At 37.8% G+C, this 125954-nt stretch overlaps 13 protein-coding genes, 1 long non-coding RNA gene and 1 pseudogene across 29 annotated transcripts in view; 9 read left to right on the top strand and 6 right to left on the bottom strand.

Moving 5' to 3' along the window:
* Positions 1-1659: 1659 nt before the first annotated feature.
* LOC109182862 (protein TRANSPORT INHIBITOR RESPONSE 1-like) lies at positions 1660-5154 on the top strand. Its single transcript, XM_019333087.1, has 3 exons — positions 1660-2264; positions 3128-3620; positions 3995-5154. Exons 1-3 carry the CDS (start codon positions 1810-1812, stop codon positions 4790-4792), a joined length of 1746 nt encoding a protein of 581 aa, XP_019188632.1. The 5' UTR covers positions 1660-1809; the 3' UTR covers positions 4793-5154.
* An 8125-nt stretch (positions 5155-13279) lies between these two features.
* LOC109182835 lies at positions 13280-15010 on the top strand. 2 transcript variants are annotated; one of them, XR_002054445.1, is made up of 3 exons: positions 13280-13451; positions 14401-14444; positions 14976-15010. It is a non-coding gene; the product is annotated as an uncharacterized LOC109182835 (long non-coding RNA). The 2 variants fall into 2 exon arrangements; XR_002054444.1 differs by having other exon boundaries at positions 13280-13459.
* A 960-nt stretch (positions 15011-15970) lies between these two features.
* On the top strand, positions 15971-19053 carry LOC109182833 (pentatricopeptide repeat-containing protein At3g24000, mitochondrial-like). Of its 2 annotated transcripts, XM_019333046.1 has the most exons (2): positions 15971-16334; positions 16397-19053. In XM_019333046.1, the coding sequence occupies exons 1-2, from the start codon at positions 16292-16294 to the stop codon at positions 19048-19050; spliced, it is 2697 nt and encodes an 898-aa protein (XP_019188591.1). In that variant the 5' UTR covers positions 15971-16291; the 3' UTR covers positions 19051-19053. The 2 variants fall into 2 exon arrangements, with proteins under 2 accessions (XP_019188591.1, XP_019188590.1); XM_019333045.1 differs by having other exon boundaries at positions 15971-19053.
* Positions 19054-19430: 377 nt separating this feature from the next.
* Positions 19431-21088, top strand: LOC109182597 (dihydrolipoyllysine-residue succinyltransferase component of 2-oxoglutarate dehydrogenase complex 1, mitochondrial-like). Its single transcript, XM_019332746.1, has 7 exons — positions 19431-19451; positions 19651-19767; positions 20110-20148; positions 20236-20314; positions 20545-20636; positions 20726-20731; positions 20891-21088. The coding sequence occupies exons 1-7, from the start codon at positions 19431-19433 to the stop codon at positions 21086-21088; spliced, it is 552 nt and encodes a 183-aa protein (XP_019188291.1).
* Positions 21089-38289: 17201 nt separating this feature from the next.
* LOC109182834 (rRNA-processing protein FYV7) lies at positions 38290-41868 on the bottom strand. 2 transcript variants are annotated; one of them, XR_002054443.1, is made up of 4 exons: positions 41554-41868; positions 39268-39377; positions 38469-38816; positions 38290-38434 (listed from the first exon to the last, which is right to left on the bottom strand). XR_002054443.1 is itself a non-coding variant. In XM_019333047.1 (3 exons), exons 1-3 carry the CDS (start codon positions 41744-41746, stop codon positions 38529-38531), a joined length of 591 nt encoding a protein of 196 aa, XP_019188592.1. In that variant the 5' UTR covers positions 41747-41868; the 3' UTR covers positions 38298-38528. The 2 variants fall into 2 exon arrangements, 1 of the variants encoding a protein (XP_019188592.1); XM_019333047.1 differs by having other exon boundaries at positions 38298-38816.
* Positions 41869-44492: 2624 nt separating this feature from the next.
* LOC109182522 (membrane-anchored ubiquitin-fold protein 3-like) lies at positions 44493-46444 on the bottom strand. 2 transcript variants are annotated; one of them, XM_019332659.1, is made up of 5 exons: positions 46323-46444; positions 45977-46115; positions 45610-45842; positions 45340-45510; positions 44493-44816 (listed from the first exon to the last, which is right to left on the bottom strand). In XM_019332659.1, exons 3-5 carry the CDS (start codon positions 45740-45742, stop codon positions 44761-44763), a joined length of 360 nt encoding a protein of 119 aa, XP_019188204.1. In that variant the 5' UTR covers positions 45743-45842; positions 45977-46115; positions 46323-46444; the 3' UTR covers positions 44493-44760. The 2 variants fall into 2 exon arrangements, with proteins under 2 accessions (XP_019188204.1, XP_019188203.1); XM_019332658.1 differs by having other exon boundaries at positions 45610-45823.
* Positions 46445-47935: 1491 nt separating this feature from the next.
* On the bottom strand, positions 47936-52033 carry LOC109182535 (zinc finger CCCH domain-containing protein 32-like). Its single transcript, XM_019332676.1, has 8 exons — positions 51847-52033; positions 51529-51628; positions 51263-51405; positions 50889-50951; positions 50618-50737; positions 50186-50473; positions 49777-50037; positions 47936-48474 (listed from the first exon to the last, which is right to left on the bottom strand). The coding sequence occupies exons 2-8, from the start codon at positions 51620-51622 to the stop codon at positions 48202-48204; spliced, it is 1242 nt and encodes a 413-aa protein (XP_019188221.1). The 5' UTR covers positions 51623-51628; positions 51847-52033; the 3' UTR covers positions 47936-48201.
* A 4442-nt stretch (positions 52034-56475) lies between these two features.
* Positions 56476-59297, top strand: LOC109182595 (annotated as a pseudogene).
* A 5222-nt stretch (positions 59298-64519) lies between these two features.
* On the top strand, positions 64520-70925 carry LOC109182873 (nucleolin-like). Of its 2 annotated transcripts, none has more exons than XM_019333104.1 (2): positions 64520-64531; positions 69923-70925. In XM_019333104.1, the coding sequence occupies exon 2, from the start codon at positions 70034-70036 to the stop codon at positions 70664-70666; it is 633 nt and encodes a 210-aa protein (XP_019188649.1). In that variant the 5' UTR covers positions 64520-64531; positions 69923-70033; the 3' UTR covers positions 70667-70925. The 2 variants fall into 2 exon arrangements, with proteins under 2 accessions (XP_019188649.1, XP_019188648.1); XM_019333103.1 differs by lacking the exon at positions 64520-64531 and adding an exon at positions 69354-69530.
* Positions 70926-71491: 566 nt separating this feature from the next.
* LOC109182872 (enoyl-CoA delta isomerase 2, peroxisomal-like) lies at positions 71492-72462 on the bottom strand. The gene has a single exon (XM_019333102.1). The coding sequence runs from the start codon at positions 72422-72424 to the stop codon at positions 71705-71707; it is 720 nt and encodes a 239-aa protein (XP_019188647.1). The 5' UTR covers positions 72425-72462; the 3' UTR covers positions 71492-71704.
* A 2277-nt stretch (positions 72463-74739) lies between these two features.
* Positions 74740-75279, top strand: LOC109182874 (uncharacterized protein At4g14450, chloroplastic-like). The gene has a single exon (XM_019333106.1). It carries the CDS (start codon positions 74787-74789, stop codon positions 75141-75143), a length of 357 nt encoding a protein of 118 aa, XP_019188651.1. The 5' UTR covers positions 74740-74786; the 3' UTR covers positions 75144-75279.
* Positions 75280-76942: 1663 nt separating this feature from the next.
* LOC109182513 (signal recognition particle receptor subunit alpha-like) lies at positions 76943-81908 on the bottom strand. Of its 3 annotated transcripts, none has more exons than XM_019332640.1 (10): positions 81753-81908; positions 79389-80376; positions 78724-78808; positions 78510-78605; positions 78221-78373; positions 78021-78128; positions 77798-77917; positions 77467-77592; positions 77301-77384; positions 77095-77220 (listed from the first exon to the last, which is right to left on the bottom strand). In XM_019332640.1, exons 2-10 carry the CDS (start codon positions 80348-80350, stop codon positions 77095-77097), a joined length of 1860 nt encoding a protein of 619 aa, XP_019188185.1. In that variant the 5' UTR covers positions 80351-80376; positions 81753-81908. The 3 variants fall into 3 exon arrangements, with proteins under 3 accessions (XP_019188186.1, XP_019188185.1, XP_019188184.1); XM_019332639.1 differs by having other exon boundaries at positions 79389-80373; positions 81746-81907; XM_019332641.1 differs by lacking the exon at positions 81753-81908 and having other exon boundaries at positions 76943-77220; positions 79389-80350.
* Positions 81909-83688: 1780 nt separating this feature from the next.
* LOC109182875 (spermatogenesis-associated protein 20) lies at positions 83689-91776 on the top strand. Of its 2 annotated transcripts, none has more exons than XM_019333107.1 (15): positions 83689-84087; positions 84234-84306; positions 84443-84464; positions 84553-84631; positions 84727-84759; positions 85314-85462; positions 85593-85749; positions 86198-86438; positions 86519-86760; positions 88805-89068; positions 89149-89259; positions 90100-90324; positions 90392-90595; positions 91100-91276; positions 91343-91776. In XM_019333107.1, exons 1-15 carry the CDS (start codon positions 83800-83802, stop codon positions 91571-91573), a joined length of 2496 nt encoding a protein of 831 aa, XP_019188652.1. In that variant the 5' UTR covers positions 83689-83799; the 3' UTR covers positions 91574-91776. The 2 variants fall into 2 exon arrangements, with proteins under 2 accessions (XP_019188652.1, XP_019188653.1); XM_019333108.1 differs by having other exon boundaries at positions 84054-84087; positions 84453-84464; positions 91343-91615.
* Positions 91777-101238: 9462 nt separating this feature from the next.
* Positions 101239-110897, top strand: LOC109182758. 6 transcript variants are annotated; one of them, XM_019332940.1, is made up of 14 exons: positions 101239-101499; positions 101591-101822; positions 102523-102595; positions 102693-102823; positions 102942-103334; positions 103433-104772; positions 105226-105680; positions 105771-107638; positions 107777-107934; positions 108207-108367; positions 108816-108976; positions 109490-110022; positions 110100-110281; positions 110545-110890. In XM_019332940.1, the coding sequence occupies exons 2-12, from the start codon at positions 101724-101726 to the stop codon at positions 109676-109678; spliced, it is 5028 nt and encodes a 1675-aa protein (XP_019188485.1). In that variant the 5' UTR covers positions 101239-101499; positions 101591-101723; the 3' UTR covers positions 109679-110022; positions 110100-110281; positions 110545-110890. The 6 variants fall into 6 exon arrangements, with proteins under 6 accessions (XP_019188485.1, XP_019188486.1, XP_019188489.1 ...); XM_019332941.1 differs by having other exon boundaries at positions 101239-101822; positions 110531-110897; XM_019332944.1 differs by having other exon boundaries at positions 101239-101822; positions 109490-109687; positions 110186-110281.
* A 10668-nt stretch (positions 110898-121565) lies between these two features.
* The window catches only part of LOC109182793, a 4972-nt gene continuing 583 nt past the window's right edge, over positions 121566-125954 (bottom strand). For 2 of the 3 annotated variants that reach the window (XM_019332990.1, XM_019332989.1), the window contains exons 2-3: positions 124250-125130; positions 121566-123452 (exon numbers count right to left, since the gene is read on the bottom strand). In XM_019332990.1, coding sequence (XP_019188535.1) covers positions 121785-123452; positions 124250-125104 — 2523 coding nt within the window. In that variant the 5' untranslated portion in view covers positions 125105-125130 and the 3' untranslated portion in view covers positions 121566-121784. The remainder of the gene's footprint in view (positions 123453-124249; positions 125131-125954) is intronic. The other variant, XM_019332991.1, reaches the window with a different exon arrangement.

The raw sequence follows: 125954 nt of genomic DNA, 5'->3' as shown, positions 1-125954 counted from the left end.
TTATTATTATTAGATTTGCAACAATATTGTTACTTCATTATGAGATGCTAGATCATGATTATGCTAATAGTTTTATTTCAAAATGTTAATTTTTTTAAAGACAAAATGTTAAATTTTAATATGTTAACAAACTAATTTAAATTTTATGAAGATGTCATATTTAGTCTTTTTACATTTATCAGCTTATCAAAAAGTTAATTTTACCAAACACTTTCAATCATAACAGCTAGCTTAACAACTCTTCAGTTTTCAGCTCCGAGCTTATAGCTTTTTAGCTTTCAGCTCCTAGCTTATAGCTTTTAAGCTAGGTTTGCCAAACAGAGCCACCAATGTTATATTTGCTTCGTAATATAATATTCCCATGTTTGGTTCATGTTATATAACTTTCTCAAGAAATGTCAGATAACCTCCGCATTAAGTTTTTAGCTATTGGAAGCGAATGTGAGATACCCTCCAATTTCTTAGGTAATCTCACATTCCCTTATTTTACTACTAATGTTGGGCTTTGTATATTTTAATCAATTTATCTTATTATTGTTGTCTTATTACATATCTTAGTTTTAAATCAAACACATGAATCTAACATTTTCAGCAATCTAACATTCTCTAAGATAATTTAACATTTCGTGAATTACACTTTCTTTAGTGTTTGATAACATTTCGTGAACTAAACATCCCCTTAACATTTGTTATATCAGAGAGTAAAATTTAAAGGTGCCTGCAAAACTCGTGGCAAAATGGGGCATTGATTAATTATGGCATCGCATCTGATCTGATGATTCCTCAGTAATCACTGCTTATTTACTCATTGGGGCCTGGCAGTGGTGGGGACGAGGTAATTTCTTTTTCAAAGTGGTCCCTATTTAGTATTTAGTGATTGGGTGGTATATCAGATCCTAGCTTGCAGTGAGAATCATGAGATTCCTTTGCCCCATTTCATTATACGCCCTACCGCTTTATTATGTACCCAAATCCCAAACACACAAACCAATTGCAAATTTTAAAGGAAACTATGCTAAAAGGCAAAAGCTTCGCCCATATTCTTCTATACTATATTCTTCATTATATTTTTTTGATTGTCTAATTACTCGTTACTAATGGTTGATTGTCATGTAAAAAGTTATGGAATATGCAACTAGAGTTTAGCGTAGTGGTTCGTCGCCTGACTTGATGTCATGATTGAAGGTGATAATATAATGTGAGAGTCCGACTGTTCGAGGGTCCATGATATAATGATAGAAGGTGTGAATTGGATCTCTTGTGTAGGGCATAGCCAGTGAACTGATTACGCGACTCATAATTTGTTTTTACAGTGGTTTTAGGGACGAAGTCCTGTGAATTTAGAATTAGTCTGGTGAAATTGAAATCATTTAAGTATAAAAATAAATATAAAACGTGATTTTGAAATCAAAATTATCATTTTGCTAATACTCGTGAGACCAAAACTAAAAATAATATTTGTTCCTAAAAGTTTGATTAATCCCTGTAGGAGTGTAGGCTGCATCCCTTGGGCGTTTAATCATCCGACGGACAGTAAGTTTATACCCACAACACGTGTCACTGTTGATTGGTCCATCCATCCCTCGTCCCTACTTGACTCAAATCTAACCATGGTTAAAACTTAACCGCGGCACTATATACTTCAACTCTACCAAAGCCTTATCTTCTGTGTAGTACACTGTCCTTTCTTCTACCAAATCTAAGCTTGAAGTTAATGGTGTTTCAGATCTGAAACTCCCCAAACACTGACCTCATTTCAGCGTCGACCAATCTAGCTGTGGATTACAGATTTGGGCTTTGTCAAGGACAATGGCTTACTCCTTTCTCGACGAAGTGCTGGAACACGTCTTCTCGTTTCTCACCTCCGACAGGGACCGGAACGCGGTCTCCTTGGTGTGCAAGTCGTGGTACGACGTCGAGAGGTGGTGCCGGAGGAGGGTGTTCGTCGGGAACTGTTACGCCGTCAGCCCTGAGATCGTGATCCGCCGTTTCCCGGAGGTCCGGTCGGTGGAGCTAAAGGGGAAGCCTCATTTCGCGGACTTCAATCTGGTGCCGGAGGGTTGGGGAGGGTTTTTCCACCCCTGGGTGGAGGCAATGGCGCGAGTTTACCCTTGGCTTGAGGAGATTAGGCTAAAGAGAATGGTGGTCACGGACGAGACCTTGGAGTTGATCTCTAGGTCTTTTAAGAACTTCAAGGTCCTTTCGCTCTCCATTTGTGAGGGCTTCACTACTGATGGCCTTGCTGCCATTGCCGCCAATTGCAGGTCAAATTTCTATGGCTATACCTTCTCTGAGTTGGGGAGGGGTAATTGATGAAAAATGGTGGAAATATTTGAGTCTTTTGGGTTTTTTTTTTTCCTGAGTGTTTAGTCTGTGGTGGAGGGGAGAGCAAAGGTTGAAACTTCTGGGCCATATATGACTTTCTTATTCAATGCCTTGAGTTTTAGGAATTTATTCACTCTTATAGCTTTGGTTTTTATCAGCTTCCCCTTTCATTCTGCACGCTTGCTCTTTGGAGCTACTGGAAATTGGAAAAATGTGGAGGGGAGGGTTAAGCTTTTATTTGGTAAAACAATTTAGGAGGTCACCAATCTGTTCTTTTATTGCGTTTGTATCTTCACTTTTTTCACATAGAATGAGAACCTTGTTATAGGAATTGCTAGCCATGATTTCAGATGCACTGTGCCTATGGATTAGTACATAGCATAGGTTCTTGATTTTAGCCAAAGAGAAGAAGAAGAAGATGAAAGAATAAGCAACAAAATGCAGTCCCCCCCAAGCTCCTAGTAACTCTTATACAGTAAAAGAGTGTCTTGTAACAAAACTTCTTGCATTCAGTAGTTACACTGATTATTTTGGAATTAGTTTCTGTTGATTGGTTTTTCTTGCAGTTGCCACAGATTAAAGTTACAAAATGGAATTTTCTATGTTCTCAGTTAATTAAAGAACTCAAAGAAGCCTGTAGGAGCTTATCTTACAGTCTCTTTGAGATACAAGTATTTTCTGTAATTTTGGATTTTTTTTTCTTTTCCTCTTGAATTATAAGTTTCTCCAATTTTTCTTTGGAATGTATTATCAAAATTATTGTTATACTGACTGTTGTATTGGTTTTTGTGGAATGTTTAAGGAATTTGAAAGAGCTAAACTTGAGGGAGAGTGACGTTGAGGACCTGAGTGGGCATTGGCTGAGTCATTTCCCTGATAACTGCACATCTCTAGTGTCACTTGACATTACTTGCTTGGGCTCTGAGGTGAGTTTCTCGGCACTTGAGCGCCTGGTTGCACGGTGTCCTAATCTGAGGACTCTTCGCCTCAACCGTGCTGTGCCACTTGAGAAGCTTCCCAACCTACTTCGGTGTACTCCCCAGTTGGTTGAGTTGGGTACAGGTGGCTACACTGCTGAGGTCCGCCCTGATGTCTTGTCAAACCTGGCAGATGCTTTTGCAGGCTGCAAGCAACTTAAAGGCTTGTCTGGGTTTTGGGACGTGGTTCCAGCTTACCTTCCAGCAATGTATTCAGTCTGCCCTGGAATCACCTCTTTGAATTTAAGCTATGCTATTATTCAAAGCCCTGATCTTATCAAGCTTGTAAGCCTGTGTTGCAATTTGCAACGGCTATGGGTATGTCTTGTCTTATTTGTTTCTTCTGTGTTTTGATCTACTTTATTTTTTTCCTCTTAGCTGTGACACAGAAATTCAATGTACTGCATTTGGTCCAAATTTGATGGCATGTGAAGTTTAGACATCAAATCCTTTTGGCATACCCTCCAATTAGTGTATTGGTCAGAAAGAACAAAAATTGCTGATTAGTGCTCTGCTTAAATGTTGGTTAAAGTAATATTTAGGTGTCAATTTCTTGCATTTTATCAACCATCCCACCAATTCACCAGGCATATATAATTCATTTATATGAATATGAATAAATTTATTTATAGGGAGTATCTTATACTTCTTTCATCACATAGCAACTAATGAGAAAGGTGTGGTGTCTACAGGTGATGGATTACATTGAAGATACGGGGCTTGAGGCCCTTGCTGCATCTTGTAAGGACCTTCAAGAACTTAGGGTGTTTCCTTCTGACCCCTATGCTGTTGAGGCAAATGTAGATTTAACGGAACAAGGCCTTGTTGCTGTTTCTAAGGGTTGCCCCAAACTGCAGTCAGTATTATACTTCTGCCGCCGAATGACAAATGCTGCATTGGCAACTATTGCTCAGAATAATCCTAATTTTATCCGGTTCCGTCTTTGCATAATTGAGCCTCGGGCTCCTGATTACGTGACCTGCGAAGCACTTGATACTGGTTTTGGAGCCATTGTAAAACACTGCAAAGAATTGCGGCGACTTTCCCTCTCTGGCCTCCTCACTGATCGGGTGTTTGAGTATATTGGGACTTACGCGAAGAAGTTAGAGATGCTTTCTATAGCCTTTGCTGGGGATAGTGACTTGGGCCTCAACCACGTGCTGTCAGGTTGTGAAAGCCTCCGAAAGTTGGAGATAAGAGACTGCCCATTTGGGGATGATGCTCTCTTAGCCAACGCTGCAAAGCTGGAGACAATGCGATCCCTTTGGATGTCTTCTTGTTCGGTAAGTTTTGGAGCATGCAAGATGCTAGCTAAGAAGATGCCCGGGCTTAACGTTGAAGTTATAGATGAAAGTGACCCTCCAGGTTCAAGGCTGGAAAGCATTCCTGTTGAGAGATTATACATATACCGAACAGTTTCAGGACCTAGGTTCGATAAGCCTGCCTTCGTTTGGATGATGGATAACGATGCAACACCAAGGTGTTCTTGACATTCTTCTTCTGCAGGGAGAGGGGAGATTTGTATTTTTCTCGGCATTAATTAGTAGTTCTTGTGGTGGTTGAAGTGCTGAAAAGAGGCTACTCTAGGCATGAGGAGTTGAGAAGCCATATTATTTTAGCCTTGGCTGAGGTATTCCACAGAAATTAGCAACTCCCATAGACTAAAAGAGATTAAACTCTTCATATTGCACTGTGTATCAATTGTTTTTTCTCTCATTTCCTCTCCACATCTCCCTATGTGTTATTGATAGACTTGCAGATCAGTTTCAGCTCTTTGCAGGGCCAAATGCAGACTTGTGCTATAATGTATTTCATGATTAATAAATTTTATTGGCTTATTACTCTCATGTGCAATAAACTTAAAGTGATTCATGCTGGGTAACCTTATGGCAAGAGATCTACACTTGTAACCACAAGGTCACGAGTTTGAGTCCTTACCCGCTTGGTTTGAGCTGGTCAGATGGTCACTTATGGGTAACTTATGTTAGTTTATTTCATTATGGTCTTTTGCCGGCTAGGATCACAAGGCGGGATTTACTTACACCCAAAAGGGTTGTTGAGTTTCCTTCGTCATCCAAAAGTGCATGTAAAAGGCATTGTTGAGGAAGTTCTTAAAGTTGAAGCATGTGTTCCATCTCGATTAAATTTTACATGTGCTGATTTTGATGCCAAATTGTAACATGTGTTCTATCGTTTCAATTAAAACTGCTAATAATTAGATTGCATATTTATGTTTATATATTATATATTATGACTAAATGCTCACACTTAAAGGCACTCTATAATGTTTGTCTGCTTTTCATCAGGCAACTCTGCATCTGCCTCTTTAAATGCCCTTTTTGTTGCATTCTTTCTACTGCTTCTTACTTTGCTTTTTCTGTACCCTTGAAAGCAGCACATCTAGTAAAGAGACTCTGGGAATTGGGGCCTCCTTTCATTCCCCTCTTTTGAATCTGATTCTGATTCTGATACCCAATCTGTAAAAAAGATTTTGAAATCGCTTCTTTTATTTCATTCCAATATGATTCCATTCCTGCAGTAAGGTAATGCTACTTGTGAAATTCTCATTAAGATTTCAGGGTATTTTTGTGGCCATCAGAATGGTTTATTCCACTCTTCAAAATACTTCAATGAGAATAATAATTATTCGGTAAAAGTGATGTGTACTATTAGAATAATTTAACTGGTTTAGTCTCACCATTCTTCTTTTTAGGTTGTTTGAAAAATCAGGAAAATGTCTTTTGAAAAAAATTGTTTCATTTTCAGTTTTTGGTTGTGGAATTGTATATTTAAATATTTTAATTATTTTATTTAGAATATAAAAATATTTATAATAATATTGAAAATGATTTTATTTATTAAAAATTAAAAAGGACCTCTGAATTCCTGCGAAAACCAGTAAATAGTGTTTTTCGCCGAAAATCAAGATTGTGATTGTTGTCGGAAATTATTTTTTGATTTGTAGAAATGACTTATGCTAAATTTTGACGGAATTCATTTTTATTCAAAACAGCTATATTTTTTCAAGTCAATGAAAAATGATTTTCATTGATTTAAATTTCTATAAGCATTTGAACACTGAAAATTCAAAAAATAATTTTGAGTTTCCAAATACACTCTTAATTCATTTGATCTTATTACCAATATAGATTTAAAGAAGAGAAGGAAAAGTGAATAGATTCAGGGATAGACAATAAGATGGACTGAAGGGGCTAAAAAGTAAGAAAGAAAAAGTAAAGCAAAGAAAGCAAAAAGGGCATAGTTTTGCGTGATGTCTATATTATGTGTGACTTTTAAATATGCTTATATTTATGCCGGAATATTCTGATATGTTCACACAGACACTTAATTAATTAATTATTTACTATTATTATTAATTTTTTTTAGACAAACACTGTCATACAACAACAACACAAGAGCCGCACCCAAAATTCTTGTAAGTTACGTGAGCGTTTGATTTACAAATTAAGAATATTATTATTGAGGTTACGGTATTCAAGTAATTTAAATATTTAATATTCTCTCCCAGTATCAAGATCTTTTTCTATGGTTCAAAGCCCACGTAACCAAAAGCGATAAATTATACTATCAATCATGAATAAATATAAATATTTATTTTTAATATACTGATGATATATTATATGTATACTAGTATTTGCACTTATGCGATACACGATTATAATGTTATAGTAATAAAATAAAAGATTAAAGGATAAAATAAAAACAAATAAAATAAAAATGTGAAAATATCATTGACAACAATTGAAATTACAAATTATTAAAAATTTCTTTGTAAACAACATCTGAATAGTGTTCAAAAAACCTCTACGTTCATCACAAATTAAGACTTTAAGACTATCAGGATTACTAACTCTAAACATTGTTACGTACAAGCCTACATGAGATAATGTGAACATAACATAACACAATAATAATATAATATAATGTAAAAAATAATAATCATAATTCGAAAAACATACTATGGTCATACTCGTATATAATAAGACATAATAATTTATCAAGCTTATTTTTCTTTTAAAGGATTTATTTATCAAACTTATAATTTAAATAAGTGTAATTATAATAAACTTATTACACTTATAATAATTATAAACTTATATATAATAATAATAATAATAATAATAATAATAATAATAATAATAATAATACATAAATAAATAAATAAATAAATAAAAAGTAGATAATGGTATGTCATTATCGCGACTCTCTCTATGAGACTCAACAGAGTCTTTGGTCTCTAATAGGGCTGTTAACGAACCGAACATAAACGAACGGAGGTTGTTCGTGTTCGTTTGTTAAGGAATTCAGAGTGTTTGTGTTCGTGTTCGTTTGTTAAGCGTTCGTTAACGTTAACGAACATGTTTGCGAACGTGTTTGTTAATGTTCGTGAACACGTTCGCAAACGTGTTTGTTAACGTTAACAAACACGTTCACTTTTAATATGTTCATTAACAAGCACATTCACGAACATATTTATTTACGTTCATGAACACTTAATAAACAAACACCTGCACATGTTCATGATCACAATTCGTTCGTAAAAATAAATAATCTATGTTCACGAACAATAATCAAACAAACAACACAACTACATAACTAACATAATATAATATAATATAATATAATATATATGTTTGTGAACATGTTCGCGAACATTATTAAACGAATACAAACGAGCTTGTTCACGAACATTATTAAACAAATATAAACGAGCTTGTTCACAAACATTAGTACACGAACACAAACGAGCTTTTTCACGATCTCTTAGCAAACGAGCTTACAACTGTTCAAGTACTATTCGTTTATTAACCAAGCTCTAAAATTTGTTTGTTAATGTTCATTTACCTTAACAAACGAACATAAACGAACGGTTACCGAACACGAGTAGTTTGCCGAAAGCTCTGTTCGCTAACATCCCTAGTCTCTAATATTTATCTCTATGTCGCTCTCATTCTCTCTCTATTACATTCGCTCGTTCTTCTGTTCTGATGATCGTTTGTACCACATCCATTGCAATTCTACTGCCGTAAAGATAATCTACAGGCTAAGAAGAAGTCTGATAAGTAATTTTGGTTAATTTGTTCTTAATTTCTTAATTTTAATAGTTGAATCTAGCATAGAATTGTAAAAGTTTGTGTGGAATTTTGAGATTAATACTAAGTTTGAACTAATCTCACCACAAAAATGGCTTAATTTTATACCTAGGGTTTTTTTATTACAGTGTATTCAATTGTTGTAGATCTAGGATTTTTGTGTTCGATTTGTCTACCTAAAAGAATTGTAACTGTCTTTATATTTTATCTAAGTATTGCATATAGAAAAGATCATTGCATGCGTCTGAAAAAAGCTAAGTTCAATTAATATAGTGAATTTTGTTAGATTGGTTCACATTACCCTCCTGTAATGCAATATATATATATATATATATATATATATATATATATAGGCTTTGGATCCCATGAGGTCTCTATTAAAAATGAGATCATGAGATCTCATCATAGCCATTAATACATTCCCAAAGGATGGTTGAGATTGAATGACAAATATATAGTAATTAAGGATAGTTTTAAATTAGAAGGATAAAAAAGTAATTGGAGTATTATGTCTAATTTTGGATATAATTAACTTGATATCTTTACCTTAAGATTAGGTACTATATGAATGGAAATAAATAATACTAATTTGTTGTCAAAGCAGGTTTAGAGATACACTACGTTAGGAAGCTTGGAAAGGGAAAAGATCAGAGCTCACGTATGGATACAAGCAATATTGGTATGTGCATTTTAATTATTTGTTTATGTTATTTTGAACAACCCTGTGTGCGTGAATATGCTTAGGCATGTGCAAATGTTATGAATTGGGGTTATGTAAATTTCTGATTTTTTTTTCTAGAAATTATGGTGTCGGAAATTTTGTAAAGAACAACAGTATAAGAGTAGTATGTTTTTGTATTTTTTGAGCACATGTGTTGAATTTTCTGGTGGTCTGTGCGAGTTTGTACTAAGGCGTGTGCAAACTGTATTATAAGATTGCGGAAACATAAGGTACTATACTAATACGGTGGATTGTGCGAAATAGTGGTAGCACTCTGTGCGTTTATACGCTTAGGCGTGTGCAAATGTTACGGATGGGGGCTTTGCAATTGGTTTTTTCCCCAAAATTATTGTTAGGTGTGTGCGTGGAATCATGGTGTCAGAATGTTTGTAAAGAAAAATAGTATAAGAATAGTATGTTTTTGTTCGTTTTGAACACAAGAGTAGAAATTTTGGGTGGGGTGTGCGAGTTTGTACTAAAGCGTGTGCAAACCGTAGAGATTGGTGTGTCTCGATTTTTTTTTGGTTGTAACTATAAAAAAATATCTAGTGTGTGCACGGATTGACTTTTTGGATTGTTTGAATAGTACCTTAATAAAAATATAAACAAAAGACACCAATACCCCTAATTCCCAAATAAATAACATGCGCATGGCTTAATCAAAAAACGAATCTGAAGCGTTGAACAATATAAATAAACGACTGAGATCAAGCCTCACGATCTCACCTAACAATAAGGACTTCACCGGATCCAAAATCTATATATATATATATATATATATATATATATATATATATATATATATATATATATATATATATATATATACTATAATGGATAGTTGTTACAAATCTACTCATAAATACTGGCTGTTACAAATTAGGTCATTAAGCACCATAATAATGTCCATTATTAATATTTTATAACAAATATTAATATATTTTATTGGTATTACTTTATCATTGTTGATTCTTTCTTATTATAGTTTTATTTTATGATATAAAACTTTCTACTTGATACTTCACAGTTCACAAGATCTAAAACAGGTATGTATACAGTAGCTGTATTTTATTTTAAGTGTCCAAGTTTGACTTTATACTTTAGGTTACACTTTATTTATGATTTGTGTTTTCTTTGTGTTATTAATTTGTTTGATTTCTTAATGTGATATTGAAGAGTTCTTAAAATAAGATAATGATGTTTGCAAATAATATGGTAACAGTTTCCAACTAATAAGATAACCATTGAAATGAATCAAATGTTTTTTTTTTTTAAATTAACAATTGTATGCTTCCTTCCCATTTATTCAGAGTTCCTGCATTGCCGTGAGCTTTAACCTATAAACATGATAAAGGCCTAAAGAAAAACACAAACAAATAACATGAATATATATATATATATATATATATATATATATATATATATATATATATATATATATATAATTTTTTGTTCTTGTTGTATTTGGTTAAATTATCCAATAGAATCCCATAGGAAACTAAAATCAATACTTGATATATATGATATTGCCTTCCTATTGCCTACTATTGTTGTAGTTCTTTTCGACTTCACCATGAATATCAAATATCCTCTTCATGCTTGGAAATCCCAAAAAATATCAAAAATATTATATAAAAAATGTAAAGGATAGATACCTCTTCATCGTGAAACATGCATTCCTTACATTTTGATAGAATCAGTGCCCCTTCACATGCACGCACCAAGAAGATTTCAATGGTGAAATTTCATAAGCAAGAATATACATTGGAGCCATGGTGAATATAGGACATTCCGATCATATATGAATCAACGGGGACAAAAAGCAAAAATTCTTTTTAATTAGAAGCATGTAAACGTAATATACATTCATATTTACTTATTAATTTGTTGTTAATTAATTGTTAGCTAGATTACAAATAATATTTATTATATTTTCATTTGTTTTTCTAGTTGAGTATTTTACATATAACGACAATTAAAGTCTCAATCATATACCCAAGAATAACCTATGAATTTGTATGTAATAACTTCATTATATAACTCTTTAATTATTCATTCATATATCATCAGTAAATCTATTATAATCATGTTACCCATATGATTATCCAAATTGCATTAAGAATACTTAATTTGTTTTAATATGAAAATTACTAGGACATGATTTTAATTTAATTTTTTATCATAACTATCTAAAACAACACTTATCTTTACTACTAGTTTTATTATAGATTAAAATATACTCATTTGGATTATATTGAACATAATTAATTTTTATTTTGTATTGATTAACTTAAATATGTAAAAATTATATTAATTATTTACTTATTTAATTTATGTATTGAGCATTAGTTTTTATATCATATAAATATAAATTATATAAGTCAATATTTTGTATATTATTGTTAAACAAAAAGTATAAATTCTTTCAATTTTTTCTCTATATTTTTCAAATATGATAATTAAAACTTATCATTTTAAGAAATCTTGAAATATAATTTAAACTATTTTTTATATATATATAATATTTTAATATTGGGATGAATTTTTGAACATCACGTGTTTAAAATGCTAGTAAATTATAGGAATAAGGTTCAAATTGGCCACTGAACGTAACCTGAAAATGCAATTAGGCCATTGAACAAAAAAAAAAAAAGTGCAATTAGGCCACTGAACACTCCAAAAATGTGCAATTTCACCTGATAGCAGGTTACCCTCAATTTTAGCAGGTTATCTGCTTACGTGGCAACTGAGTTGGCATTTTTAATAAAATTTAAATCATTTTTAATAAATTTTAATAATAAATTTTTATTTAAAAAAATTTAAAAAAAATAAAAACGACTTTATTTTATTTTTTATTTAATTTTTTTCAATTTTTTATAAAATTTATTATTAAAATTAATTATTAAAAATTATTTAAAAATTATTAAAAATGTCAACTCAGCTGCCACGTAAGCAGGTAACCTGCTAAAATTGATGGTAACCTGCTATCCGGTGAAATTGCATACGTTTGGAGAGTCCAGTGGCCTAATTGCACGTTTTTGGAGTGTTCAGTGGCCTAATTGTACTTTTTGTTCGTTCAATGGCCTAATTGCATTTTCAGGTTACGTTCAGTGGCCAATTTGAACCTTATTCCTAAATTATATTAGAACAATATTGTTAAGGTTCTACTGTTCAAGTAGTATATACAATATGTTGTTGTAATCATGTACAATAATAAATTATACATTTTGATTTTTTTTTTTGGTTGTACAATGATAAAATATTTGTAAATTACTTTTTTTTATATAATTTTTTTCTTCTAATTATGTATAAATTTATATTATTATTCTTGACTGGACTTATTACAATATATTTTTTAACATTTTAATAATAATAATAATACATTATTATTATTATTATTATTATTATTATTATTATTATTATTATTATTATTATTATTATAACAATCAAATTAGTGTATACAAAAAATGAACTCATGACATTTCTTCTAATTTTTTACTTAAAAAGAATATTATTTTAACTCTTTTTTCCTTTGTGGTAAAAAATAAATTATAATAATATTACTTAATTTGATTTGTTTTTTGGTCATTGAAACATGTGAAATATATTATTTTTCAAATCATCGCCACTGAAAAATAAAATGTTATACAAGAAGCATCTTAAGAATGCGTTGTCTTTCTTTTTACTTAAATCAAATCTTTTTTCACTTCTCCTAAAAAAAATCATTTTTCACTGTGACAAAAATTTTAATTTTTTATTCCAAGACTATATTGCTTCAATTATAATATACATTTTATTACAAGTTCATCTATTATGTTATGGACAAAATTTCTCATCACTTAAGATTTTAATACAAATTTTATTATCTATTAAAAAATTAGTATAATATAATGTCAATGAAATGTGGTAAGAGGAGAGTTTAGATATAAGTACAATTAGGGTTTCAAACATATACCTAAGAGGACGTTTATTAGGTAGGAAAGTTTGAAGTTTCCTGAGAATTTAAAATGTGAAAATTTATTCCGAGTTTTTATGCAATATTTAACTTAGGAGAGTTTGTATCACATTCTATATATATATATATATATATAAATATTTCTGTTTTTAAATTTTTAATTCCTTTATTGTGTGTTCCTAACCAGTCGACACCCTGCTCCTCTTTAGCCTCTGTCTTCTCAACGTTACGCTTACAGCAGCCAGCTGCCATTTTTTCTTTTCCATTGCTTCCTCAGCTCCTGCCTCCACCGGCCACCGTCGTCCGGCTATTCTCCTCCGTGGCTCCGTCCGTTCACCATTAGAGATTTATAGCCTCAGGTAGTCAGGTTCGAACCAATCTTCATTGTTCTTCAACTTTATTCTCTTAATTAGTTTGCTCTAATGGCTAATTCCATAACAATGATGATTGATAAATCCCTAATTCCCTAAATTTGCAATTAGTTTGCCCTAACCTTTTTTTAATGTATTTTCGTGTTGTATTTGTATGTATATTCTCTCTGTAAGACTGTAACTCTGTGTTAGTGTATTCTGTAAGACCTGTTTGATATCCGTATGTATTATAACCAATTATTCATAACATTAGGGATTAGAAGAATAGCAGAATAGCTAAGTCTCAATCTGCTTCATGGTGAAGTGTGAACCGCCCATTTAGAGATGAGAAGTTTATCACAAAAAACAACCTTAGCTTGCTAGCTTGTTGTAAAAATTGAACTCCAGCCAGTAAATATATAAATATATTTGTGCAGTCCATTATGGCGGTCATTCATCCAAAAATGCAGGTCAAATTAAGCCACGACAAAGGATGAATTATCTAGAAGTGTTAGGTTGTATGTCAATTGTAAGATTATATATGTTTCTTTGTATATTGTCAAATTATAAACAGTATGTTACCTGCAGGGGTATGTTAACTATTAAGGCTGCTTCTTCAGACTGTCATTGTTGATAATGGTTAACAATTTTCTGAAAAATTGTAAGCTTTGCTGTTGAGGTTATGATATTTTGTGGTGCTATCTGCAGCACCACTTTTGCTTATTGAATCTTGATTATGTAAAGAAAAATATGATTTGTGTACTTTTTCAATCAAAACCTTAAAATTGTAACTCTGTCTGTGATACGAATTGAGTACGAAATTAGGATTCCAAAGTATTGTCTCTATTTGTATACATTTATTGCTATTTTGTTCATAAAAGCAAACAAAGATATGCTGCTTCGAATTTGAGTTCTTTTAATAAAGGAAGTGGGAATTTTTCTTGATGCGTTTTTGCAGATTTTGATGAATTTTATTGGCAATGTGAGTGTGTGACCGTGCAGGTAAAATCTTCATTTTTATTTTATTTTACTTTTTGATTTTTATCAAAGAATCAAGCAAATTTGCAAGCTATGTGTTGTGTTCTTTGAAAATAATCTTTCCAGATAAAATGAATAAACATTCATGTTCTTGATTACCTACTCTCTCCCAATCTTTTTGGTAATGGTTTACTCTTATTTATTAGAAGTGCTTTACTTGTCATTTAATTAACTTTTCAAAGTGCTTTATTAGTAGTTTTGTCTTTTATTTTTGTAGTATATCTTGTTAATTGATTGTGTAAAAAATATATAGCTTTCTCATTGAATTAAGAATACATCATTTTGTCAACTAGTGTTAAAGATTAGAGATTGTCTAGTATTTTATTTCCATAAATTATGCGTTGCTTATGTTTATCAGTTTATTTGTTTGCTGGAAAATTCTATATTTACTTGTTTAGATTATATTTTCTTTTGGTTCAATTATGGAAAAATTCTTCAAAAGAAAATCAACTTTTGTATTTGAACATTTTTGAATTCATTTTTACCTTTGCACAGCTTATTCGCCCTACTCGAAGGAAATTATGGCTCCCTCCCTCACATAAGTACATTTTTACACGTAAGTTTCATTACATATCTTTAATCAGTCTTTAACAATATTAGTAAGCATATTACATTTATAAACATGTCATTTTTAATAAAAATAAGTTAAACTTTAAAACTTATCAATGATCATCAAAATCTAAAAACATAATGTTTCAATCCAGGTTATGCTTCTGATTTATGTCCTTTTTTTTTTTTTTTTTTTTTTCTGTTAATTTATTTTATACATTATGCTATAAAAGTTGTACTATACAATATTTTGGACAAAAATATTCCTACCTTTATAATTTCTGTTATCTTTTTCCATTATTATTACCATGCGCATGCATACACAATATCTTTTCTTAAATGTTCTTTAATGGTAATAATGTGTGTAGACATTATATATTGGATTAATATAAGAAATAAATTTAATTTCATTTAACTTTTAATTAAATATTATTATAATTATATTTAGTAATTTATCATATCTAAAATTCTTACTTTAATAATATTAATCATATCACAATTAGATAGAGACATTACAATAAAATTACTATAGTAATTATACAGAAGAATACAAATGATAATTTATTTTGTTCTCATAGTATTATACCTTTAGTGTGTGTGTGTGTGTGTGTGTGTATATATAGATTATCAAAAAAGTAATTGTAATAGTTGTAAAAGAATACAACGATTCATGTTCAGTTGTAATTATACTATTATTATGGTAATTATTAGATTAATTATCATAATAATTATTAGTCAATTATACTAATATTCATGTAATTATTAACTTAATTACCATAATAATTATTAGATTTTATGTAGTAATAACTTGGGAAGTAGTTTAGGCGAAGTTGTAAAAATAGGATTTTATTTTTATTAGTAGTATAATAGATTGTTACGACATAATTATTATTTTTACTTCTATTTAATGTGTCGTTAACGAGGCTTGACCTAACAGGTTTTTAGGACCGTCCCTGTTCTCACTTATTCTTGTCCTTTTTGTTTGGCATTATTCAAGCAGTAGCATTATGCATAATTTACTCGGGGAATTGAAGTGGAAAGAGGAGTAGCCATGGAGGCTCGATCGTGAGATTGCCATTTACGGAGATGAGCAAGAAATTGGCAACAGATGATACATATGGAATGTGAATGTTTCTCTGCACAGATGTTTAGCTCACCACGGTTCTCACCACGGTCCATTCAGACCCTTTACCCCACAACCAAAACTAGTTTGATAAAATGCCTCAACAAACCTGAAACCGTGCCAAATAGTTCAAAATTTAATGCTTCCTCTGGGTTTCAGACATTGCCCAGAAAATTACCTTCTGTGGATATTGAGGGTGTACCATTGGGGATTCTTGTTAAGCAAGGAGCTCAAGATATTAGTAAAGTTCGGAAGAGGGATCTTAAATGGTATTCTGAAATGTTCCGAGATTATGCGCAAACGAAAAATTTGAAAGAAGGAAAAGTGCTTCATGGGGAGCTGGTTAGAAATTTTATTGACCCAGATATGCATTTGTATGTTTCCTTGATTAATTTTTATGCAAAATCTGGGGATCTAAGTTCTGCACTCAAAGTGTTTGATCAAATGCCTGAGAGGGATGTTGTATCATGGACATCACTAATCTCAGGATTTCTACCTGAAGGGAATGGTAGTGAGAGTGTTAGATTGTTTTGTGAGATGAAGAGAGAAGGTGTGAAGCCTAATGGATTTACATTGGCGACAGTTTTGAAGGGTTGTTCTTTGTGCTGCAATTTAGAGTTTGGGAAGCAGTTGCATGCTGAGGTAGTAAAATCTGACACCTTTTCTGATGTTTATATTGGTTCTGCGCTTATTGATCTCTATGCTAAATGCCATAAGATGGCGGATGCAAAAACAGTATTTCTTCATATGTCTGAGCAGAATTTAGTATCTTGGAATGCCTTGCTTAATGGGTATGCACAAGAAGGTGAATGGCAAGAGGTCTTAAGATTATTTTGTAGTTTGTCTGAGTCAGAATTTAGATTTAGCAATTATACTTTAAGTACTGTTTTAAAGAGTTGTGCTAATGTGGGTAACTTGAGAGTTGGCCAAGTTCTTCATTCGGTGGCAATCAAGATTGGAAGTGAACTTGATAATTATATAAGCTCTAGTCTAGTGGATATGTATTCCAAGTTTAGATTGCCTGAGGATTCTATGAAGGTATTTAAGAGAATCAGAAGTCCTGATGTTGTTGCATGGAGTACAATGATTAATGGCCTTGATCAACAGGGACATAAAAAAGAAGCATTTCAGCTGTTTCAACTGATGAGGCATTCAGATGTGAGGCCTAACCAATTCACTCTTGCAAGTGTTATTAGTGCTGCAGCTTATTTAGGTGATTTACTTTTTTGCAAAAGCATCCATGCTTGTGTTTACAAGTTTGGGTTTGATTCTGAGAATGTGGTTAACAACACGCTTATCTCAATGTACATGAACTTTGGGTCATTTAGTGATGGTTACAAGGTTTTTGTTTCCATGGATTCAAGGGATGTGATTTCTTGGAATGGACTTTTATCTGGATTCCATGACAATGAAACATCTCATGAAGGGCCTAAAATCTTCAGACAGATGCTTATTGAAGGTTTCAAGCCAAATATGTACACATTTATCAGCATTCTAAGGGCTTGTTCCAGTTTGTCAAATGTTAGTCTTGGGAAGCAAGTACATGCTCATGTAGTCAAAGAAAACTTGAGCTCTGATTGTTATGTTGGAACTACTCTTATTGACATGTATTCTAAATGTGGGTGCCTAAATGATGTCGAAGTTATTTTCAATAGGTTGACTCAAAAAGATGTGTTCACATGGACAGTGATGACTGCGGGCTATGCACAGAGTGATCAGGGAGAAAAAGCCTTTGAATGTTTAAGTCAGATGTTAAAGGAAGGTGTCAAGCCAAATGAATTCACTCTTGCAAGTTGTGTGAATGGCACTTCACGTATAGCAAGCCTTAGTAATGGAAGGCAGTTGCATTGCTTAGCAGTTAAATCTGGGCAGTTTAGTGATTTGTTTGTGGCCAGTGCATTAGCTGATATGTATGGTAAATGTGGATGCGTTGCTGATGCTGAAACTCTGTTTGAGGGCATGGATTCTTGTGATACTGTTTTATGGAACACAATGATATTTTCATACTCCCAGCACGGACAGGGCAAAAAGGCTTTGCAAGCTTTTAGAAGGATGTTGAATGAAGGTACTTTGCCAGATGTGATTACTTTTATTGGTGTCCTTTCTGCATGTAGCCACATGGGCTTAGTTGATGAAGGGAGAAGATATTTTGAGTCAATAAACAACACATATGGAATCATTCCTTCCATTGAGCACTATGCTTGTATGGTTGATATCCTTGGTCGAGCAGGCAAATTTGATGAGGTGAAAAACTTCATTGAACATATGGAGCTTACTCCAAATGCATTAATCTGGGAGACTGTTCTTGGTGCTTGTACGATTCATGGAAACATTGAATTGGCTGAGAAAGCTGCAAAATTTCTATTTGAATTTGAACCTAAAGTGGAGTCAAGTTACATACTGCTGTCCAATATATATGCTGCCAAAGGGATGTGGAATGATGTTGCAAAGTTGAGAGCATTTATGTCTGACCAGGGCATTAAAAAGGAACCTGGTTGTAGCTGGGTTGAGGTCAATGCTCAAATCCATGTCTTTTTGTCTCAGGATGCTTCACATCCAAGATTAACTGATATCCACAAAAAACTGGATGAGCTGTATTTACAACTTAATTCAGCAGGCTATATTCCAAACAAGGATTATTCACTTCGTAATGTAACAGATCAGGAAAAAAGAGCAAACCTCCTACATCACAGTGAAAGGCTGGCTCTAGCTTTTGCACTCTTAAATGACAATACTAACAATACCATAAGAATCTTCAAAAATCTACGCATTTGTGGAGATTGCCATAAATTTATGAAGCTCTTGTCAGGCATAACACATCGAGAAATAGTCATTCGTGATGTTACTCACTTCCACCATTTTTGTGATGGCACATGCTCTTGTAATGATTATTGGTGACTTGATCTTGACCAATGATCCATCCCACGCAAGAATATCAGAATCAGCAAAGGTTTTGAACCAGCAAACTTTGTAAACTGCAGTTTTGGCTTTTACTGCAATGCCTCTAGCTTCACCCTGTGCGTATCCGAAAAGGTTAGCCTTCTGAACAATAGATACAGCTGCAATAGAAGCAACATACCTTGGTATCTCTGGGTGATAACTGATAACGTTTCCGCCGATTCTTCATCTTCTATTTGCTGCTGCTTATAACTTAACTGTTTCCCCTTGTTTTCTGCACTTGTACTGGCAACAGCAGAAACTAAGTCCTATTTTGTTTTTCTTACTATTCTAAATTGTGGTGTCTCTTTCTTCTGGTTTGGGGCCTGGGGGATGGGAGGATGGCTAACTTATGCCAACAAGTGAGCCCACAAGCTAAAATCTTATTATAATTGTTGTTATTATGCTTAAAAGTTCCAATAGATAGTTATTATCAGAAATTTTGAAAGCACTTGACACTATCCAGAAGTGAATCAGTCTGAAAGCTTATGTTTTAGTTGAGCCATAAACATAATTTATCTTAGTAATATGAAGTTTATATATTTTCTTTGCATTTTTCAGTTAAAGGAGCTTGAGAAGTTGGGTCCTAAGAAAGGTGTGATTAGCCGGTCTGTAAAAGATGTTGTCCAAAGTTTGGTGGATGATGACCTTGTTTCAAAAGGCAAGATAGGGACTTCTGTGAGTAATTTTCCAGATTTGTGTTATTACAATTTATTTATTATATTTTGTGCTGTTAAGCACAAAATTTCCTTTGTATGTACTATGCACTTCATTATTTTGTGTTTAGGATGTTACAAGAGGTGGTTTTTTTTATTACTGATGGAATTGAATTTAGTCGCATTATTTGTGAGTTATTTGTTTCCAATTATATAGAGGTTATTTGTGGTTTGTTGTTATGATCGAGGTTGTTCATTGTTATATCTGATTGAGCATTTTGCATATCTATTGTGTTATACTGCCATTTTGAGATTTTTTTTTTTTTTTTAAAAAGAGGATGTAACAATGTTTATAAATTTTCAGGTATATTTTTGGAGCCTTCCTAGCTGTGCTGGGAACCAGGTGACCATACTTTACATGTTATGTAGAATATATTTTGTGGAAACTACTTTTATTGTGACAATTTAATCCATGATACCTGTTTGACAGCTAAGAAATGTGTATAAGAAGCTTGAGGCTGATCTCCAAACCAGTAAAAAGCGGCATGTGGAACTTGTCAAGAAACCAGGTGACTTAAAAAAGTTTTCAAGAAACAGCAACAAACATGATTAGGATTTAGGATTTGATTAAAATTCCTCTCAAAGCTTGATCTGTTACTACTAGCTGTTTTCTTGTTGAAGTATTGTAGAAATCAAGAATGCAAAATTGCACATTACAATTTCTCAGTGTAAATTGTTAATAATGTTCTGGTTCACGATTATTATCACTTACTCCTTTCTACACTATTGCTTATTGCAGGACAAAATTTGATGAAACACCGTTCTGAATACAAGGATGCCTTTGTTGAAAATCATGGAGTAAAACTAGGACTTATGTCTGGGTTTATCAAGGTGTGTGTGGATAAGAATTTGATTCTTAAATATTTGACAATTTTTCAGTTCCAGTCCTATGACTAAATGCATTTTTGCACTAATTTCAGGCTGCAGTTAGTGCACTCCAGAATATCCAATGGCGGTGTCTATGGAAGTCTTCTGTGTACCCCCGATTATTAATCCCCCTCAGGTACCTTCATCTTCACTATTCAGTAACGCATTTGTACATTCAACTATTAGACCATTAACACCCTTATTATGCCTTATTGTAGTCTGTCATCCTGGGTATGCACACAATAGTGAACCGCCCAATGGTTGTCGGAGGCAACATTGTCCCCAGGCCAATCATGTACATTGCCCTAACATACGATCATTGGCTGATCGATGGAAATGGAAGAGAGGCAGTGTACTCTTTGAGAAGGATTAAGGATGTGGTTGAAGATCCATGGCGCCTGCTCCTAGATATATGATTGCATACTTCTGATGTTTCGTCTCTTACACGTGTTATATCTGAGTTAATACACTCAAACTTGCACAAAGCAGGAATAAACCTAATGATGCGAAAGTTTTGTAGGATAACATTGTTGGCTGCTCTGAAAATTTACAGTTGGCTGCTAAAACAAAGCTTACTCAGAGTGAGAGCCTTTTTAAAAATTTTAATTGCCATTGTTTTCCTGGCAATCAAATTTGAACTGTATTTTTATTAATTTGTGATTTCTGCGTACATTCATTCTTGGTATAAGATTTGATTATATAAGATATCATGGTTTCATTGGTTTTTTTTTTTTTTTTTTTTTTTTTTTTAATGCAATGATGAAAATATTTTTATACTTGTTCCAAGAATGCAATTGGTAGTGTCCTTGGGGCTATAAGATGTATGGAGGTAAAAGTTGCAGGAGTAAGAAAGAAAAGGGGAGCAAAACACAGTTTGAAAGGGAGAAACAACAAAAGTGAAGGGAGAAAATGATATTAATTTCACCAAGTATATTGTATTGTATTACATCATCCCACTAATTTTTAAATACCAAAACATGAAAGGAATAAGGGTCAAATAGGTCATCGAAAACGAAGAGTTCATTTCCATGACTGGAGATGAAGAAAGTTTCTTCGCTTCGTCTCAGGGGGAGACGTGTTTTATATATATATATATATATATATATATATATATATATATATATATATATATATATATATATATAGGGATCATGTGCATTTGTTGCTTCCTGTGCGGTGGATTAATGTGCATGAGGTTTATACTTAATGTGCGTGAGTGTTGTGCTTAATGTGCCTGAGATTTGTACTTAATGTGTGATGTTAATATGCGTGAGTTTTGTACTTAATGTGCCTGAGTATTGTGCTTAATATGCGTGAGATTTGTGCTTAATGTGCGTGAGTAGTTCAGAATTACGATCTCAGAAAGAAGTAGAACAGAAAACTCACGCACATTAACGCCCAAGCTTCTTGTTACTTCTTCCTTCAATTTGTCCATGGATTCTGGATTATCAGCTACCTTCAGTACAGTTAAATGTTTATATATATGACTCACGCACAGCAAAATTTGCACACTAGCTAAATGTGAATTTCTGTTGTATTATCATCATAATTCTTAATCACCATAGCTCGCCTCTGCATCATCATCATCAGGGAAGGGGACAATGGCTACTGGGGATGGGGAAGAAGCTGATATCCATATTTTCTGCTGCATTTTACACATTCACGCACATTAAGTACAAATCTCAGGCACATTAGACACAACACTCACGCACATTGAGTACAAATCTCACGCACATTAATCAATTGCACAATCGCACGGGAAGCATTCACCCGCACGGGAACCTTTCACTATATATATATATATATATATATATATATATATATATATATATATATATATATATATATATATATATATATATATATATATATATATATATATATATTTATTTATTTATTTATTTATTTTTAATTATAATAATTATTTAATGTTGATACTGCTAATTCTACGTAAGCAATATAAAATATCACGAGACCAATTAAAGCAAGTAAAATCTTTATTGATCACGGTAAAGGCCCTAAGTACAATCTACTTGGCTGCTCTGAGTACCGACTGAGTGCGGTCGGGATTCTCTAGTAACAACCTATCGATCGTCCAAAAGTCCCTTACACTGTAGCTACTGTGGGTATTTATAGCCGCTATGCCGGGGACAGGATTCCCGCCGTTCGGCATGTCCTCCACGTAGCCACCACGTGTCATCCTCCCGGGTGCCCTGCCTGTCGATGTAAAGAGCCGCCACGTGTCCTTCGTCAGCTCTTCCGCCAAAGGGCTACCGCTCGGTGGTCGACACCGTCGCTCGGGCAACTCCGGTCGGTCTACGACCGGGTTCTTCTCGTGGGGCCCGACCTGTTACCTGCAAAGACAAGGAGAAAGAGACAAAAGGCTCCTCGGTCGTGGTGAAGCTATGTCGGTCGGGATATTCCCTACCAAGAGCCCCCCAGCCCGGGCCTTTTTGATCAGTCGGGAAAAAACGGGACGGGATGAAGAAGCCCAACCGTCAGGCATTAGACCGACCGGCCAGCTGTCATTCCCTCCTACGCCACGTGTCGGCCTCTGCCGGCCTCGGCGATCCCATCCGTCGCCTCGGATTCAGCGCGGGTCGTGTCAGGCAAGTTGGCCCATTTCCCGCCTAAATGCCCTCCTATAAATAGGCCCTTGAGGCCCTCATTTGAACTTTCCTCACTCTTTTGCTTCAGTCGGTATCCTCTAAGAATCCCGAGCAGAGCATCTCAGCAAGGCGATCAAGCAACAAATTTCAAGCTTTCTCTCGCAAAGTTCCTTCATCCGGTAAGCTCTCCCTCCTTCTCTTTACTTCACGCTTTCAACTATAGGTAGAACTGCTAGGTCAACTAACTGTCCCGGACGACTCAAGTCCTTTACTAACCCCGACCGACCGTTAGGTAGATCGAAATGACGGACTCGGACAGCCAAAACGCCTCGATCGCGGATTACGATGAGGAGGTCGAGCGTATCAGCGACGAGGAAGTGGACATTATGTCCTACACTCCCGAAGCCAGCCCCCGAGCAACGCCAGCCCCTGATCGAGCTGTCGAGCATAACAGCGCATCAAGCTCTTCCGGGACATCGAGCTCTAGCTCCAGCGGATCGGGGAGCTCCAGCGAAGAAGAGGAAGGGAGAACCACGTCAAGCGGGCGGGGTTCTCCGACTGAGGGCGTTAGGGAAACGCCTACCCGGGTGGTTGGGGACCACCCGGAAGCTGCTCCTCGAGGGGGTGATCGAGAAAATACCCCCGAGCAGACCGAAGAAGACCCGGCCGGGCCGGCCACACCAGCCGTCGAGCTCGAATTCTTGAACAGCGAGAGTGTCGAGCAAGAGATGAGCCTGCTGACCAAAGGCGAAGCGGCTCGGATTGCTGAAATACTCCGGGGCCGGGTAGAATTCGACACGAGCCGGCAGCTGGGGAACGTGATTGACAGGCATCGGGGCAAGTGGATCGGGATGCATTACGACTCCCTAATGGCCCCGATTGCCATTCCCTTCCCGGCCCTCTTGACGGCCTTTCTAGCGTACTACCGGGTCGTTCCGGCTCAAATCTGCCCGAACGCACATCGGATCCTCGCCTGCTTCCCGCAGATATGCACTCGGCACGAGGCCGAGTGCACGATGGAGTTGTTCAACTTCATCTACCAGATCAAGGTTCTCCCGGGCCGCTACGGGGGTGGGTTCCTGATGCTGCAATCCCGAGCAGATATGTGCTCCATCAAAGGCCTGCCCGGGAACAACAAGGGGTGGAAGAACAGAATTTTCTCCATCAAATACGACCCCTGGATCCTCCCGGTCGATCGCACTTGGAGCAGCCACTTCAGAAAGCAAGTGGTGCCGGCCGCGACTCAGGCGCTCAAGGAGACGGTCACTCGGATCTCGAGTGAAATACACGAGTACTCCATCTTCCGGACAGCCGAGAGTCTCGCAGCCGCCAAGCTCCCGCCCCCCACGTACGAGCTAAAGGAGAAGTACCTTCCCGTACCGATGGGCGTGACGGTCGCCAAGCCGTCGAAACGGAAGAAGAAAGGTTTATCTCGAGCTGTTCCTCCCGACCTAGCTTCATTTCTTGATCAAACTAACTTAACTCTTTTTATTGCAGCCATGACAGAATTTGGTGATGAAGACACCGCCCTTCCCCCGCCCGCCAAGATCTCCCTCGGCGGGAAGAAGAAGACAAAGACCAAGGCGGCCGGGGAAAAGGAGATTCCCACTGCCCGACCCCTGAGCGCCTCGACCGTGACGACGGGTGAGGGCTTCGTCGTCGAGCAGCCTGACGTCTTGGTCACCCGGGTAGAGGTCGCCCGGGGCAAGGAGAAGGTCGCCGACCAGGGCGCGATCGAGGTGGGCAGCCTGAAGCGCCGCCGTGAGCAGCACAGCCCGAGCCCTCCGGTCGGGCGAGAGAGGGAGTCTACGTCCGTGCTGGCACGGATCGGCAACGCCGCGCCAACCCGAGTGGATCTGGGGAAGATGACCCCGACCCAGGTGGCTGAACGGATCGGCCACGACCTGGCTGAGGTGAGCTTTTCTCAACTAACAGCTTTCTTGCTAATGTACTTTGATCGGGCTAACCCTGGATATCCTTTTGTACTGCAGATCTCCCGGGCGACCCAGCTCCTTCAAGGTCAGGCTATGCTGGCCGAGGAAGCTGATCATCATAAGAAGACGGCCGCTCGTCGTCTGAAGGAGATCAAGGAGCTCCAGGCCGAGCTGGAGAAGGCGCAAAAGGCCCTGAAGAAGGGCGACGAGGAGCGGGTCCTCGCCGAGAAGGTCGCCAGTCGGGCGATTGGAGAGGCCAAGGAGCTGAAGGCTCAGCTCGAGAATCCGAGCGAGCTGGCGCGGGCAGCCTTCAAAGACAAGGACTCGGGCTCGGCCTTCCTTACAGCAGCCCGGGGAACAGAGATCGGGGAAGAGCTAATCGTCTCATTCGGTCGCTGGGGCTTTACGGCCGGGAAACGGAAGATGCTCGAACGAGTCCGTTCCCGGTTGGAGCAGGCCCTAGACGGGGAAGACCTTCAGCTGGTCCTCTCGGTACTACCCCCAGACCTAGCCGATCCCGGTCCCTCTCCCTTCGCCCCAAAAGCCAAGGCGTCTGAAGCCGGGGCATCAACGGCGGCCACCCCGAGCGGAAAGGAACCGGCTGCCGGAGCTCGGGAGATGAAGAAGTAGAATAGGCTCCTTTCTTCTTCTTCTTTTTTGTAAAGGACCATTGATCGGGAGCCCGGTCCCGAATTGTACCGGGCAACTTTTTGTTTGTTAATAAAATTTATTTTTGCTCTAACTCGTGTTATTCGTTCTTTCTTTTCGCACTTTTATCTTCAATCGCGTAAGTGCTGATCCTTAATGCTCGACCTCGCGGCCTTGTGGCCCGATCTTGCGCTGGTTCGACCCACTCGACGCCCGACCTTACGACCTTATGGCCTGGTCGTGCGTTTGATATTTCGACGTCCAATCTGGCCAACCGATCGGGTGTACCCGATCCCCAGGCCTTTGTCGAAAAATTTTTGAAAGCAAGCCTCTACGGTCGGGATGTAACCGAGCGACGGGCCTGCGAATACTTCCTTATCCCAGCCCCCACACTATTGTGCGCTCGAGGCACGAGTGGGTGCAATAGTGGACAGAAGTTGGACGGATCGGGGGATAATGCTGAGAGCTCCTGGCTTCCCCGATCAGCGGCGTGACTTGGGTGTCCGCCAATGTGGAGCGCGTTTTGACCGATCGATAGATTTTGCCCGGTTGACGAATGTCAAACTGATCTGCGTGTAACGAGGGTGAAAGAAAATAACCGATCGCCGCATACAAACGGTCGAGCAATCATTGATCGTACATACATTAAACTTTCCCGCTCGCAGGCGGTTGAATTAATTTTACAACCATAAATTTACATAGAAATGACGACCGGGACTAACTCGCAGGTCAAGCCCCCACTTCGTCTAGAAATACAAAAAATAGGCTAATGCCTAAAAAGAACGAGGTGCTAGGAATTCCAAGTCCCCTCGATTAGCCGACCAGTCGTTGTCTCTAGTCGGTATGTACCCGGCCGTATGACAGCATTGATGATGTACGGCCCTTCCCAGTTCTGAGCTAGCTTTCCGCCCTCTAAAGGCTGACTGGCCTCCCTTCGTCGTAGAACGTAATCTCCGACTTGAAAATAGCGAGGGTTGACCCGAACGTCTTTCGAACTCTTGACACGTTTCTGGTACTCGGCCATTCGCCGAGCGGCTAGCTCTCGTTTTTCCTCGACCCCATCAAGGTCCACGGCCATCGCGTGTTCGTTCTCTTCCGCGTTATAGGTTCTCTCTCGATCGGTCGGAATCCAGGCCTCGATCGGAAGTCGGGCCTCAGCTCCGTAAACCAGGGCGAAAGGGGTCTCCAAAGTAGCTTCCCTCGGGGTCGTCCGATAAGTCCATAAAACATATGGCAACTCATCGGCCCAACTACGACCAGCCGAGTGTAACTTCTTTTTCAGACCTTCCAATATCGTCCGGTTAGCATTCTCCACTTGTCCATTTCCCTGTGGGTAAGCGACCGACGACCGGACGTGAGTCGTCCCGATCGTGGCCAAGAAATTCTGGAAGTATTGGCTCACAAACTGGCGACCGTTGTCGCTAATGAGATGCACGGGTGCGCCAAAACGGGAAATGACATTGCGCCAAAGGAAGCGAGCACACTGCTGAGATGTGATCGTGGCTAAAGGCTCGGCTTCTATCCACTTGGAGAAATAATCGATAGCGACGATAACGAACTTTCTCCGACCGGAGAGCTGAGGGAAGGGGCCCAAGATGTCTACCCCCCACCTAGCGAAAGGAATTGCGGTCGTGACTGGCTGGTAGAACGTTGCCGGTCGTCCAGGCATCCGAGCATACAGTTGGCACGTCTCACATTCCCGAGCTAACTTTTCACAGTCCAGCTGGAGGGACGGCCAATAGTACCCGATCAGCATGATACGACGGGCCAGGGATCGACCTCCTTGATGTGAGGAGCAGATTCCCGAGTGCAGCTCCTTCATGACTAACTCGGCCTCGAACGCGGTCAAGCAGCGCATAAGAGGGCCTCCATACGATCGCCGATAAAGTCGACCATCGAAGACTTGGAACCTCGGGGCTCTCAGCTTGGCTTTTCGAGCACGCTGTGGGTCGTCTGGGAGTCGACCGTGCTCGAGGTATTCCTTCAGATCGGTGATCCAGCTGTCCTCCACCGGCTGAATTGGATTGACCGGCAGGCGGTGGATACTGTGTCTGGGGATCACCAAGATCCGAGCTATCTTCGAAATGTGCTCCGGGGCGTCTTGGGCCAGTTTAGATAAGATATCCGCATCGGCGTTATCCAACCGGGGTATGTGCCGGACGGTATACCCCCGGAACTGAGCGAGCTTTTCCATGGCAAGGTCTCGATACAACTGCAAACGCTCACCATTGACTTCATAGTCCCCGAGAACTTGGCCGACCACGAGCGCGGAATCTGTTTGAGCTCGAATGTATTCAGCCCCCAAGTCCCGAGCGCATTGCAAGCCGTTAACGAACGCTTCGTACTCGGCCTCGTTGTTGGTCGGGTGGAACTGATACATAAGAGCAAAATAGACTTTGAATCCTTCTGGGCTCGTGACTACTACTCCTCCCCCTGCCCCTTTTTTGCTACTTGACCCATCAGTAGCCAACGACCACCACTCAGCCTCGGGATCCGCTACCTCGGGGGGGTCGAGTATCCCGGGCGGTGCACTCGACTAGGAAGTCAGCAAGGGCCTGACCTTTGATAGCATGTCTTGGTCGGTATTCGATCGCGTACTGGGTCAGCATTAACGCCCATTTGACTAGGCGACCGGATGAAGAGGCGGTGCGGAGGACTGGTCCGATCGGCTGATCGGTCAACACGCGAATCGCTCGACCCTGGAAGTAGGGAGCCAACTTCTTCGCGGCAATGTATAAGGCATAGACGACCTTCTCTAGCCGGGAGTACCGGAGCTCGGGACCATGTAGCGCGTGGCTTACATAGTACACCGGTCGCTGGACCCCTTCCGGATCGGTTCGGCACAACACTGCGCTTACTGCACGATCGGACACGGCGAGGTACACGTCTAGCTCTTCTCCGAGCTCGGGCTTTGAGAGCACGATCGGTGACATGAGATACTCCTTCAGCTCGTCAAAAGCCGCTCGGCATTCCTCGTCCCAGACGAATCCATTAACTTTTCGCAATACCTTGAAGAAAGGTAAAGCGCGCTCGGCTAGCTTGGAGAGGAACCGGCTGAGGGCTGCCAACCGACCGGTCAATTGCTGGATTTCCCGAACGGTGGAAGGTGGCTGCATGTCCAGAATCGCTTTTACTTTGGCCGGGTTAGGCTCGATTCCTCTCTTGGTCATCATGTAGCCGAGGAACTTGCCGGTCTGAACCGCGAACGTACACTTGGTCGGGTTCAGCCGCAACTGGTACTTCCTCATGATCTGGAAGCACTCCCGAAGGTCCCGAGTGTGGTCGGATCGGTCCCGACTCTTGACCAACATATCGTCGATGTAAGCTTCCATCGTTCGGCCCAGCAGATCAGCAAAGAGCATGTTGACCATCCTTTGGTAGGTCGCTCCTGCGTTTCGGAGGCCGAACGGCATCACTCGGTAACAATACAGCCCATCCGGGGTCACGAAGGCTGTCTTGCTCTCGTCTTCATGGTGCATCATGATCTGATGGTATCCCTTAAAGGCATCCATGAAGCTCATTAACTCGGCCCCAGCCGTCTCGTCGACCATCTGATGAATGCTCGGTAGAGGATACGGGTCGAGCGGACAGGCTTTGTTGAGGTCCGTGAAGTCGATGCACATCCTCCATGCTGGGGGCTTAGGAACAAGAACAATATTTGCCACCCACTCAGGATAGACCACCGGACGGATGTGCTCGATCGCCGCCATCTTTTTGACTTCTTCTCTTACAAACTCGCGGCGATCGGAGGAGAGGTGTCGTGTTTTCTGCACGACCGGCTTAGCTGCGGGATCGACGGCCAATTTGTGACAAATGACCGACCGATCGATCCCGGGCATATCTTCGGGCCCCCACGCAAAAATATCGGCATACTCCCGGAGCACGGCCAGAACTTCTGCTCGGAGCTCGGGAGTGAGGGCTCGGCCAATCTTGATCTTTCTATCCGGGCGATCCTCGGATAGGGGAACTTCTTCTATCTCTTCGGAAGGCTCAGGCTGCTCCTTCCGTTCCTTAGCCTCCTCTTTGGCTATGGTGTTCACCCGGGAAGATGGACCGGAATCACGTCGATTAACCGCTCGGGTGTAACACTTCCGGGCGGATTGGACATCGCCACGGACCACGCCGACCCCGTTGGGGGTGGGGAATTTCATGCATAGGTGAGGCATAGAAATTATCCCACCGATCTTCATAATGGCGGGTCGGCCCAAGATAATGTTGTGGACGCAATGGAGGTTGACCACAACAAATTCCAGCTCCGTTTGGATCGACTTTGGAGGCGTGCCGATCTCGACCGGGAGCGTTATTTTTCCCTCGGGGTAGATAAGAGCCCCGGTAAATCCTGACAGTGGTACACCGACCGGAGTCAACTCCTTCCTGTCAAGGCCAAGCTTCTCAAACACGTCCAAGTATAGGACGTTCACGCTACTGCCCGTGTCAACCATAACCCTTTGGACATCCGTCCCCTTAACGTCAATCGTGACCACGAGCGCCTCCATGCCGTGATCACTGCTGGTAGGTTGGTCCTCGAGGGTGAAGGTTATGGGCTCCATCTTCTGCCTCTTCCCGGTCTCCCGGGAATCCACTACTGCGACCGGGCAATTTGTCCGCGGTCGGGAAGCATCTTCCAGCCCACCAAAAATGACGTGGATGGTAGGTTTTCCGGACGGGCGGCTACCGGACGGAGGGTCAGGGTCCCGTCGGTCATCATGACGATCGTCCCTTCGATCGTCTCTTCGGTCCTGGCCCGACCGATCAGAGCGGTGATGAGATCGTCTGTGATCCCTCCGATCGGTATTTCTCTTGCTGTCTTCTCTCTTTCCCACACACTTGTCCAATTTTCCCAAATTGAGCAAATCTTCCAATAATTGGCGCAAGTGGGTACACTCCTCGGTGTCATGCCCGGCGCATCGGTGGTAAGCACAATGCTTACTCTTGTCGGGCCGTCTCGATCGGGATGGGGAAGTTTGATGAGATTGCAGGACTGGGCGTATTGCATGGCCTCCGCTGCGGATCGGTTCAAGGCCGTAAACTCGCCCTGCCTGGTGCGGGGTCGGGGATTGTCATCTCCCGATCGATGTTCCGCCCGGCCGGCCAGTTTACGGGACGAAGAGCCGACCTCCTGCAAGCGCTTGACGGCATTCGCCTCACCTGCGTTGGCATAATCAGTGACCCTTCGGAGGGCCTCCTCATAGGTGGTCGGGGGGTGGAGGATAAAATCCTGGTACAGATACCCCGCCCGGAGGGAGATGTGAAGCATGTGAGTGGCGGTCGCATCATCCATGGGCTCGACCTCCCCGACTGCTGCCTTCCACTTGATGAGGAAGTCGGTCAAGCTTTCCCCTTCGAGCTGCTTGGCCTTTTCGAGGTACATATAGGACTTCCTCACCACTTTGGAAGTAATGAACTTCCGTACAAACTTGATCGCTAGGGTCTCAAATTTGTCGATCGATCCCGGCTGCAGGGTTCGGAACCATTCTGCCGCCCGACCGGTGAGCGTTGAGTAGAAGGCCCTGCACATCACGGCGTCTGAAACGCCCTTCAGCATCATATTGCTGAAGAAATCATTCACGTGAGCCTCAGGGTCTGTCCGACCGTCGTAACTCTTCTCTCCCGAGACCTTTAAGTCGAGCGGGTAAGGCTGAGCTATTACCGCTGCTGTGAAAGGCGTCTGGTGTAGGGTCGATCGGTCGGCCGGGGGTGCTGCAGGATACGCACTCCTGAGCTGCGCAACTTCAGCCTGGAGGTTGTAGAGCAATCCTCGGGTTTCATTGAGCTCGGCGGCTTGAGCGGCTTGGGCTGTATCCCGAGCGCGTCGTCGTCGGTGAGATCTCGACCCGCTATATCCGGATGAAGCCTCGTGGCTAGCTTCTTGCATTTGTACGTCTTCTTGCCCGCGATTCGGGTCTTGGGGTCCCAAACGCTGGCGCATCTCTGGTCGGAGACGATCGAAAGCTACCGCTCGGGCAACCTCTTCAGGGTCCTCCGCTTGAACGGCCTGAGCTGGTGCCTCCATCGCATCAGCACCCCCCGACCCCAACCGCGAATGAGCCGAGCGTCGAGCCCGGGAAGTGGACTGACGCTGCGGCTCTACTTGTGCGGTCGGTTGTACCGGAGGGGCGGCGGCTGGAGCTGTGTAAGCGGGCGTATATGGTGGATAACCAACCGGGGAAGTGTAGCACATCGGTTGGCCTGGCCAATACCCGTACGGTGGAGGTGGGACCGGGTACGGATACTGGGCGGGATACATCATCGGCTGCTGCTGGTATGGCAGACCGGGTGGTGGGTATCCCGGTTGTATGTAATTCACCGGCTGCTGGGCGGCCGGGTACGTATTCGACGGATGCGGTGGTGAGAGATTGAGGTTGAGGTCCATCGTCTGACCCTGCTGTTGGGTAGCGTAGTGGTCGGAGGAGCTCGCCGCGTCCGCCTGGTCGTCGGCAAAGTTGTTGTGTGCCCACGGATACATGTTGATATGGTGATCGGGTGCTCGTCAAGACGTTGGTTTCTTGCACGGGTCCCCACAGACGGCGCCAAAATGATACTGCTAATTCTACGTAAGCAATATAAAATATCACGAGACCAATTAAAGCAAGTAAAATCTTTATTGATCACGGTAAAGGCCCTAAGTACAATCTACTTGGCTGCTCTGAGTACCGACTGAGTGCGGTCGGGATTCTCTAGTAACAACCTATCGATCGTCCAAAAGTCCCTTACACTGTAGCTACTGTGGGTATTTATAGCCGCTATGCCGGGGACAGGATTCCCGCCGTTCGGCATGTCCTCCACGTAGCCACCACGTGTCATCCTCCCGGGTGCCCTGCCTGTCGATGTAAAGAGCCGCCACGTGTCCTTCGTCAGCTCTTCCGCCAAAGGGCTACCGCTCGGTGGTCGACACCGTCGCTCGGGCAACTCCGGTCGGTCTACGACCGGGTTCTTCTCGTGGGGCCCGACCTGTTACCTGCAAAGACAAGGAGAAAGAGACAAAAGGCTCCTCGGTCGTGGTGAAGCTATGTCGGTCGGGATATTCCCTACCAAATGTATGTTAGGTTTCTCATCACTTCTATAATAAAGAATAGTTTTCAATAGTTCGGGTTGTCGGGCTAGACCTTTTAATTTCGGACTAGCCCTATCGGGTCACCGGGCTAATCAGTTTCGGGCTCGTTGGGCTAATGTGTTTTATCGGGTTGGCCCATCAGGTTCGGGCTAAATTGACATCCCTAATCTCAATATACCTTACCCAAGTAAGATTATATTTAGTTATTTACCTTTAATTAACGCCACCGAAGAATTATAAATTATTATCTTTTTCAGTTGTGTGGACCACGGTTTAAAAATGACATCGTTTTATGTATAATTTTTTTCTCGTGACCCGCTACAACATACATTTTCATAACTCATAAATTACATTATTCTAAAGCATAATGTACATTATTCTAAAACATAATGTACATTATATTACTCCAGAAGTTTCATATTCTAATAAATAATGCACATTATTCTAACATATAATATACATTATATTTACTCATAATATTCAATGATGTCGTTTTAGATTGTGGTCCACACAATACAACTGTGTGAATGTACACATAATAATTTGCCACTTTTTCCCGGCCTCTTCTCTCTTTCCTTCATAATTCTAAAAAAATTCAATTCTGGGAAATGTTTTTAGAGCATCCACAATAGAAACTAATTTGGGGAGAATGTAAGAACAAATAGTTTTTGTTGAAAATAATAATTGATGTGGGAATGATTTAATGTGGGAAGAATTGACCTGCAAATGAAGAAAGAATTGGATTCCAAAAAAAGAAGAAAGGAGCAATGTTGTGCGCACAACAAGTCCACAGCTGGATGCACCGAACGGTGCACCTAACATACCTTTTTTTTTTTGGATTTTTTTTCTCTCACTTCCCACATTTTTTTTCCTAATTACTTTTACATTCTCTCCATTAATATTCTCACTGATAAGGATGCTCTTATAAGCGTGTTTGCTACTTCGCCCAAAAGGCTTTCTACTGGCTGCTGCTTCAAAGTCTAGTCAACTCCATTTCTTATTCTTTTATTAAATGAAAATTGCATGCCGTGTGAAAAGGGTACGGTGGCCAACAATTTGACTATTCAAACTTGTTCCATTTGAATTTCATTTGATAAAATAATTAATTTATTTTAACAAAAACAAAACTATTTGAAGACTTGATGTGATGTTCTAACCTCTTTTTTTTTTTTTTTTGTGTGTGGCTTTGGACCAATTGTCCGACCCTACCTTGTACAGAGCATGTCAAGTGTTAGAAGAAACGAGTAACATCTTGCTTAGGTTTAGGACACACTACTAGAAATTATGAAATTTTCGCCACTTGAAAGTGATCTTAAATCAAGTTAAAATAAAAAAGTAGTCGAAAATAGCAACAAAGGTTTTTTCGGATACCAAAAGTGGTCGGAACAAGGCTTTCGACTTAATTTAAGATCATTTTTAGGTGGTCGAAAATTTCATAATTTCCACTAGTGACATGATCAGCACCGTGCCACCTATCTCAAATCGAAATCGTAAGCCACACAAATCAAGTAACCGTCTGGTTCGCACCCACACAAATCAGGAGTTCAAAACTCTCTCTCGTATAAAAAAAATCAATATGATCAATACTTTACTCCTTAATTGAATCGGTCGGTGAGAATAGAGATTAATCTAAGTATAGTACCACCCATACTCTAACCAAAAAATACATATTTATGATTGGTGACGTTTGAGTTGACCTAGTAGCCACCTTTACTTGTGGGGTAATAGACTTGAAACTACTCTGCATGTTATTCTTAATTATATTCAGATGTTACAAAAGAGTAGTCATACTTCCTTTCTTTAGAGAAAAAAAAAAGGTTATTTATATATGCAAGGGAGTCCCTCCACTAAAAATATGCTCGATGTACATGTACTATAAACAGTCAACGTAATATACTACTTTATTATTATTTTTTAATCGTGTTGGACTTCAGGTTTTGTTTTTGTATGATTATGATTTATGATGCATGAACAATTGGAGATCTAAATAATATACATGCAGATTATTATGACAATATAACATATATTGTTTTGAAAAAAAAAAAGATGGAATAGATAGATTTATATTTTTAAAAATGAATTACAATTATTAAAACTATAATCATTTAAAAAAAAAAACAAATAAAAGATTAAGAAAAAAAGACTTAACTGGAGTATTAAGGGAATAAGAGTGATAATTGTATAAAAGTGGTGATGTAATGTAGTGTGTGTGAAGTAGAAGGTATCTTTACACCGAATATCGTCTCAAGAAGTGGATCGAAAGGGTGGTTAAATACAAGAGTGTAGAGTGTTTGGAATGAAGTTCAAGAGAGTATATGTGATTCATGTGATAAGAGCAAAATAATGGAAATGACAATAAAATTGTAATGAAAGATCAAGCAACAATTAACAATCAATAGTAAAACTAAAGGCTTGGAATAGGTCACTTAAGTTTAGATGATATGGTGTATCATTGGATAGAGCTCATGTAATGCATTGATAAGGGAACTAAGGAGATGCGGTGCCAACGCCACTCTCATGGTAATTGGACTCTCAATTAGCTTCAAGCCCCACTCGATCTCATGGTGACTCAAGGCCATTAAATTGAAGCACTTTATCAAATTTGCATCTCCTTCCAACCCCATTTTCTCAAAGGTGAGTTAAATTAGTGAGAGGTGTGACTATGGTATTGCTCTATTATAGAGTTAATTCCACCAGATGTCCTTTGTCTTTGGTGGCAATTCCAAATTTAGTCCTAGACTATCGTTTTTGCCATTTAACATCCCAGACTATTATTTTTGGACACTTTTAGTTCTTCTCATGACTTTACCTATTTTTAGTAAGGGTATTTTTATCTTTTTATATTTTTCTTTTGTTATTTTTCAGTTTCAATCGGTTTAATTGGTTTAGGACTTTAGGTAACCTCTGATTTTTAGTAACCATATTTTTCAACCTAATTTTAGTAAAGTCCTAAACCGTTTAAACGGTTAAAACCGGAAAATAACAAAAGAAAAATATGAAGAGACAAAAATGCCCTTACTAAAAATAGAAAAAGTCATGAGAAGGACTAAAAGTGTCCAAAAAAATAGTCTGGGATGTTAAAGTGCAAAAACGATAGTCTGAGACTAAATTTGAAATTGTCACCAAAGACAATGGACCTCTGGTGGAATTAACTCTCTATTATATTATCATAGTGACAACACCTTGTCCATGTACATCTTGCATAATTTGGTCACAACCATACAAGAGTCAATACAAACCATCAAACTCACAACTAGAGTCATCAAGTCATTACACTAGCTCATAGCTCAATTCAATCACATAGCATCACTCACAAAACATGACTTAATTCAATTAATCTCTAATTGAATCTAGATATTCATCTTAGGAATGTAAATGAAAGTATCAATTGAAACAAGAGACATTGCAATCACAATTAGATGAAGGAAAATGTAAAATAAACAAGAAAGACTTAGCTTGGATGAATAACTATGAAAAATTAAAATGCAAATTGCAAGATGAAATCTGGAAATATTCTTCAAATCTTCTTCAAAGTTATATTGATTGCACAAATGAAATGTTTGTAGAGGTTTTCTCGGAGAGAGTGGAGAATGAAAAGTTCCATAAAAATAACCACCAAGACTATTTATACCTCTCAAATTGCGCTAAAATACAATTTAAAAAGGATTCCGGGCATGTGGTCATGATGGGACTCAACTGTGAGTCCCACCACGAATTTTCACCATAATTCGTAGGTTCCAGAAGTCACAGTGATACTCACGTTGTGACCTCCAACTCTATGCAGCAGTTCTAGTTTCTAGGACATTTTCACCTTGCAGACGTTAGAAGTAGACTTTGTTGTCATCATAGAAGTTGTAGCACTTTGAAATATCTTTCCAATATTGTTGGAATCACGTAATTTGGACATTCCTACGATGAGATATGCTTAAAATATCGAGACTTCGCCTGATAGAGAAAAGTGCATAGCAAAATGGAGTCACGTTGGCACTCAAGGTGTGAGTGCCAGTGTGAGTCATGTTCTTCACCCCAAAATGCATATTTTTTTCATCTCCATTGATACTTCGAACTTGCTCTTTTGTACTCTCTTGACCTCTCATGACTCCCGAAACACGCCTTTGCGCCAAGATAACTTCAAAACACATCAAATTGAGCTTCAATTTACATGATGTTACAACCAATGCCCCCAAATCACCTAGCTGACACAAATGATTCAAATAAGTACATATTAATTATGCACATAAAAGTACTAAGAGTTAGCACTTATCAAAGACCATGCATTTAAGAGAAAGAAAAAGGAAAAAAATTTAAGATATACAAAGTAATTCATTTTATGTTGGTCTATTGACTTGGTAACAACTCCTGATGAATGGTCTATTGACCTCTTAATTTAAGCCGATCAACTATGAACAACCTAAATGTTTTATTTCTTTTATGATTCTTCGTTAGCTAGGATCACATGTCAGATTTATTCAGTGTACATTCTCAAGTAGTAACAATACTTTTCCATATTATTTTTGGATATTAGGCATTGATTAAAAAATCAATGTGCGATGAAATTAGGCGTTAAATGGGAAAGCGTGTAGTTTCGCAAGAAGAGTAGTTGAGACATCATCCATCCCAAGTCCAAGTCAAGGTTGACTTGTTTGAGTCTTTGTGGTGCCAATTCAATATATATTCTTCCTTAGATGAATCTTTCTCGATTATCCCACCACATATCCATTCTGCCATTGTTAGCTTAAAAGCTTTGTAGTGATCAGAGGTATATGGGAAAGATGATTTGCACGGAGCTCTGCGGAGGCAACGGTGGTGGTATTGATTTCACGCCGCTCCTTATTAGTCTTATTATTGCACTTACACTATTCGCCCTTTGCTTTCCACCGCGCCGGAGAGTCGTGGCCGTGCATCCCGGCTACATGCGGCGGTGGTAACATCCCCCAGTATGTTCTATTTTTCTATTCTGTTACTAGCTAGTATTAGTATATGCTAGCTATTATGTATTTTTCAATATGAGATTGATGATGTTCGGTTAGCACAGCTATTATCATATAATAATATACTTGTATTTTTGAAGACAAAACAGTGACAATCAAAGCTTCCAGCACTATTTACTACAGAGTATCACTTTCTTCTTCTTCTTCGTTACTCAAACCAGTTGATATGATTAAATGCTCAGACGGACTTAGTTCATGGTTCAGTAAGCAGTATGAAAGTCAAGATTTAAAACTCAGCAACAATAGTGTGGGGATTATATCCAAAATGAACAAATCCCTTATGCACACTAACATTTGACATTGTCTGTCTGTCTGCTAAGCTACTGAGTTACCATGATTTACATCATTTCAAATACTCTATCCGCCGGAGTGTGAGGAGCATACTCAAATTGAGCTTAATTAGTGATAATAAATTAATCAAATTCAAGTATCCATAAAGACAAATCTTAACAGCTCAGTACAGTGCGGTGGATATGTTTTTTTTATGGCAAAATTCACTATCTGTGGTACTATGATCACAACAGCATTTAGAGAGATAGCAAGCAAGCCAATCAACAGCAACTTTCTTCAAGTATCCCATAAGTAGTACAAAATTAGAATAAACATAAAAGACAAGGACCCTAGCTATTTGAACCTTCAATTGTTTGCAAAAGATGCTCGATTCTGTACCTCATCACAGGTTGTCCTGACTTCGTTTTCTTAAACATTTTCTGTCTTAATTCTTTCCGCCGCACTTCAGCTCTCTGTCTTTCTTCCTTCTTTGCCTCAATAATGGCCTCCCTTTCCATCCTTGCCTTCTCTTCCTCTTCACGCTTTTTCATGTACAGTTCATTCAGACTATGGGGTTTATTCCTTTTACTTTTCCATTTTCTATCTGCATCATCAGCTTCTACAGGTTCAGTTTGTTTCTGAAAATGGCAGAGAAATATGTAAATAACCTTAATTCCTAGTTTTGGGTATAAAAAAAATAGGTAAATAAATGAAGAGAATAATATACAATGGGAAGAAATCGAACTAGACTATGAGAATGAAGTAAAACCAAAAATATAATCTCCTATATTTTACTGATACAAAGGGAAGGGTAGGATGAAAGAAGACTAAAGAAAGACATTTTAGCATCAAACTAAAGACAAAAAAGGAAGACTCAGAATACTGAAACAAATGGAATTGGGAAGAACAAGCAAAAGTGCATTAATAGCTCTACTGCAGCTTCCAGTGTTCTATTTCAAAGGAATTCCTAGCAGACACAATAATTCAAACGCAAATCTATTGTCATGAATTAACTAAATCAAAGTAGGTTTTCAAATAAAGAGCAAGCACATGACAAATACGTAAATAAGAAACTGGTTGTTGACAAACCTCTGAAGCTCTTTTAGCAACAGAAGAATCACCGTGCTCCCCTTGTTGCTTTACCATCCTCTTATATTTGTTCACAAATTTAGCATTCTTATAGAACTCCTTTTGCTTCTCTGTCAGTGGAAAAAAAGTAACAACACTCATTAGGCAGCAAGAGATTGATAGGAGAAAAGATACAGGATGGATTTTAACCAAGAAATTTAAGAAATTCTGATATTATGAAGTAAAACTCGAAGAAAAGAAAACAAGGTGTCTTGTAACATGCTGAAGTTGTGACCCATGAAAAACATGGTGTACTCTAGTTGTGGGTGGCAGAACGAGTTTGTAAGCGATTGCATTTAATTTTTGCACAATTCTAAAAGGACCATTATACCACGGCAGCTAGCATCGGGTTGATACAACGCTGGACCGTTGAGTGGCAATGAGGCTGGAGCTTAAGCAAGACATTATTACCCTTGGCAAACTCTAAGTCACACCTTTTGGCTTGGGCTGCCTTGACCCTATGATGTTGAGCTCAATCTAGATTGAACCAGAGTAGCTTGGCAAAAAAGGTTGGCATGAACCTTATGGTGAATGGATGAAATAGACCTGTGCTTGGTATTCATTATCAAATTCGACTTGATGAAGAACAATCAGTTGTTCAACAAGAGGGTGGAGACAACACTACCGAATTTTTCCATGAGTTCCACATTAAAGTTCAATGTTGGGGTTAGTTGTTGCGGCACATGGAATGTTGGTCCTTCCTTACTAAAAAAGGCTGTTGTTGCCTTCAATTCTTCACGTGTTTGTTGGATAGCAAAGGAATGTTCTTCTTGAGCAAGACAGACACTCGGACCAATCCTATTGACGTTAAGGACTTCAATCCTAGTGGTAGTAACTAGTAAGTTGGTGGCCATCTATGGTAGTCAAATAGAGAGGTGGTTCAGTGGTGCTGGATTTTTCTACAGGGGATTCAATCTTGAACCCAACCCTTGGTGGTAATACCAGATATGCCATGCCCTTTGCTTTGCAGCGACAAGCTAACCATCTTGGTTAGTTTAGCAATGGATTCCTCCAACCTGGTGAATCCCTTATCCATTTTGATGCGCAAAATACCCTAACTTGCATTGTAGTTCCTTCTGGCTCTTCTCCAAAGCTTCAATTTGCGCCTCCAATCGTGTCATTCTCGGAACAAATGGCAGATCAGACCAATTGGTAGGAGTAAAGAGACAAGGTGGATTTGAACCAAGAAATTCTAATATTATGAAGTAAAACACAAAGAAAAGAAAACAAGGAATTCTAAGAATATCCCTCTAGCAAGAATAAATTCCTACCCACAACTACTTAGAGCTAATTGTTCCAATTCCACTCAATGCCCTCTCTTCTAAGAGATGGTCCCTATTTATAATCTATATATGTAAAATAAGGAAGGAGCATCAATTATTGATTTCATAATCAGTCAATCCCTAATTACATGCTCCATAAAATAAACAATGAATTACATAATCAGTCAATCCTGATTATATGCTTCCTTGAATTCTGACATTTGAATAATTATTTGATTACTTTCCTTTCCTGCCTGATTTGTATCTCAGATTTTGAGCGACCACATTGGACTCATTAACTAGAAAAGAGAATGCAAAAGAAGTAATAGGACAAAACTCATGTATTCTCACTCCTTCAATGTACATCGAAATTGAAGCAGATGTTAACAATAATGGTTCAACATATTAAGTCCAGATAAAGAAGACAGTAAATGAAAGGTAAATACTTTTCTAAAGTTTTGAATCTTCAATTGTTAGAATATAGAAAAAGAGCAGTTGAAGAAGAAAAGAAATACATCCTACTCAGAAGCATACATGCCTTACAAATTTACAAAATTCCTTTTGCTAGCGTTTACCATTACATAACTCTTATAAACAGTGGAACGCAATGAAATCATTTTCAGCCTGCTGTTTATTTTAGGTTTCAATCATTGGGATTATAATATGAGATGTTACCAAATAACCAAAATGCTCATTGAACTCAAATATTGCTCACTTAGGTTCCGTATACTTAACCCTAAATCAACAAATTCGAATAATGAGTTATAACATCAATTTTAAACAGATTTTAAATCAAGCTCAACTCTATCTTACAAGATGCTCCAGAGAACTTAATTCCATGGCATGCTAATATCTGTCAAGTCCTTATATTATACTCTGAAATCTAAAGTAACAACAGAAGAGCATATGCGAGCTTTAGTTAAAATTAAACTAATTTATATGCTAAAAATATGAAAATAAAGCAAGCATGGCAAAGTAGACTTACTGATGAGGGAAGGGTTGTAATCGTTGCTCCGAGTTTTGGCATTTGCAAATGCTTCTAAGGAGAGGCCTTTCCCTCCTAACCTCTGCAAATTTTTCTTCATCATCTTCTTCTTCTTCAGATACGACCCGCCGGTTCGATTCTCCGTTTCCACATCACCACGCTCATCCGCTGAAATGGCACGCTTCTTCACCATGTTACACGGACCACCCGGAGTCTGCAAGCGAATTGAAAGGCTCTGTTTCTAAAACCCTAATTTGCAGTCAGCGGAAGTACGACGATGACTCGATGAGGACGATGACGGTCCCTAAATAATACGGAGTACGAACCTATCACAGATCTAAGAGTCAATAAATTTAGATTTTAACAAAAATTAAAAAAATGCTGATGTAATTAGATATACAATTTCATCGATTTTCAATGCACGATTCTAATTTTTTGTTTAAAGATGCGTGATTCTAATTAATTGACCAAAGTCATATTAGATTTTATATTTATATTTTCTTAATACATTTTAACATATTTATATTATGTCAATTTTGATTGGGATGAGGTTCGAATCTAAATCTTCTTTATAAAAATCGATGAATAAGTTAACAATAATAAATAGTTAACGGAGTATTTCGTTAAAGTAATTGATATAATAGATGGTAAAATAGAAAAAAAAAATACTAAAACGTCAAAAGCAATGGATGAACCACTATTGGCTAAGAAATGAGTAGAAGAATTTCACTACTCAAGCAACAACTTATATAGGAGTTGAAGGATTAAATAGACCATGAGAATTAACTCTGTAATGAATGATTAAATAGACCATGAATGATGCTAAAAATGGAGCTACAAGATGCATGCATGATGTTCATCTTGCAGAGGGCTGGCTGTTAAAGAAGCTCTATCTTGACTCAAGGATAGGGGACATCACAGGATTGTTATCTTCTCGGACACTCAGATGGTTGTTAAATTGCTTAATGGTACTTTGCTAGACTATTCATATGCGGGATGTGTGTTACGTGAGTGCCATGTCTTAAAATGACATTTTGAAGTGGTGTATTTTCAGTTTGTATATAGATCAGCGAACAAGTTGACCCATGCTTTGGCTAGAGCTATGCGTTCTCAAACTAGTCCCAGTTGTTGGTTATCTTCAGTTCTTTCTTGTATTGAGTTATTGATTTAATAAATTTTTTCGTTGTTAGTTTTCAAAATAATAATAATAATAATAATAATAATAATAATAGACCATGAGAATCCCGGGTCACTACCAGTCGTAGAGTCAGGGAGTTAAGCTAGGCTAGTATCCACCCCCTCGGGTTTCCCCGTCTCCTTTGATCCAAAAAAAAAGACCATGAGAACTAACTCCATAATAACTCCGTAATTAAGGATTAAATAGAGTTAAGGATCTTGTGGTCTAGTGGCACGTTGAACTCTCATATGGGAGGTTGTGGGTTTGAGTCTCAATGGAGATTGGAACAAAGGTAGAATCGATTTTTCATTCACCCATTATCCGTGCTACTTTGATTTGAGCGTACAATATATCAATCACTACGAAGAATCCGTATTCACTTTGACCAACCAAAATTGAAAATAGACCCCACTAATAATTATACTACAAAATAGTCACTTAACATGTCATTTTATACTCTCTTTTTTTTTTAGTCAGCAATCGTTAGGTCGACCATTGTAGTTTTAGTGAAAGAGAGGTTTTTGTTCCACAAAGTCAACCAAATTACGTTTGCATTTTTCAGTGTGCTGAGGTATGAATACACATGTGTAGAACAAGTAGGAGCCATCATAGTCCAAAACATTATTATACCAAACTATCCACCCAATCTTCAATTTTAATTCTTTCCTTTAAGGGTTGGTTTATCCCTTATTTCATACTCCAACAGTATTTCCAACAAATACTTGCTAATTTGTAGAAATATGATTGTTGCCCAATGGCTTGTCATGGGCAATTGTGCACAATTATGGTGGAAGAGAGGTTGTTATTCTATATACTCATGTCAAACTAGTTTTAGTTAAGCAGCTAAATTATTGGATGGTGATCAATTTTGAATTTAAATGTTCACCATACTCAATTGATTGGAAATTTCTTTTCAACATATACAGTTGGTTGAAAAATTCTGTCCAACTAACAAGGTTGGAAGGAAATTTCTGTTAATCTTGAACGAATTAAAAAAAATATATATTGAAAAGAAATTGGGTAGGAAAATTTCACATCACTTCTCCATCCACTTAGGTGGACAAAATTTTGAAATTGAATGCGAGCAAATTTTGAAAAAAATTACACTTTTCGTCCCTAAATTATTGGGTAATGATAAGACTCATCTCTACTTGTTAGTCATGCTCACTTCTCAAGTTCTCATTCCTAAGCTATAACCGCGTCCTTTTTCTAAAAGGTCATGCTCACTTCTCGTCCCTAAGCTATAACTAACGTTACAAATTTTGTTCCTAATGTTTTGTTAGAAAAAAGACAAAATTTGCAATGTCAGTTATAAATTACAGACGAAAAGTGAACACAACCAACCAATAAAGACAAATCCTACAATTACTCTAACTTAAAAACGAAAAATGCAATTTTCCCTAAATATATTTTATCAAAACAACAAGAGAAGGAATTGAAGCAGTGTGATCAAAGTTTAACTCACTCCCATTAACCACCTGGAGAAGCATATATAGGCTGGAAAAACATCCTTTTGAAATCAGTTTCAAGTAGTCAAAGATTGGAAACATCTAAGAAACAGCAGCAATTCTTTCACTTATAATTACTCACAGCCACTAGATGAGATCTGCACTACTTTCAGAAAACACTTTCAGAGTTAAATACTGAGATGAAAACCATCAATGCTGTGATACTCATAAAAATGAAAATGCACAGGTGTCCACCCAACCAAAATGAACTGTCTGTCCCTAGTTGAAAATGAAAACATGAATATAAGCAGTGATTGAATACAAATAAAGAGAGAACATATTATAAGCAGTATATGTCAATCGGACATTTTTCCCTTTCTTTCTGTATTTGCACTCCAACAAACAGCCATCTCAAAAAGTTACAATTCACTAAAAGCATACACTATTGGGAAGTTTTTCTTCCATTACTAGTCTTCACTCTCACTGAGCTGCAACTTGTAATACAGTAAAAACAAAAATATAAAGGAATGTAAAAATGTGAATACACTTCCAATCTCATGGATACACTCCATGTGAATTGATTTACAAGATAGTGCATGAACATGAATTCCCCTTTTCTTTCTCCCGCTGGCTCTTATCTGCATCACATACAAAAGAACGAAGAAATGAGGGGAGATGCCAAAGTGTGACAGTCTCCACGGTACAAGATTGAATCATGCCCGAACATATTAACTCGTGGCTCTAGGATACATGTTGACAAGCACTAATAAGTAATAAACACACATCCATTCAGGAAAAAAAAAAAAATTCTTCTTTTCTTTTTTTGGGTTTGGGTTTGGGGAGGGCGACCAGTTCAATTCAACTATTTTTACCAGCTTACCACTCAAACTCTCCAACACCATTTTTCCCCCCTTTTAAAACACCATAACATAGGAAAACTCGGAAAGTCCATCACCACAAAATAACCATTGCATCATTTCCCCCCTTTTAAAACACCATAACATAGGAAAACTCAGCAAGTTCATCACCACAAAATAACCATTGCATCATCTATCACTATCAAAAGACTAAAATTAAAAGTAGGTAACTTTAAAAAGAAGAGGTATTGCAAGAATTAACATAAACCTCTAGCTCAACATATAGAAAAGTAGGTAAACTCACCTGACTTCTTTTTCGTAAGTTGAGGCTGTACCACTACGTGCATAGTAATAACCCCTCCGGGAAGGTCACCAATATGTACTCTAGAGTCTCCAAGTGTCCTGCCATTCTCCAATACTTTTCCAGCATGAATCAGTTTTATGTCACTCGCTAACTTTGGGATGACAGATTTATCTGTAAACCCAAATTCCGCTTCAGAAATCAAATGAAAACAATCCTAAGTTACTGAAAGGTTGAACACATAATACAAAACCAGGTCAGCATAGCCATAACCTTGAGGCCACTCAGCAAGAAGCCTTTGCTTAAGAGAAGTAATGGTAGTAGACTGGGCATAAATGCCTTGACATATGTCAGTCCCATCAAATATCCTGAACCTGAGTTCAATGCCTTCATCTCCCTCAGCCATACTGGCCCGAATTCTCAGCTAATGTTGCAAGTTGCAACACAACGGCAACTTAAAGTGAATTAGCTCGGTGTTTCTCAAACCCTGTCCAACACATTAACATCTTCATATCCATTAATTAATTCCTCGGCCTACATAACAATGCACCTTAACACACAGAATTTCTCAATTTGAATGACTGGCCTCCAAAAAGCACACAAGGAACAGAAATTATAATCACTTCCTGCACTAACTAACCTTGTTCACACTGCAAAGTTCAAGTATATCAAGAAAGTGTACGGACAGAACACTCCAATTAACACTGGTAGCATTGTACAGAAGAAACTTCATATGATTCAACAGCCTCTACCGAAAATAAACTTCAATTGCGCAGTTTCTGCAACAGAAGACGATGCTATTAACAACAAGATCAAAAATCAAAATCCTTAATTGCTATTTCGTCGAGAAATAAGCATCGAAGTGACGTGAACCCAATCCAGTTCTCCATGTCCCGAACAAAGATCCAAAATCTTGAATTGTTATATCATATTTATGAAATTGAATAACGGCATAGAATAAAAGGTAGGAAAAGAATCGGAATTACCTGATCAAGAAGCCATGGCAGACAGATCGGAAACCGACGGAAAGAATAAGGGCTGGACGCTGGAGACTGGAGTCAGTCAGAGGAAGAGCCAAGAAGCCAACAGTGGAGGAGTTGTATGTATTATTTTCGTTATTACTTTTTGGAAGTATAATAAGCCAACTTGTATTAAATATTAATATTAATATTAATATTAATTATAAAGCCTAATTACTCTGTTTGGTTTGCTTGCTTCCAATAATTTAATTACATAATATCTACTCCTTTATTAATAATTCCATTTAATTTGTTTGTATTGTTTTTTTTTTTTTTTTAAAGATTGCACTTTGGCCTCACATTTCTGAGTACGGCAAATTATTATGTGGATCCGAATCTACCTGAGTGTAAAAATGCACAATTTACCTACTAAATGTTCATAATTTATTTTAAAAAATTCATAATTTGTGATAAGCCTGTATTTGAGTCACAAATTCTCAAAACTTACAAACATAATTATATTCTAGATGTTCGCAATTTTAATACTAAGAATACGGAGTACACAATTTAGTGGACCCTAATACCTACATGGTATAACAACTGTCTAAGTACGTCACATTTACTTTTTCAACTATATTCTTAAAGTGCCTAATCTTACCAAATTTTTAATAAAACTATTAAATATCGACATAATAATCTGAAGCCCTTCAAAACTTAAAGTGACAAACTATTTTATCGATATTTAATGGTTTTATTATAGATGGGATAAATTTAGCCACTTTAAGAATAATATAGGAAGAAATGCCAATACACCCATAATTGAAAAGAAAAAGAAAAGAAAAAAAAACTATATCATTATATTTAAGGGTCAAAACTAGCATTTTATCCATTATTTACTTCATATAATTTATTAAAAAAATATTAAAAGGTTATCGAACTTATAACTTTTATGCAATTGAACCAATAAACTTAAAATGTTTACGACTAAACCATTAAACAAACAAATAAGTACAATTGATACATTATTTTTTATTATTTTCAGTGTAATTTAAGTTGAAAGTATTTGAACATTTCCTCCCAATTAGTATGGAAGATAAAAGGGAAACATTTGAACATTTACAAAAATGTTACTGTTTTTTTTTTCTATAATTACGATAGCATTTTTATAAATAACTCAAACTTTAAAGTGTAGTTAACATTACTATAAAGTGAAATTTTCAACATTATAAAGTGCCAGTAAGTAAAACTACATAGTACATCAGTTGAAAATTCATAAAACTAAATCCAAAGCTAAACAATCAAATTTAAACTCATAAATAGTAAAAAGTGAACTCTTAAACCAAATAGAAAAAAAACTAAACTCTAAAGTTTAAAGGGTGGAAACCTACCTACAATCAACTTTTACATTCGGTACAATTATGATAATGTTATGTGACTTAACATTGTTGTTAGGTGCATTCTAAAGGCAAACAATAACTATTAAACTTTAAAGTAAACTTCTCAATCATGGCATCCCCGTGCAAGTGCAACGGAGATGGCCGCTAGAATGCCTTTACGGAGGCCTTAGCCGTCAATGTTTCCGACAAAGCTTCATCATTGGTTGCTAATTGGTGTATAATATAGATGTAGACCAAGATAAATTGCATAACAATGATGTGATGTAATGTAATGTAAGACTCTGTCTATCTGTCTGTCTGTCATCAATAAAACAACATTTCCAACCTCAGATCCATCCTGTCACATTTTGTCAACAAAAGAGTATAAAACTTGGGGGAAGAAGAAGCAAGGAAGCAGAAGAGCTTTAACTCAACCATATTTATCTTCCTTCTCGCCTAAATACTAAATAGCAGGCAGCATTGCAAGTGTAAACTGTGCTAAAGTGTTTTGAGATGAAGCTGGGCGAGCTTCAGCAATGTGACCGCATGTTGGAACGTGAAGTAGGAGAAGGAGCTGTGTGAGAAAGCTTAAAACCAACTGAAGGTAATGGTAATGCTAATCTAGATCTAGAGAAGGAGGTATCAGCAAATCCAGGCTGCACCATGTAGGGAGGAGCATCGGTAAGAGAAGAAGAAGAAACTGATGGACTATAATGAACCGTCTCCATTGGGTGATCAAATTTGCAATTTCCACCAAACTTGCAGAATCCCTTGCGCAAATAAAAACAACAAGCTTGCACTCCCTGCATCGCAATTCAATTCCGTAGAAATTATTGATATGATATACACAAAGTAAGAAGCCACTACTCTTAATCCTTAGTCAAATATTCGGAAAATACCATATCCATATGGTAGCTTACCTAAATCCTACCATGTCTATTAGCAGATGCAGATCAAAAAGTTGACAAGCATTTGATGATTCAAAGAGGTCACTGCAATGTGTGTGTACTATTTTGTACTCAACACAACTTACTATCTATTACATAACTCATTGATTTGGGTACTGAATACCGCAGAGCTATAAGATGTTGTTGAATCAGTATACCATAATGGGAGCAGAGATTTATCAATTATTCGACCCAATATGGCAATATAGCAATGATTACTTATTAATGAGTTTATCAATGAACTTCACCCAAGAACTCCACATACTAGTAAATGGAAAATGAATCTTCAAAGGTTTAATCATGGCTAAAAATCTAGGATCACAAGCTTGGTTGCAGAACTACTCCTTTCAGTTAGTGAAACAGAGTACAGTAGACAAACCATAGATGTATAAACGTTCACAACAACACATCTAAACAGAACATTTCAATTCCAAAGGAGACACCTAGTTACAAAGGAAAACTAAGGCAAACAAATTGATGGGTTAAATCAATCACATCCATTCAGCACATTAATTAACAAAGTGGCATTCAGGCAGAACAAACTTAGCAATAGGACTTGTATATAAGAAAAACATTTATGTTTAGACTTTAGACAGGTATGTTCATTTATTCACGAATCATGGTAGTTTAGTTTGCTGTTGGTATAAATAAAAATAAATAAATAACCAAGTTTAATAGCTATAAGATCTCAATAATAGAAATATATTAAGAATACAGCAATTATGGTTGGAGAAAAGATTCACGTCAATCAACTTCATCAAGTACACGTCTCCTAGCCAGCCAAATGGGCATGGACTCACCATAGAAGTATTGTTTAACTATATTCAAGTGAATAAAGAATGACAGAGAACATGACACTCACAGAAGTCTATGAACATAGCTATTCTCATCAAGGTTGATGCATTGAACAAAGGTGGCCACAACAAAGGTAAAATATAGAGGATATCCATGCACGGAAAAACAATTTTAGGCATAGTAAATTTCTGACCAAGCAGCAGATTTACGTGCATCACATGAGATAGTAACATGGCTTAGTTCACCACCAATATACAAGCCAGAATAAGTTATGAAACAGGATGAGAGGACATGCAGATAGAGTCTTATGGATATGGCAGTAGTAAAGCAATAGTAGGCTAAACAAAAAGGAACTTAACATACCGGACGCAGAGGAAGCCCCAGTGGACTGAAAGAGCAATTTGAGTTAGGTGGAACCCAATCTGGTGGATGGTGAAACTTACAAGAAGATCCAAATTTGCAATTCCCAGTTTTCTTGTAGTATTCACATTCTGGTTGCCCTGGTCTTTCAGGGAAAAAACCTTTCTCGCGTTGTGCACAGCTAGAAAGACCAGTAGTAGTGTGTAAAGGGGAGTATGGTCCAGCAAAAGTAGGTGTAGAAGATAGCGCAGGGATTACATGTCCCTGCACCAAAGTAAACAAACCATCATATCATAAAAAGCACCGTCACTATAATAAAAGATTCGGTTTACCAAAGTAAATAAACCTTCATATCATAAAAACACTGTCTCTATCATAAAAGATTGATTCATGAAGAGATCTAATAACTTACTGATTGACTCCAACTTGGAACTGGACCCACCCCTGAGTGAAGAAGCACGGGACCATAAGTGCTAGGTGTATATGAATCAGGTAAGAATGGATGCCTTGCAACCCTAAAGCCGGATGATGCTCCACTGTATTGTTCTGGGGAAGGTCCAGGAAGAGACTGCACTGTCAAATAAAATGGATGTGCAGTTGCTTGCCCTGATATAGCAGCCGGTTGAGGATGGTGGAAAGTACAAGTAACACCAAATTTGCAATGCCCTGTTTTCAAATAATAGGAACATTCTTTCTCCTCCTGTAGTGATAGACAAAGGCATCAAACAGCTCAAACATTAAATTAAGGACATGTAATTGAAAACAAAAAACAAAAGAGACATGGAGACCATAGTCCAATACGCACACGCAGCATATTTATACAAAAAGATAAATGAACCTTTACCGGTCTTAACGGAAACCCATAGATATTAAGTGGGGCATTACTCAAGGATCCACCAGCATTTCTTGGGTGGTGGAACTTGCAGGATGCACCAAACTTACAGAGTCCTGTTCTTAAATAATACTGCACGTGAGAAAGTTATGCCAATCAACAATTTTTTAAAAAACAATCTTAATGTGGTATAAAATTTGAAATTGAAAAAGATCAGCATGGATAGAAAACATTAATTAATTAAGCAAATGCCGAAGTCCAATCGGAAAATGAGAGGAAGTACCTGACATGTAGGCTCTCCTGGTCGTTCTGGATATACCCATATTCTCATTTGTGGCAATCCAACCTGTGGATCATAACAGTTCCGAAATCAAAATTTTATAAGAGCTTAAACTCTGCTGTTAAAATGGTGTAAGAAACTGTACTAAGATAACCAAAATGCATAACAAATAGCACAAAAGAGTTCTCTTAGCAATCATATTTTCGGATTCCACCCCAGTTCCAATCGGACCATTACCATATTTTGGTGTTAAAAACAACTCTCGACCAGTTTTTAACAGAAAAAGCAAAAATAGACACTGAGACAATGTTGGAGACCTCATAAGCACACTACAGAGCGATAGAGTAGATAAAGCAAAGCAAGATCAAGGGGGTTACAGAGCCAAAACCGCGAGGATGATTGAACCGACACTTGGAACCGAATCCACAGAACCCGGTCCGCATGTAGTAGGCGCAGTCGGACACGCCCAGCCTCTCCGGGTACCCTTCCGTGACCCACAATCCCAACCTCCGAATCGATTCTGCAATGCCAAACACGGAAAAAACAGAGCTCGGCACATCAAACAGAACCCTAAAAACTCACAATGTACACAGGAGCACTCACGAAACAACCCGAAATTCGAATTCAAAACCAACGAACCCACCTTCCTTCCCCGTTACTGACCGCACCGGAGCCCATACCGCCCGCCGATCAATCTGCAACCCGTCTTTTGCCCTGCTCTGTCCGTACAACTCCATACCACTCTAGGTTTTGTCGTCAGCACACATCCAACCCCAAATCAAGATGCAAAAGAGAGATTAGATTTAGGTACCAAAAATATACATCTCCAGCTTACAGTGATAACAAAAAATGCTCGATCGTGATAACAAAAAATGCTCGATATATATGTATATATATATAATATATATACACACACACACATATATATACAGGGCAATATGGTTTAGTTTTCTCTCTCTACCTGGTTTTTGTAAGCAGTGTGTTACTTGGAAGCGTTGGCTTTTGTAATACTGGTAGTACAATAATCTGTCCTGTTTCTCTCTCTACACCTCTGCTTCTCACTTTACAGTCTCCACTGCGCTTTCTCTCTCTCTCTCTCGGAAACTGTTTGTATGCGTACCCGCCAAAGTGTGGAAAGGGTTAAAGGCATTTAATGACTCAACATCACTAATTTCTACCGCAACTCTACTCTTCTCTCAGTTACCCATTACCGACTACCAACTTCTCATAAATAACTATATTACCCTCATCACCCATCAATCCACAAATCTCACGGATTCAGTATACAGTATATTTAAGATAACAGATCAATGTTCTAATCTCAACATCGCACTGTTAAAATTATGTTTAAAGTGGACAAATTTTTATTGCGTACCGAGTGATTTGTGGTCTGACTTGATGCCACACTTTATTGGATCATTTGTGTGCACATGAAAGACCAATCATTATGCCATGGAACCGTGTTCACCAACACGGTTCCAACGGTGTTAGTACACCGTTATCTTTTTTTTCTTTTCCTTTTTCTTAATTAATTGCGTGACTTTTCTTCTTCATTTTCACATTTCGCGGTTTCACTCTAATTTGAGGTGAGCAATGATTTCGGACATTCATAAATTATGAATTCATGCCTGCACATTCACTTTGGAACCATGCCTACACATTCCCGTCCAAATCACGGACATTCATAAATTATGAATCCATGCCTGCACATTCACTTTGGAACCATGCCTACATTCACTTTGAAACCATGAGATTATGAATTTTCTGTTATAAGATTATGAATTTTCAGTTATGAGATTATGAATTTTCTGTTATGAGATTATGAATCTACATTACATTCATAATCTCATAACAGAAAATTCATAATTTAATAAATATTTTACTTTTATGCGATTATGAATTTTCTGTTATGAGATTATGAATTTTCATTACATTCATAATCTCATAACAGAAAATTCATAATTTGATCAAACGCGCGCCGTTAACTCCACATCCGCGATTTTTTTTTTTTTACGTAAAAACGACATCGTTTGGACTTGTGTTCACCATTCAGGGTGAACACGTTTCCAGGACATAATTTACGATAAAAGACTAGAGTCTAATCGGTGAACTGATTGCGCGACTCGTAATTTAGGAACGAGGTACTGTGAGTTTATGATTAGTTGGACGCAATTAAGATCACCTATGTATTTTAAATAAAAAATAAAAAAATTTAAATATTATTACACAAGACAATAATTTATCATATATATTCTCCTAAATAAATAAATAATAATTGTGAGTTTCCTCATCCTCCAAAAAGTTCAGCTTACAATCAAAATATTTAATGAAACCAGAAAACGTAATGCACAATTTTTTTTATTAAAATTAAGACATAAAATTATATATGTTAATTTGGTTTAACAATTTTATTTTCTAAGAACATAATAAGTGTGAATGAAAGTTATACCCATGATTTATGTCCGTTTTTTTCGTTAAGTTTTTTTTGTTATGCTATAAAGGTTGTACATTAAAATATTTTGGACAAACATACCCCTATCGTTATAACTTCCATTATCTTTTCCACTATTGTTATCATACACATGCGTCCACCATATATTTTCTTATCTATCTTCTTCATTAATAATAATATATACACATTATATATTTGAGTTATATGTTAATTATTACATAAAATATAAATATTAAATTTATAAAAATGATTTACATTATTATTATTATTATTTAGAATAATTTAAATATCTAAAATCTACATAAATTTAAAATTTTAATATAATGTATTAATATTGGGCACCTATTTTTTGCCCATCGCGCATAAAAAATACTAGTTTAATATATATTGACCACTTGTAAACCAGTAAATTTCACTAATAATTACATTTGTTTTCATAAATATTGACATGTTAACTCATTTAATATAATTTTTTTTTGCAATAAAGTAGTGTTAATGTTGTAAGATATGGACCTAACCGATCTTAGCAAATTAAATAGTCAAAATTTATGATTTCACTCCAAGTCAAGTCCCCAAAATCTTATATTCTCCAAAGCTCAAAATCTTCTATAATCCGCAGAAGTGGCAAGTGTTAAGTAGCAACGTCTCCAACCAACTCCAAATCATATAGTTTGTCCCAAGAAGTGAAACAAATGATAGATACAAGTTGTAAGTTGTCCGCTTTAGAACATCCTCATCAGTTGAGTTTTTTTTTACAGTTTTTTGTGAACACTAACATCCACCGCATCATCCACTATCTTATTTAATTTCAAAAATCTTTCTCCTTATTAATTTTAGATTACATTTTTTTTACCAATTTTTTAATAAAAAAAAAACAAACAAACAAAAACAAAATTTGGTCGTTGCATGAAAAAAATAAAAATTAAAGGATGCCTTCAAGCGAGCGCATGTAATACATATGTCCGCTTGGGAGGCCAGTGAGACACACTTAATGGCTTTTTTAAACCTGCAAAAAACTATATTTTGCAGGAGTTAAAACCAAAAAAAAAAAAAAAAAAAAAAAAAACATCTTCCTCTATTTTTTTTTTTTTTTAAAAAAAAAAAACAATTCCTCTCCTTTGTACTGTTTCAAAAATGATGAAAGATACATTAATGGAGATGCTCTTATGTACTCGTTAAGTATTAAGCTCTCATTCGTCATGACTAAACTGACAAATTAAAACCTTACTAATTATTTATGAGTTAGTATAAATAGAATGTTTCATACTTCGAAAAAGAAAACCACCCAATACTATTAATATTCTAACATTACTATTTTCTGCCAGTAAAGTACTTAACAAATTTGTAATCCAACTTCACGTGAATACAAAAAAGACAATTATATTTCGTAATCTCTCATTATCATTTTAATGTTTAATCCTAACACTTGGATACCAACAACTCATTAGGTAGGTTTATTATTTTGTACTCTCTTAACATTAAAATATCTATATATACGAGCAACTTATATTGTGGACTATAGTACATCTTGCAATATAAATCTGGTTACATAAAAATAATTTTATAGGTACATGAATAACGGAACTTAAGTTTGATAGAATGTGAATCTCGCTTGCTAAGTTCCTCGGAATGGATTGCATCTCAGATCATTATCCATCGATTGTTAAGTTTTTGGAAAATATTATTGATTGTAATCATCCTTTCAAATTTGTTAACATGTGGTTGTAGACTTGTAGCACCCCAAATTTGATCAATATTATGGATGATATTTTGTCGCGGGGTATGACTGGTACTAAGGGTGTGTTTGGTTCGCACATAGGAATCGGAATTGGAATGGGTATCAAATACTTGGTAATGGTAATGGGTTTTGGTGAAAGTATTTAACATGTTTGGTAGTAGAGTGGAATGGGAATGGTTACTAATAGTAGTGCTTGAGAATGAATAAGGGAATGAAACCTTTATTGTATTTGGGTATGGGTTTTTCAATTGATGGGGTATTCGAAACCTATAGTAGTGTTCTAAAAACCTATCAACCAAACAACAACAATCACTTTCATACCCATTCCCATGGACAAAATCCACCAACCAAACACACCCTAAGTATTTTCATGAATTAATTTGCAACAAACACCGGGTAATGGCTATTATGTGTACTTGTGATGGGAATGGTTGCCCCTCTTCTTCTCTTAAGCAAATGGGAAAACTTTTTGTTGTGTACTTCAATGGTTTGTTTGGGTCTTATAGGGAAAGAAGACAACATTGCACGTCCATTTTCTTCAATTTTAGTCCTAATATTTCAACGGTGCATTCTAATATTGTCCTTGCCAAAATTTCCCAACAGGAAATCAATGATTTGAGGTATGCCTTGTGTATTTGTTTATTTTTGGGCATATATATTATTTGCATGTATCTCAAAAAATAAATATGAAGTAATAAATTTTTTAAGAGAAAATAAATACAAAAACGGCGAAATATACATTTTTATACTTATTTTCAATATTTTAATATCGGTGGCATATATAATAAAATAAATTTAAAAGAAAATCATTTTCTATGTAGACTTAGACTTGTTTGGTAAATGGAAGATTTTTCAAATTTTTAAGGGATCATTTTTTATGTTTTGACCAAGTTAAAACGTCAAAATTTTTACTTGGTCACTGAGTTTGAACAGCGTTTTACTTCAAATCACTGGAACCCCAAACGCTGTATTTAGTAGTATTTTGAGTTGTATTTTATCTTTCTCCAAAATATCATCATCTATTAATTAAAAAAAAAAAAAAAAAAGAAACAAACAAACTTTAACTACAGCAATGAAGGAGCCTAAGGCTCATTTAATGAAAGAGCCTTAGGCTTCTTTTACCTTGCCCATCCGTTGTGGGAACACATCAATGGGCAAGGGTTGAAAAGATGGGGAGTTGAGCACTTGATCAACCCATTCTTTCCCTTCCACTTTGATTGATCCCACATCTCTTTGCTTATCTCTATTTTTAAAAAAAATGAGTAAATATCCAAAATGATCCCTTGACTATAGCTAAATTTACAAATTGGTCATTGACTATTGATTTTAACCAATTAAGTCTTTAATTTTTCAATTTTGACCCAATTAAGTCATCCGTCTATTTGACCGTTTGTTGACCGTTATCTTTAACCCCTACGCTCGACTTTAACAAGTCTTTCTCTGCTTCCTACGCCCTCCGTTACCACCGCCAGCGGCGGCGCAGCCTCAGTTCGCTCCGCTGCTCGGCGTCGTCCTTCTCCGAGAAGCACCACATTGGCTGTCCCAAATCGGATGACGTAGTTGAGCTCCCGCTTTTCCTCTGCAGTTAGTGCTCTTCCCCGGTGCAATCCTTCCGCTTCATATCTTTGAGTTTCGGTACCGAATCATGATGCACACTCTGCTGCAGACCGATATCCGATTCAGGGTCATTTACTCCGACAGCGCCACCGAGGTGCCAGGTGGCGCTGCGTCGGGGAAGTGGTGAAGCACGGGCGCCTCGTCGACGGCCGCTTCTTCCTAATCTGCAAAGGCCAGGAGCGGTTCCAAGTCACGAAGCTGGTCCGGACCAAGCCGCACTTGGTGGCAGAGGTCATGTGGCTAGAGGACCGACCACATGACGGGGAGGAGGGTCTCAAATCGCTCACCTCCGAAGTCGAAACGTATATGAAAGACGTGATCCCATTATCCAACAGGTTTAACGGCAAGCCGGAAAAGGAGGTGCAAGATCTGCGGCGGAACCTTTTTCCGACGCCGTTCTCGTTCTTCGTCAGAAGCACGTTGAAAGGCGCGCCCAGAAAACAGTAAGCGTTGCTGGAGCTAGAAGACACGACCATACTGCTAAAAAGGGAGAAGGAGCTTTGCAATTACATAAATATCCTCAGAGATAACGGTCAACAAACTGTCAAATGGACAGAGGACTTAATTGGGTCAAAATTGAAAAGTTAAGGACTTAATTGGTTGAAATCAATAGACGATGACCAATTTGTGAATTTAGTTATAGTTGATGGACTATTTTGGGTATTTACTCTAACAAAATTTATCTATTATTATTTTTATTGTTGTTGTTGCTACCGTAGTTGTCATCTGTTATTATTATTATTCTTTTTATCTTGTAATTATTTATTTTTTTATTTTATTCTTATGGAGTACATCATAAAGTTAATGATAATAACAATATTATTATTATTTTTGAATACTATTGACTCTATTACATTAATAATAATATTATTATTGTTATAAATGTCTTTTTACATGTCAACCACTAATCTATCGAACATTTTTTATAAACTGTTAGATCATTAATATAATCTGTTGGTCAAAACGAGTGACATTATTACAATTTGCTAACTACTAATCATTATCAACTGATTGTCAAACAAGGCTTTACAAAATGATCCATTTCAACAATCATATTATTGCGTGGACCGTGGTCTACACAACTATGTGGATCACAATCTAAAAATACAAAATACATTATTCTACCACATAAAATACATTATTATACCACATAAAATACATTATTATAACTCATAAAATACATTATCTTACTCTAAAAATTTCATTATTCTAACACAAAGTATATTATTCTAACTCATAGAAAACATTATATCTTACCCTACAATGTTCATTATTCTAACATGCCTGCGAAATATTAAACAACATTATTTTGGACCGTCGTCACACAATAATTTGCCCATTCAGATAACTCGCCAGTTACTCAGTTTTTTTTTTTTTTTTTTGAAGGGGCTTGTAATTGGCAAATTATGCCCTGGACCCGTGTCCACAATTCATTGTGGACACGGGCCCAAAACGACATCGTTTTTAAAAAAAACGCGTCATTTAGTTAAAAAAAAAAAAAAATCGCGCGCGTTTTGTCGTTAACGACATTAACGGCGTTATTTTTTTTTTTTTTTGATTATGAATGTACAGTTATGCCGTTATGAATGTACAGTTATGCCGTTATGAATGTACAGTTATGCAATTATGAAATTATGAACACAGAGCTCTAACATTATGAACTTACAATTATGAACATATATAGTGATTGATACTGCTAATTATATGTAAGCAATATAAAATAACACGAGACCAATTAAAGCAAGTAAAATCTTTATTGATCACGGTAAAGGCCCTAAGTACAATCTACTTGGTTGCTCTGAGTACCGACTGAGTGCGGTCGGGATTCTCTAACAACAACCTATCGATCGTCCAAAAGTCCCCTACACTGTAGCTACTGTGGGTATTTATAGCCACCGTGCCGGGGACAAGATTCCGGCCGCTCGGCATGTCTTCCACGTAGCCACCACGTGTCAACCTCCCGGGTGCCCTGCATGTCAGCATAAAGAACCGCCACGCGTCCCTTCGTGTCCTTTTTGGCAGCTCTTTCGTCGAAGGGCTACCGCTCGGTGGTTGACACCAGCGTTCGGGCAACTTCCGGCCATTCCCGACCGGGGTCTCCATGGAAAAAGCCCGACCTGCCACCTGCAAAGATCAGAAGAGAAAGACAAAGGCAAGTCGGTCGTGGTGGAGCTTATGTCGGTCGGGATATTCCCTACCAAAAGCCCCCCAGCCCGGGCCTTTTTGATCAGTCGGGAAAAAAAACGGGACGGGATGAAGAAGCCCAACCGTCAGCCACCAAGCCGACCTGCCAGCTGTCATTCCCTCCTACGCCACGTGTCGGCCTCTGCCGGCCTCGGCGATCCCATCTGTCGCCTCGGATTCAGCGCGGGTCGTGTCAGGCAAGTTGGCCCATTTCCCGCCTAAATGCCCTCCTATAGATAGGCCCTTGAGGCCCTCATTTGAACTTTCCTCACTCTTTTGCTTCAGTCGGTATCCTCTAAGAATCCCGAGCAGAGCATCTCAGCAAGGCGATCGAGCAAACAAATTTCAAGCTCTCTCTCGCAAAGTTCCTTCATCCGGTAAGCTCTCCCTCCTTCTCTTTACTTCACGCTTTCAACTATAGGTAGAACTGCTAGGTCAACTAACTGTCCCGGACGACTCAAGTCCTTTACTAACCCCGACCGACCTTTAGGTAGAGCGAAATGACGGATTCTGACAGTCAAAACGCCTCGATCGCGGATTATGACGAGGAGGTCGAGCACATCAGCGGCGAGGACGTGGACATTATGTCCTTCACTCCCGAAGCCAGCCCCCGAGCAACGTCAGCCCCTGAGCGAGCCGTCGAGCATAACAACGCATCAAGCTCTTCCGGGACGTCGAGCTCTAGCTCCAGCGGATCGGGGAGCTCCAGCGAAGAAGAGGAAGAGAGAACCACGTCAAATGGGCGGGGTTCTCCGACCGTAGGCGTTAGGGAAACGCCTACCCGGGTGGTTGGGGACTACCCGGAAGCTGCTCCTCGAGGGGGTGATCGGGAAAATACCCCCGAGCAGGCCGAAGAAGACCCGGCCGGGCCGGCCACACCAGCAGTCGAGCTCGAATTCTTGAACAGCGAGAGTGTCGAGCAAGAAATGAGCCTGCTGACCAAAGGCGAAGCGGCTCGGATTGCTGAAGTACTCCAGGGTCGGGTAGAGTTCGACACGAGCCGGCAGCTGGGGAATGTAATTGACAGGCATCGGGGCAAGTGGATCGGGATGCATTACGACTCCCTAATGGCCCCGATTGCCATTCCCTTCCCGGCCCTCTTGACGGCCTTTCTAGCATACTATCGGGTCGTTCCGGCTCAGATCTGCCCGAACGCACATCGGATCCTCGCCTGCTTCCCGCAGATATGCACTCGGCACGAGGCCGAGTGCACGATGGAGCTGTTCAATTTCATCTACCAGATCAAGGTTCTCCCGGGCCGCTACGGGGGCGGGTTCCTGATGCTGCAATCCCGAGCAGATATGTGCGCCATCAAAAGCCTGCCCGGGAACAACAAGGGGTGGAAGAATCGAATTTTCTCCATCAAATACGACCCCTGGATCCTCCCGGTCGACCGCACTTGGAGCAGCCACTTCAGAAAGCAAGTGGTGCCGGGCGTGACTCAGGCGCTCAAGGAGACGGTCACTCGGATCTCGAGTGAAATACACGAGTATTCCATCTTCCGGACAGCCGAGAGTCTCGCAGCCGCCAAGCTCCCGCCTCCCACGTACGAGCTAAGGGAGAAATACCTGCCCGTACCGATGGGCGTGACGGTCGCCAAGCCGTCGAAACGAAAGAAGAAAGGTTTAGCTCGAGCTGTTCCTCCCGACCTAGCTTCATTTCTTGATCAAACTAACTTAGCTCTTTTTATTGCAGCCATGGCAGAATTCGGTGATGAAGACACCGCCCTTCTCCCGCCCGCCAAGATCTCCCTCGGCGGGAAGAAAAAGGCCAAGACCAAAGCGGCTGGGGAAAAGGAGATTCCCTCTGCCCGACCTCTGAGCGCCTCGACCGTGACGACGGGCGAGGGCTTCGTCGTCGAGCAGCCTGACGTCCTGGTCACCCGGGTAGAGGTCGCTCGGGGAAAGGAGAAGGTCGCCGACAAGGGCGCGACCGAGGTGGGCGGCATGAAGCGCCGCCGTGACCAACACAGCCCGAGCCCTTCTGTCGGGCGGGAAAGGGATTCTACGTCCGTGCTGGCACGGATCGGCAACGCCGCGCCAGCCCGAGCGGATCTGGGGAAGATGAACCCGACCCAGGTGGCTGAACGGATCGGCCACGACCTGGCTGAGGTGAGTTTCCCAACTTATAATCTTTCTTTGCCCAAGTATCTTTGACCGGGCTAACCCTGAATACCCTTTTGTACTGCAGATCTCCCGGGCGACCCAACTCCTTCAAGGTCAGGCTATGCTGGCCGAGGAAGCTGATCATCATAAGAAGACGGCCGCTCGTCGTCTGAAGGAGATCAAGGAGCTCCAGGCCGAGCTGGAGAAGACGCAAAAGGCCCTGAAGAAGGGCGACGAGGAGCGGGTCCTCGCCGAGAAGGTCGCCAGTCGGGCGATTGGAGAGGCCAAGGAGCTGAAGGCTCAGCTCGAGAATCCGAGCGAGCTGGCGCGGGCAGCCTTCAAAGACAAGGACTTGGGCTCGGCCTTCCTTACAGCAGCCCGGGGAACAGAGATCGGGGAAGAGCTGATCGTCTCGTTCGGTCGCTGGGGCTTTACGGCCGGGAAACGGAAGATGCTTGAACGAGTCCGTTCCCGGTTGGAGCAGGCTCTAGACGGGGAAGACCTTCAGCTGGTCCTCTCGGCATTACCCCCAGACCTAGCCGATCCCGGTCCCTCTCCCTTCGCCCCAAAAGCCAAGGCGTCTGAAGCCGGGGCATCAACGGCAGTCACCTCAAGCGTGAAGGAGGCGGCTGCTGGAGCTCGGGAGACGAAAAAAATAGAGTAGGCTTCTTTTCTTCTTTTTGTAATGAACATTGATCGGGAGCCCGGTCCCGAATTGTACCGGGCAGCTTTTGTTAGTTAATAAAATTTGTTTTTTGCTCTATCTTGCGTCGCTCGTCTCTTGTTTCCTTGCTTTCAATTTACACACACTGATCATAATCACTTGACCACCTGGCCTTTAGACCCGGTCTCGCAATACTCGATCCGCTCAACGCCCGACCTTACGACCTTATGGCCTGGTCGTGCGTTCGATATTTCGACGTCAAATCTGGCCAACCGATTGAGTTTACCCGATCTCCGGGCCTTTGTCGAAAAATTTTTGAAAACAAGCCTCTACGGTCGGAATGTAACCGAGCGACGGGCCTGCAAATACTTCCTTATCCCAGCCCCCACACTATTGTGCGCTCGAGGCACGGGTGGGTGCAATAGTGGGCAGAAGTTGGACGGATCGGGGAATAATGCTGAGAGCTCCTGGCTTCCCCGATCAGTGGCATGACTTGGGTGTCCGCCAATGTGGAGCGCGTTTTGACCGGTCGATAGATTTCGCCCGGTTGATGAATGTTGAACTGATCTGCATGTAACGAAGGTGAAAGAAAATAACCGATCGGGCCGCCGCATACAAACGGTCGAGCAATCATCGATCGTATATACATTAAACTTTCCCGCTCGCAGGCGGTTTAGTAAATATTCACAAACTTAGGAATTTAATTACAAGCGACGACCGGGACTTACACGCAGGTCAAGCCCCCTCTTCGTCCAAAGATTACAAAAAAGAGGCCTAATGCCTAAACATAACGAGGTGCTCGGAATTCCAAGTCCCCTCGATTACCCGACCAGTTGTCGTCTCCAGTCGGTATGTTCCCGGCCGTATGATTGCACTGATGATATATGGCCCCTCCCAGTTCTGAGCTAACTTTCCGGCCTCTAGAGGTTGACTGGCCTCCCTTCGTCGTAGAACGTAGTCTCCGACCTGAAAATAACGAGGGTTGACCCGAACATCTTTAGAACTCTTGACGCGCTTCTGATACTCGGCCATGCGTCGAGCGGTTAGCTCTCTTTTTTCTTCGACCCCATCGAGATCCACCGCCATGGCATGTTCATTTTCCTCGGCGTTGTAGGTTCTCTCTCGGTCGGTCGGGATCCAAGCCTCGATCGGGAGTCGGGCTTCTGCTCCATAAACCAAGGCGAAAGGGGTCTCCAAAGTAGCTTCCCTCGGGGTCGTCCGATAAGTCCATAAGACATATGGCAACTCATCGGCCCAACTACGACCAGCCGAGTGTAACTTCTTTTTCAGACCTTCCAAAATCGTCCGGTTCGCGTTCTCCACTTGACCGTTTCCCTGAGGGTAAGCCACCGACGACCGGACGTGAGTCGTCCCGATCGTGGCCAGGAAGTTCTGGAAATATTGGCTTACGAATTGGCGGCCGTTGTCGCTGATGAGATGCACGGGCACACCAAAGCGGGAAACCACATTGCGCCAAAGGAAGCGAGCACATTGCTGAGAGGTAATCGTGGCTAAGGGCTCGGCTTCTATCCACTTGGAGAAGTAATCAATGGCGACGATCACGAACTTTCTTCGACCAGAGAGTTGAGGGAAAGGGCCCAAGATGTCTACCCCCCACCTAGCGAAGGGAATTGCGGTCGTGACCGGTTGATAGAAGGTTGCCGGTCGTCCAGGCATCCGGGCGTACAGTTGGCACGTCTCACATTCCCGAGCTAACTTTTCACAGTCTAGCTGGAGGGACGGCCAATAGTACCCGATCAGCATGATACGACGGGCCAGGGACCGACCTCCTTGATGCGAAGAGCAAATTCCCGAGTGTAGTTCCTTCATAACTAAATCGGCCTCAAAGGCGGTCAAGCAACGCATGAGGGGGCCTCCATACGATCGTCGATATAGACGACCGTCCAAGACTTGGAACCTTGGGGCTCGAAGCTTGGCCTTCCGAGCACGTTGTGGGTCGTCTGGGAGTCGACCGTGCTCGAGGTATTCCTTCAGATCGGTGATCCAGCTGTCTTCCACCGGTTGGATCGGATTGACCGACAGGCGATGGATACTGTGTTTGGGGATCACCAAGATCCGAGCTATCTTCGACATGTGTTCCGGGGCGTCTTGGGCCAATTTGGATAATATATCCGCATCGGCGTTATCCAATCGGGGTATGTGTCGGACGGTATACCCCCGGAACTGAGCGAGCTTTTCCATGGCAAGGTCTCGGTACAACTGCAAACGCTCACCATTGACTTCATAGTCCCCGAGAACTTGCCCGACCACGAGCGCAGAATCTGTTTGGGCTCGGATGTATTCAGCCCCCAAGTCCCGAGCGCATTGCAAGCCATTTACAAATGCTTCATACTCGGCTTCGTTGTTGGTCGGGTGGAACTGATACATGAGAGCAAAATAAACTTTGAATCCTTCTGGGCTCGTGACCACTACTCCTCCCCCTGCTCCTTTTTTGCTACTTGACCCGTCAGTAGCCAACGACCACCACCCAGCCTCGGGATCCGCAACCTCGGGGGGTCGAGTATCCCGGGCGGTGCACTCGACCAAGAAGTCAGCAAGGGCTTGACCTTTGATAGCAGGTCTTGGTCGGTATTCGATCGCGTACTGGGTCAGCATTAACGCCCACTTGACTAGGCGACCGGATGAAGAGGCGGTGCGGAGGACTGGTCCGATCGGCTGATCGGTCAACACGCGAATTGCTCGACCCTGGAAATAGGGAGCCAATTTCTTCGCGGCAATGTAGAAGGCGTAGACGACCTTCTCGAGCCGGGAGTACCGGAGCTCGGGACCATGTAGCGCGTGGCTTACATAGTACACCGGTCGCTGGACCCCTTCCGGATCGGTTCGGCACAGTACTGCGCTTACTGCACGATCGGAGACGGCGAGGTACACGTCTAGCTCTTCTCCGAGCTCGGGCTTTGAGAGCACAATGGGTGACATGAGGTACTCCTTCAATTCATTAAAGGCCGCTCGGCATTCCTCGTCCCAGACGAATCCATTCACTTTCCTCAATACCTTGAAGAAAGGTAGAGCGCGCTCGGCTAACTTGGAGAGGAATCGACTGAGGGCTGCCAACCGACCGGTTAATTGCTGGACTTCCCGAACGGTGGAAGGTGGTTGCATGTCCAGAATTGCTTTTACTTTGGCCGGGTTGGGCTCAATTCCTCTCTTGGTCATCATGTAGCCGAGGAACTTGCCGGTCTGAACCGCGAATGTGCACTTGGTCGGGTTCAGCCGCAACTGGTACTTCCTCATGATCTGGAAGCACTCCCGAAGGTCCCGAGTGTGGTCGGATCGGTCCCGACTCTTGACCAACATATCGTCGATGTAAGCTTCCATCGTTCGGCCCAGCAGATCAGCAAAGAGCATGTTGACCATCCTCTGGTAGGTGGCTCCTGCGTTCCGCAGACCGAACGGCATCACTCGGTAACAATACAGCCCATCCGGGGTCACGAAGGCTGTCTTGCTCTCGTCTTCATGGTGCATCATGATCTGATGGTACCCCTTGAAGGCATCCATGAAGCTCATTAACTCGGCCCCGGCCGTCTCGTCGACCATCTGGTGAATGCTCGGTAGAGGATACGGGTCGAGCGGACAGGCTTTGTTGAGGTCCGTGAAATCGATGCACATCCTCCATGCTGGGGGCTTCGGGACAAGAACGATATTTGCCACCCACTCGGGATAAATCACCGGACGGATGTGCTCGATGGCCGCCATCTTTTTGACTTCCTCCCTGACAAACTCACGGCGATCGGATGAAAGGTGTCGTGTTTTCTGCACGACCGGCTTTGCTGCGGGATCGACGGCTAACTTGTGACAGATGACCGACCGATCGATCCCGGGCATGTCTTCGGGCCCCCACGCAAAGATATCAGCGTATTCCCGAAGTACGGCCAAAACTTCCGCTCGGAGCTCGGGAGTGAGGGCTCGGCCAATCTTGATCTTCCTGTCAGGGCGGCCCTCGGACAGGGGAACTTCTTCTATCTCTTCGGAAGGCTCGGGCTGCTCCTTCCGTTCCTTAGCCTCCTCTTTGGCTATAGTGTTCACCCGGGAAGATGGACCGGAATCACGTCTATTAACCGCTCGGGTGTAACACTTCCGGGCGGATTGGACATCGCCACGGACCACGCCGACCCCGTTAGGGGTGGGGAATTTCATGCACAGGTGGGGCATAGAAATTATCCCACCGATCTTCATAATGGCGGGTCGGCCCAAGATAATGTTGTGGACGCAATGGAGGTTGACCACAACAAATTCCAGCTCCGTTTGGATCGACTTTGGAGGCGTGCCGATCTCAACCGGGAGCATTATTTTTCCCTCGGGGTAAATAAGAGCCCCGGTAAATCCTGACAGTGGTACACCGACCGGAGTCAGCTCCTTCCTGTCAAGGCCAAGCTTCTCAAACACGTCCAAGTATAGGACGTTCACGCTGGTGCCCGTGTCAACCATAACCCTCTGGACGTCTGTCCCCTTAACGTCGATCGTGACCACGAGCGCCTCCACGCCGTGATCACTGCTGGTAGGTTGGTCCTCAAGGGTGAAGGTTATGGGTTCCATCTTCTGCCTCTTCCCGGTTCCCCGGGAATCCACTATTGCGACCGGGCAATTAGTCCGCGGTCGGGAAGCGTCTTCCAGCCCACCAAAAATGACGTGGATGGTAGGCTTTCCGGACGGGCGGCTACCGGACGGAGGGTCGGGGTCCCGTCGGTCATCATGACGATCATCCCTTCTGTCTTGCCCAGATCGATCAGAGCGGTGATGGGAACGTCTATGATCCCTCCGATCGGTGTTCCTTTTGTTTTCCTCTCTCTTCCCCACACACTTGTCTAATTTTCCCAAATTGAGCAAATCTTCCAATAATTGGCGCAAGTGGGTACACTCCTCGGTGTCATGCCCGGCGCATCGATGGTAAGCACAATGCTTACTCTTGTCAGGGCCGTCTCGATCGGGATGGGGAAGTTTGATGAGATTGCAGGACTGGGCATATTGCATGGCCTCCGCTGCGGATCGGTTCAAGGCCGTAAACTCGCCATGCCTGGTGCGGGGTCGGGGATTGTCATCTCCCGATCGATGTTCTGCCCGGCTGGCCGGTTTACGGGACGAAGAGCCGACCTCCTGCGAGCGCTTGACGGCATTCGCCTCACCTGCGTTGGCATAATCAGTGACCCTTCGGAGGGCCTCCTCATAGGTGGTCGGGGGGTGGAGGATAAAATCCTGGTACAGATACCCCGCCCGGAGGGAGATGTGAAGCATGTGAGTGGCGGTCGCATCATCCATGGGCTCGACCTCCCCGACCGCTGCCTTCCACTTGATGAGGAAGTCGGTCAAGCTTTCCCCTTCGAGCTGCTTGGCCTTTTCGAGGTACATATAGGACTTCCTCACCACTTTGGAAGTAATGAACTTCCGTACAAACTTGATCGCCAGGGTCTCAAATTTGTCGATTGACCCCGGCTGCAGGGTTCGAAACCATTCTGCCGCCCGACCGGTGAGGGTTGAGTAGAAGGCCCTGCACATCACGGCGTCTGAAACGCCCTTCAGCATCATATTGCTGAAAAAATCATTCACGTGAGCCTCAGGATCTGTCCGACCGTCGTAACTCTTCTCTCCCGAGACCTTTAAGTCGAGCGGGTAAGGCTGAGCCATTACCGCTGATGTGAAAGGCGTCTGGTGTAGGGTCGATCGGTCGGCCGGGGGTGCTGTAGGATACGCACTCCTGAGCTGCGCAACTTCAGCCTGGAGGTTGTAGAGCAATCCTCGGGTTTCGTTGAGCTCGGCGGCTTGAGCGGCTTGGGCTGTATCCCGAGCGCGTCGCCGTCGGTGAGATCTCGACCCGCTATACCCGGATGAAGCCTCGTGGCTAGCTTCCTGCATTTGTACGTCCTCTTGCCCGCGATTCGGGTCTTGGGGTCCCAAACGCTGGCGCATCTCTGGTCGGAGACGATCAAAAGCTACCGCTCGGGCAACTTCTTCAGGGTCCTCCGCTTGAACGGCCTGAGCTGGTGCCTCCATCGCATCAGCACCCCCCGACCCCAACCGCGAATGAGCCGAGCGTCGAGCCCGGGATGTGGACTGACGCTGCGGCTCTACTTGTGCGGTCGGTTGTACTGGAGGGGCGGCGGCTGGAGCTGTATAGGCAGGCGTATACGGTGCATAACCAACCGGGGAAGTGTAGCACATCGGTTGGCCTGGCCAATACCCATACGGTGGAGGTGGGACCGGGTACGGATACTGGGCGGGATACATCATCGGCTGCTGCTGGTATGGCAGACCGGGTGGTGGGTATCCCGGTTGTATGTAATTCACCGGCTGCTGGGCGGCCGGGTATGTATTTGATGGATGTGGTGGCGAGAGGTTGAGGTTGAGGTCCATCGTCTGACCCTGCTGTTGGGTAGCATAGTGGTCGGAGGAGCTTGCCGCATCCGCCTGGTCGTCAGCAAAGTTGTTGTGTGCCCACGGATACATGTCGATATGGTGATCGGGTGCTCGTCAAGACGTTGGTTTCTTGCACGGGTCCCCACGGACGGCGCCAAAATGATACTGCTAATTATATGTAAGCAATATAAAATAACACGAGACCAATTAAAGCAAGTAAAATCTTTATTGATCACGGTAAAGGCCCTAAGTACAATCTACTTGGTTGCTCTGAGTACCGACTGAGTGCGGTCGGGATTCTCTAACAACAACCTATCGATCGTCCAAAAGTCCCCTACACTGTAGCTACTGTGGGTATTTATAGCCACCGTGCCGGGGACAAGATTCCGGCCGCTCGGTATGTCTTCCACGTAGCCACCACGTGTCAACCTCCCGGGTGCCCTGCCTGTCAGCATAAAGAACCGCCACGCGTCCCTTCGTGTCCTTTTTGGCAGCTCTTTCGTCGAAGGGCTACCGCTCGGTGGTTGACACCAGCGTTCGGGCAACTTCCGGCCATTCCCGACCGGGGTCTCCATGGAAAAAGCCCGACCTGCCACCTGCAAAGATCAGAAGAGAAAGACAAAGGCAAGTCGGTCGTGGTGGAGCTTATGTCGGTCGGGATATTCCCTACCAGTGATAAAATTATGACCATGGAGCTTTAAAATTGTGAATATAGAGCTTCGAAGATTATGAATGTACAGTTATAGAGTTATGAATCTACAGTTATGGAGTTATGAATCTACAGTTATGAGATTATGAATCTACAGTTATGAAATTATGAATGTACAGTTATTGATCGAATTATGAACAAAGAGCTCTAACATTATGAACTTACAATTATGAACATATAGTGATAAAATTATGAACATAGAGCTCTAAAATTGTGAACATAGAGCTTCGAAAATTATGAATGTACAATTATGGAGTTATGAATGTACAATTATGACGTTATGAATGTACAGTTATAGAGTTATGAATGTACAGTTATAGAGTTATGAACGTACAGTTATGGAGTTATGAATGTATAGTTATTAACATATAGTAATAAAATTATGAACATATACTTCTATAACAAAGTGATCTGAAATTTAAAAAAAAAAAAAAAAAAAAAAAAAAAAAAAAAAGATAACAGTGCCTAAGGGCACTGTTACCCGTGTCCAGCAAGCATGCTGGACACGGGTCCAAGGCATAACGTTCGCTTGTAATTGGAGTATTATTTTTTAAAATCCTATTCAGCCCTAATTTCTCTCCATCTTCTTCGTTTCTGTGAGTTTCCGGTTCAGTCTCTCTTCGCCGAGTGGCCCGACGGCTACTCCAACCGGCGATAACTTGCTACTCTTGCGACTGCTACTGTGCTACGATTGAAGAAGACAGCGACTGGCGATTTTGGGGAGAGTGACCGGTGACCTAACGGCGAGCTGAGGCTGTGACTACTCCCTTCGACGGCTAACGATATTAGTGCATTTCGGCAGAGGTAATTTTTTGAATCTGCGCTTTTAATTATGCAATATACTCTTTATCTGAAAACTGTGACGAAGCTATGATAATGATGATGATGATCTTGCTTTGCTTTTCTCTCGTTTTTGTATTACGGAGTGGCCGTGTATTTGCTCTTTTCTCTCCGTGTGCTATTTGCAAAAGCTATAAATTGGTAACTCTGTGCCTTAGGGAAATCTTCTTGTCTTTTAAAAGTTTTCTTCATGTCCACATAGCTTTGGAATGATTTGCAGTTTCGAGGAATGAATAAGCTTACACTTTGATGAAATGGATAGCACAAAGTATTAGGAAAGTTCCAGATTTTTAATTAGTGTTCTATTGTTGTTTATGTATCTTGTTCTAAGGTACTAATTGGATGCTTTGCTGCAGGTGATATGAACATTTGTTCCCAGGAGGACATACATTTTTGCCAATTCTGATTGAGAGCCAGAATAGCTTTCCCATAATTTTGTTTATATTGATTTGTTAAGACACCAGTAAATGAAGTCTAACAGCAAAGCTCTGCTTGATTTGGAGGACAAAAGCACACCCTCTGCTTCGTCTTTGGAATCGAAACTTAGTTTTTGCAATGGAGATGAAAGTTTTCTGTCCCGAAGTACTAAACTCAACCCTCTTGATAAGAAACCTGCCATTTCCTCCATCCCTCAGAGCCAATTTCTAGGTAAAGTGAAGGATTTCCTGGGAGTGATATCGGAAGCAAATAAAAATTTGGAGCTTGATGCGAAAACCAATCCAGGGAAGAACTACGATCTAGAAGCTCTGACGGGGGAAGAATCTGAATATATTGAAATGGACTTGATGCTTGGCGTTGCAGAGCTGCAAACTGAGGAAGCTGTAGCTGCTGCTGAGTCTGCATTAGCGGGTTATCAACCGGTGATTCCTTTGGCTGCTAGTAGTAGCGAGACAGAATCAGAAGAGAGCAGTGATGAGGATAGCGATGGAGATGATGATGATGATGATGATGATGATGACGACGAGGATGGTGGTGAAGCTGAGAGACCTTCTCCTAAAACGGGGAAAACTGCTAAGCCTGTTGAAAAGGATTCTTCTTCCAGTGAAGCATCAAAGAACAAGCAGCCAAGAAAGAGGCCAAAAATTGTTGAGCTTTCATAGGACATGGAATATAGATGAGAGGGATCTGCATTACATTAAAATGATAATTGTCTCTACAAAGCTTATTGTTTCCCTTTTACTAAGCACAAAATTGTACTTCATTAGGTTTAATGACTTTCCTGGCACTGGTGCATTTCCGATGTGGGAGAGCTATCCAATTTTGAAATCCAAACCAAAGAGAGAAGATAATATTGGTCTTGTAGAAGAAGCTGTTGCGAAAAGCATTCTTATTAGTGAAGTTTAATTCACTTCTTCTAAACCTCTCTTGAGTTGTGATTAACAGTGCGCATAGATCTCCAAAGAAAGCTATTTTGTAGTATGCAACTGGTAAGTTTTTCTAAATATCTTGCAGGGAAGTAACATTTGTCAATTAATCTCTTTTATCAATATATAAATTAATATAAGATATTAAAAAATAAATTTAAAAAATCGAATTTTGTCAAATTATTTTACAAAATTTGAAATAAAACAATTCGTACGCAAATATTCGAAAAGAATTGTGCTCCGTAGTCCGTACTACGTAAAAATTTACTATAGTATAATATTATTTTTATTACATAATAGATTATTTTTAATTTATAATATTAACGTAATAATAATAATATAAAAGTACAATTCCAATATGCTTGTCAAAATTGCAATACGTATACAAAAAAAAACATTGATACATAGAAATGGCCGTAGTTAAACTAATCCCTTTTAATTACGTACTTAGACTAAATAAATTATCGGGTAACTCAGACCTAATCAAATTAAACAGAAGTCTAATTAACATAATTAAAATGATAAACCCAATTATCAATCTTAAAATGAGAATCGACATACGAAGCAGGAGAAAATACAAGGATTCTTATTATCTTCAGGCACATACAATGGCATACATAAATTCATAGCCTTCTGCTTCCAGAAATTGCAATATTTTCAGCTCCAACAAAGACACATAACACTAAAATTGAAAATTTTATTATTTTTTAGTCTCTAAGACCATAATTTTTCCCCAAATGTAAGTATTGGATTCATCGGTAATGGATGATTGATTCAAAGACGTGAAGGCATAACGGCGGTTTCAGTCAACTTCAACACGGTGCAAGCGTCGGGAAGCAACGATTTCCGCATCACAGCGTAATTCTTACCCTCCCACCGCCTCTTCGACAGCGTCTCTGCTATCTGCACCGCCGCCTTCACGGTCTCCTCCGCGTTGGCGTGCGCGGAGTCGATCAACCCTAACCCTAGCGCCTCCGCCGCCTTCAGCTTCGAGGCTTTCAACACTAACGCTCGCCTGGCAGCCAACGAGCTCACCTTCGATCTGATCATCGCGGAGAAGTAGTCCGGCAGGGGTAGCCCGATATCCATCTCGCTCATGTACAGCACGCCTTTGTCTGACCTCATGGTGACGTAGTCGTGACTCATGGCCAGCATCAGCCCCGCGGCGGCGGCGTGGCCGGTGACCGCCGCGATGGTCGGCATCGGGAGGGAGATTAGGTCCGCCACGATCGGCCTGAACATCTCCACCATGTGGAGCAGCCGATCCGAGGCGGCTTCCGGCGAGCCGGCGGCTTTGGCGTATTTCAAGTCGAAGCCGTTGGAGAAGAAGTTCCCCTCCGCCTTGGTGATCAGCACAGATCCCCTGGCAGCTTGGGACTTGACATCGGCTAGTGCGGCGCCGAGAGAGGTGATGAGATCCGGGTTCAACCGGTGCTCGCCGTCGCCGGTCAGCGTTAGATAGAAAATGTCGCCGCGCTTCTCTAACGTGCACATGGTGTGGAATGAAAACAACTCCGGAAATGCGAGGTGTTGTTACTTGTTAGGCGTGTATAATCCCTTTGGGAGTCGGGGTCGTCCATGGAAAATGACAATAGTACCCCTGTCTTTATTCCTTTTTCCATCCTCTCACGCCAAATTAAACTCTCTCCGTCGCCTTTTATCTCCAAAGGCCAAAGCGACATTGTCCGGTGAGTTCTCCTCTTTTACTTATTTCTTATTGAGATTTAATCGAGTGAAAGTTGTTGGTGGAAATATCTAATTGTTGGTGAAAATGATTCTGGGTGACATTAATAATTGACATATTATGCACTGACATAAATTATAATTTATTAATGTTATTTATTAATTATTAATGGTGTAAATGTTGTCCCTCAGTTTTGTGATTGATATTGTCTCTCCCCTAATAGGAAGAAGGAGAAATATTGTTGTCCGCTAAAGAGAACAAATGGGGGAAGAAGAAGAAAAAAAAATAGAGGAAAAAACGTTGTCTTCGAATGGAAAAAGCGAGTAATTACATTTACATTACTAATAATTCAATGGAGAAGTAATATATATCACATTTTAAAAATTAAGAGGTAACATTACACCACTAATAATTTATAAAGGAGAAAATTTCAATTTTGGTCCACTGACTATTGGGGTTGTGTTAATTGCAACACTTAACTTTCAAAAATGTTAATTTAGTACTTTGACTATGCAATTTCTATCAATTTTGGTCACGCCGGCTAAATTGCCGGCCAAATCTTATCGAAAAAATTTAATAGGTTAAATAATGAGGGTATTTTAGTATTTTACTCACCACCCCCTTCTTTTATGATGAACTCCTCTTCATTTCCGGCAACGAAAAACCTTGATTTAAAAACTCCATTTCTGGCGGCGAAGCGGTATTTTTGCAGCATTTGCGGCGTTTATTTCCAGAGTCATCGTTCACTGGGCTCCCATAGCGGCCATCACAGTAAAACAGCTCGGAAAATGCATGCTCCCCAGTAAAGTCGATGAATCATCTTCTTCTTCTTCGTCTGATGATGTTCACGACAATGAAGATTATGACGTTAACGAAGAAGAGGCAGAATCGGAAGCGGAGAAGAGGATGGTGTTCAAGTGCCCTTACAATTGCGAAAGGGTTTTCCAGAGTAAGAAGGCGCTGGGTGGGCACAAGCGACATTGCAATAACAGGGCCGCTGCCGCTGCAGGACTCGCCGGAGGTCATGGCTGGGAAGCTGCGGCCGCAGATGAGGACATAAATGGTGGTGGCGACTGGGAAGCTGCGGCCGCAGATGAGGACATAAATGGTGGTGGCGACAATACAATTAATCGATTTGAATGAAGTCCCAGATTCAGATGATGAATATAATGCTGTAGAATATAGGTGAAGATCGATCAAAAATACTAATTTAATTAAGTTGTTTTCCTGTCGGCGTTAATACTTCTGCAACTTCTGAAGCTCCATCTGTTGTTTGATTGAATATAATCTTCTCCCAAGATTGAATATAATCTATATATATGGAAGTGAGCTTCAGGAATATAATCATTGTTTCAACCTCTCTTTATACTATGTGTTGAGTTTTTAAATCAAGGTTGTTCGCCGCCGGAAATGGAGTTTTTAAATCAAGGTTTTTCGTTGCCGGAAATGGAGAGGAGTTCATCGGAGAAGAAAGGGGTGGTGAGTAAAAGACTAAAATACCCTCATTATTTGACCTATTAAATTTTTCCAGTAAGATTTGGCCGGCAATTTGGCCGGCGTGACTAAAATTGATAGAAATTGCATAGTCAAAGTACTAAATTAACATTTTCGAAAGTTAAGTGTTGCAATTAACACAACCCCAATAGTCACTGGACCAAAATTGAAATTTTCTCTTTATAAAAGAACATTAATAATTGACATATTGGTGATGACATAAGTTACAATTTTTCCTTATTACTCCATGGATATGTAGTTAAAAACTCGTGTAAAAATATGATCTTTCACCTACCTACGTGGACAGAGTTGATACCACAGTACAACTAATAATTTTAATTCCTTTCTATGTCAGATTGTGAGGTGTGATTGAAAAATTCTCTTCTGTTTCTATTGAATTAATTCCTTTCTTCCAAAAAAAATAAATATAATAATTTTAATTCCTATGAAAAAAAGAATTTAATTTTTTTACTCCATTCCTAAACTGTACGGAGTAATATTTACACATATGCAAAAAACATGGCCATATGCCCATATGCTCATATTCGCACGACATCAACAGAATTCCCTTTATTCCCGCTTTACCCTCCACAGCCTCAATAAATAATTCCCCAGTTTTTCTCTCTCAAACTCCTTTGAGTTTCAACGTTACTTCCGCTTCAATTCAATTCTCTTTCTATGGCGGAGAGCAAGTATTTGTTGCCGGAACAACGGCAGCCCAGCGAGTTGATGCAGCGGCGAGCGCAGTCGTCGATGCAGATCAACTGCGCCGCCGCGCATTGGAACGTGGCGATTCCGCTGCTGTCGCCGTTGGTTTCGTCGCTAGAGTCCAGGAATGACCTGCCGGCGGCGAATAATTTGTATTCTAATTCGAGTTCGAGTAGTAATATAAAGGACGAGCTGGCTAAGAAAGAGCCGGAAAAGCCGCCGCCGTCGCCGGCGGTGTTTAAGAGGTGGCAACACCCGGCGATGCCGTTTTGCCATGAGCAGGCTCCTCCTTTCGTGCCGTTTATACCGCGTATGCTGATCGATTAACTAAAGTATCAAAAATTTCGGTTATAATTTTGATGGGTATATAATATGTGTTTATATTTTTCCAACTTTACCCTTTTGTAAATCAAATCTTGTACCACTTCTAATAAAGAACTTATTTGTATTTTCTTGACTAAAACATTGGCCTTAGCTAAGAACAAGCTCTTTTGTTCATTACTAAATGAGGTCAAATCTCATAACGGTTTATGAAACCTTTTTTACTATTGCCCTTTAAAGGGGAAAAATCCTCCTCCAGGATCTCCACACTCCGATAGAATTATGGAAATATAAATTATCATAGTGACTCAGAAAATTTTAAATGTGAGAACAACTGTCTGGTGCTTCCAAAGAGCTTATCATGCAACTGTCAAAGCTCAATTCTGAGTCCTTGCCTCTCAATTTATCATTTGAAAACTAACGGAACTATTAGCCAAGGCATGCATTACAATTCCCACACTAGCCATTACAATTCCCACACTAGCCATATCACCCCACAGGAAATTATTATAAAAAAAAACCTTAAAATTGAAAGTAACTAATGTTTTATTCATGGTTCCCTAAGATGATGAATTTCAAAAATTTTATTTCAATATTTGATTGATTAAATGAACATTGATGGAATAAGTATTTAAAAAGACAAAAATATATGTTACATTGAATTATATGTGTTTATTATTATTATTATTATTATAAGCGCACTCTTGTGAGAAATGGCGCCCATGAGAGAATTAGGAAATAATTAGAAATGTCTATCTACAAAGATTTAGCGGATCAAAAGCAATTATAGAAAAATACAATGACATTATTAAAAAATATTACAATTTTTTTTTAAATATATTACATTTTTTTTAATAAATAATAAACATATTATTCATGATTAGTATTCATTTTTGGGAAAATTGTAATTTATGCCCCTCAAAAATAAGTCAATTATCAATGTTACCCCTGAATTATTAGTGGTGTAAATATTACCCCTCAATTTTTAAAATGTGACATATATTGCCCCTTCCCTGAATTATTAGTGACGTAAATGTGGTTACCCGTCGTCTTTCTTGTTCGAAGACCACGTTTTTTTCCTCATTTTTTCTTTCTTCGATTGTTCTCCTTCCGTCAACAACAATTTTTCTCCTTCATATTAGGGGAGGGGCAATATAGTCACATTTTGAAAATTGAGGGGCAACATTTACACCACTAATAATTCAGGGGTGGCATTGATAATTGACATATTTGTGAGGGGCATAAATTACAATTTTCCCTTAATTTTTTAATATGAATATTAAAGTTTCATATTGACACGACCCACATTTCATGGATAAAAATCTGCGAGATGACCTCACAGGAAGCCAAACACTCACTATTACGAAGTAAAATAAAACAAATAAAAAAAAAAAAGTTGGGTACAACTTTTTACAAAAACATTCCAAATTTTCATTATTGGAAAGAAACCAAAAGACATTGCAGTTAATAACATCAAAGTTTTTTTTTTTTTTTTAAATGAGGTATTGACAATAAAATTTATCAAAAACTACTCTAACAATCAGATGGAATCACCAAAAGAAAGTACAAGAAAGGTAGATAAGACTTGTTAGCAATGTTGAAAAAATCGCTAGGCGCCTGGGGACCGCCTAGAGCGCCTAGGAGGCCGAGGCGCCGATTAATCGGCGCTATTTTTGCAACAATGGTTGTTAAGAGCATCTCCAATAGAAGTTTTTTACTGATTTGAAAGAAAAAATATGGTTATGTTTGAGGAAGAAAAGAGAGTTTTAATGTTAAAATTGGGCCTTTTGTCCAAAGAAGGGGGAAAAAGAAAAGAAGCATGCTATTTGCTAACAAGCATGACGCTTGGACAATTCAAAAAGACAAGGCAGACTGTAGCAAAATTCAAAGTCATAATATCACATAACAAACCAAAGTGTAGCAGGCAAGCAAGCAGGATACAATGAAAGAAGGGGGTCTACTTGAGCAGGGTCTTGACAATGGACTTGACATTGAGCTTCTTCAAGTCTGTATAGGACTGCCCACATCCCACAAACATCACTGGTGCCCCAGATATGTAAACCATGGATAGTGCCGCTCCCACCTGTATGTAACCATCAACATATTTCACATTTAAGCCCCACTATATAACCATTCCATCCAAAAAGGGAAACAATAATCTACCTTGTCATCAATGGTGTCAAACTTTGTAAGGAGAATTCCATCAATTAACCTTGGATTTGGTGAGGGTGATAAATCGCCCAATTTCTACAACAAAAACCAATCACAATGCGTGTCAGACTATTATACTGTAAGATACACACACACATATATAGGGTGAACTACCAACCTGATTGAATTTTGATAATTGGTCAACGGCATCATTCCCCACCAGTGCCTCACCAACAAACAGGACTAAATCTGGAGTGTTGACATAAATAAGCTTTGATAGTGCTCTCATCAATGGTTCATTATCCTGCGGGAAGCAAAACAAAATATATACTCGTGACTAAGAACATACCACACACACAAGAAGATATAGTGCATCCTACCATGCATTTAAAGCACCCAACTGTGTATGTATATGTAAGTATGTATGCTGAATATACACACACACACATAATGGAATTCTTTTGGGGTTGGTTTGGTGTGATAGGGAGATTCTAATTAAATCCAAATACCTGCATTCGACCAGCTGTATCAACGAGGACAACATCAGAACCATTGCGAGAGGCCTCTTCGATTGCTTCCTTCGCAACAATTGCAGGGTCTTTCTCATAGCCCTTCTCAAATATTGGGATCTATAAATGCCAAAGATTAGGCATCACAATCATTTTCTCATATTTTAAGTGATTTAGCAGAACGCATAAAGCCCTTAGAACAAAATTAAATGTCACAACATACCTGAAGCCTACGAGCATGAGTTCGTAGTTGCTCCACAGCTCCTGATCGGAATGTATCACAAGCAGCCATCATTACATTGATCTTATGCTGCAGAAGCCAATAAGCAACCTGTATACAGCAGACAAAATAGCTTGTCAAATACATGAAGAACATTTCTATATTTCTATATAACTACCATAAAGCACCAAACATCAATTAACCTTTGCAAGATTGGTTGATTTCCCAACTCCATTAACTCCTACAAAAACCACGACATATGGTTTCCCTTGTTCCTTTGCTGTGTGAACATCCCTCAAAATGTCTATGGAATGTTTAGGAGTCAATATGCGGACAAGAGCCTCCTCCATTGCAGCCTGGTTTGATGAACACAGCCTTTCATATTAGAATGTTACAATAAGTAAACAAAAGATTAAAAATATGCTTGCAATTGAGATAACATATGCTAGTTAATTCTTTTGGAGCCTGCTTCTATGTTAATGATCATATTACCTTTACTATTGAAGAAATTCTAGTAAAGGAGGCTTGCTTTTTACCCTCAAGGTTGGCTGCAACTGACTCACAGAGCTTTTCGGCAATTTCCTCAGCCTACAAAGAATATCATTAAATCTTTAATAAAAGCCTAGAAATTTTTAAAAAAATTGTCGAACAAAAACCTGGTCTTGGATCAATAAAAACAGGCAGAGCATTATATGAAATAGCATACCACATTCTTGGTCATAAGCATGTCCTTAAGAGCTTTTAAGGGTAGTTCCAGGTCTGCCTTCTCCAAATTTGCCTTACCTGCAATACTGGAAAAAAGGGTAGGGCAAGTCAAAAATGATATCAGTGTCAACAGTTTCAAAATGGATACGACCCAAACCAGTAACAGATATATGCATCCGTACGCTAAAAAATAAGGGCAAATTTATAGTCATTAGCACCTAACATTGAACAACATAATCACAATAATGACCCACAAAGTATATGAACGATGATAGTGGCTGCATCCAAACTATGTTCTCATAAATCTTGGCTCTGAGTTCACCTTACTGCATACATTATCATTCACCAATTCTCTAAGTCTGTTTACTAATATATTTGTGGTTGCCATACAACAGAGTATCAACAGAACTAAAAATCGGTTACCACAGAAGCAGGAATAATACTCTTTCCTCCTCAAATAGAAAAAACCAATCATTAAAGAGTTTTCTCAAGGGGGAAGACAAGAAATTCATTGACTTCAAATCAGCCAATACTAATACCGAATAACAAGAAAAAGAATGTGGGGATGATGAGAACAGAATAGGGAAAGCAAAAAAACTAAAAGAAAATAAAATTAGGCAGGAGGAGAAATCCCACTTCTTCATAGAGAAGGGGTAGGGGAGTTACCTCTGGAACATGGATGAGAACCACCATTTTTTCTTTGTATCAACCTTGCGATCTTTATAAGTTTCCTCTTCATCCTCCTCACTTTCACTGTCATTGATAATTTCCTCTTTGTCCATCATACTCTCACCTTGATCCACAGCCACAGCTGCTACATTCTGCACCTCATCCTCATTTACATGGTCAGTAAAATCTAACTTTGGCTGTGAAGGTGAATCATCCCAGACTCTATTCTTTTTCATTATTTTCTTTGGCTCTGCCTTAGAACCTTTTTTAACAACAGTGTCAGTTTTCTTTCCACCTTTAGACCTAAGTTTATGTAACTTATTTACATCAAATGCCCCAGTTTTAGAGCTAACATCCTCTTTAACCTTATCACTCCCCTTTGCAGGCAATTCCTCATTCTCAAATCTACAATTAGAATCACCATTTTCTAGTGAGCGGTTTTTAATCTTGTCCTCCTCTCCACCATCATCTTCTGATTCACTTTTTTTATTACCTCCATCAAACATGCCCCTCTGAACTTGCCCTTGCTTCTTTACAAGAGGATTCTTCATAGGCTTCCCCGCCTGCTTTGTTTTCTTCATTTCCTCAACACGTGCCTCTGCCTCCTTCCTAAGCTGTTGAAAAATATCATCAAAGTCATTGTACAAGGTCCTTTTGGGATCATATATCTTTGAGAACTCTTGCTTAACCATTGTTAGTAGATCATCAACATACAAAAGATGGAGAATCCTCTGATAAACAGCAACAAATATGAGTCCAAGTTCATTGTGAAATGTCCACTTAAGAGTATAAGCAGCTCCTGGCACATCATAATTATAGTACGTAGAACCTGATCGTTCTTCCAAGAGACAAGACCGAATCAAGATGTCAATTGGAGAACCTTTAAGAGCATTTCCAAGCTCTTTGTAGGTCCAGAGGATCAACCCCCCTCTAGTGAAAATAAATAACTGCTCTAACATCTCTGGACGATAATACCAAATGTCTGAAAGAAAACAAAGCCCAAATTATTAAATTCAAAAATCAAAACAACAAACACTAAATATTCAAGAAAAACATGAAACAACTTTCAAAGATGCCAATTCAATTATAAATAAACAAAACAAATTAAATTATCAATTTAATTGCACATCAATTCTGAGAAAAACACAAGCTCAGGCACAAAATATAAATCAGAAGGCCTAAAACCCAATTACAAGCAGATATATATACATTCATTTGTATATATACTCTGTATCTAATAAATCATAAAATTTTACAAATCAGCAAATTGTACAATACAACTTTAGAAACCTACAAATCAGGAACAATTGAATAGAATTATGGAAATCAAAAAATAAGAAATCATTAATAAATTGTGGAATAATTTTTTACCTGTTTATTATGGGTAAAACTAAATTGAAGAAAGCCACTGTCTAAGAAAATGGAAAAAAGGAAACAAGAAAGAAATGCAACTAACCCCATATTTATAGTTGAAATGTTAAGTTTGACTAGATCCTAAGGTTTATGAATCTGCTTTCCTGAGATATTTTTCCCTTTTACTTTTCGTTGTAGCATATATCATAACCAATGTGAAGACAATATTTCATGCACTCAACATTCTTGGAGCTGACAAGCAAGAGTAAGGCATCCTTGATTTCTTGACATAATATGCACAAATGTTCATATAGAAATGATACAACGGCACATGTATCATTGTTATATCCGCGTGTAGTAATTCAATGTTTGTCTAATTTTAATTTTTAAACAATGACCATATAAAAATTATCATAGATGTTCAAACAAGAAATGTTAATATTAGTTTTGAATAAATATATTTATTTTGACCCAAATAAGAAGATAAACAGATTTTCACATGTTTTCAATTGTATTTATAAATTTACGATATATGTTCACATAATTAAAATGTAATGTTCACATATGAGTACAATGTTTACAAAGTTGTATAATGATATTCATGTTTCTGAGATTCAAAGCATGCTGCACTCGAAAATCATTTCTAAACAAAGTGCAGAACCACATTTCTAACATTGAACCAGTGCAGAACCTCAAATATGAGGTTCTGCACCGCTGCTGCAGTTTTGAACTGGAGAAATGAGGTTCTGCAGCAACAGTTTCGAACCTCAAAAGGAGCACAGCCTCATACAGACCAGATATTTCACCAACACACCAAAGATCAACAATAGTTTTTAAATGGCGTTTTTAAAAATGAGAATGCACACACCAACAAATATGCATAAAAAAATTAGCATCAAAATAGCATTTCAGAAACTAAAGATGAAAGAAAAAAAAAATGGAACCCTAGAAACTCAGATAGGGTTTGATATATGCAAAAAGAGAACTAGATGATTATATACCTTCCGATCGGGAGTTGGACAAGAGCCTAAAGAAGATTTCGGAAAATCCGTTGGGTTGAAAATTTTGTTGGGACGAAAGGAAGCTGGATAGGGTGGCCGGAGATGGGAGTTGGGGACGATGGCCCAAGCAAAGGGGAAAAAACGGGGCTGAGATGCTGCTGCCAAGGTTCGATGTGTAACTGTACACCTGAGCTTCCCAAAATCCCAATTTTAAAAAATAAATAAATAAATAAATAAAAATTGTATCTTTGGTCCTTGAGTTATATTCAAATTCCGACTCAGTCCTGAGTTATAACTGTTTTTATTTTTAGTCCATTAGTTATTTAGTTATGAACGAAGTGGGGTATTTGGTCTCCGACCGTTAAAATTGACAAAAAAAATTAAAAATATTTAAAATTGAGTAAATACTCAAAATGGTCCCTTGAATATAGCTAAATTCACAAATTGGTCCTTGACTTTCAATTTCAACCAATTAAGTCCTTAACTTTGTAATTTTGACACGATTTGGTCCTCCATCTATTTGACCGTTTGTTGATCGATCGACGATCTCCAGAAAAACCTTCAGCTCTCGTCGGAGCACGTGGAGGCCTCCAGGATGACGTTGCACCGGTTCGGAAACACGTCGTCTTCTTCGCTCTGGTACGAACTCTACTACATTGAATCCAAATGGGAGGATGAAGAAAGGCAACCGGATTTGGTAGATTGCTTTCGGCAGTGTATTCGAATGTAACAGCGCGGTCTGGAAATACAACCGGAACCTTAAAAAACCAACGATGGACCATGAAATTACATATATATCCTCAAAAATCACAGTCAACAAATGGTCAAATAGACAGAGGACCAAATTGTGTTAAAATTACAAAGTTAAGGACTTAATTGGTTGAAATTGAAAGTCGATGACCAATTTGTGAATTTAGCTATAGTCGAGGGACCATTTTGGGTATTTACTCTTTAAAATTTAATGGGTAAAGTAGGAAATTAAGAAATTTCGTCAGTTTTAACCGTCGGGGATTAAATGCGCCACTTTGTTCATAACTGAGGGACTAAAGTAGGAAATTAACATTTTATTCTCTTTCTTATATCAAAATCACTTTCACAACATTATTTTTCACTTTTTAGCCCTTTTATTTCAAGATTGTTCAATTCTAAAAGCATTTCAATAACTTTAGTATGACTGGTTAGGAACCTAGCTCTAGTATAACAAACTTAAGACTTTGCACAAACAAAGCTACACTTGATCATTGTCATCAGACGTGTGAAACACACTATCCTATCAATTTTCAATTTTCAATTTTCTTTACTAAGCAACAAAGTAAATCAAACCAGCATTGTTGAGATATAAAATGATGTCAAATTTATCAGGTTGCTTTTATGAAAAATTCACCAACGAAATAACTATTTGAGATTTTTAGTATGTAAAAGGATGGTGTGTTTTACATGCTTGAAGACAAAGATCAAGTGTTTTCTTGTTTGTATTGAATTACATGTTCCTTATACGATACTCATGTTACTAACAAGTCATACGAAGATTATTGAATTGCTTTTATAATTGAAGAACGTTAAAATAGAATGGTAGGAAGTTGAAAATAATGTTGCAACAGTGGTTTCAATATAAGAAAGTGAATAAATGTGAATTTCATACTTTACCCCTAAAATTTTAAATATTTTTTAATTTTTCCTTCAATTTTAATGATCGGGAACCAAATGTGCCACTTCGCTCATAACTGAAGGACTAAAAATTGATACGGTAATAACTCAGGGACTGAATCGTCACTCGTTCACTACCATTATAACTCGGGACCAAACTCGCCATTTTCTCAAAAATAAAAAATAAAAAAATTGCCCGGGCTGAGCTCAGATTATGAGTTATGACCACATGGCTAGCAGGATTAGGTCCACGTGGTCACCACTGTGATGATCAGTACTCAGTAGTCGATCCTTGTAGCGGGCACAAATGGACTGGAAATTACCTGCTCTTCTCCAACCTTCTCTCGCTCCAACCCCACATCTCCCTTATAATAAACTCCCAAATCTCTTTTTCTCTCGACATTTCTATGCTCAGAACACTGCTTTTGTGTTCCTCAACTCGCCACCGCTTCTTACATGCTCTCAACTCACTAACAACACACTGCTATTATTCATCTACTACCCACTCAACCAAGAAGAACAGTTCTTCGTTTTTGGGTGTTTTTTTCCAACATCGTTGTCTTCGAAGACCCATACACTCGGTGAGAGTTTTAGCTATGGCAGAGCAGTCTTCGCAGCGGACGAAGAAGCATAAGCATACCAATCGTCTTGCCTCGGAGCACAGTCCTTATCTACTCCAGCACGCTCATAACCCGGTATGCATATTTGCCCACAAAATTGACTAGGAAATTTTGTTTTCAATGAACTTGTGATTTTTATTAACATTTTTATTTTTAAGTTATGGGATATCCATAGTGTGTGTGTGCACATGTATACTTAAAAAAAAAAAAAATTTTGAAAGGTGGATTGGTATCCATGGGGTGAGGAGGCTTTTGCTGATGCTCGCAAAAGAGATGTGCCAATCTTTTTATCGAGTGAGTTAATTTTTCCAATTCAGGAATGTTTCATTTTCTCCTATTCAGTGGGATAAGGAATGTTTATCAGTTTGAATAGATTAAGAATTATTTTCATAATTTCATGTGAATCCTGGGTTGATGTTGATCTTTGAAGTTGGGTACAGCACTTGTCATTGGTAAGATTTTGACCCTTTGTTATTGTGAATTGATGCCTGCTTAAAATAGCTGACGAGTTGACACTAATGGGATTGATTCATTGATAAGGTGCCATGTGATGGAAGTTGAATCTTTCGAGAATGAAGAAGTTGCACGTTTGCTGAATGATTGGTTCGTTAGTATCAAGGTAGCTGTATTATGAGCTGCTTCATATTTTCATCAAGAATTTTGGGCAAATGAGAAAATGAATCTTATGAATTTCACTAAATGTCTTTCTAACAGGTGGATCGTGAAGAACGTCCTGATGTGGACAAGGTTAGAAGTTTAATGAAAATACATTATTCTTTTGCAAGCTTATGAGCTTGTTGCTGAATAGGGAATGCAGACAGGGTTTTGATTCTAAATAGGATCTGCAAAATGGGAAATATCAGAATGCTCTGGAGTTCCCCTGTGGGAAGAAACCAATGATGGTTATGTCATTAAGATACTTAATAAAGATAGTAGACTTTAAATAGTGGAAACAAATAGTTTGTGGAATGCACTCCTCAAACTAATGGAGTTGAGGGTTTTAAATTTGACTTTTGTCTTCAGAAGATGAATAAGTTGAAGGTACATAGAAATCGCTAACTCTTGTTGCCACAAGAGACATGACATAATCTGAGGGACTTTAATTACCCACAACCTAGCCAAAATGTTATTATCAGTTTCTAACTTTGGGCTTTATAGAAGATATACAATTCTATTGCTGGTTTGAGAAGATATAGATTTCAAGGTCATGGAAGTCATTGTAGATTTAACATCATGTTGTAGATGGTCTTTCAAATTAAACTGTCAAAATTGGCTTGGTAGTTGATGTTTTATCTCCTCAGGTTTACATGACATATGTGTCGGCTTTATATGGTGGTGGTGGCTGGCCACTGAGTGTCTTCCTTTCACCTGACTTGAAGCCTTTGATGGGCGGGACTTATTTTCCTCCTGATGATGCTTATGGAAGACCTGGGTTTAAGACTATACTTAGGTGAGGAGCCCTTGCGTTGGAAGACTCTTGGTCACAGAGAAATACTTTTGGTGTTGATATGTGTGTTAAAATCTGATTGGGGCAAGTTAATTTGGATATCACATACACAGGTTGATTGATTCTTTTCCAGGAAAGTGAAGGAAGCCTGGGACACTAAGAGAGATGCGCTTGTACAGAGTGGGGCTTTTGCCATTGAGCAATTATCAGAAGCCTTGTCTTCTAGTGCAAGGTCCAATAAAATATCAGATGGGCTTCCACAAAAAGCTGTGCGCCAGTGTGCTAATCAGGTTACATGTCTTGAAAATGTTTTTTTTTCCTGGTCTGTTCTGTTTCTTTGTATTCTTAAGAAGTCATTCTCCACCTTTGTTGGAATTGTTATTGAAGCCATGGCCTGCATTAAAAACCATAACCAACAAAATGAAGAAAGGCAAAAGTAATCACAAAGCAGGAAGGTAACTGCACTCTTGAGCTTGAACTTTATAAACAAATAAAACCCACCAACTTAATGTATTGTGGACTAATTTTTAGAAAAAAAAAAAAAACAAAAAACAAAAACTTCCGAGCTAATCTGTATTCTGTAATAGCCAAATACTTCTCTTGGACCATTTTTTCCGTGGTACGGTCCATACAATTATTTTTGTATTCATATTCCCATTTCTTCCATTTCTCTTCCTGATATTTAGAAGGGAAATGCAATCATATTTGCATATTAAATTTTCTATGTTTTTGTTGTAGTTGGCTGAAAACTATGACCCAAAGTATGGAGGTTTTGGTTCAGCTCCAAAATTCCCCAGACCAGTTGAGATCGAGTTAATGCTCTATCACTCAAAGATGCTGGAAGGGGAAGGAAAATCTGATGAAGCCATGAAAGTACAAAAAATGGTGATGCACACATTAGAGTGCATGTCAAAGGGGGGTATTCATGATCATGTAGGAGGTGGTTTTCACAGATATAGTGTCGATGAATGCTGGCATGGTTAGGACACCTTGTAAATTGTAGTTATTATACAGTACTGTTAACTGCTAACATTTACAGAGATTTCTTCCTTCCTGCAGTGCCACATTTTGAGAAAATGTTGTATGACCAAGGGCAGCTCGCTAATGCATATCTTAATGCTTTCTGCATCACAAAAGATGTTTTCTATTCCAGTGCATGCCGTGATATTCTTGATTACTTGAGGAGAGACATGATTGGTCCCACTGGTGAAATATTTTCAGCTGAGGATGCAGATAGTTTAGAATCCGAAGATGCATCTAGGAAAAAGGAGGGTGCATTCTATGTCTGGAGTAGCTCTGAGGTTTGTACTAATTTCTGCTGCAATTCAAATTATAGCATTCAATGGCAGTTCAAGAAACATCTTTTCCTCACCATTAAAAGCATGCATGCATCTAATAAGGTCTCCAAAACTAAGTAATAGGTACTCCCCCTGTCCCATTTTATCTGTCCTACTTACTATTCATTGGTCAAACTAACTCTCTCTTCTTTGTTTATTTTCTTTATTATTTTTTACTTATTTTTAAATTTGATTTTTTTTTTTGTGTGTGTGTTTAATAGTACTTTTAGTGTAGTTTCTAAATATATAAATTTTGTATACTGTTAGAGAAATAGGGTGTTAGTTGAGAGGATCTCTCTTAGCCTTAGTTTTAGGTATTTGAAACCTATGGCTAGGATTAGTTCTTGTCTAATATAAATAGCTCTATACCTCCTTGTACATTGACACACAGAACATATAGAAATATACAGTTGAGTTTATTGTTTAACATGGTATCAGAACCTTGAGGTGACTGGGTAGTGGGTGTTGGTCAGAAAGAGGAGGCGACGCCGGCGGGAGAGGCGGAGCAGCCACCGGAGTCCTCACGCGCCGGCGCAGTCCTAGGGTTCCGACGCCACACGCCGGTGCGTGGGCAGTTCTCCGGCGTCTTCTCCGGTCGCGGCCGGTACCGTTGGGCTCGTCTCTGAACACCCAACGCGTCTGCAGTGGTGGTGTACTCCGGTGTTGCGAAGGGCTACTGCGTTTTGGACTGCTACGTGTTGGACTGCTGCGTTGTGGACTGCTGCATTTTTGGACTGCTGCGTTTTCGGATTGGTCTGTTTTGTTTATTATGGCTGAGGAGAGTGAGCAGAGGATGGAGGGCTGCGTCGAGTGGTTCAGTGAGGGGTTTGGGTTCATAACCTCCGACGACAGCAGCGAGGATCTGTTTGTTCACCAGTTTGGTGTCAGCCGAGAAAGAGAGACAGCCAAGAGAGGTGATAGGGGAGGTCCATGAAGCTGGGTGGTCTGAGGTCCACGAAGCTGAGGAATAATTAGGCAGTAGTTTTCTTTTGTTTATCGTATTCGTATTAATAAGTCTTGAGCTTTGTATTTTGTTTATCATAGTTTGTCGCTTTAAGTTAACTTGGTATGGGAGCAATTCTAGGGTCTGAGTTGAGTCAAGTGCAGCTTGTTCAGTGTGCGTAAACAGGGGTGTTGCAGGAGTGGGCAGCACAGGTGCCAGGAGTGGGGCGGACCTGGCATATGCCGCGGGGGAGGCCGACGGCTGAAGAGTGATTCAGAGTGAACAGTTTACGTACATGCACCAAGGAAACGCTGTAGTGTTAGGCAGCGTTGATAAGGGTGCATGGTGAGAGGGACAGGTGCACTGTGGTCTAGCAGCGCTAAGGGTTTGTGGGGTGTGAGGCAGGTACGCTGTGGTGTTAGGCAGCGGTGATAAGGGTGTGGGGAGTGAGAGGCAGGTGCGGCGCTGTGGTGATTGGCCTAGCTTTTGTTGGCTCCGTAGAAGCATTGTTGATGCGACAAGGTGCGTTGTGGACTGGTTTGGCACAGCGTGGTTCGAAGGTTGTTTGAGTGGTTCAAGACTTGGGCTTATGAGTCTAGGTGTGGAGTCCTATGGTTCATGTGATACATATGTAACAAGTTGGATGCTCCAACTTGAGGGGGAGTGTTAGAGAAATAGGGTGTTAGTTGAGAGGATCTCTCTTAGCCTTAGTTTTAGGTATTTGAAACCTATGGCTAGGATTAGTTCTTGTCTAATATAAATAGCTCTATACCTCCTTGTACATTGACACACAGAACATATAGAAATATACAGTTGAGTTTATTGTTTAACATATACTAATACTAAACTTAATATTATGAAAAATTGAATTAAAAATAACTTCAGTCAAGCCTCGTTAACCGAACTAGACACATAAAATGGGACGTAGGGAGTATTTGTTTATGCACATAAGCACATATGAGACCGTCTACAAGAATTGTCAATTGATTAGTAGCCAATGCCCTAGTTGTATGCATTTCTTACCTTTCCTCAGTTCCTCAACCTGTTTATTTATTTATCATTAAGGTTGAACACGTAGTTGGAGAGGATGCGACTATTGTTATGGATCATTACTACATAAAACCTTCTGGTAACTGTGACCTATCAAGGATGAGTGATCCTCATGGTGAATTTAAGGGTAAAAATGTGCTAATAGAGAGAAATGCCACTTCGGCAATGGCATCAAAACATGGTCTGCCTGTGGAGAGATATCTAGATTCATTGGGATCAAATAGAAGAAAACTCTTCGAGGTGAGAGCTAGACGTCCTCGCCCACACTTGGATGATAAGGTAAATGCTCGGCCTTATGTTTCTCATGAAAATTGCAGTTGGTTTCTTTTTCCTGTGTATTAACGAATCTGTTCTTTTAGGTCATTGTATCATGGAATGGACTTGTGATCTCGTCTTTTGCTAGAGCATCTAAGATTTTGAAGGGGGAACCTGAAGGAACAAACTTCTACTTCCCTGTTGTTGGGACCCAAGTAAGAGCTATAAATTTTGTTTTGACTTGTCAAATAGATTACTTTTGTGTGCATGATTGTTCCAAAATAAGATGCTATCGTAATTTGTGAGGTGTTGAAATGCTCGATTTGACATTGTTTCATCGTTGTGAGATGCTATATAGGTATATAATTAGAGGTTTACCTTTGCATCTCTCTATTATTCATTTATTCCCTCCATTCCATTTATGTGTCTCATACTCTCATTCAGTTTGCAAATCAGTTTTTTAATTAATTAATCTAGTATTTGAATAAAGTGTATACGTTCAGAAACCAAGTATAAATGTTCTATTATTAAACACAAAAGGCTAAATTTAAAATTTATAAGAAAAATATTAAATAAAATATGTCAATAGAAAAGAGTTAGTTTGATCATCATAGACATTAGGTGTAAAATGTGACGGGTACTATAGTTATTTGCTTTGGCATTTAGCTAATTTCACACTTTGGATCATATCATACCACTCTCAATTAGTGTACTAAAATTGTGTCAAATTCTTCGGTGTTGTGATAATCTCAAACTAAGTACAACTATACACAGTCACACATGATGAGTCGGATATCATTCCCATGAAAACTGACAACACAGTATGCATATTTATTTTAACTTGTATATTTTAGTGATTACGGAAATAATATAAACTTGAATTGTATGGAAATCTATGCATTTTCTGTGCAGTTGAGTTTGGTATGTCAAATTTAGACAATCTTCTCAAACTTTGAGAGGTGCTATTTATATGGCATAGAAGTAGTGTAGCCTAATGACTTAGATTTTATGGCAAATAATAAGACATTATTATCTACTTAATCAATCATGGCCAGCCCAAGGAGTACATGGAGGTGGCTGAGAAGGCTGCATTATTTATTAGGAAAAAACTTTATAATCAGCAAACACGCAGATTGCAGCACAGCTTCCGTAATGGACCATCTAAAGCACCTGGGTTTTTAGATGACTATGCTTTTTTAATATCGGGTCTGCTTGATCTCTATGAGTTTGGTGGTTCAATCTTTTGGCTGAGCTGGGCACTTGAACTACAGGACATGCAGGTACAAAATCCGTTGACATTATTCTTACCTAATTCTTTCCGAGTATCACTAAAGCAGTTTATTTCAGGATGAGCTCTTCCTTGATAAAGAGGGAGGAGGTTATTTTAATACCCCTGGAGAAGATCCTTCTGTTCTGCTTCGTGTGAAAGAAGACTACGATGGAGCTGAGCCATCGGGAAATTCCATTTCGGTAATCAATCTTGTGAGATTGGCCTCCATGGTTGCAGGTGGGAAATCTGAGCATTACAGAGACACTGCCCAGCATGTTTTGGTAGGCTGTTCTTTCCTGGTTTGTCTATCTTATAATCTAAGATTGAGCCAAGGTACTCAATTGGGCTATAATGCACCTGGGCTAAACCAGACTAAAAGATTGAATCTAATCAATTAGCTAGCAATCATTATTGTGTGGACCATATTTTGTATACTGTACAATAATGTACATTCAGTATAAAAATAATGTACATTCAGTACAAAAATAATGTACATTGCATTCAGGGGATGTACATTATTTGTGTACTGAGTGTACATTATATTATATAATGTACATTCAATACAAAAATAATGTACATTTAGTATATTAAAAATGTACTTTTTGTTATAGTCCATACAACATTGTGTGAACCATGGCCACACAATAATTTGCCATTAGGCTAGTCTAACCATGACCTTATAAACCATATCTTCTCTCTTATATTTTCAATGTGGGACTCTTAACAGTTTGAATTTGTTTTGTAACCATTCTCTGCAGACTAAATTGGTTGCGAATTTTCTGCAGGCAGTTTTCGAGAAGAGATTGGAAGGCACAGCTCTAGCATTGCCTTTGATGTGTTTGGCGGCTGACATGCTTGCTGCTCCTTCAAGGAAGCAGGTAGTCATTCTCGGGCCAAAGGGTTGCGACGACTTTGAAGACCTGATCGCTGCTGCTCATGCCGCTTATGATCCCAACAAGACGGTGAGTCTCTTGGTTTTTTAATCCGACCACTTTCTACCTACTCACTGCTGCAATATATGATAACAGGTAATTCACATCGACCCTTCTGATGTAGAAGAGATGGGATTCTGGGTGGACATGAATGCTAATATTGCCTCAATGGCGAAAAGCAATTCCGCTGCTGACAAGAGCGTTGCACTCGTGTGTCAAAATTTCACGTGTAGTCCTCCCATCAGCAACGCCGAGTCTCTTGTGTCTCTGCTATCGCGGTACTCTGCTATCGCGGTAAAGCCACCCGGGAATTTTAATAGGGAATAAATACTAAATATAGCAGACTGAAAATATGTTGCTGATGAGGTATGATGATACTTCTATTCATGAGTTCTTTTATACCCAATTATAGTAATAATGATATTCTATTTCATATGAACTTGGATTAGTGTCCCCGAAAAATTACTAAAACTAAAAATACAAGATATAAGCAACAAATATATTTGTGATGAAAGTTTTGTTAAGTTGGCTAAGTTTAAGATGTTAATAAAATGCATGAAGTGGACCATTTTATATTGTATAAGATAACAAGTGTAAACGTTGTTTGTGTATGTGTTGAAGTCTATGAATAGAAGTCAATCTTGAGAGAAGAGATCAAGGTTTGAATTTTGACAGCGGTAGAGTGGGGATTATGTACAAAGTTGGCAGATAATTTTCAAAATGGGCAGATTCGTTTTTCGCATCGGTATTTGGCTCTGTTTGTTGAGTTATTGAGTCACTGTGATTTACATTTTTTCAAATACTTCGACGGGCCGAGATATGAGTATTGTTGGAATTGGGATTCAACCTTCAGGGAGAAGAAAGAAGTAGCATTCATTTTGAGACTTGGGTTAAAGACTAGGCGATCTTTGAAAAAGAATCAATTTTTATGTGTTACACGACGATGAAATTCAACCTTTTATAAAGCGCAAATTTTATTTTTAGTCACAATTATGTAACCTGTCAGGGTGCTCAGCAAGACTTTGATCGCCTGTCATCAGTCGCAGTGACGAGGCCAGTCTTTGGTTAGAGCAATCATACTAATCCATTTGCATGATTTTTGGAACACTAGCAAAATTAGAAGAAAGAAGTAGCATTCATTTTGAGACTTGGGTTAAAGACTAGGCGATCTTTGAAAAAGAATCAATTTTTATGTGTTACACGACGATGAAATTCAACCTTTTATAAAGCGCAAATTTTATTTTTAGTCACAATTATGTAACCTGTTAGGGTGCTCAGCAAGACTTTGATCGCCTGTCATCAGTCGCAGTGACGAGGCCAGTCTTTGGTTAGAGCAATCATACTAATCCATTTGCATGATTTTTGGAACACTAGCAAAATTTGAAAATGATTTTTGATTGACGGGAGCAATGATTTTAAGTCAAATTTTCTTTTTGCAAGAGGAAAAAGAACATCGTGGAATATCGTGTTTAGGCGCAATTTTGCGTTCCAGCGGACACGTGTCTTTCATGCGCCTGTTGGGATGCGTCAGAGTGGCTGTCAAAATATGTGCCCGTTAGGACGCGTCAAAGTGGCTACTAGTCGGCGGTCACTCTCACTAAAATTAACTTTTTGTTTTTTTTTTTAAATGTCAGGATATATTTTTTTCCCTTTTCTTTTTCTCTCCCATTTTTATCTTTTTTTATATGTCACTTTTAAAAAATTGTGCAAAATTAAACTAAAGCATCCTCAATAACGAATTTTTTTTTTTTTTTTGTGATTTTTAAGGTGCCTACTAGGAGAGAGAAGATGGAGAAAAAAATGGAAGAAAAAGAAAAAAAGAATTTGATAAAAAAATTTAAAAAAAAATAAAAAGGAGCCCATTACGTGCCCGGATAGCACGCGCCTACTGGACGCAAATTTTGCGCCACACACGCTATTATTTCCCTACTTTTCCCCTTTTCTCTCAAGAGGGACCCAGAAAAAAACAATTTAGCAGGAGAAAAAATGACCCTAAAAAACAATCACCACATTTGTTAAAATTTAAATATTTAATTTTTACTATTCTAAAAATCATGTAAAAATCTTTCTTAGGAATGCCCTTATAGCATTTACACATAGTTGATGGCTATTTTCGACTATGCATGGCCTCGACCATCTTGTCATTTTGATCGTGAATTTCTTGATTTTGAGTTTGATATGTGTTAGTGTTATTTAAAGATCAAAATTATACTCTTGAGCGGTGAATTTGGCTGTTATTATTTATAAGTTAACTCTGTTACATTCACACTTTGAGAGAAAATAGGGTGACTGGTGACAGAATAATTAGATAAGTTATCAATCGGACCTAAACTTGAAGAAACAAGAACATTATGTTAGTACATTAAAGACAATTAAATAGTAATGGTTATGAGCTTATTAAAAGTTTAGAATTTATAAAAATACAAAAATATATGCATCAAAGCTCATAGATAAATTAATGTTAATTTGTAATATTTCGTTAGTATCTCTCGTGTCAATACAAGATAAATTATTAGACACAAAAATATTTATAATTTATAAATACTTATTTTGTGTAAAATATCTTTGCAATATGCTTAACATTACTTATTCACGTTTATAACAATTTTGATAAAATACCTAAAAGATAATTCCAAGTTATTGATGTTGATCCAACTTTTATTAGAAAATTGATAACAAAACATCTAAAAATATTTTAATATAATATTAATGTGCATAAAGATCTTTTGTCTATCATATATGAATAATTACTACTAATGGTATTCATGTTGTTGCTCGATGGTTCTACCCTTCGAGTCAAATAAATATTTTTTTTGGAATTATAGTTATTATTCTAACAATTTTTATTTTATTTTTAAGTGAGAGCACAATGAATAGTTTGTGCTATTACTTACGGCAAAATGTAAACGGACATCGCGGGAAAAAAGATAAGCACTATTCAAAACTTTACCAATTTATAGAGTCTCTAATTAATATTCAAAAACTATTACATTGTTGAATTTGAAAAAATTAAATTATTATAGGTAATAAATTAACACAGATTTAAATTTGATTTTTTTGAAAACATGATTTAAATTTGATAAAATCAAATTATACTTGAATATAAATCATTACAATTATGAACCGTCACTATTATTTATGAACCGTCACTATTATTTTGAACATAATTCATTCGTTATTATAATTTTAATTATTTTCATATATTTTGAGGACAAGTCATTACTATATTATAAACATAATTATTACCATTATTTTGGGCCTAAATTAGTATAACTACGAATCATTACCGTAATTTAAATATAAAACTTTAAAATATATATCTAAAATTCGAATCAAATAAATTTTTGAATAGAAATACAAAACAAATAAAAAAAATAAAATTTAAAAACATCTATAATATGAACATATTAAATTGAATATAAGAATTCAATTGTATCTAAATTTGACCTATCTATTTCGAATTTGAATTTTTTATTCTATTTTAATAGAATATATATTTTCATTTTATATGAATTTTGTTATGATTAAACTAACATGTTATTTTGTGCATATTATTGTGAATGTGTTTAATTTCTATTTGGTTAGTAATATATGGATTTAATATTAACTTGTATGGTTTTAAGTTACATGTTATGTCAGAATAACCCATTACTATTAGCTATTTAGCTATCTATATATAATTTTTTAATTATCTGAATTATTTATTATTTAAAACTACCTTAGCAAATTTTGTAAATTAAATTTTAATTTGTAGTTTTTTTTTTCTTTTGGCAATGAACATAAACTACATGGCGGTATGGATTTTTCATTTTTTATGAAACATGTCACCCACCATGAGACAATAATGTCACATTACCTCATTTGTGCTTTAAAAGACATAATGCCACATTATCAATAATAATCACATCATTTAATGTAAACTTAACAATATTATAACACACGTGCATTAACCTAAACCCTGTATAATTTGAATTAAATGCTCCATAAGAATATTATATATCATATCCCTTGTGATTTTAAAAGAGATAACAAATTCAATTCTCAACTCATTCAAATGTAGTAAAATTATTAATGAAAATTTTAAATTAAATTTACAATATTTAAGTGAGACATACTTAATATGAGAATTCTTATTATACTTTCTTATATATATGAAAATGATCATATGAGAACTTGTTTTTACATGATAAAAATTAAGAATCAATCTTAGTTGTTTATTTGGTCAAATCTAATGGTTCTAGATCAATGATGGAAGAAAAAAATGTATTGGCATTTTGATAATTTTTTGTAGCTTTAAAATTGCGGGTGTGTTTGGTTCATAGGTTTAGCTATCAGGAATGAGAATTAAAGTGATTGTTATTATTTGGTTGACAGGTTTATAGAACATTATATGAGTTTTGATTACCCTCTTAATTATAAAACTCATTCCCTAATAAAATATAGGTTTCATTCTATTATTCCCATCCTAATTGGTAATTTTATTTTTAAGTTTGGATTAGTGCTTTTGGATTTTTATTTTTATTTATTTTTTGTTCATATTGGTGCTTTGGATGCCTTTATCTTTGAATAAAATGTCTTGATATTTTGTTCCTGTACTTTTAAAACATTTGTTCCCATTATAGGATCATACATAAACAAACAACAATATTGGTAATCATTCCAATTTCACCATACTACCAAACATGCAAAATACTTTCACCAAAACGGCAAAACTCATTACCATTACCAAGTATTTGATTCTCATTTCAATTTCGATTCCCATTTCGAACCAAACACACCCTGCATTTTTTAAATTTATACTGTGCACTTTGCAACATTATGGGGTCGTTTACCAAAATGGAAAAATGGAGGATTTTATGGAAAAACAGAGAATTGGAGGGGTGGAAGAATGGAAAATGGAAAACTTGTTTACCAAAATTCTCTTTCCAAATCCTTATTCCATCTCCATTTTTCTACTTCATGTACAATTTTGGAGAAAAGAAATTTGGATCTCTCCAAATGGAGGGATAGGAAGAGATACGGGTGAACAGTGCACTTGGAGCAAAGGTCGCCAGTTTGAGTCCTGCTATGTGCAAAGCCTTTGCTTCAATTTTTGTTTGCCCAATTACGCTTCAATTTTTATTTGCCCAATTATGCTTCCGTTTTTGTTTGCCCAGTAGTTATTATTATTATTATTATTATTATTATTATTATAATTATTATTATTATTATTATTATTATTATTATTATTATTCCATTTTTTCCTTTTTTCTCATTCTTATGCACACATATTTATTATTATTATTATTATTATTATTATTATTATTATTATTATTATTATTGTAGAAATGTAAAAATGCTATATGGGATGATCATATTTAATAAAATCAGAAAATTAGAGAAATGGGAATGAAAATTGGAAAATTGGAAAACTGGAAGAATAGAGAAAGAAAACTGGAGAAATGGAAAAATGAAAAACTGAAAATGGAAAAACAGAAAAACGAAGTAAACGACCCCTATATCGTGCATTTTGACCAGTTTGAAAGTGTAGCGCACTTAGAGTGATCTTTTATAATTTATGAATTAGTTTTTTCTTTTTTTTAGTTCGATTTAGGGGTTAATTTTTATTGCATATAGTTCACAATTTAGGCTTAGGATGTAGTTTTTTGGTTTAGATTGTATGATTTATCAAAAAATGCACTCTATATTATTAAAAATTACACAATGTAATGTTAAAAATTACACTTTTAAAGTTGACTAAAATTACTAGAATATCATCGTGTTCTTTTCTCAAATTCCATTAAATTTGTTAAATTGTTCAGATGAACGGCTCGAATTGATTTTATTTTTTTTTTTCTAAGAACATGATCTCATGTGAATCCTTTTATAAAAAATGATTGTCTAAAAATAAATTTGAAAATGTCATCAAAGACAAGGGACATCCGCTATAATATATATACTCATTGAAAAAATTTAAAGAAAAAAATTGAAGGGATAAAAATATCATTGTCTAAAATAGGATTTTACAGTAAAAGTCATCAAAAGGAACATAAGAGTTCAAAATATGATAGTCTGAGTGTTAAATGAAAAAAATAATAATCTATGACTAAATTTAAAATTGTCACCAAAGACATGGGACTTCCGTTCTAATTAACTCTTTTTTAAATCCTGTATTTAAATTACAATAATTGAACTAGTTTTTTTTTTCTATATTTTCATGTGCATAAATGGAAACTTTGTTGCAAAATAAAACAAAAATAAATCAAATACAATCTCATTCATACTTGCTATATTATTTTTAGGGAAAATAGCACTTTTTCCCCCTGAGTTATATACCTATAGCATTTTTTCCCCCTGAATTATTGAAGTGGCTATTTTTCCCCCTGAAATGTTAAATGGACATATTTACCCTTAAAATAAATATTTCATTTATTTTTTTTCTATAACAAATTATTATCATAATTTGGTTCAAACCAAACAAACACTAAAGCAACCAAACCGAAATATTCCAATTACAATTTAGAATCGAAACCCGATATTTAGAGTTTATTAAAATCGTGAACCGGAACGGACGGTTCATGTTCCGAACTGAAAAAAATACATTTATTGTTGAATTTAGACTATTTTAAAATAAAAATTAAAATTTTAAAATAAAGACAGTTCAAAATCGCGAACCGGATCCGGAACCGCCGGTTTACGGTTCAAGATTCAAATTTTTTATACATAATTTTAATAAATTGACATCTAAATATTGGGTTTTAAATCTGAATCATAACCGGAAACTTTTAATTCGATTGCTTTAGTGTCGGGTTCAGTTCAAACCGAACCGTGGTCATCCCTACGTATACGCAATAATTTGTTGGAGAAGTAAAATAAATAAAATGTTTTCTTTAAGGATAGAAATGTCAATTTAATATATCAGGGGGAAAAAAGCACCACTTTTAAAATAATTGAGGGGGCTAATGTGTTTACCTAAATAATTGAGGGGAAAAAAGTGCTATAAGTATATAACTCAGGGGGAAAAAGTGCCATTTTCCCTTTTAATTACTATATTGCTATATATAGAGAGATTGCTATCCTTTTTAGAATGATTAAATAATAATAATATGGTAATAGAATTCATACAAAACGAAAAATATATATTCTACTAAAACAGGAATTTTTTTTTAATCCAAGATATATATGACTGTTGTAAATTATGGTGTATCCTCTCATGAATCTTGTGTAATTATACTATTATATACTCAAATAATCCAGAGTATAAAAGAGAGGAAGAGAAGAAGAAGAAGAAGAAGCACTTGAGCACTGGAATCCCACTTATCTTAATAACTGAATTAATACATATACATACAATATATATGCTAGAATAATAGGCGGATAATGGTCATAACATTAAATATATTTTACAACACTCTCCTTTGGCCATTATCTAACCATTCTCATGCATCATTAAAGCATTGCTAAGAAAATTCTGTGAAAAAATCTAATTGAGGAAAAGAGTACATGATGTATTTCAAAGCATGTGTTATACAGAGTTGTCTCATTAAAAATCTTATGCTAAAAAAATCTAGTGGGAAAAACTTAACTAAGGAAAAAAAAAAAAAACACAACCATAAACTTTTAGGGCATAATCTTCAGAATTTTGGGGTTCGTCCATTTAAATATTTATTTGCAACTTTCCCCATTTGACATTACTTTATCATAACCATGCCTCGTTAAAAACCTCATTAGAAAAATTAATTGGAAAAACTTGGTGAGGAAAATTGTACATTATGTATGTTTGTGTTGCACTAGCTGCTTCGTTAAAAAACTTTTCAATCAAAGGAAAAATAGTACAGTTATTGGTCTTCATGACCCAATCTTCATGATTATTCAAGTCCAAATCTTCATGACCGATTCAAGTAGATGTCACTCGCCCTGAAGATTACAATATTCAAAGTCTACACGTTCTAATATAAAAACATTGTTCCAAGATAAGTGTATAAAAGAGTTATGGTATAATTTTCAAGATTGTCACTAGAGTAAATATTCTGTATAATAATTTCATGACTCTTCTGAAGAACATTATGTATAACAACATCATGACCCTTTTGGAGTTTACGTGTGTTGTATCTTGACACTATATATGCTCTGTCAAATATTCTTAAACATACCAATTTATTATTTGTGCAACACAAGTTTTATTGTCCTCGTATAGAACAATGAAGGTAAAACAAAACATAACCAGTTTGAAACTTGATATCATGGAGGTCAAATAAAACAGTTAATACCCAAATAACCCATCAAAATCACACATTGATTTATCACATAAATGTTAAAATCATTGTACCTCAAAGATACTGGAGGATGTGTAAACACTATTTCATTGCAAAATGAGCATCAAATGTTGCTAGCAATTTCATTGCAGATATAATATCAGGCGCGATGCGATTATGGAACTACTGGTTTCATAATAGTGTTCTTATAGTAACGAAGTAATGGATTTTCAATCGCAAAATATATCTTCATTATCATTTTCGAGTCTAAATGGTTCCTTAATTATTTAATTCAAAAGATTATTGGACAATCATTGGTGTGACATGATAGAAATAGTCCTTTTTTTTTTCTTTCTTTTGAAACACGATTAAAATAATCATTGAAGGATTAAAATTGCCACTTAATATATAGGCTCTGTTTGGCAAATATAGCTGAAAAGCTATAATAAGCTAGGAGCTGAAAGTTGAAAAGCTATAAGCTCGGAGCTGAAAACTGAAGAGCTGTTAAGCTAGTTGTTATGATTGAAAGTGTTTGGTAAAATTAGCTTTTTGATAAGCTGATAAAGACTAAAAATGACATCTTTATAAAATTTAAATTAATTTGTTTACATATTAAAATTTAACATTTTGTCTTTAAAAAAAAAATTAACATTTTGAAATAAAACTATTAGCATAATCATGATCTAACATCTCATAATGAAGTAGCAATATTGTTGCAAATATAATAATAATAATAATAATAATAATAATAATAATAATAATAATAATAATAATAATAATATTTGTGGTGAAAGTTGCGGTCCTTGCGGATAAAGGAAAAGAGAAAATAGTTTTAATTGGAAAGGATAAATTATGTCATTTCTTTAAAATAATAAGGATAAAGATAGAAAAAAGTTAGGAAGCTATAAGCTTATTTTGAAACGATATATAAGGTAACATTCCAAAATAAGCTCTTATTTTAAGTTAGGAGCTTATTTTGAGAATATTACCAAACAGAGCCATAATTTAGGGATTAAAATAATTACACATATAACTCAAGAGCAAATACCAATTTTGATCTCACGAGTATTAGCAAAATGACGGTTTTGGTCTATATGTTTAATTTCTACCAATTTTTATCCACAACTATTATTTTAGTTCCAATTTTAATCCACGACTATTATTTTAGTACCAAAATTCATCATGTCGGTCACCCATCTATTTAAGATATCCCGAAATCTAAAAATTTTAAGGGCATTTTCGTCTATTTCAACCTAAGATTCCAATTTGAGCATAAATAAATGAATTTAAGCCCTAAGAACGATCCCAATTTGCAGTTCTCCTCCTCATCCTACCTTAATTTGATGAGGAAAAATGCGAATTGAGATAGATCTTAGGGCTTAAATCCCTTTATTCATTCTCAAATATGGATCCTAATTTGAAAATCACGAAACTACCATTAATAATTTCATATTTCGGCATGTCTTAAATAAAATGGTGACCGGCGTGATGAATTTTGGTACTAAAACAATAGTTGTGGATGAAAATTGGTACTAAAATAATAGTCGTGGATGAAAATTTATAGGAATTAAACATGTAGACCAAAATTGTCATTTTGCTAATATTCGTGGGACCAAAATTGGTATTTGCTCTATAACTCAATGACCAAATCTGCGTCATGTGTATAATTGAAGGATAAAAATGTAATTGTTTTCCTATTATTGTAGTAAATAAATGGAAGAAATGGCAAAAATATAAAACAACAAAGAAAATTAAAAGCGGCTGCTATTCTGCTAAACTAGAAACCGGACTCTCTCTCTCTCTTCTCCCAGGTTTCTGTCCCTCTCTACTCTGAGTCTCAGCTCTGAGCTTCAGAGATCGCAAAAGGCGATTGCAGTTCAAATTTGTTCTTCTTTAAAGGCCGTCTGAAAAATAACTTAAGTTCTTTCCAGTACAATACAGAATTGTTTTCTTACTTACAAGGTATATATATAAATTATTTAGATTGGTTGGTGACGGTGAATTCCATTCCCGATCCAGGTGGGGTGCGTAGAAATGTTTATCTGCTTTTTTGTTAGGATTTGAATTCGAAGAGTGTGCGGGTGAAATTTTGGTGTGTGTATAGATACAGTTAGTTGCTGGTGAAATAAACAGCGGCTTTTGATGAGGGTTTGAAGAAGGAGCTTGGGGTTTTTTTAGTTGTATTTTTGAAGATTTTTGTAGGGAACAGAGATGGAAGGAAGGGGGTAGGTGTTAGAAGAGAGATGGAAGAATCTGAGCTTGAAGAAGGGGAGGCTTGCTTTTATGAGAATAATGGCGGTGACGAAAATTCATTCGTTGACCCTGATGCTCTCACCCACATTGTAAGCGTCTTGTTCTTTCTTCTGTTTTATCCGTATTTTACCTGACTTTAAAGTTTAAATTGAACATTGCTCCTTCAGATTATAGCTTTTTCTGATCTGATTTTGTTTCTGCTGACTTTTTCTCCTATGTGATTTTGCAACTCAATCTTCAATATACAAAGCTTTGTTGTTAGGTGATTTGATTTGTTGAAATACACTTGTGGTGCTGAATTCTTGAACTACATGTATAGTCACATACTAACATTACTGAACTAGAAGTCTAGAATATAAAAGGATGTCTACTTTCATTAATGTAAAAAGTGCTCTGAGTCAATCCAAACTATTCCAAATCTAGTTTAGGTCATTTTTCATGATCATGTTGGATTTTTGTGAATTACACTTTCTAATTGAAGGTTACTTTAGGGATTCCTTATAGAGAAGATGTAAGTTATACTAGCATTTTAGCTACTAGTCACTCTTTTGCTTATTTAAGCAATAATATATGAACTCCCTTATTAGTGAAGATTTAAGATGTTTAGGTATCTAAGTTTCTATACTTATCAACCTTTTGTAACATGCACTTCTAGGGTTTTTTTTTGGGGTATGTGTATCTTGGGGCGGGAGATGCTTTTTCAAGCAATATAGTACTGAGTGCTGACTTTATTTTTGGGTTCTTGATAGCTGATGGTTTTTCTCTATTGCTACTTTATATTCTTTGTAGGAAGAAAAAATCCAAGATGTTTTAGGGCATTTTCGAAAAGATTTCGAAGGTGGTGTTTCTGCTGAGAATCTCGGTAAGTTAGACCTAAGATGGAAAGATTTGTATGAATTAGTTAACCACATTAATATGCATCACATCTTGAGATGATTGGTCTTTGCATTTACTGACAGGGTCAAAATTTGGGGGGTATGGTTCATTTTTACCCCCTTATCAGAGTTCACCTTCTTGGTCTAATCCAAGGACTACGCCAGATGTCCCGAACAATAACATACTAAGATCCCCCAAAAATCTGAACCTTGAGGTAGCCACTTCTAGCTTTTATTAGCTACATATACTTTATTGTATGGAAGAATAATATGTTTTGCTTGACATCAAGGCGCTAGTTGTTACTGAGCAACATGAGTTGTCTTATAATATAGGTTGGTAGGCAAAATTCATTAGTTTCATCTAGCACTTCTCTGTCAGCAAGACTTGGTGCAGCTCCCACAAATTCTGTACTTGTACCTGCAACCAGGGCTTCTATTGCAAATGTAGATGCCAAAATTGGGACACATCCCGCACGGGCTGAAGAATCTACTTTAATATGTAAAAATCCTAAAAAGCGTGCAAGTTCTTCTGATCAGAAATGTCTGAAGGTGCGCATCAAAGTTGGATCTGAAAATTTGTCAACTCAAAAGAATGCTGAAATCTATAGTGGACTCGGCCTTGATGTTTCTCCATCATCATCGTTGGATGATAGCCATGACGATAGTGAAGGGTTAACTCGTGACCCATGGGATGCCTCAGATGAATCCCCTACAAGCATCATTCAGGTGAGTCATGCTCCTGCTTTATCTGTTACTTCTCCCTTTCTCTTGGGCAAAATGGTTATTTGATCTGTGGTGTTGATTTGTTCCAATTTTTTGGGCAGATTATGACCTCAGTTCCATTTCATGGTGGCTTGTTGTTATCTCCTCTATCTGATGATTTGATTCTTTTGACGGAAAAAGATAGTCTTCAGGGAAATAGTGTATGTAAACCCCTGAGCAAGGCCTTCATAGAAACTTCTGGGGTGATGTTAAATGGCTCTGGTTACACAGTGGGTAATGGGAAAATCTTGGAAGAGAGGAAGTTGAAGTCATTTGAGAAAAATGCTAATTGTAATGACAATGGCATTCAGGATTCTGTAGGTTTACCATCAAAGAAGGAAATTGATGTTGGTATTTTGAGTTGTGAAGATCTCATTTCTAAGACTTTGAAACTCCCCCTTTTGATGAGCTCATGTACAACTGTTTCTGATCCTATTAAGCACTCCAAGCCAGTTGATAGTCTGAGAACTGATCTTCATTGTATGGTGAAGGAAGAGAGCTTGGATGGTGCCCCCAAGGATGTTTTTCAGCCCATTTCTGGTATGGAGACTGACCGAACTGAAAAGTCTAATCGAAAGGGTAATTCATGTGGAGGGGCTTGGGAAAGTAAAAAATCAAATCGTTTTGACAACAGCACAGGGTACTCAAATAAAGAGGGCAACTATGGAGTACAAGCTGATGTTTCAGCCAATGCTCGGCAGAACAAAGACAGAAAGGCTCTTAATACTGATTTCCTTGGTATACCAGAGCTATCTGGTTGTTGGAAGGTTGCCTTAAACAATGAGGATGACTTGAAACTGGCTAATGGGAAGGAACAGGTTACATCTGGAGGCAAAAAGAAACTTCGAGGAAGTCAGGTTCATGATGCTGATGGTGGGAAGGTGTTAAATGATGGTTTTGTAACTGATTCTTCTTTGACACACAAGCGTAAAAAGAGCTCTTCTAGCAACACCAGTACATCTACACATGATTCAGACGATTTCAAGAACCATATAAGAGCTAAAAGTACTTATAGGGAGTTATTTGGGGACCTGGAAGTTGAAGCAGAAGATGAAATTGGTCTTGGGAAAATGCATAAATTGGAAATGCCCAACGATTCTGGTGATATTGGGAAGACAACCCTGGTAGAGTACAATGACACAGTGAAGGAAAGATCTAATGCTTCAAAGATTGAGAAGTCATTTGCATCAGCGGAGCAGCCTAGGTTAGCTTCAGACATGAATGCTCCCTGTGGAAATGTGACCAATCTTACTTTTGGTCCAAGTGATCCAACAGCAGAGGCTCCTGTACTTAAAGAAGATTGGGTAATGTGTGACAAGTGTCAGACATGGCGTTTACTTCCATTTGGTATTGATCCTCGGAGTCTACCCAAGAAGTGGCATTGCAGGATGCTTGACTGGCTGTAAGTTCTGTTGCTTATCCTTCAACACTTGATGGAGTATGGCTAACCAGTATTATGTATAAAACAACATATGAATTTACTTATAAAAAATAATATCAGACTCATGCACACAATAATATGGATTAATAAATTAAAGTCCCATTTTATAAAGCTTGTGCATACTGTTTAGGGTATGTATTGGGTAATTCATAATAATATGTTACTTATGGATTATTGGCTTAAAGAAGCTAAGAAGTGTTGTGTTATCTATAAACCATAATATTTTCCAAACATCTGTCTGTAGACTATTGAATCTACAATCCCAACATTGTTTTCAAAACACCTAGACACTGTGAAAGAATCTCTGGTACCCTGAAAGACACGTGGTTGATGCTTTGAAGGAAATTTTAGTCATACAATTTTCTCTTTCAAGTACATATTGCATGAGTATAATTCATTTAACATTTTTGTTAGGCCTGGGATGAACCATTGTGGTATTAGTGAGGAAGAGACAACTAAGGCTTTGAGATCCCTCCACCAGTTCCATCCTGCTGCCACAACTGCCTCTACTTTTGAGACTGAAAACAATGATCACCAAAATCCTGGTGGGAATCTTTTAGGAGTAGCTTCAGTTGATGATTTGCATTCAAATCATATGCACGTTACAGATGCTAGTGGAAAGAAGAAACATGGGTCAAAAGTTTTGCCGAATGAAAACAAACAGGATTGCCCTACACAGTTTTCTGACAAAACAAATGAGAATTTTCAAGCGATCCAAAATAATAACAGTTTAAACAACACCATCCAATCTTCAGTTGATGAAAATAGGTATCATAAGTACTCAGGCCAATCTAATACCTCAATGATGGAGAAGGGAAGACAAAAACAGAAAGAGAGGAAAAAGTTGCTGAACAACCACTCTGATGGAGGTATTTTGTTTAAAGTGTTCATTATTGAGCTTTATGGAATCTTTTATCCACTAGTGTTTAACCTATTTTGCTAACATCAAATGCTTACAGGTGACAAAAATGCAAAACTGAGGAATAAAAACGAGAAAAATTTAGAGAGTTCTACAGCCTCCAAGAAGATGAAAAGAGATGATTTAAATTATAATGATGAAAATTGGATAGTTGACATTGCTGGGGAAAAAACAACACGTAGCTCAAGCAACAGTTTGTCACGAAGTGCATTCGTGAAGGATCAAAATAAAAATAAATATAAGGATTCAAATATTGATGAAAAGAAAAGTGTGGTTCCAGATAGAAGCCCACAGATTCATCTTCCATTGAGTTCAAGTGATGGTTCTGTGCATGTGGGGAAGTGTGACATTAAAGACTCATTCAAGAAGAGGAAAGAGAATGAGTGCCAGTATGCAGAGACCTGTAATAAAATGTTTCCTGGTGTAGGATGTAATTCCCGAGATACTACTGATTTAGTGGAAGAAATGTGTGAAAATGACCAAAGGAAAGGAAAGAAAGGAAGGAAATCCCACTCTGTGATGAAAGATTCAAGTGGAAAGAAATCCAATGAAGGAAATGGTGAAAGGGGTAGAAGTAAGGAGCAGCAGCAAGTAGTAGGGCAGCACCTGGATGGCACCATGTCTCAGCAGAGCTTAGATGCTATGGGTTCTTTAAAAAGGGGCTTGAGGCCTATGGGAACTTTGCAGCCCTCTCCGGCTGCCACCTCAAGTTCTTCTGAATTTTCTGGCTTACAGAAAAACAAAACCAGTCTCCAGGAACTAAGGGCTTCTCCTGTGGAATCAGTGTCTTCATCTCCTCTTAGAATTCCTACATCAGATAAGTTTGTCTCTACAATGAGCCTTGACAGAAAAGATGATTGTCAGGATGCTGGACTTTTCTCTGTGCTTAGTCCACGAAGATCTTCAGATGGGGAAGATGATGGGAGCAGATATCAATATCAGATTCTTAAGAAGGATCAAAATCTTGATGTGAGGCATCAAGGGTCCTTTTCGGGTCATATGCCATGTGCTAAATTGAGCCAATACACCCTACATTCTCCTGATACTGCAAATCCTCGTGATGCTGCTGTACGTACAGATCCCTTACCTCAGGGTGACCACTATGCTTTTAAGGCACAGAATTTGGAGAAAGACCTGGATGATAAGGACGGAAGGAATGGCCATCACCATAATAACAGTGGAATAGTCTTGAAGTCTGGGAAGGGTTCCTCTTCAAGGCCTAAAGACAGGAGCCAGAGTTATAGGTCTGATTATGACAAAGGTACTGACAATGAATCTTCTGGTCAAATAGCTTACTCTGGCAAAAAATTAAAAGCAGGACAAAACAAATTTCAGGACACGGACAGGAGTGGTATTGGTTCAGATAAGATTGAGAAGAAACCCATTCCTGAGAAGGATCCTTCAAGAAAGTCGTTGAACAAGGTTGTTAAGGCATTGTGTCGCTCAAAATGTACTGACAATAATTGTACTGATGTTAGAATGGATGGTTCTGAGAAGCAGGCTTTGCTTTCAGATAGTGATGATGGAAGGTTGACTAAGAAGCCTTTTTCTGACAAAGAAGAAGGAATTGCAAGCTCTGGGAGAGGGAAACCACTTCCAGTATTAGCAGATAGTGGTAAAATTGGGCTAACAGCAGGTTTACATCCAGTTTCTGGATCTCAAAAAGATGCAGCAAATTTGTTGTCGGTTGATACTTTTGAGGGGGATGCTTCAAAGGCTAAACAAGGTAAGGAAGATCATAGCCAGAGTAGGGACCAACCTACTAGTTTGCAGCACAACAGTCCAAATATTCGCAAGTTCCGAGATCTTGATGCTCCCAGTCCTGCTCGAAGAGAGCCCTCCAGTCAAGCTGCTACAAATGCTGTAAAAGAAGCTACAAACCTGAAACACCTTGCTGATCGCCAAAAGGTCAATAAAATCTATACTATCTACTTAAATGGAAATGATTTTACTTGTGTTATTTTTTATTTTATTTTTATTTTTATGTTTTTAAATCCATTCATCTTCTTATAGATGTTGACCTAACTTATTCTGTCACTCTTCCAGAATTCTGGATCCAGTGAAAGCACTAGTCTTTATTTCCAAGCTGCTTTAAAATTTCTCCATGGAGCCTCTTTATTTGAATCATGCAATACCGATAGCATGAAGCACAATGAGATGACTCAATCGAGACAAATTTACAGCAGTACTGCAAAACTCTGCGAGTAAGATATGTGAAGCTTTTCACTTTTTATTATTATTATTATTATTATTATTATTATTATTATTATTATTATTATTATTATTATTATTATTATTTATATTTTTTTTCCCCTCTAGCATTAGAGAGATTCTTTTGCTTCTAAAGGTTAATATTTGTATGTTTCTTTTCGTTCTTAGAGATGAAATTGCAATGCTATCCTCAATTGGATTTGTTATGGATGATTTCAATTTAAGTGTCGAAACATAATTTGGCTTCCAATTGTCTTCTTAATAGATTTTGTGCTCATGAATATGAAAGATCCAAGGACATGGCTGCTGCTGCTCTTGCCTATAAATGCATGGAGGTTGCATATATGCGTGTAATTTATTTCTCACATACCAGTGCAAACAGATACAGAAATGAATTACAAGCAGCTTTGCAAATCTTTCCACCAGGTGATTTGAAAATGTCCATATTAATGTGATTTTATGGTTCTTCATTAATCTTCCTCCTTTCAGATGTTAGGTTACTACTGGCAATTGAAGTTATAACTATAAATCACTGCTTCTCCATCTTGTGGCTTGCAATGCTATTAGAAAATCATAATGGATGTCATTTGCTTTAGTTTAGTAACAATATTTCTCATTTATGTATAATAGATTTTTACATTTTTTGATTTTTAGCATTAAAAAATAGGTTACATTTTCATTCGGATAAACAGGATTGCAAGTTTTGGTCCCTAAAGTTAAGTGAAGCTGACATGAAGTGGACTACTGGAGTTAAATGCGCATTAACTTACTTAACAGTCATAGAAGATTTTTAGCAGCATTTACGAGTCTTAATGATGTGCTTTAGTTTTGTTTCTTTGACATGACTCTTATGATAGTTCTTATTGCATTCTAGGTGAATCCCCACCCTCTTCTGCCTCTGATGTTGATAATTTAAACAATCCATTGGCTGTAGACAAGGTTGCCTCGGCTAAAGGTGTTGGTTCTCCACAAGTCACAGTAACGCAAGTTATTACAGCAAGAAATCGTTCCAACTTCATGCGGCTTCTCAATTTTGTGAGTGTTCAGTGTTTCTACTGCATTTTGATATTATGTTACAGCAAGTAGCTTACAATGAGAATCTGAGATTGTCTGCTTCACATTTTGGAAAATGAAATAGAGGGCTAATTGAGAAAACGTTTGACTTGTAAACTTCGGGTCTGATGACTGGAATGCTTGCAATTGAGTATGAAGAAAGCCTGCTGATTTTGCCTGTCCTTGATGCATCTCTGAACAGATATGGAAATACTGGATTATATCCTGCATTCCTGATTTCCTGCGCTCCTTGGGCTCCAGGACTTGTTCCTGTATGGAACTAAAAGGGTTACATGAGGAAATATTTTCCATAATCATAGTTGTTAGTTTCAGAACTAGTTATACCCACTGAATGTCATAGCTAGCTAGTTTACAAATTCACATTTATCCTCCTTTTCTTTGGCTTCTGTGCTCACTTTTGAGCCTGTTGCTTTATACAATTTGGTGTGGTATATTGGTTTCTGCTATAGTCTTATGAACTGTCATTACTTTCAGGCCCAGGAAGTTAGTCTTGCAATGGATGCCTCCAGAAAATCAAGAGCTGCTTTTGCAGCTGCTAATCCAAGAAAAGGAGAGGCTCTGTGCAAAGAGGCTATGTTATCTGTTAGAAAGGCCCTGGATTTCAACTTCCAGGATGTGGATGGATTTCTGCGTCTTGTACGCATCGCAATGGAAGCAATATAGCGCTGAAATGTAAGCATGCAAAACATGTTTTTGCTCCACTCTGTTGATACAGTGGACGCAGATAGGCTGGATCATTTAGAAAGAGATTTACCAGGATGACTGAAATTCCAATATGAGACCCATCTATTTTTGACCCTGTATGTATAGCCATAGCTGAATTCTAGTTGAGATATTCTTTAATGCCTCGGGTTTCTTCTAAATAAGGATCTTAGATCCAAGAGGTAGTGGTTTGATACCTGACAGAAACCCATAACATAGCGAACTCATTATTTGATTACTGATCCTGGTAACCCGTTTCTCCAACCATGAGTCATGAGCATCAGGATTGACTTTTAGGCTCTCAGGTAACTTCCTATTTTGCAGTTTATTATGTAACTGGCTTTCCTTTACCTCTCTATTACTGACATTTATAATTTACCAGGTCATTTGTACAGTTTATGCTTTGCAATTGAGCTCTTGATAGATTGTTGTTTACATAAAGGCGGAAGAATGACTAAATACATACAGCTCTAAAATGCAAGACCAGCAGTTGTTCTGGTGTATGGCTTTGCTAGTTTGCTTCAATAGGGTGGTTGTACAGATGGTCTGCTCTCCAGACCAAAGGTGGGTAAACATTTGTATATGAGGAGGATTTTTGTGTACAAATAAAGTGATCATCAGTTTGCCCCTTAATTGGGCTAGCCTGGTGTGAACGGGGATTAGTCTGAGTATGGTATGTGCTTAAAGGTGCCTCCTTCAATTAGGGTCTGCTCATGACACCTCGTGGTCTGTGACCAAAAAAAAAAAAGTGATCATCACTTTCCTTATATTCCTCTGATACAAACTGCATTTCTGTTCTCACCAACTGTATAGTCCTTTGCGTACAGGAAGACAACAATTGCAGCCACCACTGTCATGTTCCAAAGAAGGGTATGTGATGGCAAAAATTTTGTTTCCAGAGTTCCCCTCCCAGTTGGACAAATTGGTACAGCTGTTCTCCATTTTTTTAACCTGCTACTGTAAGTATCAGAAAATGCTTGTTTTAATCTATATGGTGAAAACTGAAAAGCTAGTTAGAAATTAGACAGTTATAATGTAAGATGTTTAGTGCTGGAAATTTTATCTGTAATCAAAACTGTGTATATGCTTCTCAACTTTAATGTTATAATTCAAAAATGTGAAAATTGATATTTCACATCACCTTCCAACTAGAATGGCAAACTATTTAGATTATGATTGTGTTTTTGGGGGGAAATTGATACTTTTTGCCCTTGAATTGTTTTTTGTTTTTTGTTTTTTTTTGTTTTTGTTTTTGTTTTTTTTTTTTCTGAATTATTTGTATCTATATTAGTCTCTCAATTATTTTGAATGTTATGCATTTTCCCCCTCATATAAATGACATTTGGATTGTTAAAAATAAGGGCAAAATATGTATTTTATGTCACTTTCTCTATCAAATTATTGTCTATATTTGAAAATCAGATTAAAAAAAAAACACACACACACACACTATTTACAAATATTATACTTATATAATTTTAAGCTAATAACAAAACTAACTTTTGAATTATAGAGTTTTAAAGTATTGCACCAAATGTGAAAAATATTAATAGTTAGACCAAAACAATAAAAAAAAAAAAGTGTCATATATGAATTATAAAGTTTATATAATGTGTAAAAATTAGAAAAATTATTAACATATTTTATAATATTCTCACGAGTATACAAATCATGATATCTACAATCTCAAATGGTAACAATCTAATTAAATGGTTTTTTCCATTTTCCAATATATAATTTTGACTTGTTCATTTGATATATATAATAATAGAACTCAGTACACTCTTCCTCCCTAACTACTTTTTGAATAATGGAATAAAATTGAGAAAGAAAAAAAAGGAAAAAAATTGAAATAAAAATGAGAAAGAAAAAATCATTCTTCGTGCATTCAACATGAAACTTTATATATATATATATATATACAAGTTATTTTACGCGCATTGCGCGATTGGGTTAATGCCCAATGTTTATTATTATTATTATTATTATTATTATTATTATTATTATTACTATTACTATTACTATTACTATTACTATTACTATTACTATTACTATTACTATTACTATTACTACTACTATTATTATTACTATTATTATTATTATTATGTCATTTTACATGTTAATCTAAACAACTAATATTTTCAAATATCTTTTTACCAACAGTTGATATAATCGCTAACCGCTAACTGCTGATTGTCAAACAAGGACATTGCGAGGTAGTTCTCACTTCAATTTATTGTGTGATTTGAATACTCTCTTTGTCAACAAATCCCTCGAGTAGTTAATATGATTGACATTATTAATTATATATATATATTTTTTAATTTTTCATGGTATTAATAAAATACTTGGTAAATAAATATATAGCATTATTTTGTATTATAACTTTGATATTTAATTAAAAAATAGTGCACAAAAAAAAATAATAGACAATATAGTGAATATAATCAATTGATGAATTTGAATGTAAAGAATTTTTACATTGGAGGAATATAAAGACAATATATATAACTAATAAAATTATTTCTCTTAATTAATTTATTGATAATGAATAATTTTTTTTTTAATAAAGACATTGTAGGGACAATGTAGCGAATATAATCAATTGATGAATTTGAATGTAAAGTATTTTTATATTAGAGAAAAATAAATACAATATAACTAATGAAATTATTTCTCTTATTTAATTTATTGATAATGAATATATTTTTTTTTTGAATAAAGACATTGTAAACACATAATCCTAAATTAAAGAAATGCATATGTATTATTTTTTGGTGTAGCTACTAAATTATTATTTAATTTAATAAGAGTAAAATAGAGTACTAATTATGCCAACTTTGATTGGGATGAGGTTCGAACATATGACCTTTCTTATTGAAATCAATGAGTAAGTTAACGGTGAACTAACAGACATTAACGAAAAAGATAATATTTAACAGAAAAGTTAACGGATAATCATATTCATTAAGGATAAATTAGGAAATCTTAAGGAAAAATTAAAATCTGATCAATCTGAGCCATTCATTTGATTAAAAAATTTGACCGCCATTTTTTCTACCCATTATAGGCCTAACTCTCTTGGACTCTTTTATATATATATATATATATATATATATATATATATATATATATATATATATATATATATATATTCGAGTTCATATGAGAACCATTTCCCCGCGTAAAAATTGTGGACAAAATCTGGGGTATGTCATATGTGTAAGACTTTGATTATTATTATTATTTTTTGGATTTATTTAGATTTATTTTCCTTTTTATTCACATATGGGTGCTATGGTAATTTTGTTGTGTTTTGAATGCTGAAATGATTTTAGGATGATGTTATACTTGATTTTATGAGTTTAACTAGTTGGGGGCACGCGCTTTGCGCGAAACGTCATGCTCAATAATCAATTAGTATGTTCTATTTTTTTTATTTTTTATTTTTAAAACGAGTATGTTCTAATTTTTAAATAATAATATATATAATTTTTAATAAGTGTTATATGACAAAATAAATAAGAATACATAAATAAGTTATTTAGATACCAACATGATATACAAGAATTGAATTAGGAACATGCGGGAGGACATTTGATTTGGTTTTGAGGGAGGGAATGGAAAAAAGAAAGAAGAATGGAGTGTTGGAATGATGGAGAAAAAAAGAAGACAAAGATCACATCAAGAAGTCAAAAAAGTAATGGTAAAGTTGTTATTTCTTTAAAAATTGAGGGCAATTAAAATGAAAAAATAAATCAAAAATTAGATAAAAAAATTCCATCCATTAGATTTGAAATCAATGGTAAGCAAGGGGTGCCATTTTCGAGGGGCAAATGGCAACTCCCAAATATAAGTATAGGGGAGATTTATTGTAAATTTGAATTTCTTTGCAATTGTAATCTTCTTCAATTCCTCACGACTAAGTTTTCGTCGTATGTGTGCATCTTGCAATGACTTAGTGTATATGTTCATGTGATATGATGTGTATCATCAGTGTGTGTATTGTAAACTTGATGTGTGTGCACTATAGTACATATGCATGTTCATTTGTTTGTGGTGTGGTTTGCATCTAATGATGTATTTGTACATTAGTCAGGTATGTATGAATTAACTATGAATTTTAGCCTTGTTTTCTTTATTGGTGGTGGTTATGCATGATGTGTATGTGTGCAATTCAATGTGAACGTGTGCATAGTGCAATATATTAGTGTGCAATATAAGAATTGAAATTAAAATGCCGCTTAAATCGTGTGCACACTTTTATATTGAAGAAGCTAAGAGCATCCCATCAGAGGATAATATGGGGATAATAGTACACAAATATGCAGCTCAAGAGATGGGAGAATGGAGAAAATAATTCTCCTGCAAAGAAGGGGAGAATGGCAGGAAAAAAAAAAAACAGCGCAGTTCCGTGATAAGTTCCGCGCGTATCACGGAACTGAGGAGAAAGTCCGGGCACGTGCAGTGCACGCGTCCGGAGGCGCGTCAGGCGCGCCTGACGCGTCTGTTTTCTTTGAATTTTTTTTGTTTTAAAAATCAGTTTTGGTTTTTTTTTTTTTTTTCCTCCCCTTCCCACATTCTCTCTCCTAATCACTCTTACATTATCTTCCAAATCTCCCCAACTGATGCGGATGCTCTAAGGGAATTATTCCTAGAGGTTTGGTTTATACTAGTGCATTAATTACATTGATGCTTAATGCTACCATTTAGCCTTTACTTGAATTGGATATGTTTCTCCTAGCTAGCTTGCTATGATTGCTAATAGGAGGTAGGGAAAATGTTCCAACAGAATGATTCCTAGAGGTTTGGTTATGCTGCCGTTTAGCCTCACTTGAATTGAAAAAAAAAAAAAAAAAAAATTAACTGATTTATTGCTACCAATTCAATACATTCCCCTATGAAATTTTGGTAGAATGCAACATGTCAACAAATTTTGATAAACCTAGCTAATTTTAGAAAATATTTAATGTTTGATATGAATATCTAGATTTTACTATTTCACTTTACATTTAATTGATATAGTATTAATTAACCTTATTTGACAAAGGAAATATATAGTGATTTCTTCAACAAATTATTTACACTACATCATTTATATTATGCAGATTGTGGATTGATGGTGCATCTAGGCTTAAATTACTCTATACTAAATAAATCTATTTCTGATCAGGGCTTCTAAATTTGGAGGATTTAATTTGATCTTTTTTCACTAGTAAGTGATCTTGGTTAGGATTTGATGGTACTATACCAGAAGTCACTTTTGTGGATCCAAATCCAAATCAAACTTTAAAGAGTATTTTTGGTGTTTGTGTGTTCTTTTTTGTTATAATATTGATTTCTCCATCTAAGTTAGCTTAGGCAGAAATTTGAGAAATATTATCATGAGGAAATATTTGGAAAGGGGAGCAGGTACAGTTGGTTGGTTGTCAGCAAATATTTGAGAAACCACCTCCTTGCACTAGCCAGATCTTTTTAGATTGGGAGTAGATCAGATTCATTTTTTTTTTTTTTTTAAAACGGAGGTAAATCACGAGTTGATTGATCTCCAATAACCCTTGTCCAAGAGTACGTGTTACAGGAGGTAAATCGCGAATTGTCAAATCAATTATAAGTTTTCACTCCGATTCTATTTGTGTACTCTGCGCATAAGGAGTATAAAGTTCCACCCACGGTGGCACTTATTATAAGTACTTTCTCAACCAACCTATTGGAGCACAAAGAACTATTTGTTTACTCTGTGCATAAGGAGTCTAAAGTTCCACCCACGGTGGCACTTATTATAAGTACTTTCTCAACCTACTGAAGCACAAAGAACTAATAGTTCGATAGTCCGCCTCCACTGAGACTCGAACACACTGATGAATATATTACGACTGGAGCAAACCGACCCGAGGAGGTGGAGCAAGATTCGGGCCCCTGAGGTTGAGCCTCGTGCTCGGCCCACGAGGCCTCGGTCGAGGTAGGTGCCGACCCCAAAGATGTCGGCCATAAACAGGCTCCACCCCAGGCGCGGTCAACACGCATATTCAACCACCCCCGGTTTAGGGGGTGTCAGTTAGGAGTGGGGTTTGTATAAAAATCCCTCACCTTGTCTCATTAAGACACGTTCACTATTTTACACCTACTATATATTGTCCTAATCAAGCTTTATAATAACTTATTAGTGATATTTAATACGATATACGGTCCCCGCGACCTTGCAACGACATTGTTCTATCCTTTCATTATTTACGTTCTTAATTAGGTTAGTGATTCTGGTCCACCCCAAATAATTAAATCCATTACCCACAATTTCCCACATGAGAAAGCAACTTGGTATCAGTGGACCACAAGGCATTTACTGTTAGTGTTCTCATAGGCAGATTGATTGTTAATTAAGAAAGACCTAGCTAGAGTCTACTTGGGGAAACAACCACCAATTAAGCTTCTAACGTATTCTCCCAAAAGGTTAAATCCTCAATCCCAAAAGTCTCCACATTCTGATATGATAAATTAAAACATTTAAGAGAATGTAAATCACGGTGACTCAATGACTCACTATTGCCGTTGAAATTTGAACTTTGACCTCTTATTTCAAATACCTACATACTGAACTGTTGAGCTAAGCTCGTGTAGTCAATTAAGCTTCTAACTTGAAGAAACAACTAGTAAGCTTAGCATCATCATCATCATCATCTTTGACTTGAAAATAAATTTGTAGCATGCATGCAGCAGATCGATAATTGAGTTTTTTCTTCCAATTCTTATTTATAATTTGTCACACATGCATTATTTATGTTAGAATTATCACGTCACGCACTCACGCATTATGCTACATTATTATTTTCATATCATTAACATTTTTTTAATGACATGCATCATCATATGAAAAAAAAAAAAAATGACCACACAAAATAACCACATAGAGTGACTATAATTGAAATATGCGCTCCACCTCAGCTAATAGTTGGATTGCACATTTATGTTTATATATTATATGCTCAACACGCCACCTCACTGATGTGTGACCTTTGACATGACTCTTATACCAAATTGAAGCATGTGTTTCATCTCAACTAAAAGTCTAAGCTGATAGTTGAATTGCACATTTATATTTATATATTATATGCTCAACAACTATAATTTAAATTATATATTATATGCTCACATTTTAAATTATGTGATTTTTGGCATGGATATATATATATATATATTTTTTAAATATGAAAGTTTTAAAATGTTGTTAATAAGAATTAAAGTTTGATCATTTATAAAGTAATTTAAAGTTTTAACCACTATACTAAAATACTATATAATCAACTTATTAATAAATTTATTACAATAATCAATATTAACATTAGTTTGGTAAACGCCTCTTAAATGTATATATCTTTCTAAATTGATTTTTTTTTTTAATCCTACAGAACATCTTATTGAAGTTTTAAGAAATGGCCTCAACCTAATAGTACAATCACTACAAGAAATATCAAATTTACCTATAAAAAATTTATAGGTAAATTATTAAAATCATAACAGTTTTTTTTTTTTTTTTTTTTTTTTTTGAGTCAATACCACTCCATTAAGGATTGAACTCATGATTTCTTATTTGAGAGAGCCACTTCATGCCACTAGACCACAAGACTACTAAGGATCATGAGTTGATGAAATGCAATCTTCAATAGTCTTGATGTTCACTACAAGAGAACGGGAGAATATCAACAAGTTTAGTAATAGATTAAATATTCACTGTTAAGTTATATAACTGATCGAGAAAATTATCAAAAGATATATTCTTAACTCTTAAGTGTGTACTGCAGATAACACAAGAAAATATGACAGTAATGATGAATTAACCTTTCATCTCTCAGACTTTTATCAGTGTAAAACTTTTCATCTCAGACGAAGGTTTTTCCGGATCTTCTATTTAGTTGGTATGTTGGTCGGAAACCTCTTTTCTGACCAAAATATTTTCGTTGGACCGAAACAACGAGATTTTCAGCAGTGGTGAATTGTGTTATTCATTAGCGATTTATAAAGAGATGTTTGGTAAAATACTAAAATTAGTTGTTTACTATCAGTAGTTAACATGTAAAAAGACTTATAAAGACATTCATATTATTATTATTATTATTATTATTATTATTATTGTTATTGTTGTTATTATTATTATTATTATTATTATTATTATTACACATAATAAATAATAATAATAATAATAATATTAATAATAATAACAACAATACAAAACAAAATTATATATAAAATAAAAATTAAATTAAAAAAAAAGTGTAGCTCTCCTTTGTAATTGATGTGGGATCAATTTTGATCCCACATCAATTATTCAAGAAGAGGAGCAACTCCTCTATATAAGAGTAGCATTGCTTCTTTTTCAAAATTAACTGCATGCCGTTTGTTGATGGGCAAGAGCTTTTTTTTTTTTTTTTTTTTTTTTTTTTTTTTTTGAAATCAAGCCTTTTTAAAGAAAAAATAAAATAAAGAAGCTAATTCACTTTCAAAAAAAAGAAAAGAAAGAAGCTAATTCATTAATCATAGGCTTAAACGTTTACAAAGATCGATGGAATGGTCAAACATTCCTTACAATCAGACATAGAAATCACTTTCCTAGAAAACTTGATTCGCAGACTGTTTCACAAATTCGAAGCTGAATTTTTTGGAGGAATTTAAAGCTTCTTTAATGATTTGGTCAAATGTACCCAAGACTGACACTGGTTGAATAGTCTTGCACACCACCTAAATATTTATTTCCATTATGCTATCCATGGACAATATCTCCATCGGGCTGAACTGCATATCATAGTTCAGATGAGTCTCTTTTTCATTGTCATGTTTGTCACCCAGGATGAGATTCACATACGCCATGACCAGTTTTATCGTTTCACGGTTTATGAAAAAGAACTCGCCAAGTAAACGAGAGGAAGAAACTCATCAAAACAACGAGAGAAAAAACACAGAAACTGCAAACAAAATTAAACCAGTAAAACAAAGCAAAAGGAAACAACAATGCGAAAATAAGGGAGTAACGACCGGTAGCGATGGAGATGGAGGGGTGGGGCAAGGCGTAACCAATGGCGAAGGTAGAGAATGGAAGAGAAGACAGTGAAGGCGGACGCTGCCTGCGGCAGAGATGGCGACAAGGGAAGATGATCGGACACCGCCTCTGATCCGCTTGCTTCACGAAGGCGACGACTGTGTAAAAATTTGAGCGGTCAAAAACCAAAGACGAGCGAAAATTAGAGAAACCCTAATATCTCAGGAACTATGAACTTAGTTAAATCAATGGTTGTTAATCGCTCTTCCATTACATGTTTGTTTGTTTGTTTTTTTTTTTTTTTAATAAATAAAATAGTATAGGGGCGTTTTATGGAAAAATTAATCTTTTCTCAAAATGCTAACATTGAATGCTACAAAATGTAGCGTTTCATTTTTCAGCGATTTGGAGTAAACTATTGCTCCAAACCGGGCCGTAATACTAGATGCACTCTGTAGTGTTGCAAATTATTCTTTCACATGAATTTTAATGTGTACTTAGCAACCAATTGTTATATCGTGCACCAGGGCGCACAATATCATCTGTTTCGTATATATATAATTATATAGTAGAATACACATAAAGTCCTAACATAATACAGATAATCTTAACATAATACATAATACGAGAAGATTTCAATTTTGGTCATATGACTACATGGGCTTTGTTAATTTCAGCATCTGACTTTCAAAAGTGTCAATTTAGTACCTTGACTATGCAATTTTTATCAATTTTTGTCACTTCGATCAAATTGGCGGCCAAATTTCGCCGAAAAATTTTAACAGTTAAAATAATGAAGATATTTTAGTCATTTCACATCTCTTTCGTTCTTCTCCGACGAATTCATCTTTTCCGGCGAATCCGAGGATGAGGTGCGCTGCGATGCTTTCAACATTATCCAAAAAGAGAAGTATTTATTCAACATAAATTTTAGCATAATGTTGATATAGAGAAGTTTTAGAATAAATAGGCACCAGCATCAGTTTTAGCATTTCGCTTTCTTCTTCGAGCAAGCCTTTTTTTTGCTGGAAAAGCTTTCAACCGGAATTTTGGCAGGAACTACGTTAGACGAGCACAAAGAGAAGTGCAGTTCGAAGATTTCTAGGTCCGCCGATATCTTAAGCTCCCCTTACACAAACATTCAGATGTTTTCAACCAGAATTTTGGCCATCTGAACACTAATAAATCGCTAGCGACGGCTTGGACGAATGAGATTAAGTATGCTTTGGAAGGTGTGCTGCTGCGACGGATTCGCTGGAAAAAATGAAGTCGCCGGAGAAGAAGGAAGAGATGTGAAATGACTAAAATACCCTCATTATTTTAACTGTTAAAAATTTTCGATGAAATTTGGCCGGCAATTTGATCGGAGTGACCAAAAGTGATAAAATTGCATAGTCAAGGTACTAAATTGACACTTTTTAAAGTCTGTTGCTGAAATTAACAAAACCCCTATAGTCATATGACCAAAATTGAAATTTTCTCTACATAATACACATAAACTCTTAACATAATACATATAAACTCTTAACATAAAACACATGAACTCTTAACATAATACACATAAATCCTTAACGTAATACACATAAACTTTTAACATAATACACATAAACTCGCATTGTGCACGATATAATTTGCCCTTAGCAACAATACAAAGTACAACTCTAATGTTTGAGTTATTTATCAAAATGTCACTGTGTTTTTTTTTCTCTCCTTACTTTAAATCTATTATATTTTTTGATGGATAGTTAAAATTGATTCTTATTTTACTATATTGGGAACACATTCTTATATGATTTTTAACTTTATTAATAAATTTTGATAGAAAATTTTCTCAATCTACTATAGTTTTGAAATTAGTAAGAAACTTTAAAAATTAATAATTATAAAGTTAGTTATACCTAAATCTTAAAAATTGATAAGCGTGAAAGAGGGTTACATTCCCAAATCCCAACCACCGGTTCAATCCTGTGACTATTCATTTGGAATGGTAAAGTCTCATTGCATTACATAGTAGTTGGCACTTTAACCACTACTATTAATCATACCATATACCCAAATTGTCAACTATACATATATAAATTCTACAACTATAATTTTTTTTAAAAAATTATATACTATTATTTAAAAATAATATTTCAATATAACTAAGATCTTAACATTGAATATTAATATTGGACATCTACTTTTGCACATCGCGCATAAAAAAGACTAATTTTGATTAATAAGATTTGATAAACATTTTTTTTTGTTTAATTTTTTGCATACATTTAGTTTTGAAATTGGCAGGATCTGCTATATCAAAATCTATAACTTACAAATAAATATTTTTGTTAAGCTTATATTATAATTTTTTTTTATTTCTTTAATCTGAATTATAATAACTAAAAATACTACCTCTACCTGTAAAAAACTTAAGTGGGTGTTATAGAGGTAAGAGCATGTGTCTAAAAAACATTAAAAATACAAACAATTTTTTTTGGAATACTACTAACCCTGTTACATATTAGTATCTCTGTCCCCACTGGGATGTGAACGCATGACCTCCCATTTGGGAGTCACACGTCATGCTACTTGACCACAAGGTTAATAGCATATGCAAACAATTTAGATACTAAAAAAGTATAAAGTTCAAGGAAATAACCACCATTCTCTCATATATATAGGAGGGTGTCAAATTACAAGAAAATATTTAAAATGTTTAGAAAAAAAAACACTGAAGTAGTATAATGGCATGGTGAACTATCTAAACTCCAACTCAATTTGGGCACCTCATTCTCCTACTACCCTAACAAATTTAAACACCCTTCCTCCATAATGTACTTTCAAGAACACAACATTTATATATATATGATATGTATATTATTGTTATCTTTGTATCAAGAGTCTAATTGAATAGAGATTCAAAGCTAAATTTATTACAGTTAAAAAAGGACAATAAATTTGTAACTGTATCCTGCTGCCATTTTGGATGATATGTCAACTTAAAACCAAAATCAAACACTTCTATCTCCACACTTTCAAACAACTTTGCTATTCTCATTCTGTTATAATATCCGAATGCCTACTCACCTGAATCTCGCGTTCCACAAAACTCACAGATTCACCCATCATTGCCAAGTTCTCGTTACGGGTCTCATCCATCTTTGCTTCCTTCTGACAACCCAAACCGTCGTTATCTAAAGGCGTCGGGTTTTTGTTCTTCCTACGCACCCGCCTAGAAGCTGTTGATGTTGAGCTATCACCGCCTTTTCTTTTATTGCCCGTGCCGAGGAATCCATACGCGAATGCCTCCAATACTTTCGCGCTTGGCCTGTTTCTAGTGCTCGGCCTCCTGCCTGTCGTGACCGGTGGCTCGTCTGGAATGGCACCGGTGTTTAAGGATTCTAATGTCTCGGAAGGTTTGGGACCCGGTATTTTATCACATTTATGTAACACATTCATAGTAAGCGATTGATCGGGCCCCATGCTAGAGTTCTCGACTGAGTGCCCAGAGCCATGACTGTTCTCACTTAGATTTCTTTCGAAAGTTTTTTCATGGTTGCATGGAGAAGAACCGCCCGAGAATGAGCTCTGAGACGGTCCAACGGCGCTTGGACAAATATCTTGGAAGCTCGAGTTATCAATTTTTTCCCTGATCAACTGGTCATTGATTAACATGGTTCCAGTATTATGGCTCGAATCTTTGCGGTCGAGAGCAGCTAAGTTAGTCATCTGATCGGGTTTCACATCTGGACTAGATTCCAAATTCATGGATGGCATAACTTGGCAGAGATTGGCACTCTTATCGCTACTGCTTTCTTCTTCTTTAACCTTCGACCCGGGATCATTAGGCAATTGGTCGTTTAAACTGCTTAATTCTTCCTTAATCATAGAATCGGGACCATTAGGGAGTTGGTTAACAGCATCATATGGTTCGATTGTATCTCGTTCCACGCTATCCGAACTACTCTCTTCGCTCAGAAGAGCGCAAGGAGCAGAAGTCAAAGGGCCGAGAGGCAAACTTCTCAGTTCCCGAACTCTAACTCTTCCTTCTCCAGAATACAAGCTCGTATCTACAACTGTGAATGTCATTGAATGCTGTTTGTAAGTCGAATTTCGGGGCTGGAGGTAAGAATGGCGTCGGGGGTTCAATGAAACCTCTCGATCCTCTTCCATCTCGGGATCCGTCAAGCCTTTCTCGTTCTGAATGCCGCCGTTTTCTCCATTTACTTCGAGCTCGAGAAGGCCGGGTTCCGAGGCAACCTTGTTCAAGACATCAGTAACCGAGTCGAAATAGTGGATTCCTTTCTCTAATCTTCTCGAGAATTTTTTAACGCCCGGGACAAGAAACACCAGAGACTGCTTTGCACCAGAATATACAACATCGCTAGGCTGCTCCGAGTGCCATCCCCGTGCTAGAAGGCGGGGCCAAACAGCTTCCCAGAAAAGATCATTGGATCGAGCTTTGCTCAGTCGAAAATCACCGGTCAAAAACTTGACAATTTCACTCGACGTGAGAGAAGAGCATGCTTTGCCAATAGGTACTTCGGCCCGCACGGGTAAAGAAGGATTAGCTTTCGTCGACTCCAAAGCAGTTCCCGTAAGATCCTTCTTTCCTTTGCCCAGGGCAACGGCTTCTATTAAATTGTTGATGCCGGCCTTGTCTTTCAGAGAGAACACGTACTCTTCAAGTGTCATCTTTCCATCTCCAAACAATTTCGAGATCTAAAACAGTCTAAATCAGTAATTGCACAGAAGAAACAAGCGATATGATGCAACAAACTAATTACACTAAAAATGGCAAATTATTCTCATGTTGATGAAATGACACGTATGCTAAAACAACCACAAACTTCAAGAAAGACCTATGCTTTATCCCACTAGATGATCAAGAAATAACAATTCGATTCCTAATTCTTGGTCTTTAGTTTACACTACTAGAGCTTCTCAGCTTTTTGATCTTTTCATGTTCTTTTTTTTTTAAAAAAGATAGCAAGAATTACAGCACTCATGAAAGGAAATGCGTTTTAGTTCTTTCTCAAGATCACAAAAGCAGACATCAACAGAATAGGCCCATCAATTTCCAAACCAAAACGCCTTTCCTTTCATGCCCAAAACAAAAAAAAAAAGGAAATATTTTGTGAAAAATAAGGACACCATAGGCTTTTCAAATTGTTTTAAAACTAATGCATATTAGATATACGTGTTTTCAAGTATAAACGTGCATTAACTCACTGGTCTGTCATGAAAATCTCTCTTTACACATACCAATGCCTATCTTACTGAAGAAACTACAAACAGATGGTTACCATCGTACATTCATGTATGGAACAATCAAATATATCAAGCGAATAGATGATTCTTCACAACTAAGATTTATGTATCGACTTTTTGGACAATCCAAAACATATGTACTTGCACTGAAATAAGGATGTCAGAAAAGCATTTAAAGAAACTATGAATAAGCACTGCACAGAGGATTATGCATAATTTCAATCATAGAAGCTATTTACAGATAGTACCTCAGTCAACATATAAAGGCATTGCTCCGAAACATGGGAAGATAAGCGTGACAAAAGCTCCTGTTGCCTCCATCCCATGAAAATCCTTTGACCATATATGCACCGCCTCCCTTTTATCTTGCGACAATCTGACCATCTTCGATAATCTCTAGACCTGTAAAACTTCCCATAGTAGTAGGACAATATATCCCCCGTCTCTTTACTCCCTATAAGCCTTTTAACAAGAGAAAGGTTTTTCCCAAAGACATACAAGCCAAGGAGGAAACTAGAATGTTCGATATCGTTCCAATCTTCATTAGGTAACCCGGGAACAAGATAGCAGCCATCCCAACGATCAACGTGGGCTTTTTGTCCCGGGAATATGGTCGAGTCACTGTTAATGCTTTCACCTGTAACCACAGAAGGAACATGTTGTTGTAGCCCCTCCGTTTTTTCTCCATTGTCAACAAAATTGCACAAAGAATCGATTTTGATCCCTCCATCAATATTGTCTCGAGTAACCTGCCCCTTGACATTGTTTTCAGATTCCACAAATCCATCTCCAATACTTGCAGACACATGATTATCAGAAACTTCCATGAGTTCACCTCTTTTGTCTTTACTTTTATCACGTATCCACATGACTGGAATAGGTAAACCCATTGGGTATGAATCCGAAGTGTCTAGTTTGATGCTGCTATTGAACGGTTCACTTGCAAGCTGCCTATAACCACATTTTTTCATAAGAGGCGGGATTTCTGCCTGATATTCAGTCCCAACTCGAGGAAACAGCTCAGGATCGCGAAAAATATAACTATAGCCAGAAGATTGCTCAGATGGGAAGCAGTCAGTAGATTTATTGATCACTTCCTCCATAATTCTTCAAATTCTACTAAGCCTATCTGCACATAATACAATTCAACATAATGCAAACTGTAAGTAATAGAGTAATCTCAAACTGAAAAGTGATCAACAGTAAGATACTAAGATATCCTTATTTAGAATGCAACAAAATATTAGTATATTACACAATAGTTAGATTTGAATAGCTGTTTCTAAAGCTTCAAATAAGTGCCTTTTATTCTGAAACAGTCAATTGCTTTGAGGTAACATAAGTAATGTGAAATTCGTAGTTAAGGTGTCTAAACACGTAAAGCTCCTAACTTTGGACTATGAAACGATCGGGTAACCAAATATGGAGTAAAACATAAACCAAAAGGCAACATTGTTGCATGACCAAATATGTACTTTTTCATGCTCTTGTAAAACCACTCACATTTGAATGTATGAACTAGGTTCCTTCTCTTGAAGCTATAAGCTAAGAATAATTTTACATTCTGAATTAGCCCTTTTAACTGAGGGAAACTAAGTTAAAAATCCCGAGTTTAAAATTCAAAAAGCTGTAATATAATCTTATCTCTAATGTGATCAAAGACTTTTTTTTTTTTCAACTTGATTTGTAAATTTTCTGAACCCTTAGCACAACAATTTACCAATAATCTTAAATCCACTTGAAGATGACACACAAAGATAAGCTCTCCCCAGTCCCCAATATTATCTCATTATTTTTTTTAAAAAAAAAATAACTATTAAAGCTGCACCCACATCCATTGTCAAACCAACACAATAAATTGTCGTAAAACAACTGAAAGAGAAAGAAATTAAGAAAACAAAACTCTCGACAGTACCAAAAACTCACACCTAAGCATATGATAAGAACAAAATA

The sequence above is a fragment of the Ipomoea nil genome, unplaced genomic scaffold (assembly GCF_001879475.1).
Source record: "Ipomoea nil cultivar Tokyo-kokei standard unplaced genomic scaffold, Asagao_1.1 scaffold1074, whole genome shotgun sequence".
NCBI classification, from domain to species: Eukaryota; Viridiplantae; Streptophyta; class Magnoliopsida; order Solanales; family Convolvulaceae; genus Ipomoea; species Ipomoea nil.
This window is presented reverse-complemented; position numbering and strand designations above follow the sequence as displayed.

Coding starts and splice junctions, on each gene's coding strand:
- LOC109182874 (XM_019333106.1), top strand. CDS start 74,787: ATGGCGGAGAGCAAGTATTTGTTGCCGGAACAACGGCAGCCCAGCGAG.
- LOC109182597 (XM_019332746.1), top strand. CDS start 19,431: ATGGCTAACTTATGCCAACAA. Junction 19,768..20,109: donor AAGGCAAGATAGGGACTTCT/GTGAGTAATTTT, acceptor ATAAATTTTCAG/GTATATTTTTGGAGCCTTCC. Junction 20,149..20,235: donor CTAGCTGTGCTGGGAACCAG/GTGACCATACTT, acceptor CCTGTTTGACAG/CTAAGAAATGTGTATAAGAA.
- LOC109182872 (XM_019333102.1), bottom strand. CDS start 72,424: ATGTGCACGTTAGAGAAGCGCGGCGACATTTTCTATCTAACGCTGACC.
- LOC109182873 (XM_019333104.1), top strand. CDS start 70,034: ATGAAGTCTAACAGCAAAGCTCTGCTTGATTTGGAGGACAAAAGCACA.
- LOC109182875 (XM_019333107.1), top strand. CDS start 83,800: ATGCTCAGAACACTGCTTTTGTGTTCCTCAACTCGCCACCGCTTCTTA. Junction 84,465..84,552: donor GGGTACAGCACTTGTCATTG/GTAAGATTTTGA, acceptor TTCATTGATAAG/GTGCCATGTGATGGAAGTTG. Junction 86,439..86,518: donor TGTCGATGAATGCTGGCATG/GTTAGGACACCT, acceptor TCCTTCCTGCAG/TGCCACATTTTGAGAAAATG.
- LOC109182834 (XM_019333047.1), bottom strand. CDS start 41,746: ATGGTGAAGAAGCGTGCCATTTCAGCGGATGAGCGTGGTGATGTGGAA. Junction 39,378..41,553: donor TTACAACCCTTCCCTCATCA/GTAAGTCTACTT, acceptor TTCCACTGACAG/AGAAGCAAAAGGAGTTCTAT. Junction 38,817..39,267: donor TTGCTAAAAGAGCTTCAGAG/GTTTGTCAACAA, acceptor TGCCATTTTCAG/AAACAAACTGAACCTGTAGA.
- LOC109182522 (XM_019332659.1), bottom strand. CDS start 45,742: ATGGCTGAGGGAGATGAAGGCATTGAACTCAGGTTCAGGATATTTGAT. Junction 45,511..45,609: donor TCTTGCTGAGTGGCCTCAAG/GTTATGGCTATG, acceptor TTGGGTTTACAG/ATAAATCTGTCATCCCAAAG. Junction 44,817..45,339: donor ACTTACGAAAAAGAAGTCAG/GTGAGTTTACCT, acceptor TATGTGATGCAG/ATAAGAGCCAGCGGGAGAAA.
- LOC109182535 (XM_019332676.1), bottom strand. CDS start 51,622: ATGGAGTTGTACGGACAGAGCAGGGCAAAAGACGGGTTGCAGATTGAT. Junction 51,406..51,528: donor GTCAGTAACGGGGAAGGAAG/GTGGGTTCGTTG, acceptor TTGGCATTGCAG/AATCGATTCGGAGGTTGGGA. Junction 50,952..51,262: donor ATCCTCGCGGTTTTGGCTCT/GTAACCCCCTTG, acceptor TATGATCCACAG/GTTGGATTGCCACAAATGAG.
- LOC109182833 (XM_019333045.1), top strand. CDS start 16,138: ATGATACATATGGAATGTGAATGTTTCTCTGCACAGATGTTTAGCTCA.
- LOC109182758 (XM_019332941.1), top strand. CDS start 101,724: ATGGAAGAATCTGAGCTTGAAGAAGGGGAGGCTTGCTTTTATGAGAAT. Junction 103,335..103,432: donor CCCCTACAAGCATCATTCAG/GTGAGTCATGCT, acceptor TTTTTTGGGCAG/ATTATGACCTCAGTTCCATT. Junction 104,773..105,225: donor TGCAGGATGCTTGACTGGCT/GTAAGTTCTGTT, acceptor CATTTTTGTTAG/GCCTGGGATGAACCATTGTG.
- LOC109182862 (XM_019333087.1), top strand. CDS start 1,810: ATGGCTTACTCCTTTCTCGACGAAGTGCTGGAACACGTCTTCTCGTTT. Junction 2,265..3,127: donor GCCATTGCCGCCAATTGCAG/GTCAAATTTCTA, acceptor GGAATGTTTAAG/GAATTTGAAAGAGCTAAACT. Junction 3,621..3,994: donor GCAATTTGCAACGGCTATGG/GTATGTCTTGTC, acceptor TGGTGTCTACAG/GTGATGGATTACATTGAAGA.
- LOC109182513 (XM_019332640.1), bottom strand. CDS start 80,350: ATGTTAGAGCAGTTATTTATTTTCACTAGAGGGGGGTTGATCCTCTGG. Junction 77,593..77,797: donor ATACAGCTGGTCGAATGCAG/GTATTTGGATTT, acceptor TGCTTCCCGCAG/GATAATGAACCATTGATGAG. Junction 77,385..77,466: donor AATTATCAAAATTCAATCAG/GTTGGTAGTTCA, acceptor TTTTTGTTGTAG/AAATTGGGCGATTTATCACC.